We start from the raw sequence: 144,179 nt of genomic DNA on the forward strand, positions 1-144,179 counted from the left end.
TGGAAAGCAACTTAGTGCTGTGATCTCAAGCACCGTTAGTTGAAATGCATTTTTAAAGTTTTTCTTTTGGATGAACTTTTGGATGACTAACCTTCCATAAGATCATTATTCATGATAGCAGAGCTTCACTGAATCAACACTATACATGGTATCTATTATGGCCAAAAATCCTAAAAATTCAGATACTGTACCTATCCAGTCTAGGCATAAATTGAAGTGCTGCTTCTCTAATAGCCTTATTTTTACAGATGAAGAAGCTTCTCAATTTGCTAGCAAAGTCAGAAGAAAATACATTGATATTAATGTCTGGGCTTTATTTTTTAATTTTTTTTCTGTAACTTTAATGATAATCATGAAACAAATATATAACACATGAGGGAGAATTTCTTCCCATCTTTGCATGTGCAAATCAGATATTTCAGTCTAGTAGCTGGGACAATGGATAGAAAAATACTTCACTTCATGCTTGTGATCATTCATAATGATAAAATTCTTTGTCTTTGGGTGGGATACAGTGGCAAGGAAACTGAATTAAGGATTTGCAAGCATGCATAAGTGTTTCTACAGCATGGTTTCAAGTTCCGTTGGCTGGAGTTCCAGTCTGAAGTGCCTGTGCAGGAGAGGGAAGAGATTACTAAGGTGATGCATTGGATGTAACTTTTCCCTAGTGTAGCCTCGTCTACATGACTCTTCAACCCAATTCAACATATTTCTAGAGCCTGGCCAGCATCACGGGAAGGCAGACACTGAGAGTACAAAAAGGACACTAGTAGCTGTATGATGATCAGTGATCTTCTCCAAAGGGAAATGAATCACTGCAATCTTAGCCACCCCTGTAACAACTCAGATACCCTAGCCTTCAGTTGGTTTCAAATAGCATTCAAAGAGAATTAGGTTCAGGATTATGATACACATGGAGCAGCAGTAGGCAAGAGAAAGCTCACTAGTATACAAACTCAAGTACCAGGCTAGACCTGCCAATGCACCTAAACCAGACAGAATGTGGCTTCTGAGCAGGTGACTTAACAGATCTCTTTACTCTATTGGACATCTGAGTCTTGTGTCACAAGCAGGACAACAGTGGTATTCTTCAACAGGATCTTTCACAAATTTGGTTCTCTTAGAACCAGCTGCACTACTTCTGGCAGAGTACACAATAGCGAGAGTGACACTGTCAGCTCAGTGACAATGGAACAGAGCTGACCAAATAATAGGTGGGCCTGACATATTCCTTGCCCAAGATGAGCTTGTCACAACCCTTTACTGCGCTGAACAGATTCTGTGAAGTTGGATTGAAACAGAATGCCCATAGGGTGTTTTGCTGGGTTGTCCGATCCATCCCGTCAAATGCTTTTTCCTAGCCAAGGGACAGGCAAAAAAAGAGAGAGAATGTCTTTACCATTGATAGAAGCACCAGAGTCAAGATCAGAACTCCCCTTCCTCCGCCTACCTCTTGTTCCCTCTTAGGACCTCTAAGATCTACCGCAATGGTGGTAAGCACTCTTCTTGTAAATGAATGTCTGACAGTCATAATGCTGAGGGAGTAATTTTCATGAAGAAGTAAGGAAGAACTGGAGTTGTGGGTAGGTTTAAGAAGGAAACAAAAACTGCAGCTGCTTAGGTCACTTTGAGGCTGGGCCTGGAATGAGCGAGAAACAAGATTGGAAACAATGGGAAAACAGAAAAGGGAATGGAGAAAATCATAGAATCACAGAAAAGACTAGGTTGGAAGGGACCTCTGGAGAACATCTGTTCCAAACTTCTGTTGAAGGCAGGGCCAATTATCAAGGCATCTGACAAGCCAAGTCCTGAATATTTCCAGTGAGGAATAGTACACTTCTCTGCATAACATATTCCAATATTAAATTGTTCTCACAATGAAGAGTTTTTTCTTATTTCAGCCGGAATTTCCTCTGAAGCCTTCTGTGCTCATTGCCTGTTGTTCTGTGCATCCTTGTGAAGAGAGAACCCCCATCTTTAAACTTAAACTCTGAGCTATTGTCAGATTGATTTTCCCTGAGCCTTCTCTTCTATAGACTGGACAAATCCAAATACTTCAACCTTTCCTTGTATGTCAAGTTATCCAACAACATAACCACCTTGGTGGCTCTCCAGTGGACCCTTTCCATTTTATCAGTTTCTCTTTTGAAGTGTGGGGAACCAAAATTGGACACAATAATTTAAGGAGCCGAAGTGTTGAGTACAGTGAAATAATCACATCCCTTGATCTCCTGGCCAAACTCTTACTTTGATGAAGCCCAAGATATGATTTACCTTCATTGCTGCAAGGACATTCTGCTGACTCACATTCAGCTTACAGTCCTGTGGGACCCCCAGGTCCTTTTCAGCAGGGCTACACAGCAGTCAGACACCAGCCAGTTCTACTGCTCAGGATTGTTCTGTTCCAGGTCCAGGACTTCACGTTTATCTTTGTTAAACCTTATGTAATTCCTGTTGGCCCAGTCTTCCAGCCTATCTGTATGGTGGTTCTTCCTTCCAGCATATCTCCTCTCCTCACAGTTTGGTATCATCTACAAAGCTAGTGAGAGTGAATTCCATCCTGCTAAACATACCATCTGTAAAGATAATCTACTATCACCTCACAAGGATCTCCACTCAAAATAGGCTGCCAGTTTGACCTTGAGCCAATGACCCTTTCAGCTCAGCAGTTTAGCAAGCTTTCCACCCATTTTGTGGCCCATCTCCCCAGTCCATATCTTATAAGCTTGTCCACAAGAATGTTGTAGGAAACAGCGTCAAACAATAAAATCAAGGTTAATTACAGATAAGATGAGACAAAAATGTGGCACTTAAGGACATGGTTTACTGGTGGACTTGGTAGTGTTAGGTTAGTGGTTGGACTTGATCTTAAAGCTCTTTTCCAACCTAAATGATTCTATGATTTTAAATTATATCTTAAAGCTCTCCCTTAATCTACTAAGCAAGTCATTTCATCATAGAGGACAATCTGGTTGGTTAAACATGGTTTAATTCTGGTAAACATGTGTTGGCTTTTACCATAAGTCTTCTCATCTTTCCTGTGTGTGCAAATAACATCTGTCATGGACCTGCTCCACAATTTTCCCAGGAATTGAAATGTGACTGCCTGCATCCAGATGCAGGGGGAAAGTAGAAAGGATGAACTTGGGAAGACAGAATATGTATAATAGCAAAGGGAGAGGGAAGAGAGAACCCAGAACAGTAAGAAAGGGGCACATGTGGAGCTTCAGAAGAGAAAAACAGAGGTAGCAATAAATAAGACTACTGTAGAAACATAGCAGATATATAGCATTTTATTTGCAAACCCCAAAATCCTTCTCACAGCAGTGTGTAGTGGAGAATTTGTGAGCAATGGGAGCCATCTTTCTGGGTGAGGTAGGAGTAATATGGCATCAAGTGGCATGGAGTGCACCTGTGGACTTCAGAGGCCTCAAATCCTGTGGCGAGGACAACACAGAGCAAGAGTCTACAAAATGGTCATGGTGTAGGAGTCAGGGGGTAATAGGTTCATTGCACTCATGGTGGCAGCAGTGAATGCTCCAGCAGCGATATTAGTGGTGTTACTGGCAGATTTCTCTTCCTCCTTTTCCTCATATGGCAAAGCAGAAGGAGAAGTTCACTGGTTGGAGCTCTGGCTGCCACTGTGCTCAGCATGACCTGCACTGACTAACAAGAAGTAGGTGGGACATCATCTCTCCTTTATTGGCCACTGCCAGAAAATAATTTGTGTGACAAAAATGCATATTCAGGTGATTGGAGAGAGGAAGTTTTGAGATAAACTGAATATGAAAATGCAATAACTTTCAGGAATCATGATGTAGCAGAGAAAACGTGAAGGAAGAACTTAACTTCTGCCTTGCTCTCTGATATGCTGGATTTCTGAAACACGGTTTGAATTCATCCTCTCAATACAGCCAGTCAATTTCTATGGCAAGACTGCATTAAAAACTTTTGTCACAGTTACTAAGTGATTTGCATCTTTTTATTTGAAGAATTTAATCTCTTTTCAGGGTCCCACTGAGATGAAAGATGTGACCAATTAAATCTCATTCTGGGAAGAAACACAGGCTTCCCTCACTCACAACAGATCTTTAGGTTTCAGTCCCCTATTTTCCAATCAAGAGATCAAATTTCAATTGTTAACTTTAAGGCTGTTTTCTCTGTGAGCTGTCAGAAGATCCTGACATCCTAATCCTGATATCCTAGCCTATCAGTGGTTGAAAAAAAATCTGGTTTACTTATAACTTAGCAGTATACATTCTTCAAGCCCTTTGTCATCTCTCATGAACTTCGTTTCAGCTTCATGTCATCCACTGAAATGCCTGACTTTTTCTAGACCCAAGTTCTGACAACCACCTTTTTATCCTGGTACTCTGAGGATAACAGACATGGCCATACCAGCTAAAGTCTCAATCAGTAGTTTCATCACAATATTCCAATTTGTTCCTTACAGTAACACTTTATTAGTCCCAAGTCTTGCTCTTCTTTCAACTTCTTTAAGTCTCTGAAATCAGGCAGACAACATCAGAAACAGGCAAACTAAGAGGCAAGTGATATCCGTAAAGTAAAAACACATTAGTTCTTCATACTCTCCAACAAACAAGATAAAGATTTTTAAGTTAGCATTAATTTTGTAATATTAATGGAGACTCTGAAATGTTAATGGAAATACTGAAGTATTTTCAGGGCAATTTCACAGAATTTGCTGAATCATGTTTAACATGTTTACAAGGAATACAAGTGAGCTGCAGCAATCGTAAGAAGTCTAAGGCAACATTATTCATTCTTTTATTTCTATGGTAGCCTCTATGGCATTTTGATTTTCAAAGACATTTAGATTAGTTTTCTTCTTTGCCTTGTGAAGTTTGCAGTTTAAATGAAACCCTTCTAGTAACTGTGGAAGGGGGAGGGAGGGAAAGGACAGATAACTGTCATCCTAACATGGTTTATACAATTCAGGACTGGGGTCATTTCAGCACTATTTTTCCCACAACAGGATCAAAGACTGTGGGGCTGCTAAAACACTTCCACTTTATCTCAGCTACTAAAGTATTCAAAAGGAAAAGCCATGTTTAAGGTTACTAAGACACAATACTTCCAAGAAGCTGCCTGTCAGGTTGTCTGCACTGAGCTTTGAGCTCACTCACAAATGCAGTGGTGATAACAATTTCAAACATGGTTTGGTTGGTCAGATGACAATGTCAAAGTTTCCAAAACTCTTTTCAGGCATGATATTTGAGCTGGAATGATATGTAACAAAGACTTTTGGAAAATGTATTTAAAACATTATATCCTATTTAAGCTAGAATTACATGTCAAGCAAGTTCAAATTTGTTATTTAAATATAGCTCAAAGTAGACTGAAAGAGACAAGCTGTCCCATAGTAATGCTATGGAACATTTTCTTTGGTATTTATAAATGATGAGGATGAGACAAAAGAGACCTCATCATGTATTTTGAAATGAATATTCATTTCATACAAGATAATTCATTCACAGTATAATTTTCAGTCTTTGAAAGGCAAAGAATTTGATAACAACTCAGTGTTTCTGTTCTTCTCTATCTTATTAGAGTTTGTGTAGTTCGGATGTCCAAAAATATTGAAACCTTTAATAAGGATGCCCCAAAGCATTTTCTGGTTATTTTGATGTTCTGTTCATCTCTAATGAGGACCCTAAATGGTTTGAAGTGGCATACACAAAAGGAGCACCCTGTTTCCAGAGTAACTAGTCTAGCCAAGGATTTGTTAGCTATAAGAGTAGAATGAAGTACCACTAGACTTTTTTAAAAACATCAAGATATTTACCTTCTGTAAGTCTCCCACTGTTTTGTTACCCTGTGAAGATTCAAAATAACTTGTAATTGTAGTACTCAACATTCAGAGCTTCTCAGCAGCAGGAGATTAAGAACTGCATTTTTCAAAAATAAATGTATGTATAGAAGTATGAATTATTTAGAAATTAGCAAAGTATCTGAAAGATTTGTTATAATAATGTTCCAAGAAATAATTTTTATATATCATCAGTCACATGTCAGGTATGTTAGATAGCAATGAAGTGAGGAATTTAGAAGATGGACTGTATCAGTAAGTCTGAACTTTTAACATATTTTACCAATGAATACTTTTTAGTGCTATGAATAGATTTTTAGCTAGACCTATGTTTTATAATACAACTTCTCTAAGTACTTTGGTATTTTTATAGTAGTTGTACATTTGGCTTTTTTTAATCATGAAATGTTGTTTAGGGCTCTAAATAATCAACCTATATACAGAATCTACAATATGCACATTAACATGAAATTTGCATTTAGTCATTCATGATATAAAAGAATTTCCAGATTAAAAGGTTAAAACAACTAGGCTATGTCTTTCTAAAAAATTTTCCCTGAATTCCAAAAGTCATGAGGAAGGGGACAATATGTCATCATGTTATTTTTCACACCACAGTTTGCCTTCTGGAAGAGATTATTTTTTCCTGAAAAGAATATATCCAGTCATTTAGCATGTAACTGTTACATGTCTGTCTTCTCTGTGACAGTTGCCTGCAGGGTGAAGAGCCTCAATAGATGTAGGATTGAGCAGGCATTACTCAAGGGAACAGAGAAAAAAGAATGATCATAAAGAAGTTAATAAAAAAAATTATTAAAGTGCTGTTCCTCTCAGTCTATACATGTAAATGCTATTGTTTAAAATTTAGAATTATAGTCAAACACAACTTTACGTTTAAAGGGTTGTATCACCTATCAACAAATGTCATTGTGCAAGTCGACATTATGATCAAGACCGCTGGAACAACTGTGGCACATCAGACCAAATGTATATAGCTATCCACCCTACACCAAATGCACAGTAGAGATACAGTCAATTAAGAGGCAGTGATAAATGACTGGAAAATCATTAGGCTGGCTCTGTGTCTTCAAAGATAAAAGAGGTAGGATAAGAGACATGTGTCCTTTACTTACTATACAAGTGGCCCATTAAATATCAGCTTCAATTCATAGCCTGGTTCTCATTTTCAAAGGATGTTGGCCCATCTGAGGACTTCTTTCAGCACTCCAGCCATATCACAACTCACAGTTTCATTCACCAAATTAAAAATGTGTCAGTAACAACAATCCTTGAGCTAGAGACTGCAGATACTCAAAGACATCAGCAATATAAATAAGCAATATCTTGAAAGAATAAAATTTGAAGCTGAATGAATTCCTGGAGAAATGGCATGTAGTATATATGACAAATCCACAGTAGTAGTTATCATAACATTTTATGCAATCCTTGAGAAAATTCTGACCAATCTTTGCTTCAGGCAGAGGTCGTATGCAGTGTCTGGAAATGCTGACAGTGATGTTTTGGAAGTGACTGCTAGACTAAGTTCAGTTGAAAATGGGTAAAATGTCATGTTTTCTACTTTGGTAAGGAAATTGTAAACTATGTAGTAGAAATATTTAATGATTTTTTTTACCCTCTCCTGGATAACAACTTTTAGATGAGTCTACAGAACTGTCAGTACAGTAGAAGTATTTTAACCCAGTTGAAGTCCAGCAGCAAAGAAAGAGTAAGGTAATGTGGATCCTTGTGAGATAGCATCACACAAAGTTAAAAAAGAGGAGACAGGTACACAAAATTTTAGTTGAAAGATTTTATAGTATCATTCAAAGCAGTGATGTTCTCTACCACTGTTGTCTATTTCTTAAGACAAAGCTTTTAATTTTCTAGTCAGCAAAGCTGGACTCAGATAAAATTACACTACACAGAAATAATAGCTGATTCTATCAGACAAAGTAAAATTAAGATATGATTCAGACACTGCAACTGATACAATATAGGTCATATTTAAATGAGGCTACCTACTGTTGTGTCAAATATAAGTCTGGAAGGACAAGAACTGCAAAAGCCAATAAAAATTCTCATTGGGTCATATATGTTCAAATTTGAACTTTAAAATATCAGTTGGTGGTACTATGAACACGGTCAATAAAAATAATTCTGTAAAACATACAAATTATTTATACTAAAAGTGGGTTATATACCTTCTTTCAGAAATTACTGAATACTTATGGGTATTAGTCACAACTTTATGAATCTGAACGTGATATTTAGGTTAAGAGGAAACTTTTCAATTGAAGCCCTTGAAAGTAATGATCTAAGGATAATATCTCCTGTAATATCCAGTCAGAGAAGGAGAAATATTTCCACAATGATCTCCAGAAGAAAGCCTATAAGGAAGGAGAAACCTTTACTTGGCCTTCTCTTACAAGGCATATAGAGGATGGTCTCAGACCTCCAATTTAAGGAAAAAAAATAAATGTATAGGTACCAAGAACAACAAAAAAACAAATCACAAACCGAACCAAAGCAAACAAAAACTAACTGTTAAAATCACAGATAGATGGTTAACTGTAAATTAAGATACTAAGTTGGAACATCTATAGATAAGATTTTGCAAACATCTTATCTACACAAACTGAAGATTGAAAATTAAATCCTTTATAAATTGACATAACAAAGATATTTGCTCATTTATTTATTGGATTTCACTCATTCTGGACAATTAAACAGTGAGTTTGAATTTGGAAAACACCTGTAAATTTTCAGAATTCATCAAACATAAGTGGCACAGGATAGATATAGCACCAGATGTTGTTGATAACATTTTGCAAGTGCATAAACATCCAATGTAAAACAAAAACAAGATTAACATCTTATGTTAAATACGAAGTGTTTTTCCACTGATAGCTCCTGCTGGACTCTGAAGCAAACGCCAGCTCTGAGTAGTATCTGTGTGGTAAATTATTTGCCTGGTTACCAAACTGGCTGAAAACATTTTAGACACATTACTATAAAGAATAATTTTTATATTGTTGTCAATGAAAACATATCAAAATTAATCAAAGCATTCCTGTTCTTGTAGAAGTCACAGAGCTTTTTCAAATCCTAAATACATATTTCCTTGACACTTGACATCTTAAAAAAAAAAAAAAAAAGGAAAGAAAAAGACCAAGAGGCCATCACTATCCTAAGCTGCTTAGAGATAAGGAGGTATTAAAAAATAGAGTTCTGTGACCTGGGGTCATTAATTGATTGTTAGACCCAAAATGAATCTGTGAATAACTACTTTGATTCCCTGTATCATCACAAAAGCATCCTTCCCACATAACGAGTATACTGATAGGAAAGTTTTCATAGCCGTTTTATCACTCCTTTTACCTCAAGCACTACAGGTTTTGGGCTAACATGAGGTACAGTTCACTAATATACCCTATATCAATGCACTGACCTTTTACTGTGACTCCCAGCTCCAGGAAGAACTCAGACTTACAAAAAGAGTTTAAATTTGAGAGAGGTTATTTTCCAGATCTCTCTTGTTGCTGTTTGGAGGTCAATTGGTTGCAGTGGGGAGAGTAAAGGATATTTCTAATCATTCTTAGAGCCATGTATTCTGTTAGAGGGCAGTGATATTAAGAAGAAATGTAGGGAAACAGATAAAATGTAATGAAAGTTGCACAGCATAAAGATTTTTAAGATTTTAACTAAACATCTACTACTTCTGGACTGTTGAAATGGCTTAACAAGCTATGGGTTGACCTGTGAAACCTGATGTTCCAAGGGACTGAGATTGACAGTTGGGTTGGGAACGGTAACCCTGTTAACCCAATGAGGTTTTCAATTCTGAAGCACACAGCAAAGAATCAGTCCTTCTCATTTTCCTGGGTGGAAGTAGCAAAAAAGAGAGCACCCAAGTTTGAGCAGCCTTGACCATTAAGGCAACATATAAAATTGGTGCATAATGATGAATATTACTGAAATCTATCACCAAGGGAAGCGTGCAGTAGATTTATGGGATGACACTCCTTATGGTGAACACTGGTATTCAATACCTTATACAAAGGCACATCTATGTAAAGGAAAAGAATAGCTATACACGCACTTCTACAGGGTTTTCAGAGACTATTATGAATCATGGTCATAATAAATATTGGGGAAACATTTGAACTTTTCACCTACTGTCACAAATAATCACTTCATTTTCATTAAATTTACAATGATTGTTCTCTGACATCATCATATTTATGATTTTAAAGAATATCCCAAAGAGTTTTCCAGGAGCAGTAAGCTAAAAAGTGAACTGCAAATGACTGTTTTGTTTGTAGATGGCAGCATTCACTGCTGCATTCAAATTCATTTGCTCCGTCATGTATGGAAGCACAACGATGACCTTACCAAAACTACCTATGATATAAATACCAAGAGACGCCATGTAGAGTAGACCAACTCATCATGTATATTTAGGGAATCAAAGTGATACTTGAGTATATGCTAACAGATGGACTTAAGTGAAGCCTCATCTCCTATTTCAAGATGAGTGCTATAATGATGTTCTGGGAAACCTCTGTCCTGCACAGGTGAAGCAACAGACAAATAGATGTATTTCTATTAGGGCCAGCACAGTTATGCAATTGATAGCTAAGAATTGCATTATGGAGCCCCTATATCTGTATTATTCTGGCAGGAACGCAGAAACACAACTGCCATTTTCTACCCCCTTGGGATGAAACATTTTTTGCCTAAAGATATTTTTATTTCCTCTCTCCCCAGTCTCTCCTCCTGCCTATATTCTTTGCACAACAAATAGCTAGTAACCATCTCTAGATACTTTACGTGTTGGGAGAAAGGAAGAAGAGCAAAGGACCTTATTTCTTATCAAAGAAATGGACCAAATGAAGCCAAATTAAGGAAAGAAGTAGAATGACAGAATTTTTTTTTTCATTTTCATCTTTCATGCCTTTCTGTGGCTTGATCAGAATACTTCAAATACATGCAAGAAAATGATAGATGATCTAAAACATTTCAGAAGAGGAAAAAGGAAGTATTTATCAGTTAAATTATGAGTCACAAGTTAATCACTTAGGCTTCAAATGTTTCAAGCTAAAATTTATAAACTTTCTTTTAAGAGCTTTTCTTTAGCATCTGTAAATCAGATACATCACAGAAGAGAGTTCTTTTTCTAGTCAGCCATGCACCACTAAAACTATCTGCTAACCACCATTTATTCTTGTCTAGAAGATATATGTGAAATAAAAATATGACTACTAACAACTTTAATCCCAACAGACACTATTGTGAAAAGAATTATTTTTTTCTTATGTAATTTAAAATGCTCAATCTAATTGCATTTGGAATATAAAATACAGAATAGAATATTTTCAGCTCCTTTATAAAACATGGTGGAGAATTCAGACTCTTTTTATTCATTATCTTCTCAAAGAATACCTCAGTGAAGTGGGACATGTGGCAAGTTAGTTAAAAATTAGGCTCTTCTGCAAAAGGACCTGTTCCCTTCCACTCAGACATGTGAGAACTAAATGATCAATGTAGTGTTTTCAACTTCTGAGAAGCTGTGGTGACATCCTTTGTGAACTGATGTTTATGTAGTGGGAATCTTCCTCATCTCGATCAGTTCTGTACCAGACAGTCCCCCCTCACAAAACTTTGCCATTATAAAGGCTTTTATTTGAGAAGTGAGTCTATTTTGTAAACAGCCACAGAATTGTACATAGGACAATATACCTCACAACTAAATAAAATAAAAAATATATGTTCCTGGAAGAATTTAGAACCTTCAAAATCAGCAGTCACTTACATCAGATTACTTTGACCTGAACTTTTCCTTTTTACCATTAGACAACAGATAGCAAAAAATGGAACAGGGACAGCAATTGGCATAAGAAAGCAAGTAATTGCTGCTGTGGCCAAAAGCAATAATGAGTATAACTAAGGACTTTCGGCTCCTTAGACCAGTAGGATGAATGTGCAAGTACTAACAGGAAAGATATGCACCCAATAATGGATACCACAAATAATGTGTGTAAATCTGTTGTGCTGGCTGGATCCCTCCTGTGTACATGTGTAAGTACATATATTCAAAAATCTATATGTGCACGCCCCAGTTAATCTGAACAATCCTTTCCAAAGAGCTTTCCACAGTTTCTACCTTCTGCTCCCTTCTGAGCTAGAACTAGTCGAACAATTGAATTTGAATATAATTATTCTGCAATTCTGATTACTAAAACCAAATTTATAAATCTTCTAAAATTCAACCTAACATTACAAAGGAGTATGTGCTGAACAGTACAACTCATCACTGCAAGTCATTATAAAGGTAAGCATACCAAATAGTTATATTGCACATTTCATATTCCATTACTTTCTGCTTGGTCAAACACATAATAAAAATAGCTTTGCTTCTTTTTTTTTTTGAGACTGTTACCATGAAAAAGGACTCACAAAACACCAAGACAGACCCAAACATTACTTTTAAGAATGTTTTATTTCTATTTGACAAAAATATGGCTTATACTTTTTTTTGAAGCAGAGTTCAATTTACACATGACTTCATTTCGCTTCTCCTCATCTTTGGAAGGTAATCACAGGGTCCAGATGCCAAGCTATGAAAGATCTTCTCCTTTCAGTTTCTTTCTGAATTAAATTAGATTTTGACTTGAGAAATGTGACCACATTATCTATTTGAACATAAGGAAACTGCACAAATCCCTCATAAGACCTATGTAAAACTCCTTTTATGATTAAGAAGGGGCAATTTTCTCATGTCCATATTTCTTAGAAGGGAATCTGTGCTGCCCTTTAAGGAACTTGCATTCCAGTGCATATTTTTCTGGTGCAAGTTGAATTTGGGAATCGGTAGTGAAATGCATAATCAATTGGTTATGCAGCATAGCAATTAGATCAAGTTTTGTGAAGATTCCCAATGCAATAATGATGCCATAGTACAGCTAAGGTGCCACAGTAAATTCTGTAAATAGAACTAGGGCTATACATTTTTAGTATGAAAAAAATGTAAGGTTTGTAAAAAAAAAAAAAAAAAAGGTAATCAAAAAAAGAACCCAAGGACTTGAGTCTGAATCTCTACTGTAACTCTATCTCTGTTCTTACGCATTTTTTATGTAGCATATATTAGACTTGTAGAAGAAAGACTGTCTGCTCTCTAACTTCATTTAATGGGTCTAGTACAATGTGGCAGTAAAGCTGTAAGTAAAAAAGTGTAAAATGAAAAATAATTTAAACACTTCTATTGCATATAAATATTTAAGTAGTATCTTTGTAGTAAGCTAATACTTTGATTAGGGAAATTATAATCCTCAGAGAAGAATTTAGATATTTTAATCCCTCTTCTCTTTTTTGCTACACACTCATTTGTTATTGCCATTTACATAAACTAGGCTACCTGACATAATTGAAAAACAGCTTTCTGAGGGTTGTGTGCATAATTGCTTTAAAACATTATTTGTATTTCCAAATTCAGCTTGATTTCGTTGAATACTTCATATTTCCTACCTATAAATTTAAGTAATTTTTCTAGCAGTAAAACCAATTTATAAACATAGAAGTTGAAAAGCACTTTTAATCTCACTCAATTTTATTGTTCAAAAGACATAATGTAACTGTGAATTTAAAAGTATCTCTGAGACATCAGTAGGAGAAAAAAAATTCCTAATACTGTGACACCCATTCCTCAATACCATAGTATAATAGATGAACATTAAAAAAAAAAAAAAAGAGCAAGAACCAGCACGGCTTTGTTATCCATGATCCAATAAAGGTGAAATAAGCTGTGAAGGCAAGCATTATAGACTTATGAGCCAGCAGGAATACTGCCAAGAATAGTTCATGGGGCACTGAGCAGCTGGCTGAAAATCACTGCTTTTTTAGAACCTTTGGACACATTTCTAGGCCAAGGGCTCAGAAGCAATGTTACTGCTGCCCCTAGTCAGTGTTTTTTCAAAGTACAGTTCATAAACATAAATCAGCTGCTACTTAAGTTGGCAACAACAACAGTTCAAAATCCTAGAAGTACTGCTGCACACAATTTGTATTTACTTGTTGGCATCTAAAAATGCATTAATTGCCTGTTTCCTGTTGGAGGTGGGGGAAGAATCACGTAACCATTTTCCCCTTCCTTTCCAATGCACTGTATATGTCAGGCAAAAATGTTGACTGCCACTGATCAGCTAGCCACTTCTCTGCACCAAATGTCCCATGGAGGTCAGTAGCTAAAGTCTGTAATGTAGTTCAAGGCCCGTTTGTTTTCCCAAACAGTGTCCAACAGCTGTGATGGAGAAGGTAAGAAATCAGACTTTCATCCTTATTGAAATAAATAAAAACACCTGTAGAATTAATGTGAGAAAACAGAGGAAGGTAAATTCTCAGCATTAAGTTCTTAAGTTAGTCCCCACAAAACTGTCCACACAAAACAAGTTACCACTTTTTAGAGACAGGACCCAGCAAAAAATATTGTCATTTGAAAAGTTAATTATGTGTACAAGTTCAGTGAGAAAAACAGAACAATTTCTCTCTCTCAGCCATATAAAATCAACAGACTAGAAGCCAGAACCTCTGAAGAAGTTAATTCACAGCATTTCTGAAAAAGTCTCACAGGATTCCATATCTGAGAAAGAATTTTCAGGGTTGGGCCTTCAGAGTAATGGTGTAAAATCAGGTTTCACAACTTCAGCATTTAATACCCAAATTACATAGCAGACGTTCACATCAGTGTGGTAATATGTAATCAGTATTAGAATACATTAAGATATCTTAAAATAAAATTTAATTAAATTGGAACTTTTGTCATGTCTTCTTTCCAGTTTTGTTTGAATATATATAGGATATGGACAGAGGAAATGGCCTCAAGTTGTGCCAGGTGAGGTTTAGATTGCATATTAGGAAAGATTTCTTCACTGAAAGAGTTGTCAAGCACTGGAACAGGCTGCCCAGAGAAGTGGTTGAGTCACCATCTGTAAGAGTCGGTCAGAAGATCAGCATTGTCTCAACATTGTCATCAGGGACATGGACAGTGAGGTACCCGACAACGGCCTGTTTGGAGCGCAGCTGCCGACCCCTGGAATGGAATATGGTGCAAAGGCTCCTGAATGCAGAACTGTGTGGCACAGCCAGTGCTGTGCTGTTCTCCTGAGTACTGAACCGTGTGGTGCAGGCAGTGCAGTGCTGTTCTTTGGTGCCTGAGCCGTGCAGTACAAAGAGTGTTGTGCTATTGTTCGGTACCTGGGCCTAGCCAGAGCAGTTAGTGGTAATTGCATAGCCATTGTCAAAAAGATGGATCGTGACTGTTGCCATAACACCGATGAAGAAATCATGAACCTCAGATGAACTTTGCTTCATTATAATACCAAAACACACCTCCTGGTTGAAGGTTACCCGCCTCTGAGACTGACCACACCTCGGACACTCCCCCCCGCGCACGCGCGATGGCCTTGCTCGAGAGGGGTGGAGATATGGTAATTTAATTCTGAGAAGGGCGGAGACCCCTGAGGCAGAGGTGGAGCAAGGTGTGTTACTAAGCATAAAAGATTACTTCTGGACAACGAAAATTGGAAGCTTCCCCACCAAGGACCACGACGATCGACGACGCAGCATCAGCTGGACCCGGGACCGTTAGGACGTCGTGAGATCAGCGGTGGTAGCTATAACCTCTCTCCCTCTTCTCTCTAAAACTTAACTTTACTTTTCTCCTTTCTTTCACCCATCTCTAACTATCGCGTGCCTCTTCACAGGCAACCCAATAAAGTTTCACTGTTTGATTACTGCTATCCCCTTTGGTGTTGGTCACCTTAATTTTGCACTTTCGAGATCGTAGCAAACGAATCATCACGAGTCCACCGAGTGGACCGTGACATTAAACTGGCGTCACGGACAGGATCCTGAGAGACAGGGGGGTGCAGGCTGTGTGTGGTCTGTAACAGGGGAAGAACTTTTCGCTCCAGCCGCACCTGGCCCTACACCCGAAAGGGTGAGAGGTGTCCAGAAAGCAAGGGGGGTGATTCGAGATTCCCGCACACCACACACACCTCGGTGTATTGCACCCCAAACTCGAATTGAGGGCTCTGTCTATCAGGATCAAGTGCAAGGATCTCTTAGTGCAAAAGGGGGAACTGCCCTCAATAAATGAGGTCGACTACCTGGGGAAGTGAAAGGGACAAACTGAGAAAGTCTGCAACTAAGTTTAACCTCCCCGTGGTAGATTTTGGTCCCTTCAGCCACTCGGGGAAGAGAAGGGCGACGCAGCAGCTGTTGCGTCTGTGGTGTAACTAAGTTTTCCTCCCCGAAGTGAGTTCAGCCCCTTCGTAATAAGAATGACTGAAAAAGATGTTTATCAAAACCCTCCATTAGTAAAAAATCTTGACTCATTCTATGCACTCTTGGCAAAGTATGGAGCTCGACCCTCCCCGCCCGGGGAAGAGTGGGCTCGAGACAATTGGGCAAATTTACAGAGTGTAACAGACCGAGTGATTTCCATACATAATGAGGCTAGATTACGGTCAGGTAAAGGCAAAGCGATAATCTGTGCAGTCCTTGGAGCCAGCCTGGTCGCAGCAATTGAAGACCGCTCTAAGCGGCGTAGCCATGAAAAACAAATCATAGAATCCCTTGAAAATTTGGCACAACTTTTGCAGAAAACAATCTCCAACCTGGAAGAGCAATTAGCAGAGAAAGAAGAGCAGTTAGCAAAAAAGGAGAAAGTAATTTGTTTGTTAAAACAGCAGATAGAAGAAAAGGAAGAGATAGAGGAAGAAAATCACTTGTTAAAAGATGCCCTTAAAGAAAGGGGATGGAAGGGTTCAGAAGGATTGTTGTGGACTCTTGGGACACCGCAGCTGAATATCGGGCTACCTCAAACTGCACCCCCTCTGCCGCTTAACAAAGTAACTAATGTCAAACAATATCCCCTTTGGTGTTGGTCACCTTAATTTTGCACTTTCGAGATCGTAGCAAACGAATCATCACGAGTCCACCGAGTGGACCGTGACACCATCCCTGAAAGTATTTAAAAGGCACATAGGTGTGATGTTGAGGGACATGGTTTAGTGGTGGACTTGTCAGTGTTAGGCTAACAGTTGGACTTGATAAGGTCTTTTGCAACCTAAATGATTCTATGATTCTATGGTGATTACCAGTTTGTGGGTCTACAGCTTCTATGCTGCATGAAGCCCAGTCTGAGGTGAGCCAATGTGTCAAAAGGGAGAGAGTGAAGGACGGTTAGAATGAATGGCAAAGACCAAAGACACACTACTCTGCAATGCTACTTGGTTCTTCCTGACTTTCTTGCTAGATAGGTAGGTTTGTATTCTAGGGAGATTCTTAAAGAAATGTTTAATAAGAACTTCCATATAGTAACTTTATAATCCAAGGTGACAATACTTCAATCTGATGCCTTGGGTAAAGCTCCATCTATTGCATGGGCTGTCACTGGTTCCCTAGGCTTTCGTCTTTCATTAGTTATGTTCTGAAATGCTAAAACATATAATAAATCACTTTTTCTAAGGGGCGTTTTTCACAACAATCAACAATATTTCCAGCATATCCACAAGAATGGATATTCAGATTTCCAGTCTAAAAGCAAGTTAGCGGAAAACAAAACACCACTAAACCCCCCCCCCCAAAAAAACAAAATCAAATAATAAACAAAACTTCTTTAATATTTTCTACATTAGCTGACTTTAGAAGGAAAACTATTTTCTTAGGTTAGCAACTTGGAATCATATCCATGCATATCCATTGAACAGAAACATATAGTAAAAGGAGAACTCAAATTACTGGTCTAGATTAGAATATTCAGTGTTAGAACAAAGTAAAATTCTCAGTTTAAGCCTTCTCTTCAAGTATTCAGTGACTTTATAAGCCCAGAAGATTTAAATTGCAAAACTGAAACAACTATAACTCATTAAAAATATATTGAAAAAAATACTTACTGGGGTGAAATTTACATTAACAGTATTAGAGTTAGGGGGGTAAAAGTTAAAAAACAAAAGAATAGTTCTGTTGCTGTGGCTGTTTTATTCTTTGCCTAAAAGACTTGATGAGACCTTGGAGACTATATTACTACATATTATTTCTAAAGGCTTGGAGTTTAATTTTAAGACAGGGTGCAATAGCTGATATATCAAAATGCAAGTCAGAGACAAAATAGAAAGAAGGCAAAAACAGTCTCAAGAATGTTGGTACAGGCTAGCTATGTGCTTGGGTTATTTTTATACAAGTTTAAGTTATACTGGAAACAAGAGTACTCTCCCTAACCAGCATCATCTGGCAATGTACTACAGTGTAAACAGAAGAAATAAGAACACTGGAAAGGAAATTAATGAAAATTTTAACCAAGCTAATAACTATCACCCAGAAAATATAATATTATTTCACAGCCATTCTTATTCCTTCTGATTTTGGTTTGTGGACTCCTCTCCCCACCACCCAAAAAACCTGCAAAAGCAAACAACTCACCACTACCAATAATCTTGTTCATCTTTCTAGATATGAAATAAAGATCTGACATACATAATTACTGTAGTGCATTAAGTTTCCAATGGATTAGTTTCTTTGAAAACACATTTGAAAATGTTGGATAAAGATATTCAACCCAATCAAATACCTTTTTTTACTGTAAGGAGATAACAGATGCCAGTACTAGTGTAAACATGAGGTTCTTATAGATTCCTATACCTTGTGGAAAGAGGTGGGGGGAAAAAAGTTCTTTGACTTTATTGGCCAACATTTTAATTTTGTATGACCTAGAAAAAGTTATTTTAAACCTGACTCCTCTCCCACAATTACTTGATATTCATCAATAATTAAGTAACAAGAAGCTACTATCTTATGTGAAATTCTTATCCTAAAGATAAAAGTACTCCCAGAATTTCTTATTTTTGCCCATCTTCATCAATAAAGTAATTAGCATGATATGCCTGTTCTTTAACACAACTCTGTTTTTTTGAAACATGGGCAGAAAAATAATTTTGATTACTTTATTGGCTTTTATACCCATTGGCTCTTCTTGTCTAGTCATTCTATGGTTATGTCATGTCACTCACATTTTGAACATCTTTTTTCCTGCTAAACATAGCCTTTAAAAGATGATTGTTCTTAGGAAACGTTCCAATTTTGAGTTAACCATGATTTATACAGCAATCCAAATTATTTATAATTCCTTCCCCTGTATTATTGTGTGCATTCTAAATACACAGATTATGTAGATGTGTTCTCTTCTAGTAACATCTATATCAGATGAAAAAGCTCCTGCTACCTTACTCTCCCCTTGACTCTTTGGTACCATATCCTCCTCCTGGATGTTACCACAGTCTGAAGTCTGCTAGCTGAGCTGTGCACGTGATTCCTTCCTCACCCGTTTCAATTAAAATAAGGTGGTTTAACTTAGAGAGTTTAAACAGTGACTCTATGCTTGTCCATCAAATTTGGATCAAAATGGATTAGAAAGAAACCACACAAACATTTCAGTTGGCATAGCTGATGAGGCAGTAAACCTATTCAGCCAGCCCAGCTGCAGGTATGTGGATGTGTGACAGCATTCTTGAGAGTCTGAGAACTTTCTACAACATAAATCACAGAATAAATCACTCCTATTCTCTTAGCAAACACTTCAAACCTCCCTAAAAGCACCAGACACAGGTCATACAGAAAAAAAGAAGTGCCAGATTCTGATCTCTTTTACATTCAGGTATGTCCAAAAGCTTAAACATTTAAAATGGTACTTTACTGAATTACAATTAGTCAGATTCTGCAATACAAAAGGCTGTATGTTGATGGTTTCATATATATTACAAATATATGAGCAGTGGTCAAAACGTTTTTTAGAAACTTAAAAATGGTTGAAGGGGTTTGCAACAACTTGAAAAATCCCATTAACTCTATGATGTGAATAATCCTTGCTTATCTGAGTAGTACCATGGAAAGTAAGGGGAGTGTTGCAATGGCTAATGGCTGCATAACAGAACTGATAAATGTATAAGAGAGAACACAGCAACTTAAAATCATATGCCATTTTGTATGGTGCAATTTAATATTCCATAATTTATAATGCATGGCTTTAAATAAGTTAATAATGACAGAGCTTGAGTTAGTGCATGTTGTGTTCAATTCTTACAATAAAAATCTTTAATCTGAAAATAAAATACATTGGGAAACTACTATGCCAGTAAATACTCATCTTGACAAACTTCCACGAGCAGAACAGAAATAGGAAAATAATCAATGAACAGGATAAATTTACTGACAGAAAATGAATATAATCCCCAATTATGGGATTTCTAAGCCTTCAATAAATCTTTAAATCTTAACTTGCATTAACTAAGTTGCTGTGATTATACTTGAAACTAATCTCTCAGGAAACTCCACATGTCCAGCCATTTATTGAATGCATTTTTTCTCCAAGACCAAATGGATATCTTTTCAGGAATAAGTAATAAGCATTTTATTTTATCTTAGGTTCCACGGATAGAATTATAAATAGTACCCATGACTAAAAATCACTTCAGACTTTTTTCAGAATAACTCCATAAATAAAGTAGAATCCGAAATCATCAATGTACTACAGCCACTCTTCTGATTTCACAATAAAACTTCTGTCTGGTAGAGTCAAATACCAGGACTCCCACTGAAGGCTATCAAAGAATTGTAGAACAGTTTGGGTTGGAAGGGACTTCAAACATCATCGAGTTTCAAACCCCCTGCCATGGGCAGAGAGACCTTCCACTAGACCAGGTTGCTCAAAGCCCCATCTAACATGACCTTGAACACTTCCACGGACAGGGCATCCACAGCTTCCCTAGGCAACCTGTTCCCATGCTTCACCACCCTCACAGTGAAGAATTTCTTCCTAATATCTAAGCTAAACCTACCCTCTTTCAGTTTAAAATCATTACCCCTTGTCCTATCACTACATGCCCTCATAAAATGTCCCTGTCCAACCTTCCTCTAGGCCCCCTTTAAGCACTGGAAGACTGCTATAATGTCTCCTTTCTCTTCTCTAGAACTAAAAAACCCAACTCTCTCAGTCTGTCCTCATAAGGGAGGTGCTCCAGTCCTCTGGTCATCTTCATGGCCCTCCCCTGGACTCACTTTAACAGGTCTATGTCCTTATACTGGGAGCCCCAGAGCTGGACACAGCACTCCAGGTGAGGTCTCATGAGAGCGGAGTGGAGAGAGAGAATCACCTCCCTCAACCTGCTGGCCACACTTCTCTAGATGCAGCCCAGGACACAGTTGGCTTTCTGGCCTGTGAGCGCACACTGCTGGCTTATATTTAGTTTTCTATCCACTACTACTCCCAAGTCCTTCTCCACAGGGATGCTCTCAATCCACTTATGCCTGAGCCTCCCTTGAGACATGTGCAGGACCTTGCACTTGGCCTTGTTGAATTTCGTGAGGCTTGCATGGTCCCACCTCTCAAGTTTGTCAAGGTCCCTCTGGATGACATCCCTTCCCTCCAGCATGTGAACTGCACCACGCAGTGGTGTTGTTGGCAAACTGGTTGAGGGTGCACTCAATCTCCCTGTCCAACTCTCCAGCAAAGATGTTAAACAGCACTGGACCCAACACTGACCCCTGAGGAAAGCCAGTCATCACTGCTCTCCACTTGGACATTGAGCTGTTGACTGCAACTCTTTGAGTGCAACCATCCAGCCAATTCCTTATCCACCAAGTGGTCCATGCATCAAATCCATGTTTCTCCAATTTAGAGACAAGGATATCATGCGGGTCAGTGTCAAATACTTTACACAAGTCCAGGTAGATGACAACAGTTGCTCTTCCCTTATTCACCAATGCTGTAACTCTGTCATAGAAGGCCACCAAACTCATCAGGCACAATTTTCCCTTACTGAAGTCATGTTGGCTTTCACCAATCACTTAATTTTCCATGTGCCTTAGCATAGTTTCTAGGAGGATTCACTCCATGATATTGCTGGGCACAGTGGTGCGACTGACTGGCCTGTAGCTCCCCGGATCTTCTTTATTTCCCTTTTTAAAATGGGGGTTATATTTCCCCTTTTCCAGTCAGTGGGATTTTCACCGGACTGCCACAACTTCTCAAATATGATGGATAGTGGCTTAATGAAGTGCTAAGGCTTGGACAACAGGCCCAAGACAGAGTTGACCTATAGATGAATCCTGTATATTTTGTAACTGATAACCATTGTGCTAGTAGGTATTGTACTAAGTTATAACAACCCACTTATGCTGATGTAAAAAGTGCTAAAGCGTTGAAATACTGAAGCCTGAACAACAGGCCCCAAGCCGAAGCTGCTAACTTAACATGTAGTCATTAACAAAATATGTAAACTCACTAGTGAAAGATGCAGCTTAGACAGAACATAATCAGTAGTGAGCATGAAAGGCTGAGAGAATGTATCCAACTTTCCTTTCTCAGCCTTGTTCAAGGCTAAGGACCCAAGTATTTGACCGTGTTGGAAACTCCGTAGGTTTCCCAGCCCCCGAGCCCTGGCCAGGCTTTGAGTGGAATCCAACAGGAGAATGAAACCAGAAATTTTACGCTCAAAACAAAGGTGCCAGTTATTCTGGCTTGCTGATCTCTAGTATATAAGGCTGGACCCGATTGCAGCGACTTTGGATGCCTCACCTACGGATGGACACACCATGTAGGACTTCCCACTTGCCGGGACAGGCTCTACAAATCCTCACTGTAACCAGGGCTCCGCAGTGTCTGCGGATCTGGATGGTGGAAACGTGTGCAAGTGGAGATGTATCTTTCTTAATCACTATTCTCTCTCTCATGTAGTAATGATTTGATGCATTACCCTGTATTTTCCTATTTGTTGCTTTAGGTGCATTATTCTGCCTTTCTTACTGCATGTTTTCTGTATTACTCTGTTATATTATTTAGTTATCACCAGTAAAATACGCCTACTCTTTTCATTCTGGTGTCTGAGTTTAATCGGTATCCTTAATCAGTGAAACACTTAGCCAGTTCTCTCAGGACCCACAGGTGCATCTCATCAGGTCCCATGGACTTGTGCACCTTCAGGTTCCTTAGATAGTCTCAAACCTGATCTTGTCCTACAGTGGGTGTTTCTTCTTTCTCCCAGTCCCACCTTTATCATCTGCATCTTGGGCGGTGTGGCTGGAGCACTTGCCGGTGAAGACTGAGGCAAAAAGGTCATTGAGTAACTCAGCCTTCTCCATATCCCAGGTGACCAAGCGTCTCTTTTCCCTCCAAAGAGAGCCCACGTTTTCCCTAGCATTCCTTTTATCACTGATGTACCTATAAAAGCTTTTCTTGTTGCCCTTGACATCCCTGGCCAGATTTAATTCTATCAGGGCTTTGGCTATTCTAACCTGATCCCTGTCTACCCTGACAATTTCTTTGTATTCCTCCCAGGCTACCAGTCCTTGCTTCCACCCTCTGTAGACTTCCTTTTTATGTCTGAGCTTGTCCAGGAGTTCCTTGTTCATCCATTCAAGCCTTCTGGTGGTCTTACCCAACATCCTCTTTGTCAGGATGCATCACTCCTGAGGTTGGAGCATGTGATTCTTGAATATTAACTGGCTTTTGTGGGCCCCTCTTCCCTCCAGGGCTTTATCCTAGCAGTCCTCTTTGAGTGAGTGGCGGGGTTTTTTTGGTAGTAGGGGAGGGGGCTACAGCAACGGCCCACTGTGAGAAGCTTCTCAATGCTCCCCCGTCTCCAAGTCGAACCTGCCTTTGCACCAAGGCTGGGCCAGTTTAGCTGCACCTCTGCTATAACATATTTAAGAAGGGGAACCTGTAAGGAGTTGTGTGAGTTATGAGGACCAGTTGCAAGGAAAACATCTGTTCGAACACCAAGTTCAGTGGAAGAAAGGAGAAAGTCAAGGAGGTGTGCCAGAGCAGAGACTTCCTTGTATCCCGTGGTGAGATGGCAGGGCCACCCCGTGGAGGTCTATGGTGGAGCAGATACCAATTTGTGGCCTGTGGGAGCCTCCACACCAAACCAGGTGACTGCGCCCGAAGAACACCGGGACCCTATGGGAAGAAGGCCCCACTGTTGTAGTTCAGAGCTGGGAGGACTTCAACACGCAGGGGTGGCCCACACGCCCATGGGAGTGACTCATGTCAGAGTTGGTATGTGGAGGACTGTCTCCTGTGAGAGCGGGACCGTGCTGGAACAGGGAAAGAATGCCAGAAGTTCCCCCACGCTGAGGTGGAAGAAGCAGAAGTTCACTGTGCTGCTGAGAGGAGGAGCTAGAGGTATCAGGAGCAAAGCTGAGCCTGGGAAAAGGGAGAGATGGGGAAAGGTGTTTTCAAGATGTGGTAATGTTTCTCATGGTCTTACTCTGTCTGTTGTTATTGTTAGTGTCTGTATTAAATTTTATGTTCTTTTATTCTTTCCCTAATGAGTCTGCTTTTGCTTGTGCCTTAAAGGGTGAGGTCATCCCTCTCTGTCCTTATCTCAAGTTCTTGGATGTTTTGCTTCTCTGCTTCTCAGAACTAGGAGGCAAGGGGGAGTAAGCGGCTGCATGGTGCTCGGTTGCCCTCTGAGCTTAAACCATGACACCATGTTACTCAGCCAAGCAGATCCCTGAAGAGGCCAAAGTCTGCTCTCCTGAAGTCCAGGGCAGTGAGCTTACCACATGCCCTCCTCACTGCCTTAAGGATCTTGAACTCCACCATTTCATGGTCACTGTAGTCAAGGCTGCCCTTGAGCTTCACACTTCCCACCAGCCCCTCCTTGTTAGTAAGAACAGGGTCCAGCATAGCACCCTTCCTCATTGGCTTCTCTATCACTTGGAGAAGGAAGTTATCATCAATGCATTCCAGGAACCTAATGGATTGCTTACGTACTGCAGTGTTGTCCCTCCAACAGATATCAGGGTGGTTAAAGTCCCCCATGAGGATGAGGGCTTGTTAACATGAGGCTGTTCCTATCTGTCTATAGAGGTCCTCATCCGCTCAGTCTAGCTGGTTGGTTGGCACACCCCCACTATAACGCCCCCTGTCCTTGCCTTCCCTTTAATCCTGACCCATAGGCTCTTGGTCAGCTCTTCACCCATCCCCAGGCAGAGCTCCATGCACTCCAGCTGGTCGTTGACATAGAGGGCAACACCCTCTCCTCGTCTCCTCTGCCTGTCCTTCCATTCCAACACTCCAGTCATAGGAGCCATCCCACCACATCTCCACAATGCCAATAAATTTGTAACCCTATAGGTGTGCACACATCTCTAGCTCCTCTTGTTTATTCCCCATGCTCTGTGTGTTTGCGTAGAGGCATTTAAGTTGGGCACCTGGTGAAGCTGACTTACTGGCTGGAATTCCTTTGTACTGCTCTTCAGGTGCTTTCCTGATGACCTGTGACCTGTTTCAAGGCTCTGGGCATCTATTGCTGCTACTGGCATCAAGCTGGAAGGACTGGGATGGATTGAGGTTCCCCTCCCCTGGCAACTTTAGTTTAAAGCCTTCTTCACCAGCATGGCAAGCCTATGATCAAAGATGCTCTTCCCCTTCTCTGACAGATGGACCCCGTCAACCCCCAGTAGTCCAGGTTTCTCAAAGCAAGTCCCATGGTCTAAGCAGCTGAATCCCTGGCTGTAGCACCAGTCCTGTAACCAATTGTTGATACTCCAGATTTCATATTCAAGATTCAAGATTTCATATTTCATACTCAAGATTTCATTTTCAACCTGAGTATATTAAAAATAAATAAGTAAAAATTAAAATAAAAAGGTAGAAGGATAATCAACGAAATAAGTATTTTGATATAGTGGTACTGAAGGGCCTCTGAAGGCATTGTATCACTGATACCATTTCTGTGGCCTTTGAGCCAAAATCTGGGCACAGGAAAAGCCATACTGTCACATCTGAAGGCTGTTTAAACTTCCTTTCCCAGATGCAACAATAATTAATGGTGTTTTTTGTCCCTCAAAAATGCAGTGAGTGGCATTATCTATATTTCTGAAAACAATAATATGAAAGGGATTTTTAATAATATAGGCATTTAAAATTTTAAAATTAAGAAATACAAAAATTGTAATACACAACATTTTCTCCTTAAAAAAAATAATTTTAAATTTTTTTTGGTGCCTAACATATTAGCATTTGACATAATAGCAGTTTGTTTGGACAGCTGATATCGTAGAGAACATAGGACATAGTCTAGCATCTTCTCTTTATAAGGGCAAAATCTAGGTTTAAGTTGAATATATGTTTCATATTAACAATTACCATTTTATGGAAAGTTGCAATCTGTGATCCTTGCCTGCAAAGCAGAAAGCAGAGAAAAGAGAAAACATCTATTCCTGTGTGCTTCATAACTCCTGACTGAAATGTACTAACCATTATTAAATATAACATAAAGAAAGTACAGCTAGAATTATCAGGTCACTGGCCTAAAGCCAGCCAAAATTCGCACATTTTCACATTACCCATACATAAGTAGTGGAAAGTCTTATCACTGAGACTTGAAGAAATCAATATAAATAGATTCAGGCAAATCTTTTACAAAGTCATGGAGATGAGAACATGGATGAAGAGTAAATGTAATAGTGCAGTTAAATCTACATCTCTGAAAACTCCACCTCTAAATGGATGGTCACTGGAAGTGAGGAGGCTCTACCAGGATAAGGGTAATTTTGTACCCATCTTGTTTCTTATGTACTTTTCCTAAACATGTGCTACAGACCAATATCAATTATACCTTTGTTAGGACCAGAATGCCAGTTCGTAGCTCTTAAGAGAAACAAGGAGATGATTTGATGCTTGCAGACCCAGCATGTATTTCGAATATTGACATATTATTTCCTGTGAAACTAACAGATACAAAATACCACACATACCAGGAACATTACATAAGTAGTCTTCTGTGTGCCTTAAAAATTTTAATGTAAATTGAAAGGTATATTTAAAACATGATAGCACAATTGTTGATTCAGTAATAATACTCAATGGTTGGAATTAATTCCACAAAGAGGTCTTCTGTTTGAAGAAACTTTGTCTTGGAAATTGTCTTATTTTTTAAAAGCTACTATTATTGCAAATAATCTGACTTGGCCTTCAAACAGAGACCCCAGATGTGCTTTGAAGCTGTTCATTTATAAAAGTGCATTTGTTTATTTTCACCAGTAAGAGGCCATCATGATTTCTAAAGAGAGTGGACTATGTGAAAAACTCACAAGTTTGTGCTCTCCTTTTTACTCCTAAATGTGAAAATTCTTCAAGTTTGGAAAGGAGAAAATGAAAACCACACAAATCTGTTGGGAGGTAAGAATGCCTTGGACCAGAAGGAAAGCTTTGCTTCAAGCTGGCATGCAAATGCTCTCTTACACCTTTTAGTACTTGTTTTGCAAGTCTGACATGCTTAAACTGAATCCACATTACTGCAATATTTTCTTGTGTCAGTTTGACTCCTATACTACCTTTATTCCTCATGACTTGCTTTGAGAAGTTTCTGTATGAAGAAATTGGGTGGGGATTGAGAATGGAGGGGAAAGAAGTCAAGGATAATGTCCCAATTTCAGATTCAGCTTTATTTCTGAAAATGCAGTTGGCAAAAAGCTGTTTGCAAAATTAGCTTCCAGAATAAGTGAGAAGTGTGAATACTTTCTGCAGCTGATTTTATCTTTTGGGGCCTTTGTGGTGTCCATGTAATGGGAACTGATGGTGTTGGAAAAAAATAGTTTTTATTGCTGCAAGTTGACTTGCTGCCAGAAATTCCCCAACCTCTGCACCCTGCAGTCAATCAGCCACTTGAATAGGCTGGACTTACAATCTTAGGAAAATTCTGCCTGGAGGCACAATAAAAAACCAAACACAGTGAAACAGTAGAAAGACTTTGGAATTACTTCCCCTGCTGGAGACAGAAAAAAATCAGAAACAAAAAGCTAAAAAACCCCACCACCCCTAAATAAATAAAGAATAACTAAAAAAAAAAAAAAAAAAATTAAATGTAGTAGAAGTAGAAATTATCACTTAATGTATCTAGCCATTGTTTGGGAGCCCTTTCCAATACATCGATTACAAGAGCATGAAGGCAAAAAAAATCTTGGATGGAGGTCCTAATGTTTTATTATGGCAGATGTTAGAAAGCTTACCAGAAAGAGGCTGCTAACTCTGCCAATAGCTAGCTTCAAATTCTGGTTGAGTAGTCTCCAACTTTCCCCAAATTTCCTTTGTAGTGGTCTGATCCCTGAATTGGATTTAACTTCTGGAGTCCCTGCTTCTGTTTATTATTTTCTCTGTCTGAAGTAACCTATAAGGAGTGGTGGCTCAGTTGTCTTGCAAGCCTTGCTGTTGTTGCCAACAAGACTAAGGCTCCACCCTGAGAGTTTCTGATCTTTCAACTTAACAGGGCTGCCTAATTGCCAAGAAGTTAAATGTGCTCAAGCTCTCTGCTGGATTACAGCTCCTAGCAGTAGCCCTGTGTTTCATGTTCAGGTAGTTACTTCACGGTGCTTCCTTTCTATTTTATCTGCTGCATAAATTACCTTCACAATCGTACTGGTTTTGGCTGGGATAGAGTTAATTTTCTTCATGGCATCTTGTACAGTGTTATGTTTTTCATTTGTCACCAAAACAGTGTTGATAAGATAGGAATGTTTTACTTACTGATGAGCAGTGCTTACACACGTGAAGACCTTTTCTACTTCTCACGTTGCCTTGCCAGCGAGTAGGCTGGGGGTGAGCAAGAAGTTAGGAGGGGACACAGCTGGGACAGCTGACCACAACCGACCAAAGGGATATCCCACACCATATGACATTGTGCTCAGTAATAAAGCCGGGGGAAGAAGAAGGAAGGGGGGAACATTCGGAGTCACAGTGTTTGTCTTCCCAAGGAACCACTACGCGTGATGAAGACCTGCTTTCCTGGAAACGGCTAAACATCTGAGAAGCAGTGAATTAATTCCTAAATTTGCTTTGTGTGCACAGCTTTTGTTTTACCTATTAAAACATCTTTATCTCAACCCACGATTTTTCTCATTTTACCCTTTTGATCCTTTCCCTCATCCCACTGGGAGGGGAGTGAATGAGTGGCTGGTGCTTAGCTGCCTACTGAGGTTAAACCACAACAACAATTATACAGCTTTATTCAAACAGAAGTTTTAACGATGTCTACTGTGGTTTTTATTTTTGAAGGAAAATAATGAAATTTCTATTATTCTTATATGTTTATAATAATCAGGGCCTCCATATAGGTGGCAAATTTCAGTTACCACTTGGGGTGCCAATTAAAAAGTAGTTTTCTGCATTGTATTAATAACCTGGATATTATAACACAGAAATGTAAAAAAAACAACTGCAAACCTCATCACAAGCCACATGCAGACACACATGGCATAAAAGGAAAACACTAACAAGATTTCTGAAATCATGAAAAAGATATACTGTTGAAATGATATAACCATTCCCTCTATACCAGTGTTCTGCAGTTGCACGTAAGCATAATTCTATGTAGAAACACCATATAATCAAGTCTCCGGATAACCAAGTTGTTTAATCAGCAATTATTTTCCTTTACCTGAAGACAGCAAACCAGCAGCAAGATAATTACCTATTATGATACATACAATTTTTTGCTTCACACAAATCATGTTCTGCAAGACGCCATTCTCCTCTCAAACACCAATATACAACTACATTTTCAAAAGTAGCATCATTATCACATGCCAAACCTGATAGTGTATTACACCCAGTAGAGTAAGATATTTATAGTGAATCTCAACTAAAAGATCTTGTCATAATCTTTCACCATGCTTCATTTTAATTTAACCAATATATGCAAAAGCAACAATTTTATTTAGTTCCTCACTTATGTATGATACTGTATTCTTTTAAGATTCTGAGGAATGTAAGATTCAGTCAGGTGAAGTCCCCAGTGACTGGAAAAAAGGAAACAGCATGTCCATTTTTAAAAAGGGTAAAAAGGAGGACCATGCCATGGGCACTACTGACCTGTCAGCCTCACCTTTTTGCCCAGTAAGATCATAGAACAGATCCTCCTGGAACCTATGCCACGGCATATGAATGATCGGGAGGTGATTAGAGGCAGCCAATGTGGCTTCATAAAGTGGAAATTCTGCCTGACTAATCTGGTGGCCTTCTACAATGGAGTGACTGTGTTGGTGGATAAGGGAAGAGCAACTGACGTCCTCTATCTTGTCTTCTGTGAGGCCCTTGACACAGTCTCACTCAACATTGCTAAATTGTTTATTATGAGAGGTATGGTTTTGATAGATGGGCTGTTCAATGAATAAGGTAATTGGCTGGATGGATGCATCCAAAGACTTGCAGTCAATGGCTCAATGGAGATCAGTAACAAATGGTGTCCCTCAGGGGTCCATATTTGTACAGTTAGTGTTCCATAATGACATAGACAGTGGGATTGAGTGCACCCTCAGCAAGTTTGCCAACAACACCAAGCTGACTGGTACAGCTGATATGCTTAAGGGAAGGGATGCCATCCAGAGAGAATTTGGCAGGCTTGAGGAGTGGGCCCAGATGAACCTCATGAAGTTCAACAAGGCCAAGTGCAAGGTCCTGCACGTGGCCTGGGGCAAGTTGATGTACAGGCTGGGTGATGAATGGATTGCGAGTAGCCCTACAGAGAAGGAACTGGGAGTATTGGTAGATATTCACTTATAGATGAAAAATTAGATATGAGCCAGCAATGTGCACTTGCAACACAGAATGTCAACTGTATCCTGGGCTGCATCAAGAGAAGTGTGGCCAGCAGGTTGAGGGAGGTGATTCTTCTGCTCTACTCCAATCTAATGAGACCCACCTGTGTCCACCTCTGGGGTCCTCAGCACAAGAAAGACATGGACCTGTTAGAGCAGGTCCAAGGGAGGGCCATGAAACTGAACAGAAAGCTGGAACACCTCTCCTATGAAGAAAATCTGAAAGAGTTGTGTTTATTCAGCCCAGAGAAGAGAAGGCTCTAGGAAGACCTTATTGTGGCCTTCAATATATAAATATAAGAAAGATGAAGAGGGGCTTTTTACCAGGGTCTGTAGTGACAGTACAAAGGGTAACAGTTTTAAACTAAAAGACGGTAGATTTAGATTAGATATAAGGAAGAAATTTTTCACAATGAGGGTGGTGAGACACCAGAACAGGTTGCCTGGAGAAGCTGCGGATGCCCCATCCCTGGAAGTGGTCAAAGTCAGGTTGGACAGGGTTTTAAGAAACCTGATCTAGTGAAAGATCTCCCTGCCTATGGCAGGGGTGGGGCTGGAATGGGAACTAGATGACCTTTAAAAGTCCTTTCCAACCCAAACCTTTCTATGATTCTGTGAATCTGCATCAAATCTTGTGTGAAGCTTCATGGTATATTTTGTACAAGATTTTCTTCAGAGTTCTTTTTTCAACATTTCGCTGAACAATAATAGAACCACCTTAGAGACATGTTTTTCCACATTGTCTTAAAATTATTATCTTTTATTTATACATATCTTTTGTCTTGCTAATATCCTTGATAATGTAACTGTAACCAGTTGCTTTTAGTAAAGACTCCTTTAAACTACTCAGGAAACCAATGCATCTTAAATTCATGCACATGTGCATTCGCACACATATCATTCACACAGAAAGTAAGCACGAGATAAGCTTGTACTTTCTAGCCAGTCTGAGAGAAGGATAACGTGGACAGGAAATATTTTATGGATGAGACCCTGTGAAAGAAAGTATAATAGGTCACAACAGGCAGAATCAGATTGTCAAGGTGCTATATCAGCTTGGACCTTCTCTCATCTGCCAGTGATTCAACCAATACTCAAGGAAAAAGAGCTTCATAGCAACACACCTGCTGTGCGTGGCTAGTCCTGACAATGAAGCCCACTCTACAAACTGCAGCTCTCCAGTGGCAAGTACGAATGGGACCCTCATTTCCTGCCTATAAAGACTTCCTACTGAATTAAAGATGAAGAAAATACACTGAACTCTGACTCCAAGTCTGCCTGTTATTAGGCAGCTTCCCTTAAGGACTCTTGTACTTTGCTCAAACTTACAAATGACAGCTTTAAAATACACAAAAGTGTTTAACTGTGGCACACATGACTTAGTTTGAAGGATCAATACAATAGAGAGTTGCTAATATGTATTCTTCCTGAGTACAGTCATTGTATGCTGAACTGTTTAATTTATTTATGAACAACATCAACTGCTTTTGTAGATGCTTTCATTTCCGTCTGAGTTGCTCTTTCTCCTGCCACTTTGTGAAAATTCTCTAAAACAGAATCCTGCAAGACCATTAATCAGCACATAATATAACCACTGATTTGCTGGGACCAAAATTAGCAAGTGCATGGAATTTTCACAGAAAATTCGTAGCCATACCTTATTTAATTCTTCTCTCCCCCACCCCCCCCGCCAAAATTTTCAGATACTGTCATGTGGCACATGCAAGTTTGGTAACACTAAATGATTGTCTAACAAATTATCCTGGGTACACTGCAATACATTTGAAAGTGTTGCAAGCAGTAATCTGCAGTATTTTCCAGTACCACTGAAATGCATCAGTTAAAGTTCTCAATTCTTACCACCACCTCTCACCTGTCTGAATTTTAGATTCAGTCCTAGTAAATGTAAACTACCCCACTGATTGCAATAAAAATTTTCCTTGCTTTCTGGATTGTTTTAAATTGTACTAGCCCACATCCATGAGTAGAACTGGATATTAAAAACTCTAAGAAAAAAGCTTATAATTTGGTACAATACACCTTAATGGGTTGTCTGATATTCAAAAACATCGTTTTATTGAACAATGCCAAATGAAAAAACAGGTCATTTTTTTATCTGTGTTAAAATTACTTTCAGCACATATCTTGAAAAGTGAATACAAGATAAAGATCATAAGCAGTTCCACAGTCCATGATCTTAAATCTCTATTCCATTGAGAGTACTGTTGTGTGGAACACAAGACACATTTTTTGCCTCTGTATGATGATAATAACTGAATGGGGAAATTTTGCAATAATACTAGTTGTAGAAATCTTAGTGGTGTTTCAGAGTCTTCATTACATGAGAGAAGAAATGATGTGAACCTACAGCATCTTTTTCTCAGATTAATTATTAAGACAAAAGTCTATGAAAACTTCCAACAGCTGCTGTGCAAACAAAGCACACGTGCTGAAAAAACAAGCTTTGGTAAAGAGAGTCCCTATCTCTTCAGAGCAAAAGATTTAAAACACAAGTATCGCCAAGTTGGGTGCCTTACTTTTATCATAAAAGTTATGAAAATGTTGGATTTTAGCAGACTTCAACTAAATACAATGAAAATTCACTAAGCTCAGCTTTTTCATTGACGGATTTAAACTCTAACAAAGTCCAGATACTCAAGCAAGTAAAAAGATACTTTTCTATTAAAAATGACCCTGAAGGATCCTCATAAACAAGGCAGAGGTGATATATTTCAACACTACTAGATGAAGAAATAAAATGGGACATATTTAATTTTTTTTACTGAAATAGTTTCTGGATTTTGTTTTCATTTCTTTTAAAGCTTTTTAGCTGCATCTCAGTTTCTATTTGCTTATAAGCTAAGAGAAAACAGACATCAGGCTAAATAGCACACAATTATTTTTTTCTTTAAGTTTAAGAGACAGAGGTCTTTTTGTGCAGTGCTAGTCCCAGCAATTTTGCCAGTATGGGATAGGTCCTCTCTCTCTCTCTCTTTCCTGCCTACTGATTAATAACTCATTCCTGGCCTGTGGTGGCACACATATCTGTGGTGGCACGCATACACTCCATTACTGTCTGAGATATCAAAAGTTTACTTAATTTGAGACGTAGTTATTTTTAAAAGAATGTGGACTGTGGTAACACATGCACATGAAATTGCATACATTGCAGGAATGTTTCCAGTTATGTGACAGAGGATGTGCATCTTTCAAAGGAAGAGAGAAATGCATAAAGGAGTGGCAGTTCCAAGGAAAAAAAAAAAAGGGGGGGGGGGTGTTACATAAATGTAAAAAGCAAATACTTTCAATGAGAAAAAAATAAACATAACTTACAGTTGACCCTGGCCAGCTTTAATTTATGGAGTGAAAATGGGACACACTCAAGCTATCTTATACAACCATAACACTAAAAACCATACAGACATGTAGGGACTCAATAAGAGCACTATTTACTAGACAGGTATTTTCATAACTATACTATGTGCATATCTTATTTCAGCTTAACATTACTATAAGTACAATCAAGCAATATCAGTTCTGAATATATACACACAGTGAATCATGGTATGCAGTGTCCAGAATAGAAGCTTGTGAAATCACCTTGAAAACACTTCTTCAAAGTAAACTTGATACAGTGGGTAGTATTAGAGACATTGTTTTTTTCAGTAAGTAAACACCACAGTCTTACTACTTAACACCTCATCAGTATTATTATATAATATTGTTATATATGCAAAATGGCAGAATAGTTAAACTAAACCAGAATGAAGATGGAAAACTGTACAAAATGAAGTAATATGGAAAGAATATTGTTTATTTGTTCATTTTATTAAAAATATGGAATTATATAAAGCAGCTCTGCTACTCAGAAGAGTCTTATAAAAGAGAATTTAAAACTGTGTTATGGACCTGATGAACTCTAGTTTTGACTTGTTTCCTGATGAAATGTTGCATCTTTTAAAAAGATAGCCCTGCTTTCCCCTTACACCATTCTGAAGTATTTTTTTTTTAAATTAATTCAAAATGCAGATTTTTATCAAATAAAAAGATGTCAGGGTTAAATTTCTAAAAGAAAAATTCTGTTTCTAAATGTGCTTAGAAAAAAACTCATCTGTAACATTGCTACTTAAAATATTACAGCCACATGGGACTGAATAACTATTTTGTAAGTTCCATGGGGTGCTACAAAAACCCAGATGGCATTAAGTTTTACATCCTTGCAATTCATTTTGTATTATACATTTTACCACAATATGCTTTGGTAATACCAAATAAATCTAAAAAACTAGTCACTGACATCCCTTAAAGAAAATTAAACTGGGTCTCCACAGACCTGTTCAGGAAAAGCATGAAGAAACAACTTCCTTAAAAAAAGCCCCAAACAAACAAGGAAATCATCATTTAGTGTACTAAAGGTCAGCTTAATGTGTTGAACTCAAGGGAACAGCTTGAAAGGAATTAAGTACATTTGGAATTCTTTGATCTCAGTCAGAGCTGCAAATTCTTGGTGGATAAGACCTCTAATGGAGAATGTTTCAGACAATGTTATGTTCTGACCATTAGTAAACACACTTATTTGAACTCTCACAGATAGAAGTATTTTATTATAATGTAACAAAGCATATTCTCTGTGTGGTGTTTCTCATGTATTCAACATGACAGTGTAATGATTTGTGCAGTGTTATTTCTGTAAAATTATGAGCTGCACATTCTCACTGAACTAGTCCATGTCCTCTTATTCAAATTTTCAAAATGTGTGCCAACAGCTGTTTTCTTGAGATATTCTTAAGGGGTTTTTTTTCCTTTTCTCTACAAAATCAGATACTTCTCATTATAAGAGCAAGCTCTTAAAACACAACTAAAAGTTACTGTGGACATATACTCTCCTGACTTAGTAACTCTGGGTGACTTTCAGAGGCTGTGTCATAAGAAATCTTGTATATTTTGTGGACTTGGTACAACTTCAAAGCAGCTTGGAAATACATGACAATTGATTGGGACTTACTTTGCCATGTTGTACCACACCAGCTTGAATTCTGTCTAGATCACCTTAATTCTACAAATAAATGTTCAAAGCTACAAAGAATGTAAACTGGACATGAGACCTGTACTTTTATCTAAAATACTTCTTTAAATTTGACATAACATCCTACCTATATCAATTGATTTCCCAATATTGTAAATAATAATTATTTCTTGGCTAAAAAGTCAAATTTAATTCTGAGTCAATGACACATTTATTAATGAAGAAAAAGCTAGAAGGAGAGGCTAACAACCAAGCTTTGGTTCTTAGAGAGGAAATCTGTGTTTCTGAAAGGTAAAATATATAGCACTATAAACATAAGACACTTAAAAAGCATGACGGTAAAAGTTATATTTTAAATATGTTTACAGTAAATAAAAGCAAATAATCATTACCATGTAAGTATAAAAAATGCATATATAGTTTAATCAGTATATTGATTTTCAAAATGCTACCTGCAAACTTGCTTGGCAAAACATACTATATGATTCACATCATGACAAGGCAAACTTCTCAACTTCTTTGATATCTGTTTAACTCCACTCTAATTCTGTTTGAAGCTAAATGTTGATTCATGTTTTTTTCAAAGCTGACTCTTTTTAAAGATGTCTACCCTTGAACAGCCTACTGACATATCTGGCAGAGTCACATGAATGCAGACAGAACTCTCACTGAGCAGACGTTTTTAAATGGAAAAAATCAGCATGGTTAAATGTTTGCAAGATCACTAGTAAGATGCTGTCTGCACTTAATGTAAATATGTCCTCATCAAAAGAGGAGGAATTTAACAGGAGTAAACTAACCACTTGACTCACTAGGCTCATAAGGTCTGAATTTAGGAGCATTGTCATGTTAAGGTTTCTCTCACTTTATTTAATCAACTATTTTTAATCATCATGTTAGATTATTAGAGTTAATAGAGTTAGAATTTATTTTCCCCAAGTTTTTGGTGAGTTGTTCATTCCATTGTAAAAACATCTACTACCATGAAAATTGACTGTTTATTGATTTTAACACACTTATGCTTAAAGCACTAACAAAAAAGTGCTTTGAACTACACTAGCAACAAAGATTTTTTTACCAATGGTGACAAATATTTCTACAGCTGGTCCTGTACAACACTTTTGCTTGTACAACGGACTTTTTTTCTCTTTACATAAAAAACCCCAACCAAACATTACTATCTATGATAACATGATTTTGAAATATAGTACCTGATTCTATATTTTGGAAATTAGAGTCTAACTTTCCCAAGACAGAGTAGGTTGCACCATTGCAAGAGAGACCCATGTTCTAACTACACAAGAAATCTCGATATAAAACATCTATAGTAATATTAATCTCTTGACCCACAGCACACAAAGATCATGATCAAATTCTCATTAAATTATTTACCATATTAAGTAAGTTTGGGGGAATATAAATGGAAATTCAACAACACCAGTGATCAACACTGGTTAATTTTAACAATTTTCAATTTGTACTAAAAAAATGTGTGCCAGTTTCCTCATATCATTTCGGTTTAGTTAAGCTGAAGATGGGACCATCTAATACAATTCCTGCCTAGGAAAAAAAAATATATTGTTACATAAGGTTAATTATTCATCTGGAAGAGCTAGAGCTGAATGGGAAACAATTCTTTATACTCCATTCTAATTTAAATAGAGAGCTATAGTGTCTAAATACACTAAATACATATATAGTGTACACAAATCCTGCTATTGACCAACTTACTTTCACAACAGGGCTTATCTGAGCCATCACAATCTGAGACACCTAAATTTAGAGCTTTGCACTGAATTATGTATCCAAGGTCGTGTTACAGTCAACAGAAATCTAGTCAATAGAATTGAGTGGTCAATTTGGTTGCCAAAGGTGTCCTAAAGTAACATGACAAGACTTCAGATAGAGTTCCTGAATAGTGTAAAATCTGCATATATCCTTTGCCATATCTGCCAGCCCTGTATATCCCAAATACTCTACGACATGCAAAATGGCACCAGATAGCTACATGTGGATAACCTAATCAGGTTCAATTGAGTTCAAATAGCAATTCAGCTTCTCAGATGTCAGTGTCTGCTTTACTGTGACCTAGATAGCTAAAAATTAAAGAATATCACAGAATTACAGAATTGTTGAGGTTGAAAGGTACCTCTTGAGATCATCTAGTCCAACCCTCCAGCTCAAGCAGGGTGATCTAGATCACGTTGCTCAGAATCATACTCAGGTTGGAGATTCCACAACCTATCGGGGCAACATGTTCTAGTGTTTGATCCCTCTCACAGTAGGAAGTTTTTTCTTACATTTTGAGTGGAATTTTCTGTATTTTCAGTTATGGCCATTGACTCTTGTCCTGTTAGTTATGGCCATTGACTCTTGTCCTGTCAGTGGGCTGTATCTGTAAGACTCTGACTGCCTCTTCTTCATTCCCTCCCATCAGTTATCTGTATGCATTAATAAGATCTCCCTGAGCCATCTCTTATCCAGGCTGCATAGCCCCAGTTCTCTCAGCTTCTTCTCATGTGAAAGAGGCCTCAGTCCCTTAAACATTTTTATGGCCCTTCACTGGACTCACTCCAGCAAGCCCATATCTTTCTTGTACTGAAGAGCCCAGAACTGAACACAGCACTCTAGATGTGCCTCACCAGTGCTGAGCAGAGGGGAAGGTTCACCTCCCTTGACCTGCTGGTAATGCTCTTCAAAATGCAGCCTAGTGTGCTGGTGGCATTCTTTGCTGCAAAGGTATATTGTTGACTTATGGTTAGCTTGTTGTTTACCAGGACTCCAAGGTCCTCCTTTGCAGAGCTACTTTCCAGCTGATCTTGTATGGGTGCCTGGAGTTATTATTCTCCAGGAGCAGGAATTTGCATTTCCCCTTGCTGAACTTCATGATGTTCCCCTCAGTCCAATTCTTCAGCCTGTCAAGATCCCTCTAAGTGGCAGCATGACCTTAGGTGTATCAGCCAGTTCTCACAGTTTTTTATCATCTGTGAACTTGCTGAGGGTTCCCTCTGTCCCATTGCCTAGGTCATTAATGATGATATTAAACAGTATTGTCCCCAGTATCAGTCCCTGGGGTGCACTACTAGTTACTTGCCTCCAACTGGACTTCATGCCATTCATCATAACCTTCTGGACCCAGCTGTTAAGCCAGTTTTCAATCCACATCACTGCCCACCTATCTAACCTGTGATTTGTCATCTTGTCTATAAGGATGTTATCAGAGACAGGGTCAAAGGCTTTACTGAAATTGAGGTAAACAATACTCTCTGCTCTTCTGTTGTCCACCAAATTAATCACCTCATTGTAGAATGTTGGTTAAACATGATTTCCCCTTTGTAAATCTATGCTTACTACTCCCAATCATCTTCTTGTACTTCATGTGTTTGGAGATAGTTTCAAGGATTAGTTGTTCCATCACCTTCCCAGGGACTGAGGTGAAGGTGACTAGTCTGTAGTTCCCCAGATCTTCCTTTTTACCCTTCTTGAAGAATATTTCACACTCAAACACCTGAATTTAGGTGTCTTCATCTGGGCCTGAAGTCCACTACAGGTGTCAAAAAATGCAGGAAAATCTAGCAAAGTACACAGGGAATTAATATGGTTATATACCCCCAAAAGAGTATAACCTCTGTATTTCATTAAATAGGATTTTATTACAAGGCATGGTTTACATTTAGTTGATATTCTTCTGGCATGAAAGCTATGAGGCAGAAATTGCTACCATACCCTATTGCCATATAACATCATATTAACCTGTTCCCAAATCCATGTAAAAGATTGTTTGGGAAGTAGAGAAGCTCAAATCAGACTAATTGCAATTAAGGCCCTAGGAACTTTTCAATTGCATGTCTTTGAATCACCTGCCTAATAAAGCTTTTTACTCTCTTACATCAGTATTGCCATCCCAAAGATGTAATGACTGTAAAAATTCATGAGAAGTTTTAATCAAAATTTAAATAAAAATAACAGACTCTAGGATCCTTCATTTCGTCTCTCAACTGAATCTTTGCATTACTACATGTTTATATGTAAAACAGATTTTCTTGGTAAACATAGAAGCGGATTTTTCTTTTTTCTCCCTTTTTAAAAAAGCGTAAAAGGAAAATTACTTATTTGATCTCTTTATTCCAGCATCTGACTTTAACAAACCAGAAAATGTCACAGAATTCCCCACAAAATGAACAGAGCAGAAGCAAAGATACACTGGCACCCTTGAGAAATGACATTCCTCCCTGGTACTGGTACAGCTCGGAGATCACATCTTCATGGGACCTGAAGCACGTGATTGGTCCCCTTGGGTTTTATGGTTATTTACGTCTGCAGAGACTATTATCTGTCAAGTAACATGGCAGCTTAAGCTATTCTGTTTCAATAAAAGTTGCAACCTTGGTCTTTAAACCAATTGTTAACATGCTGTATATTCTGCCTGCACCTTCTACAGTGGCAAGCACATTGTGCTGAGTATTTATACAGAGCTCTAGTGTTCTTTTCCAAAGCACAAACTGTGCAGCCATTAATGAATTACATGATCACCTTAAAAGAGCTAGGCCAAATTCCACCCTCAAATATGCAATCAAAACTTTCATTGGTTGCAATCTTTGTAAATTCAATGGGAGCTGAGCCCTGACTTTGTATCCGAGGGCAGAATGTGACCCACTGCATCCATTAATTTGCCTTAGTCTGTATAGCTCTTTATCAAGTTGCGGAGGCTGGGGGAGACAGATTAATGGATCGAAAATGAAAGAGTGAGAAGAAAAGGCTCTCAAAGGTTTCTGATGAGCAGAGAGACTGAACACAACAGCTTGGAAAAAGATACAGAAAAATGCTCAAATATTTAAAAGGTTAGTAAAGCACTTCTCATTGTCAACACTTTGAAATATAAAGATTATGCTTTCATTTTATTACTATTGTATTATATATTATTATTAAAATTATCTTTCTTATATTTAAACTCATGGTAATGAAGTTAGGATTTTTTTTAATTATTTCACAAAATATAAGGTTTTATTTTGATATATTACATTTGGGTTCTATGTATTCAAAGCAAAATACCAGCATGTGTTGCAGTTATTAAACCTCCTTGTAAGGATTCAAAATTAAAATTCAAAGATGAGTTTAACTGTTTCATATAAATAAAAATATCTTAAAATTTAATATAAGGTTTTGACAAAAAATTGGTAGCTTAATAGATCCAGGTTTCTAACAGAAGTGAGTCTGGGTTATATGCAGTAAAATCTGGGATAGTTTAAAGCAGTTTCTTGCAAGGAGATTGCCCTAATAAAACATTAAACCAATAACAGCACATTTTGTGCACTTTATTCTTCTGAAACACTTAGCACTGTAAAATCTAGAAAGCTGGTTACAATCAGGAACCCAGTCTGAAAATCCTGGAGGTGTTCAAGAGGGCTATTCAGTTACCCTGCTTTAAATCTCAGATGTGCATTTTGTTTGGAGGACTGAAGGTAGATTGAAGGTTTGTATCCCTCCTGGGACACCAGAGAGACAGGCATCTGTGAGAAAATGCTTCAAAAACTTCCCTCTCATCCCTCCTTGTTAGCATGTGCTAACATGTAATTTACTAAAGTAAATCTATACACTTTTACATGAGGTTTCTCACCAGCCTTCCTGAAGAAAGGTGATAACTGAGCAAACTGTGATATATTGGTACTGTATTGTTAAAAACTACAAAATCAAAACATTTCTTGGGTGGAACCCTTAAACCAGTAAAGCTTGGATCAATAAAATAACTTGTGTATTCATATTACGACGCAGTGAATTATTCAGCAACTAGTCCCTGCTCATCCACTGGATGGCCAAAGATAGAGAGCACAAAACCCAGTGAGGTGGACACCCTCTAGAACATACAAAATTTGGGTTGGTGTCTTAAGCCCCCCTCTCTTAGTATTCATTGTCCTCCACCCTTTTCCAGAGACAGGCACCTAAGACTATATTTTCTCACAAAAGGAAACTGGAACAGGAAGCACTGAGGTCCAGCTTTGTTTCAATGGCCACTAGGAGAGTGCTCAGCCAGAGGGAGTGACCCTGTAGCAAGGCCCTCCGCTCCTTGTCAGCAGAGAGGTGAACCTGCAGTGGAGACTCAGTGGCCCTACAGAAGTTGCTGGTTGTTAAATCCCACCTGACATGTTTTGCCATCTCCATTATACTACACTTCCAAAAATGCAGAATGAAATAAATACCTGTAAGTTGCATCCTCCACAGGTGAAGATCTACACTTCAAGCAGTAATAACAGTTCACAGGCAGACAGGACAGTCCTGGTCTGTCTGGAAGCCTATCATGAATTTTCTGTTGCTGAGATGCAGTGCTTTAGGAAGTACACACCACAACAATAACACTGAACGCCTACAGGAGCTGTACACCAGGCATGGATATTTTCAGTTATAAAGGGTATTGGAGATGGGATTGCACTGAATTATCACAAGTCTTAAAAAGGTTGCTTAGGTCATTAATGCTCTCTTGATAGCCACACAGATTTGTTCTCCATAATAGGAGGTACACAATGCTAAAGAAAAAATAAAAATTGCTTTACCAAATTATTGCAGAATGGAGGTTCAGTCATTATCCTTGAGAAATAATAATCATCTACTGTAATAGATATTTCTGACAAAGTATTTAATATCTATTTTGTATCCCTATTAATTAGAAAAAAAACACGTATCACACACCATTATATTTAGACCTTCACCAACATTTGAATTTTAAGGAAATAAAGCATCATTACAACCTTAGAAAAATAAAGCAACACCGATTTAATTGTTTCCAATTACTTTGCTCAGGGGAAAAAAAGAACCATTTAAAAGCTTGTTATATAATGCATGTGACATAAGGTTTATATTTTCTGGCTTCAAACACAAACATATATTTTCAAACAAACAGTCATGTATTAAAGTATTTTCAATAGAATTACTGCCTTCAGTTTGTTTTCACACAAAATATGAGACTGTTTTCAAGTTAATAGATAAATTTGCTCATCTCTTTCTTTATTATAAGGCAAAGATAAATAAGTCTTTTTCACTCAATCTGCTGAGATAACTTGTGCCCATGCCGAAAGGTGATCTGTTCTAATCAACTTCGTGAAGTCTGATGGAATTACACTGAACATATTTCATACCTGACACAACTACAGAATGATACAGTTCAGGACAAACATTGGTGACCTGAATAATACATGACAGACAGATGACCGGGTGAGAAAAGTAATTTTTCACCTACACCACTTGAGTTTCTTTATTAAAGGCTGAGACATATTTGATGGAAAGAAGCCTGCTTTGCCAGCTAAAAGCTGGTGTGTTTTATTAATAGCTCAGTCAGTATTCCCTTGCCATTTTACTACTTTAAACATTATTTTGACAATAAAATACTACATGCATCTAGTTTGTGTGGAAAGTACCATGGAAAATGCCACCAACGCTACTAAAGAGAGAAACAAAGATTTAAGAAATATCAAGTTGTTAATTATTTAACTGTTAATTCTTAATAGCTGCATGTTTTAAATTCAGTGTAAAAATTCACATGAAGGAGAAAGGGATACTGAAAATAAAACAGCTACATAATCACAAGAGAATATTACAAGTATCTGTAAATGGGTAGAAATTATCTTTCCCATGAGCTTGCAAGTAGATACAATACATTTAAGAAGAAACATACTTTTTATAAAAGGCAAGTAAATTTGGCCTCAACAATAAGATATTGGTTTATGTGACTTAAACAGTATTTTGACAAAGAAGATTAAGTGTAGGACAAACAATAGTATCTTAGAAGTTGGCCTGTGAAAAGGTGAACTGCTTCAAATATTTCTGTGTCTGAAACCATACCAAGTTTTACTCTTGGCTGTATTTTTCCTCTGCAGACAGCAGCCAGGGCAAATAGTTTTCTACAATTCATATTGTGTGACACCAGTGATTCCAAAGGGTAGACAGAGAGCACATACTCATATTGTATTAATGATGCTTGTTCCATCAATTTAATAAGTGGGGCCCTTCTACCCATCACTGCTATCATGAACTATCCACAATCTCTTTTCTATGCTCAAAGAAACTTAAAACTTGAAATGAAATCTCAGAAACTTCTTGTGATGCTTTTCTACTTGCTATAACAGAAAAACATACTAGATATATTTAAACTACATTTCTTCAGTTATTGCTTTTATGGTAGCCTTTTGAAGCTAATTGAATGCACATGTAACACTGAATATAGTCTAAAAGCTGCTATAAGTTTAAATGTGAGTACAAAACCAATCATGGACCTAGCGAGCAAATAACATTATATAGTCACAAATATTTCACATGAAGGAATAAGAACTTGTTCCTTGATATGGGAAAATATACAGAAAGTTGATCTGAGAGAAATAAAACTATTTAAAAGTATGCAGTGAATGATATTGGACCAGTTTTTCTAATATTAGAAGTATTACATATTTATACGACATTAACGTACAGCTTTAAAGGTATAGTACTTAATCAAATTTACAATAAATTAGACCCAACTGTAATCAGAAGTTGTCCTAGACCTGCAAATGGCTTTAAAATCCTCTGCTTTTCTATGTATAAATATATAATACAAACACCACTTTTCAGTCAGGAAAACCAAAAAGATCACAATCAATAATGTTGTGCAAAGACATCTTCAAATTAATATTCAGAATACTTTAGATCACAAACTTTTGTTGAGAGGAGATGGACTGCAATGCCCAAATGTGGAGAGAGTTCTCCACAAGTACAGCTACTGGGAAACCCATGACAAACCTTTGGTAGTGGTTTTCAGGCTAATGCACAACATGAAATCTGAAAGGCCCTCATAGTATATAGTACCCAGTGACTTTCTGGATGGATACTTGAGTCTAAATCTCCTGCATCCCATCATTAATCCTCAACATCAAACATGACACCAGACACATGCACACACAGACTTATAAATCAGAGAAGGAGACTGTTGGAAAACTTTTTTTTTTTTTCATCAAAATGACAAAAGAAAGCTAAAACCTTAAAATCTTTCAGAAAAAGAATTCATCAGTTTCTGTATGTGATCCACTCACTGCTTTAGCTGAACAGAGTGAAGAGCAATTTTAAAAGTTTTATAGCTTTGACAGTTCTTACTATAGCAGCCATGTTGTTATGGATCACTGTTTTCCAGAACTAAACATAGATTCTTCATCTTACAGAAGTTTCCAACACGAGAATATTTTATTTGTGAAGATTAGACCTATTTGTTTCTCATCAAAATACAGATTTCTTCTCAATTTGAACTCTTTTTGCTGGAATGGTACATTTAATTTATGTCTTTCCATAACAACAAACCTAAGGTTCATTAGTTGAGCTTCAGAGAGTGTAATACATCTGCCAGAGGCTGTTGGCAACAGCAGTGACTAAACTGAAATGTCTATGAGTTCCTCCAGAAATCAAAGAAAGCTGGCTTCAAGCTCTGATGTCCAAACAGGGTAAAAAAACTCAAAACTTTCGTAGCAATCTTTGGAAGTCAAATGTTTTCCTCCTGTAAACACTGAATTTATATATAAAGCAGAAATATCCAAATTCCTGTGAAGCAGACAAGTTATAACTATATTCGCAGTAGCTGGGTAGCTGTCCTGGTTCGGCCAGGATAGAGTTAACTTCCCTTGGGCTGAGAGGGAGCACAGCTGAAGGGCTGGGTCCCAGTCAATCATTGGAACATTCCATGTCATGTGACATCAAAGCTCAGCATATAGGCGTGTGTGCTCTCTCACCAGCCTTGTTTTGTTTTAGGTTTCCAGATCGGCTAGGCAGAGTTCTCTGGTGCAGTTGGATCGCTGCTGGGACGGGCTCTGTACCGGTCACCACTCAGTGAGCCACTACTGCATTTTACCCGTTTTGGACTACTATTATTACTGTTGGTTTTGCTAGGGTTTTTTTTGGTTTTTTAATTTAACCTACAAATTTCTTCTTTTGTCCCTCCCCTATTTCACCGAGGGGGGGGGGGAGTAAACAACTGACCACATGACGATATGCTACCAGATGAGTTCAAACCACAACAGTAGCAAATGAACATTATGTTAAAAATTGCTGGAGAGCAATTTGAGGACCAAGCAGAAAGGACCCTCAGATCAAACCAGGCCCAGGGATGTCCTGTGAAGAGTTCTGGCATAAAATATGTGAAAGCATAGCTAAAATAATAAAATATATACTAGTTTACTAAAATGCACCCATCTTTTCTATTTTCAATATTAATCATCTGCCTTAGTGTTCTTGCTGGGTAGAATAAATATCCGTTTGGTATGTGGACATCTCCTTCCTTCTACCGTTTTCACTTTGGCATATGTTGTTCCCTGTCTACTAGTTGCAAAAATGCATGAAACCAGGAAGTCACAATGAAGGCTCTTTCCAAATTCCATTAAGCATGTTGCCATGCTATTATAAGCATAATCCTTAGTCTGTAAATCATTCTTCACGCTACAGCCGTTAGCTACAAGGCTATACCTATGCTATCATATTCCTATCATATAATACCAATATTCACAGCATATCACCATACAGGATATAGTCCCCAGTTGCCATATAAGGAACACAGTCCTTACCTCCTCTTCACATGATGGGTTTCAGCTCAACACCTGTAGAGGTTCCAAGGGTTTTTTTATGACAAATCTTCATTTATGTTACTGCAGATCCAGTTCTTTTGACTTTGTATCAGAAACAAAAATAATATTCTATTACTCCTGTATAAAAAACTTCATGTTACTGTAATTAAAACTCTCTATCTGGAGATGGGAAAGAAATGAAACAAATGTGCAAATAAAAACAGTTTGTGCCTGTTCCTCCTGTTAATCAGCAAGTTGTAGCAGACTGTTACCACATAGTTACAGGTTTAAGGACTTGACTTCACCAGGTACTGGGATCTTCAGAGTGATTACACTTCACAAAGAGGCTACAACAGTGGCAGAACCTCATTTCTCAAGATACTTTGATGGGTTTTTTGCTTGTGTGGTATAACTCAAAGCTGTTAAAGAGCAGCAACAAAGAGCTTCATCATAAACTTCCACTTCATGACAGAACCAAGCTTATTTACCGGGCTACTATTCCTTTCTTTTGATTTTCAGCTTCCATTTTATTCTTTTTCAGCTCTAGACTGGGTTTTGACTGACCTTTACTATTATGCACTGCCAAGAAACTCACTTGTGCTATGTACTAGAACACTAAAAAGGAAGGAACTGTACTATAGATTGTTCAGCCACACCTGCAGACATTTTAACCAGTAGCTATTTACATACACAACCACAGGGTTGTCTAGCAAAAAGGGATCTAGACTAAGGTGTGAACTATAAAATCAGCTTTTAAATCTATCTTCGTCAGTTCAGTGGAGGAAAATCAAACACCTATACTCTTCCTTTATAAAAGATTAAAATGCTTAAAGGCCTTCAATATTCAATCAATAGATACAATCTAACATGTAAAGCAAGAAAAATAGTAAGACTAGGTGCTCAAGGAGTACCAAGTACATTATGCAAACTGTTCATCAAAACACTTGCCAAAGAAAATCACAATCTTTTCCAACAAAATTTGCAATTCTTTCTCCTACAGTTTGAAGGATGACATTCTCTTTGCTGATACAGCCTTTGGTCTTTCTAGCTGCCCTCAATCTATACTAAGCAAGCAAATAAAATTAAAATTACAAAAAGTAAATGAATAAAGTAAATTTTCCATTTCCATTTCTCCAAGAGGGATTCATGTTACATATATTTGATGTTTCTTCTCTTCTTAGGAATTAGCTTTCTCTTCCTGATGTCTTCCTCCCAGGAGTAATGTTCAGATTACTACATGCCCACATTTGAGAAAGAAAATCTAACCCATAGTATAAATTTCTACAGACAGACAAGTTATCCCCATAGCGCATCATGCCATACAAACTCTCTTTTCTCTTTTCACTCCATTTTTGGTAAATACAATTTTAATTCTATTAATTCCACCATTTTTGTTTTCTGTAAGCATTATCTTCTGAGAAAGGATAGAGAAATCACTGCTACTACAGAGGGGTACAGACTGAAAAAAGAAGAGGAGAAAGAGCCTTTCTCAGACCAAAGAGGTTAGGCTTTTAATTGTGCATAACTGCTGAGCTAAGGGAATAGCATTCCTAAAATTGTAAATCTCAATTTATCAGCAGAAATCAGTAGCAAGAGCTTTGAATGTGTGTGTGTGGGGGGGAAGTTTCTTTAGATCTTTAAATAAAGAGTTAGATTTTCAGTTGTGTACATTCTGGGATTTTGGGTCTAATTATGTTCTGTGATGCGTTCCTGTAGGCTTCTGTAGAAATCAGTAAATCAAACTAAGATGCAGACAACGTATAGCAGAAATTGACCCCTTGGAATCTATTACATCTTTAATCTTCTCTCCTTTTGACAATTAACTATAATTGTCAAAAATGCAAAGACAAGTTTTACATTTGAAGGTAAAAAAAGTCACTTCAGAAAGACTGTATTTGTATTCGTCCCAAATTTGATAGGGCAATGTAAAAGTGACACATAAAATGCCTACTTAACAAGACTTCACACTCAAAAAATGTTCCTTCTCCCATTTTTTTCAGTGCCTCAAAATGTCTTGTTGATTAGTATATCATCAGACTTTTAATGGAAAAAAATACCACAGAAACCATCTAGTTATGCAGACTGTCTACCAAAGGTGCACAGTTCATGGAATTCTTTTTGTAAACTGATCTGCATCCATTTTAGAATCTGCAGGGTTTTTTCCTTTCTTTTCTTTTTTTCCCTAAAAGCTTTTACTCCCCTGAAAATTAAAAATCTATTCTTAATTTCCTGTTCAAAATATTCGTGATTGGAATTAACATAAGTCCAGAAGTGGTGTTGACACCAATGAATCTGTGGAGGAGGTTTCACAGCACACTTTAAGACCTCTCTCTGTTGCCTAATGCAAATATGGCATTCAGAACACATTAAAGCTTTAGGCCCTCATGATAGCCGGGTATATGTATATGCTGATTTCTCTGAAGACTGCTCCATTATTACAATTGGGAAGGTTACTGTCATCTGGTGTTCAACTTCCACATCTAGTCTCTCTCACTCTCATTTCTTAGCAACCCAGTTTATAATTTTGCTTTCATCCTTATGTGCATGATTTCATACTTAGTACATAATCCTGCTTCTTTCTACTTGCAGTGCTAGTATCATGCAGTTCTTCATGATATTCTGTGCCCTTCCATTGACATGGCCAGCCAACATTCAGTAACCCATAAATTTTCTTAGCACACTATTTTTTGCAGGCATATAACCAAATATTTACTAAAATCAGACAAGACCCTGAAAAACCCAAGTACTAGCTTCACTGCACCCTTTGAGCACCCTTTTCATATGGCATTGTTTCTCTTTAAATGGAATCTTTAGTCTTAAATTATTTTTGTATTAATTCCCATATCTTACCTAAATTTGTAACTTTTCTTGTAGCAGAATTGCAGATGTTTTGCTAAAAACAATTGGATATACATAATTTCTTTTGTCTAAAGAATATTTTGGTTTTCAGAAAACAGATTAGTTTGGCATGACTCACATTTGACAAACCTATGCTTCATTTTTCATTTTTTTTCATATCTTGAACTATTTTGTCTTTCAAGACTTGTTTAAAATCTTCCATATTATTGAAGATAAACTAGGAGACATTGCAGTTACTTAATTCTCCATATACATTTTATATATATATATATATAATTCTCTATAGACATACAGCTTTGGTGACTTTTCAACTTTCCATCCTTACTACAAACCATCTTCAGTATACACTAGCCAACTGACAGTACTTTCACCTACATTTCTGGGGTTTTATTCTCTTTCACTCCATTTTCTTATGTTTTAACTTTTACTACTTTTGAGAAGAGTGATATCTTCCCTTTGCCTTTTCCATGTCACTTTCAACTCTCCTGTAAAATCTAATCAATATGCCCTCAAGACTTCCAGCTTCTCTTTCGTGCAGGAAGGTTTCAGCGGCAGAGCTCTTTCTTTCATGATACATGTTTGCCTTTGTTCTTGTGGGAGACTTTAACTTCCCAGACATCTGCTGGAAATACAACACAGCAGAGTGGGACCAGTCCCAGAGATTCCTGGAATGTGTGGGAGACAACTTCCTAACACAGCTGGTGAGAGAACCAACCAGAGAAGGTGCCCTGCTAGATCTCCTCCTTGTGAACAGAGAAGGACTGGTGGATGATGTGGCGGTTGGAGGCCAACTAGGGCACAGCGATCATGAAATAATAGAGTTCTCTATTCTTAGAGAGGTCAGAAGAGGTGGCAGCAGAACTGACATCCTGGACTTCCAAAGGGCTGACTTTGACTTCTTTAGGCAACTGCTTGACAGGATCCCTTGGGAGACAGTCCTGAAGGGTATAGTGGTCCAGGAAGGCGGGACACTCTTTGACACCGTTTCCCACAGCATTCTCCTGGCAAAACTGGCTGCTCGAGGCTTGGATGAGCACATGCTTTGCTGGGTAAAACACTGGCTGGAGGGCCGGGCCCAAAGAGTGGTGGTGAATGGAGTTGAATCCGGTTGGTGACCGGTCACGAGTAGTGTCCCCCAGGGCTCGGTTTTGGGGCCACTCCTGTTTAACATCTTTATTGATGATCTAGATGAGGGGCTCGAGTGCACCCTCAGTAAGTTTGCAGATGACACCAAGTTGGGTGGGAGTGTTGATCTGCTCGAGGGTAGGGAGGCTCTGCAGAGAGACCTGGACAGGCTGGAGCGATGGGCTAAGGCCAACTGTAGGAGTTTCAATAAGGCCAAATGCCGGGTGCTGCACTTGGGCCACAACAACCCCCAGCAGCACTACAGGCTTGGGGAGGAGTGGCTGGAAACCTGCCAGTCAGAAAGTGACCTGGGGGTGTTGATTGACAGCCGGCTGAACATGAGCCAACAGTGTGTCCAGGTGGCCAAGAAGGCCAATGGTATCCTGGCTTGCATCAGAAATAGCGTGGCCAGCAGGGACAGGGAAGGGATCTTGCCCCTGTACTCGGCACTGGTGAGGCCGCCCCTCGATTACTGTGTTCAGTTTTGGGCCCCTCACTACAAAAAGGACATGGAATTACTCGAGTGTGTCCAAAGAAGGGCAGTGAAGCTGGTGAAGGGTCTGGAGCACATGTCGTACGAGGAGCGGCTGAGGGAACTGGGGTTGTTTAGTCTGGAGAAGAGGAGGCTGAGGGGAGACCTCATCGCCCTCTACAACTACCTGAAAGGAGGTTACAGAGAGCTGGGAATGAGTCTCTTTAACCAAGTAACAAGCGATAGAACAAGAGGTAATGGCCTTAAGTTGCACCAGGGAAGGTTTAGACTGGATATTAGGAAGCATTTCCTTACAGAACAGGTTGTTAGGCATTGGAATGTGCTGCCCAGGGAGGTGGTGGAGTCCCCATCCCTGGAGGTGTTTAAGAGTAGAGTCAACATAGCACTTAGGGATATGGTGTAGTTGGGAACTGTCAGTGTTAGGTTAATTGTTGGACTGGATGATCTTCAAGGTCTTTTGCATCCTGGATGATTCTGTGATTCTGTGATGTTTCATAAAGATGCTTTCTCCCGGTGGTTTTATCTTCACATAACACTTCAGTTTATTAACAGTAATGTTCTACAACACTTTATACTAATTTCTCTTTCAATCCCCTTAAATCAAAATCTAGTCCTTCTGGAGATCTGTAAAAGAATAACCTACTCATAGCAAAAACTTAGCTCTTAAATGTATTTCCATTCTTTGTTAGAGATAATACCACAAAAACAACTTTCTCTTAAGCCAGATCTATGTGGAGGGGAAACCACATTAGGTCTAATTTCTTTGCTGTAACCAGGATGGTCTTTCTCATTTCCTCTATCTTGTCTGCCAGGGAGCACAGGAAAGACTGCATGATGAACTGAGCTGCCAGTGAGGGTCTTTCAGTGTTCTTCCCCATATTTCTTATTCATATGTCATGGAAAGTGAATTCCTTCATATACTGTAATATTCACTGAGATTTTCATGACATTTCCTAGAAAATGCTGTATGATCCCAACCAAGTTCTAGAAAAACTATATAATTTTTATTTGCACAAATAGTGGAAGATATTTGAGATTTCCTATCTTCCTAGCTTCTTGCATTTCCTATAATATCTTACTGTAATATTACATTATGTAATATTACTGTAAACTGATAGAGGGCTATGTGATTTTGTGCCGGTCCAGCGTTTAATAAAACAGACACTGATTTAAACTATACATTTAAAGTGATGAATAAGTAAAGTAATGTAAACATCATGTTATGATGAATGAAGTCTGTATCCACAGAAAAAATTATGGATATATTCATACAGAGTGTACACTTCAGAGACACTCTTCTGAGCAACTTGGCTGTTAGGAGACAGAATTTGCATGGGATTTGCAATATTATGATACAAAAGGAAAGGGAGGAAATCTATACGTTGGTGAAGAGGGTTACTTTTCTAAAAATTAATTCTAAAAATAATTTTTATTTCTGGTCAGATTTTCCTAAAATTATTCTTAAATATTGTGGAGTACTTTAAAGAGAATTATATACAAGCTACAGTGAGTTTTAAAAAAAAAGATTTTTCCATACACAGGATGGACAATGACAACTTCCATTCCACACATGAGCTGGAAATGTTTCTGTTTGAGGAAATATTTGCTTAATTTTATGAGCTGTAGCTACATTGTTAATTCAGATCTGGTTCTTAAGTTTCCAGGATAAGTGGTCACCTCAGGCTAATACTCTATGCTGTAGGTCTAATAAATTAATAAATACAGCTTTCCACTATGCTATACCTGCCAGCTCTCAACTTTTTTATCTGATACATAGTTTTATAGGAGCATTTCTAGTCACAGCATAAAGTCTTGTATTTATCTCAACTTGTATTCATCACCTCCTCTCCTGCCGTCTGTCGATTTTCATGCGGTTCCTGGATATCCCATTTTAAAAACCAGCACACACAGAAGGAATGTAGACTTTTTAGCTTAAAGGGACAAAAGTTCTAATTAAGAGGTGTAAATCCTTCTGTTCCACATATTTTTAAAAAGGGGTTAGAGCCAACACTCACATTTTTCCGAGACGAACAATCCCTCCAGCTACTGTGTGTACTGCATAAGGGAATAGAGCCAGTTTTAGCCACTTATGAAACTCAATGTATTTGCAGAGGGGCCAAATACAACAATCAGCTGTATGAACTACAGAAACCTTCAGCAATCCAGTGGTGAAACAGTTGGGTTTGAGCCATTTTTCCATTTAAATGTAGTAGTGGGACATTTACTCTGCACTCTGAGCTTGCAGAAGTTCCCTGTGTGTATTTTATTTATTTAAGATAGTTTAAAAAAATAAAAATAATAAAAAAAAAATCCACCAGTAAGCCAGTAGTTGCTTATGACAGTGGGAAGTTCATCATCATCATCATCATCTAATCCTGGCTATGTCGTACAAACAATTTCTACCTCTCTTTAGCTAGATTCCTATGGAAAGATGGCAATGTATCTTTATCTTCAGATCTGAGGGAAATACTAGGGCCCCACTGACTCTTTGGTTAGGCCCCAGCATTTGAGAATGGTTCACCACAATGTATTCATATACTTATCAAAGCTTAAGTCAGTGAGGGTATTGTAACAAAAATCTGAAAACATAGATGAGAAAAACAATGAAAGCTTTTCTTCCCTGATGCCTAGAATTCTTCTAAAATCTCCAGGGAATAACCTTCTTAATTTTTTTCATGAAGTTTAATTTATGCTGTCATGACATGTCTTTCTTTGGCTCTAGTGAAACCAAAACTACTAATTAAAAGCTTCTTCTTTTCCCCAAAATTCAGCAAAGCTGAACTGGCAGTATTAAGATTTCAGAGGGAATACACAGTGAATTTAACAGAAAGAATATTAGGTAGTGTGCTCCCAAAATTAAAAAAAAAATAAACAAAAACCAAACCACTGAGAAACACAAAAAAAGTCTCATGAAATGACAGAATCAACATGGGAACTGCTGGAGTGTCATGATACAAGCTTTTGGAGATTGTCACATGTTAAGCAATTGCCGTTGGCCTGTATTTTTTACATTCTATTTACAACAAAGCTCCTGATACTCAACTTTAAGAATAAAGAAGATGTTCAAAAGTTCCCTCAAATCAGAGAGAGACAGCAACCACAGATTTCATCGGTTTCAAAGGCAACCCCCAAGATCAATACACTTCAAAACATATCCCGAACAGTTAGACTAAAGTTGAATCAACCCATTCTCATAATTTGTTTGATCCTTTTTTATTGTTTGGAGAGCAAAACATGAAAGATTTAATGAAGCCACACCAGCCAGACTTACTAACTCTATAGAGCACTTGTAATCCATTTTAGATGTGAGGTTGACCAAATCTCATCATTTTCTCTACTTCCTCTAAAATAAACATTGTCATATTACCAAATTCAAGATCCAGAGTGCTTTCACATATTTTCTATTTTGAGGATGGGACTTCTGAAAGCACACAGCCAGACAACCACTATTCTTAGTAATGCCCCATCTCTGTGATTTCAGATAAACTGATCCAGTTTCTAGCCAACATAGCCTCACTGAAACAACAGAGGAAAAACCACCGCATGGAATTATACATTTTGCCCCATTTTTGACCTACTCATGCTAATCTATGGTTTCAAATAGGTTGCCTTAGCCCTAGCTAAAATACCAGAGACCAAGAGTTGGAGAAGGAGGAGGAGCTAAGGAGGGACATTTGCAGCCAGCTGGACAGCAACTAACAAACCCTCCCTTTCTCCCTCTCCTCTCTTCTCTTTCTTCTGCCACAACATAGTTTGACAATATACCAATAAGAAAAAAGGATTTTTGCCCCCAGACTTCAAGACTTACCTCTGTCCATGCCATGTAACACTCAGCAATGCAATGCAAGACCCTGTAGAGGCCTTGCTGGGACCTCTTGACCAATAAACAATCATCTGTAATGTTTTCTATTTTAAGGCTTCATGACTGTACTAGGTCATGCAGCCCTATACCCTCCTTTTAGGTGAAGACAAATACTGCATACCAAGTACATTAATAACTGAAGAATAAGCATATTGTTTGTATAACGACTAGAACTCTACTGATTTTCACAGTTTTCCTTTTAAATTGTTTTCTCTGGTTAGATAAGAAGTCTCAGTAACACTGGGATTGTAGATAATGTACATCAGTGATAATTAAAGGGCTATTGTTCACTCTAGTATTTTTTGTTAAGGAAAACTCAAGAAATAATGTTAAGTATTTAAAAAAAAATAATAATATTTTAAACAGTCTGGTATTTTCCCTGAAATTATATAATGAATAGGGAGTAAAGTTTCCAAAGGATCTCAATACACATGATAGTTTCTCTTTAAGCCTCAAAAAGAGCCTGAATTTTCTAAAGAACACAACTTCTGATGAGAAAATCAAATGAAGCAACCAGATGTCTGTGAGGATTCAACACCTCCACTGAAATCTCACAATGAGAATGAAACAGAACATATATAAAGCAGTAAGAACCAGGGAGAAGAGCTCCAAATGTCCATGAAAAAGAGGCAGACTGGGTTTTTTTAATTGTTTGGGTCTCCAACAAGATCTGTAAGGAAGGGAACTGGAAAGGGATACATACTACAAATGATCATCATGGATGCAGTGGTGGCTTAGATGAACAGTAGCCAGGATTTAAAAACCATAAGGACAACTGTAGAGTTGCAGCGTGACAACTGCTGCCAATGGTGGCCATTTTCAGTGGCCAGTTCAAGCTATGTTAATGACAGCTAAGGCATGACCATTTGTGATCCTGATAGAGGAGAAACTAGGATGAGTTATATTCATGCCCTTGCACATAAGGGTCAGACTGGAAATGATTTGGCGTAGGTGATTGTCTCTTCTGAAAGTAGTAGGTTTCTAACTAAATCCTAATAATGCAAACATAAAGGCTGTTAATGTACTTATTAGCCATCACAAAATGCATTTCACATTGGATGGTTACAATACATTATATCAGCAGCAATCACACCTCTGTAATAACAGTAGCAGTTCATTTAAGGAGAGCAAGTATACCTCTTCTTCCAACCCATTATGTGAACATGATGAATGATGATGGCACTAGGCTCATATGGGAAGGAAGTGGAGCTGGAAGGTGAAAGAACTGCCTTTGTAAAAAATAAATGGAGTATACATGTATAGGTATATCTGGATATATTCAGGCATAAACGTTATATCTGGGTATATTCAGGTATAAACATTGCAAAAATTAAAAGATGCCCCCAAAACCAGTCAAAGGCAGTTTAAAGGCAGGAAAAAATACTCATACAAAAATACAAAACTTCAGAATTAAAAGGAAAAAAAGGAAAACTGGTGAGGAAATACTAAATGAAATATGTTTTGGCAGGGAGTAGCTCCCAGCATTAGAACCAACCACTTCACAAGGGTCAGTTGGCCAACTTTAAGCTTGAGCTTGGGTTCAGTAAACAGTGGGTGATATTTAAACACAGATGTACATAAGACTGAAACCCAGACCTTGTGTCTCAAAACTAGTCAGGAAATATGTTGTTAATTAGGTAAAAAGATAATGCAGGAAAGATGGGGAAAATAGACTCTTTTTGAACAGAGTATTTTAATGATTGTTTACAAACTGAAATACATGTTGGAATTTGATTGTCTCCCTGGAGTTTGGTGGAGCTTAATGAACATAAGTGCAATTTGAAGTGTTCATAAAATAATACTTCCTTTTCATATTATTCAGGTTACAGGCTGGATAAGAATTTTTCTTACACAGGGTTATTAGTGGGGAATAATTTAAAAACCAATAAAGCTATAAGAGTATTTCCTTCTAGGGACCCTACAGCAAAGAATGATTTTTCCTTAATACCAAAGAGTGTCAAGAAAAAGATTCAGCTGTCACATAGCCTGGAGTGTCACAACCCTGCTGAGGAACAGAGTAGCAGGTGGAAGATGTGTCCTCCTCCATAGTTAGGTACTCTAATTGCCAGTCAGCCAGTCAGGTTGTTCCTGACAGAAAACAATCTCCCAGCCTGCCCCTTGCAATCCAGACAGAAGGTACAGGGTCCCTAGGAACATGTCCTGCAGATGGCCAGGACCTGGGGTTGCAATTATTTACACGGGTAAGGATCAGAATGCAGAGGCTTCTCTTCATCCGTTACCAAAGAAGCTGAGCTCTGAAGTCAGCACCTCTGAAAAGTTCACATGGTTCTGGAGGTTCATAGGGATCACAGACCTCTTCTCAGGTGAGAGGACAGTCTAAATTCTACTGACAACAAAGTGCTGAAGAGCACAATTGAAACTTTGCAAGAGATGAAGGTGGGAAAATACGTAACACTGCCACACAAAGACAGATGTGGAGTAGTCAAGGCAGATTCTTTACGGCACTTGATATTCCTCAACACTCCACTGTAATGGCATCGTGTGTTGGGGCTCATATCATACTTAGGAAAATTATTTACCTTTCCCCCCTCCCCTAATTATTTGTGCTTTTCTCATCATGAAAAAAGTTTGATGTTTTAAAGATGATTTATATTAACAAACATGATGTTGTAATAGTGTAGGTATTTCTTCATACAGCAAATTTCATTCCTTGAAATGTTTGTTCCACCTAATCCTTGCAAAATTCAGGTTAAAAAATGATAAATGCTAGTCTATCCTCTCATATGCCTCTGCACATATGCCAAATTCTTAGCTATTGTTAGCTAAACAATTAGGGGTTTTAGCAGCAACAAGTACAGCACTGTACATGGGGACTGAGATTATTTGGAAAACAATTCCAGGAGAGAGGACAACCTTCTTTCTTCCTGATTTTCATATCAGAAACCACCATATATCAGGGCGTATCATGTACTTGGGGATATGCACTGCCAGGCAGGACCTTTTCCAGGAGAACTCATGTCACTTATTAAACCTAAGGTCTGAATGGTTTGGCAGTGCTTCTTGAGCTGACTTCTCACTGCTCCTGTGGGCTTTGGCTCAGAGGAGACCCTATTTTACTCTCTGCCATTTGTTTTGCCAGAGATCCCATCTGTCAAACGTCCACTACTGTTCATTGCAGAGTACATCTTCACCACCCAGAATCTGTAAGAAGAAATGCCTCTGAAATTTGAGTAAACTTGAATTAATTTTGTTGTCAGCATTATATTTCCTGGAAATATTTATCTGCAATGTTGTGAATGCACAGCTCTTTACAGTCTATTTTACTTCAGATTATGTATTTCAAATTCATGTTGTGGAAACCTAAATTGTCTGTTTTAAATTTAAAGAAAAAACATTTCTAAGAAATAATTTATATACTACTCCCATAAAACAGGATTTAACCAGTTGTAACAAAAACCTAAAAGACTACATGATTTTATTGGTTCTTATGCAAAATAAAATAATTTGTAGACAGATATTCACAACAAACTAATATAAAATAAATCCTCCCTAACTGCTTTGGCAAATTTTACCGCTAGGTTTCACTTTAAAACTAAATCAGAAACATAAAGACATATGCCCACACAAAGGTATTATCATCAACAATAATAACAAAAACAATACTATCTGAGACCTAAAAATTGTGGAAGGCAAAATAGCTCAAATGATTCTTAATGCCTTTCAGGCACATCTGAATCAAATAAGGTAATTATTCTTTAAAATGCTTACACAAAGTCTGATTTGCATGCTAGTAATTACTATGCCTTGTGGCATCTAGCAATTGACACAGCAATGATTTTAATTATTGTAATTTCATCAGTATAAATACTTCAAAGTTATGCAAATAGTACCTCATAATCCACATAGACAGTTCAGAGTATTTGATTTACTAGTCTTGTAAGGCTCTTTGTCTATGCAGTTTACTCTCAGATGTGACTGTGCATTGCAATTGAAGCCTTTCACTCACATCAAAGCTCTAAATCATAACAAGATGAGCTAATTTTACAAAGACTGACACTTCAAACATTAACTTGCAAATACAATTATAAGATGAAATATATAAAGGACTTTACTAGGATATCATCTGGCATGGATACCTGCAGCTAATCATATCTAATGTTTTCTATGACAGTGGTAAGCAATGATATTGCAAGGCCAAATACCTTGGTGTGAACAATTACAAACGGCCACTCTTGCTTCTGAACATCTCTGTAAAAATACTTCATCCCATTCTACCATTTAAAAGTTGCATATTTTAAGTATTTTTTTTTAAAAAAAGCATTAGTTTTTTTTTTAAATAGTGTAGGGAAAACACTGTTTTCACTACTGTTTCTGATATGGAAAATTTTTTTAAAATGTATCACAGATAACATTTTATCTCAATAATAATGCAAAAGTGCATTAGAGTGAATGCATCTAAATATTTATGACAATTAAGGAAGGAAAAGGAAAGAAGTTGTACTATCATCTAGTTGTCTTTTATTTACAGAAACACACAAAACTATGTTTTAGGCCAGATGTTGAGATGCTGTAAATCACAGGCTTTCAATAAATCTTAGATAATTAAACACATCTCTCTTCCATTAGATACCAAGTTCTGCATCAAAATCACAAGCAAAAAGTTGTATATCCATAACAGCAAATGTAAAAAACATTGTTGACCAACAGTATTTTGAAAGCTGTCACTAATTCTTGTTTTACAGAAGAGCTTCAGTATAACACTAGTTATCCCTAGTTCAGGATCCACATGTGTGAGTGAGAAAAGAATCAGACCTGTTGTAGTTTGTTTTTATTGGGTTTTTTTAAATCTGGTTTAGTTTACAGCCTACCCTGAAGCGTAGAGGTAAACAAAATCGGAATGAGATCACCTACAAAGAAAATACTTCAGAGGTGCTCTGCATGCACAGCTATCTTGGAGGGAGTTTGATGCCTGACCTGACAAGCAGTCTACCTAGAAAGAATGTGGTAATGGTCAGAGGTAGTCCAGTGAAGAAGGATATAGTGGGTTTTTTAAACTAGAAATTACATTAGAATCAGAGAGAAATTTTCCATAACAGAAAACTTCAAAAACATCATGACAACTTCTTTATAAAAACTGCTGTTGAATTCCTTTGTTTCTTATTGATCACATAATATTTATAATTTAATCTTGTAAAGGAGAAGGTAGAAAAAGAAAGATGAGATAGAGTAAGAACTCTTAAAATCAAGGAACAGCTTTTATATAAGTAAACTTAATTTGGGAAAATAGAGATCTGAGGTAAATATGAGAAAGGCCTATAGAATCATGAACTGTTTGGAGAAAGCATATAGGGAGCAATTAACTATCATACTAAAAGAATGAGAAAACAGCTGACAAAAACTAGGAGAAATGAGATTTAAAGAAAACAAATGAAATAGTTTTCAATGCAATGTGTCATTAAAAGGCAGAAATCACTGCCTCAGAATATTTTGAAGGCAGAGGTAATAAATGGGTATAAAAGGTACTACTTCATGGAAAAAGGGTCTGTCCAGAACTAGGAACACTCTTGGGTAGGATTCAAAGACTGATCCAGGAGGTCCGTAGGGGACTAACTGCTGGAACTGGAAAGATATCACTCCATACTCACCATTTCTCTTTTACCTGTGAAGTATTTGCTACCGGCCACTGTCACAGACAGGAAACTAGCACAGAGCAACTTCTCTTGAGGGTTCTATGAAAGTCAGTGATTGTAGTATTTTGCAAAATGTCAAGCATATAAAATCACAAACTCTAAAAATTAGCATGAAAGCAGTGTATAGTATGAATATCTTAGAAGGAGGTATAACACAGTTTGTTTGTGGAATACATATCTACCTGTTTACACATTCAAATGTAACTTGGGCTCTCAGATATTGCTCCAGCAGAATCAAGAGGAACTTGACATAGGAAAAAAACAAGATGTCAACATCAAGCATTTCAGCCAAGTTGTAGCCTACAGAGGTAAAGGATGACTTGCAAATCCACCTCATGTAAGAAAAGGGAAGGAATCACTTGAAAGGAAACACAGAAAATCAGACAGCAGCATGAACAGCTAAATAAATTCCACACAACAAACAATGAAACACTGAATGATAACAATGTTGAATCACAGTACATAAGAGCACGGTGATGAAAGTGACATACCAATGGAATCACATGTAAGAAACTGGAAACATCACAAACCAGAGTTAGTTTTACATATGCTACTAGCTGCAATTATTCCAGATATTAATCTCTTTTTTTTCTTTTTTTCTTCTTCAGTTCATCAGCTCACACATTCCACTGATGATGAAATGAAAATGGTTTAAAAAATTAAGAATTATTTTAGTGGAAAAAAGTACCTTCCTAGGTCTCTTCCTGACTCTCCTGTGGAAACAAAATACTTAGTAATTGTGTATATATATAGCAAATCGTTCAATATCTGTTTCAGTCCAAACTACAAAAAACACACAACATTAATTTAATCAGAATATATTTTGCACCTGGATCTCCATTTGTGCACTTCAGTAAGTGGCTTATTTTTTTTACAGATACTACCTTCTTTCAGCACCACTTAAATCAATGGTGGTTGTGATTGCACAGCACTTAATTTTTGATGCCCTGGATAAAAATATTAGTTCAAGAATTCACACTACTGTAAGCACCAAAATATTTTATATCTTACCTGAAATCTAGTAAAGAAAGATATCAAAAAAATGTGTATGTTAAATGATTCAATCAATTTTTCATCCCTGTAAGCCGTCCTTCAACAGCAAATGCAAAATAGACTGAAAAAGTACTATGGGAAAATTTTACTGTCGTTATCCCTTCTGCACGAAAGGGCAGAAGTCATTGCATTTCTATAAATCCTACACTGGCACTTTTCCAGCCCGTATCAGTTTTTGGAAAATAAAACAAAACACTGTTACTGCAAGACTAGTACTAAGAAATCAATATACACAAAATATAATTTTCAGACAACTCAGAAGAAAGGATACAATACACATACTTGGGTGTGCTTTTGGGAAGGATAAGATATATGAGTTGCTAAGATGAATTAAAAAACCCACAAAATCTAATAGAATCCAAGTTTAATTTTTAACCTCTTGACTTTTTTTTCTGTTAATTAACATCGGGATCCCATCCAAAAGTATTTGCACAACATTCGTTTGCTAATAAATTAAATAATCTCAACTATTGCTGGGAACAGTGCATCCTTATAGTCTGAGAAGTATGTGTTCCAGAAATACTTTTCTTGTAACCATTAAAAGTGACTTGGAGCATGATTAAAAACCATGTAACACTAAATTCAAATTAAACACATTGGTAATTAGATTCACATGTGTTTAGAGCAACACGATAAACCAGTATGCACACAAATATTTATATGATGAAAACAAAGTAAACAAGCAACAACAGAAAGAGAACAGGATGGAAATTGAAACGTTACAATCTTTATATTATACCATACAGTACATTGACACTTATGAGAAGAGTTATTAGTGTTCTGTTTTATGAAGACTTATAAGAATCTGTCCCTGCTGCTATGGTGAAAACCACAAGCTGAAGTATTAGTAATTACAGCATCATCTAATGAAAAAACCCAGACCAAAAAAAACCTGCTAAAAACTTAATTTTTTTCTCTCTCCACATATCCCAGTAAATGTTTCAGTTTTTGCTCAAAGCCACTTTGTCTTACATCAAGATTGAGTGTTTTAAGTTCTATGATTCACTTATTTAAAGTAAGGAATGGTTGATGAGCCATTACAAACATATGTCAGGAGATCCATGTAAAGCTGGTGATCAGTAATTTGCACTCTAGAAAGTTCTCACTGTAAAAAACAAAACAAAACAAAAAACCCCAACAAACCCAAACAAAAAACCCCAACCAACCAACTAACTAAAAAAATACCTCTATACAGATCAATCTTTATAAAGGAAGACTACCTGCAATGTTTTAATTTAAAAGTAGTAAAGTAATTCTAGTGTTCCATCAGGTAATTTTCTTTTTATCTCCACTACCACATATATACTACAATAAAAATTTAATTGCTACAGAAAACATCATTGTTTTGCTCTCACCCGTGCCCAAAAACCTTCAGATGAAAGACAATTCTAATGCATATTACCTGCAGGAACAAAATTCCTAAGAATTCTGTATGTAGATGGACATGCAACGTCCATAAAAATAAAATTAGAAATGATTACTGGTTGAGAGATGAAGAGCCTTTCAGTTTCAGTTATGAGTTTTTGTTTGGGTCTGGTCTCAGTGGTGTGAAGTTACCATCATTGGTGTTATTTGCTGGTTTATTTGAGAAATAAACAATGGTATTGATCCAGTTTATGATGATGAGCAAACCTCACGATGTCCCTTTTTAATAGCTTCCTCAAATTCAAGCAGATCTACTACGAATTAGGTCCAAAGCCTTCAGAATAAACAAAGTAAATTTAAGAGAGAGAGCAAAAGAAGCAGCATTCTTCCCAGCAGACCTACAATGTGACTTTGTCTTGTAATGGAAAGAAATGAAAACTATAAAAAAAATAGTTTTAAAATGTATTTATCAATTTACAGCATTTGTGGTGAGAAGCATTTCCTCACACAAATTCTCAGATTGCTGAGTGATATAGGTGCAGCAGAATTTGAAGAGCCTTGATTATATTGTACATGTATTTCATGTCATAAACATATGAAACATTTAAAATATGGTATTAAATATGTAACAACATTTCCTGGCACAGAAAGAACAAAGGTGTGAGAGAGCAGATTTTTAAGAAGCTTTTAAATAATGCTGCTAAGAAATGTCCCAACATGCTAAAAATCTTGTCTTAGAATAAGTTCCCCTTCATAGTATTCTCTTTGTTGTAGATACAGTCTGTGACTGAAAAAGGTACTGCTGGCTGCTTTAAAAAAAAGTTTTTAACTATTTAAGCTGCTACATAATTATTTTAAACCATTTGACTGAAAAGATGGCTACAGCTTAAGGGTTAAACAGTAGTTGATGGTTATGAGCAACACTTTTAAATAACTGTAACAGCAGTAAGAGATGCTTAGAATTTAAGAGAACTTGATATATTTATTTTTTTAAATAATCGCCGTCTTATCAACTCCTTCCTGCTGCTTTCTGTAGCTTTCCCTTGACATTCCCTTGAGTAGGATAAACTACCTGACTTTCTTGTAACAAGTTCTGAATGATACTAAAACAGAGTGCATGCTGTTGGGCAATGTCTGAAGTACTCTGGATCATATCTGGGGGAAAAAAAAAAAAAAAAAAGAAAAGGAAAAAAAAGAAAAAAAAGAGGACTAAAGTTTCGAGATTGCTGAAAATGACCTACTTATATAAACAACCTGTTATTCTTACCATTAGGCACTGTTGTCCTGGAAGATGAAACTTCTGCTTCCTACATCAGCCCTTTAAGTGGACTAGTCTCCCTGATACCTAAGGACAAAGAAAAGAAGAGCTAAATCAATGAAGAACGGGTCAGACTTGGATCTGTAATCAGTCACCTGAGGACCTCATGGAATAAAATCTTAATCTTCCCTGTTTTCACTTGAAGATGCAAGCAACTGAATCAGTCAGAAATGATCTTCTGATTGACTTCAACAACTTTTGGAGCAGTTCCTGAGTGCCACATGGAAGAAACAACTGGCTTGGCTTCCAGCACCTTTCTCTTTGTGTATCCACAACACATATTCTTTTAGATAAGTCAGAGAACACTGTGCCAAAGGCCTGCTCAAGCCAGTCCTAAGAGCAAGTGGGAAAGAGTGCATGCCTTAGGATTGTCTCCCAGAAAAACTCCCTGCATGACTGGGAATAGGGTTGAAGAGCCATGCACATGCTATACATTTGTAAGCATGACTAACATATTGTCTCGTAAAGACAAAATAACAACAGCATGAGTTTCTGATTGCCCTTTGAATTTCAGGCACTGAGGGAAAAAAGGTAGTTTTTCCTTGTCTGGCTTAAGAAGTAAAGTTCATTCAGGCTGCAGCGACTCCTGGGAGTTGTAGTATGTCTCCTTGCAGGCAGGCTCCTTCCCTCTGGGTCCACCTGGAATTGCGAGGATGCAGGCAAACAAGGCAGGGCACAAGGTTCAGTGGTAGCACACCTCAGCAGGATACTAAACCTCAGAGGAAACACTTGCCTTTTTTTAATTTTCTGTGAGCCCAAGTATATGAGATCAGCTTTCCCAGTCTTGTAAGAAATTTCTCTGCCTAGTGAGACTGCACTCTGAAAGTACTGTGTTGAAACAAATATATTACATTTTGCTCTAGAACAAATATAGGAGTTTCACTTTTTTTTTGGTGTATAGCAGTGACCCGAATTAGCCTTACTGCAGTTCTCTTTGTATCCATGAAAAGTCCGATATTATTGTTTTACATATTATATTGTATTACTAGCTCCTCTAACCCTGCATGCTGAATTCTCATTGGCATGGAAATGTTGTACCCTTTCACATGGAATGTAACTGGCCCACACAAATTTCTTTATTTATATATATGGAACAAAGAAAGGGAAAAGATTACTTAGAGATTAATAAAATGTTTCCTTGTGGTACTGAGAAATATACAGATACTAGAAGGAATATTTTCAATAGCTATATTTACACCAATGGCAATGAAACAATGCTAAGAACTCACACAAAAAAAATTTTTCAGATACTTTCTATACAGGCTTGGATGGAGAAACCTAATCGCTACATCAGATATCTCCCATCCCCAAACACCTCCTGTGTTGAGCAAGCAGGATTAATGAGCAGTGCTCCTACCTGGTAGGTAAGGAGTGGCTAGAAGAGGCTGCCTGTAGCACTTCTCTACCAAGCACCCCAGAGGATGCCGCAGAAGATCCAGTCTGCAATGCTGAATTACTACATGCAGAAAGGCCCACGTGGCCTCTTTAGAGAGCTCTACACAGCAGACATCTGCCTCCTCTGCTCTGAGCCTCGTGCCTGCTATGGTGGTGCACGCATTTGTTCCCACTGGTACTCTCTTTACCCTTCACTAAACATGCTTGCTTAATGCAGTCTTTCAGCTAGTGGAAAATAGGTCCCTTGAAGGCTGTCATTCCCTTTCGGTAACCCCCTGGAACAAAACAAAGAGGTGATCTGACTTTCTGCTCTCCAGAGTTCACTTGGGATCAATTCTAACAACTCTTATAATGTCGAGATTAGGCAGCTTTTCCTCCTCCTTGTTAACAAGGCAATGACAAAGAGTGAGAGAAGTCAATTTCCTTTTCAAATAAAACTAAGAAACCACTCTTTAGTAAATAGAAAAGTTACAAATAAATAAGCAGGGATTCTGACTGGGGAAGCCCTGCAGTACTTCATACTGGAGGTACTGGCTCCCAGGCCAGGGTGGGGATCATCTTTAGGAAGTTGAAACTCGGATTCCATAGGCTTTAAAGAGCAGATGCAAATCCCAGGGGACTCCTTTTTTAAGGTTAAGCTTGAAAGCTGCCCTTTTGAAACGGACAGCTGCCAGCCTGACCACTGACCCCGTTGTTTCTCCCGACAGGGGCCTAAGCAATCAGGGAGCTGACATCTAATCTGCCTTCCCTCACACCTGGCAGCAGGCAGGATCTGGCACCTCCAGATCCAGGCCATTGAAATTTCCTCTGAGCTGACTGAAAATCAGAAAGCAGACCTCAGGAACCAGTCTGGAAATAACACAGTCAAAATGACCTCTTCTGAAGAAAAGTCCTTTAAACCATGGGCTTTCAGGAAGGCATTTGGCCAAGTTGCATCAGACCTTCCCACTAGCAATCAATCTCACCTGCATTTGGCGGTAGAAAATCATTCTTCACCGTGTTCACTTTGGTACGTACACCAACAGGTTTCCTCCCAGTCAGCTGATTTATAAGGTGACCAACATCTCTCTCAGAGCAGGGCTGCAAACTCCTGCTATGCATTCATTCATATGGACTAGAAGATCATCAAGGGCTGCACGGATATAAAGTGTAACTTTTCTTAATTACTGAAATGATTACAGCAAAGAACCCATGGAGCACAGCCCCACCACTTTGGTAGGTATTCTCACAGAATGCACTGAACCTGCACTGGACAAACCCTGTCCATGCTAAGCTAACAGACAAGCAATGAAAAAAAAAAATCAAATAGCATGTTTCATGCACTTCACAACAATGTATCTCACTGCTGTTTTACACAACTGAGCAGGTGGATAAAAGCACCTGTCCTGCTTAAAATCACTTCAGCTTCAAACGCTCCTGATTGCATTATCACTGCAGTCTTGCATAAAGGACAATTACACTCAAAAAATCTGTGGAGCATAAGACAAGATATTTTTGGAGAGGGGTACTAGCTGGTGCAGGTCTTCATCCACTAATATGTTATTAAAGCAGATCTGATTTCAAAGTGCTCAGAGCCCTCATCTAAGCAGTCATTGCCTGCTGTGAGATGAAGAGATCTCCTGAAAGCAAGGCCAATGAAAGAAAGGTGAAGGGATTGTTTCATACAGGTTCAACCTGAGAGGTGTCCTGCAGCTGGACCTAGAGATGCAGAAGAGGGGAGGATGCAGGAAGAACATGGAGTAAAAGTAGGTGAGAAATTACTTAGCAGCTGTGATTTCCAGACTGCAAAGAGACTGACATTTTAGACAAACACTTACACAACTCTTCCAAATTCTTGTTAAAGGCAAGTCAGTGGACTGATCTTCACCACAGTCATACTATTTAGTATGACTTTTACTTTGCAAAGAGGAATACAAAAGGAAGAACTGAGCCTAATGACTCATCTAATAAAAAGCATTAACTCTGAGAATAAAAAATTTAATTTAAATTCGGAGTAAAACATGTAATTGCTTTAAGCTAGTACCGCCAGAGTAGGAAAATAACTGAATTATTTGAGTCAGAAAATTTTCCTACAAGAATTTTGGCTTCACAGGTATGACCTGCCGAGTTCCCATTTCTTTCAGCACATATTCAGGAGATACAGCAACATCTGCAAGGGCAAATGTCAGATGCACGGTTACAATTCGACTTGCTATTCCTGTGTGAATAGCCAACCGATGGCCATCAGCATCACAGTTCAAAGGCCAACTGGTGAGTTGTCCACATCACCCACTCTTTAAGGATTTACAGCTTGTGCTGGGCAGCAGGAGACCAGTGTTTTATTTTTACCATTAGCAGAAGCAGTATTAGCACAGTCTTAGGGTTAATAATCAAGGAAAGGCCACTTGGCTCAGCCTTTTAAATAAGAGGCACTAGCTGGCAACCTTACTGTGTCCCAGATAGGGTCCCACATGCTTATGGCTGCTACCAGAATCTTATATATAAATATAAAAGACTCTAAAGATCCAGTACTTCCCACTCTTACCAGTACTGTGAGTGCTACACACCTCAGATATGTGCAGGTGCAGCCGGATGCCACTGGATCCCTATAGAGTTAGATACACAATAGCACAATCAACATTATGATCAGGGGACATAATGCAGCCTGGCTTTTTACTCATTTGTGTCTTTTTCTCCCCAGGAGTGTTACCCAACCATTCTAACAGCCACAACCCCAGCTCTAACCCCTGTTTCCCTCCTGAATCGTGAAACAGCTGTACTGTGGCATGTGAGAAGTTGTGTGACTATTGCCTGACCAATTCATGGTGCTGCCACACAGAAGATAAAAACATGATGTTTCTCTGTCCTTCTCCTTCAAATGAAGCTGCCAATAGTTTATCCAGCACTACATTTATTGAGATGTACTGAAGGATGTAGGGGAATAATTGACGAAGAATCACATGAAAACCTAATTTCCATAAGAAACCATGTTAGAAATAGTTTGAAAGAGCATTAAAAACTTTTATCCATTCTTCATTACAGTCCAAACATCCTATTAGGTGTACCAAAAGTTTAGGAAAGAATAAACTGTCTTACATTCCAAAAAACACCCAAAACAACCAACAAAAAATACCCAATCCAAAACCAAAACCAAAACCCAACTAAAAAAACATGAAGACCAATCAGTTCTACAAGACTTATTTAATTTAACAGGGCAATTATTTTTCTCCAATGATAATTAAAATTATATATGGTATTAGCTGGAAGAGGCCAATCTCTCTTCCCTTTGAAATAAGAATAATAGGTATTCTCTAACGAACTGCTTAAAAAAACAAACCAACCAACCAAACACAACCTTTTTATTTCCATACCACTTTGTAAATACATTCTCAAACACTAAAATTATTAGTATTAGTTATTGAACTAGTATTTATGGTACACACACTCTGAAAGAAGATAAAAGGTTGATCCTTTAAGTAATCTCACAGTGACAACCTTCCACAGATAAGTATAATTTTTAAGTATCATTATAATTTTAATATTAATTATCATTAATATTCTTAAATTATTATTTTTTTAAAAAATGTATTAACATGCAGATGTTTGTACTGAATATTTGAGTTGCATTGTCCTAGATGGTAAACAGCAGTAAAATGGATAGATTTTTTCATTTCTCAAAAAATGGAAAAGTCCTGTTTTAGTTCAAGTCTCTTATCCCTTTAAATACATAGCAAATGCAGTTAACATACAATACATTATTAATCATATCAATGTTACTGAAAGAATATATTGATTAATTCAAATGTGTTTATAAATGTTTGTTCAGGAGCATTTTCTTACTGTCCAGCATTTTGCCATTTGCTTCCTGTTCTAAAAGACCTTTTCTATGTTGTTTTAATCATGAAGATTTGGGATTTTAAAAAAAAAAAGACTAATAGATAGATTTCATGGGAAACCTTTTTTGAGTTCCTAAAACACTATGTTGATTTAGCTACAAAAATAACTATGTGCTGGAAAATATGTAAGAATGAAAAAAAATCACACAATTAAGTAAATAGAACTAAAATTTACTGAGAATTTAGATTATTGAAACAGTGTTAATACAGTTTTCAATATTTTTAAGTAACATTTATATTAAAAAGTTCCATCTTTACAGCATTGTATCTACCAGTCACAAAGAGAACTTAAGTGCCTATCATATTTACCAGCTAACATAATTTTGAAAAGTTACAGATCTCTAGATTTTACCAAAAGTTTATTATAGCTCAACCTACAAACTCTAATCTTGATTAATATATTTCCTTCCCCATATTTAGTGAATTTTATAAGTTATTAGTAGTTTAGTCAATTTCAATATGTACTCTCTCTAAAATTCACAAAGTTAAAATCTTATAGCTATTAATTTCTCAGAGAAAATAGATTTCAACAATTTTTGTTATTTTTTTCTGTCTGATCCAAGAGTCAGAAAGGATGCTTTCTGAGCAATCACAACTAGCCAGTATTCCAAATATTAAGACATTTTCAGTAGACAGCCTTTGGGAAGCTGCATATAGTAATGTATTTTGGAAAACGCACCTGCTCCCTAATATATTATGTACAGAAGTAAATAAAACCATTAATTTATTTGTGGAAAAAAGCACTAAGATCTAACTTCAGTATTCAAAATCCAACACAATAGAAAATATATACCCAAACCATTGTGGTTTGTTAGGGTTTTTTTACTGTTTAGCAGGTGTATGTCAACAAAACACAGCCTATATATGCTAGGCAGGGCTGCAGAAGACATCTGTGATGATTAGCCATGAAATAAATGTTTTAGGATTTTGGTAATCTATGGGAAAACTGTCAACATTTCCGAATCCCCTAATTTTGTCATAATCTCCCCTTATAATGGCCACTTTCATTTCTCACTCCTTGTTTTTTCATGATGGTGATCAGCTGGCAAATGAATTGAATTTGCAACAGAAGCTAAAGGAAACAATATTTTCAGTGTAGCAAGATGTCTTTTTCTTCCCCTAAAGAGGTTGTCTCTGTATATACTTGTTCATCATCCTCTAGCTGAAGTGCTAAAATAGTTGAATCCCCTTGCTCAAGTCCCTCAGTTACAATATGGAGAAATAACCATAATAGAAGGATCTGAGGGGAAAAAAATCAGACCTGTGACAAATTTTTGATTAAAAATAAGAAAGAAATAAAACAAAATCCAAAATACACAAACAGAAAACCTCAACATACACATGGGTTCCCTACCAGAAGAATTTATGAGTATTAGTACACAAACTTGCTCATAAACCAATTTACACATCAGCCGTGGTAAGCATATGTGCCAGTTAGGTGAAAAGCTGTATATCACCTTTTCCAAAAAGCAGGTCATGTGGACTGTATTTATTAAATAGTTGGGGTTTTTTTTCTACAAATGTTGCTTCAGACCCTCCAATAAGTTCTAAAATTTACCAACGTAACAGAAGGACAGTAAAAGTGCAACAAATAATTAGGACACACTATCTAAACACTTTGCTATGTATATGAAAATTAAAGAAATACATGCCCACATATGTGAAATGGAGATTGTTTTCAGCAGCAAATTTATGAGATGTCTAAAGTTATTAGTGAGTTCTAAGGAACAGCCTTAGGCACTGATTATGCACTATTCATTTTGCTGGTAAGTACTGACTGAAAATGGTCATCCTCACCAAGATCAAAAGTCTACCTTGAGAAGTATCCTTACTTTGATGGTAGATAACAGTAAATCCTTACATAGAGTAAAAAAAAAAAAAGGGGGGGGAGGGGAGGGAACACAAAATTGTCTTCTAGTTTCTGCATTGAGAATTTAGCTCAGTAGCCCTGGCGGATTTCTTCTGTGTTACTTTGGTAGCCACTTCAAACCACTGTGGTAGCCACTCCCATTCCTTTGACCTCTGTCACCCATAGCGCAGTATTGATGCTGCAGTTATGCAGCACACACTCAGTCCAAACATAGCCAAACATTTGTTTCCTTGATAGATGTATTGGGTTTGTGTGGCAAGGTTTTGATAGTGGGGAGAGCTACAGGGGTGGCTTCTGTGAGAAGCTGCCAGAAGCTTCCCCTATGTCTGATAGAGCCAATGCCAGCCGGCTCCAAGACGGACCTACCACTGGCCAAGGCCAAGCCCATCAGCAATGCTGGTGTCTCTGTTTAAGAAGCAGAAAAAAAAAAACCAACTGCGCAGCAGCAATTGTAGCTGGAAAGAGGAGCAGAGATTCCCCTGCAGCCCGTGGTGCAGCCCATGGTGAGGCAGGCTGTGCCCCTGCAGCCCAGGGAGACTAATGGTGGAGCAGATCTCCACCTGCAGCCTGCGGAAGACCCCACACCGGAGAAGGTGGTTGCCTGAAGAAGGCTGTGACCCTGCGGTAAGTCCACGTTGAAGCAGGCTCCTGACAGGACCTGTGGACCCATGGAGAGAGAAGCCCACATTGGAGCAGGTTTTCTGGAAGGACTTGTGACCCCATGGGGGACCCACACTGGAGCAGTCTGTTCCTGAAGGACTGCGCCCTGTGGAAGGACCCACACTGGAGCAGTCTGTGAAGAGCTGCAGCCCATGGGAAGGACTCATGATGGACGAAGTTTGTGGAGGACTGTCTCCTGTGGGAGGGACTCCATGCTGGAGCAGGGGAAGAGGGTGAGGAGTCCTGTCCCTGAGGAGGAAGGAACAGCAGAGATGACGTGCGATGAACTGACCACAACCTCCATTCCCTGTTCCCCTAGGCCACGTAGGGGGAGGCAGGAGAGAAAATCAGGAGTAGAATATGGGGAGTAAATTTAATCCCAGAAAGAAGAGGAGGTGGGGGGAAGGTGTTTTTAAGATTTGGTTTTATTTCTCATTATCCTACTCTGATCTGATTGGTAATAAATAAAACTAAATTACCTAACTTGAGTCTGTTTTGCCCATGATGACAATTGATGAGTGATCTCCCTGTTCTTATCTTGACCCACGAGCCTTTTGCTATATTTCTCTCCCCTGTCCAATTGAGGAAGAGAATGATAGTACAGCTTTGGTGGGCACCTGGTATCCAGCCAGGGTCTACTCACCACAATATAGCAGTTTCTCTTATCAATATATATCTGCTATGAAAAGACAACACAAGTACAGTAGAAAGGTACAATATCAGCATCCCTTTTAGGCAGTTTTAATATGTTCCCCTGGAAAAATCTCTCCCAGAACTCAGAGACATTCTTCCCTACTCTCACCAAAACATGTGAGAGAAATGTCAAGGAAAAGTTATTTTGTCTGCTTAAGGCTTTGCTTTTTGATTTTTTTTAAAATCAGTTTGATTAAAATGAACTACCAGTACAAACATCTTTTTTCTTGGGATCACATTTAATACTTGAAAATACTGAGTTGAAAAATAGAGGCCAGGCACTTGCACAATAAGACATGATTTATTGTAACACACAGAAAATTCTGTCTCTGATAAATGTTAACACTGTAAACAATTTCTATATTAATGTTTACAGATTTCAGTCTTTTCAATCCCTATAGATATCTATCTTCTTTATCCCAACAATTGTAACTGTAATAGCCACTTCATTTTCCAAAATTGCAAAAATATTGTTTTAATAGTGGCTATTGATATGGATATATCTGTAGCCAATAATAATACGATTTTCTAAGATAAAAATCATTTATTTTAATTTTGCATGGGTCATACAAAGGTTGGAGGGCATTATTCGTGACAGCAAGCATAGAACATATACAAGATGATATGTTTGTAATTCCAAACCTTTCTTACCTCTAAGCACTTTTTGGCAGCTCATAATTTAAAATTCTCACAAAGAAACCATAACAAGCACTATAAATAAAGTTTCCAAACAGTCAATTCAAATCAGCAAGCAAGGTCAGGTCCTAAGAATTATGCTGTTCTAGGTATCTTAGAAGTGAAAACAGTAACATGAAAATGAATGCAATATTATGTTAAACAATATAATATGTCCATTTTGATCTTCAAAGAACTGAAATATTGATTGCAAGTATTTTCTAGTTGCTTCTTCTTAAGACTATGATTGTACTATTCCAGTTAAAGAAAATTTCATCCTGTTGGACAAATATTTTAAAACCCTCTCTAAATAAAGCATTTCATTTTTCAGAAAACAGTACTATAGTTCCTATGTGCGACACTGAGATAAAGGCAAACATATAATTTTTGGTTTTAACAATTTGCCACACAACTATAGTTAGATATAAAATAAAATAATAACAATAAAAAGAAGGATGCATAAATTCTTTTCTCTGCAGTTTTGAAAGAGGCAAATAGTTGAAGGAAACAGTTCATAATAGAGTTAAGGTAAGGAAATATAGACCTGAAATAAGCGAAGTTCATGAAAACAGTTAAGTAAAACAAATAGCACAGTAGGGACTGAATTAAATTTTTAAATGCACACAATAGAATACCTGTATAACACAAATGATTTCCTTCTTACAGTCATAAATTCAACATACAGAAACAATGCATTGCAGAATGATGCACTTTATAGGGTTCTTTTCTTCCCTTCTTAAAATATAGAACTATTATGATTCTCTTGTGTGGATGATAAATCCAGCTCAAAATTCTACCCACTGTGAGTTCTACCAAAACATAGTACTGAGAATGAGCTGTGAGAGAATGAATTATGATGTACCAGTGGTTTGTTCAGTGTGTGTGTTGAAGACAGCAAGGAGTGGAAGAGAAGGAAGGGCACACAAAAGGAGGAAGAAAAAAGTAATATTTTAAAGGTAATTTTAAAAAAAACACAATAAGATTAAAAGTAATATTAAATAATTTAAAATAAATTATAATCTAAACCAAAAAGATCATACCTTATAAAATTTTAAATTAAATAAACTACCTATGGAAAGTACTCTATAAATAGTGAAAGAGATAGGCATGAATTCAGATGTCGGCTTTCAATATCGATATTATTAAAACTATTTCTCAAACTGTTTTCTTCAGAAGCAATAGCACAACTAAGTTCATCAAAACTCCTATGTGTCTGAAGCTAAAGGATTTCAGGACTTATTTAACTTTGAGACCTCTGAAGGACAAATATTTGGGCCTAAAGAAAGCCAACAGCTCAAAATAAGGAAAAACAGAATAATGGGTTGTGATGATTTTGGCTGGGGTATTGTTAATTTTTTTCACAGTAGCTAATATCAGTCTAGGTTTTAGATTTCTGCTGGAAACAGTGTTGATAACACAGGGATGTTTCAGTTACTGCTGAGCAGTGCTTGCACAGTCAAGGTCTTTTCTGCTCCTCACACCACAGCGTCAGCGAGTAGGCTGGGGGTGCACAAAAAGTTGGGAAGAGACACAGCTGGGACAGCTGACCCCAACTGACCAGAGGGATATTCCTTACCATATGATGTCATGCTCAGCATATAAAACTAGGGGGAAGGTTGGTGGGGGGGCCGATGCTTGGAGACTGGCTGGGCGTAGTTTGATTGGTGGTGAGCAATTATTTTCATCTGCATTTCTTGTCTTTTTTGGGTTTTATTTCTCTGTCTGTGTTATTTTCCTTTTCATTACAATTTATTGTTGCTGTTGTTGCTATTATTGTCATTATTATTATTATATTATTATTATATTTCAATTATTAAACTGTTCTTGTCTCAACCCATGAGTTTTCTCGCTTTTACCCTTCCAATTCTCTTCCCTCATCCCGCTTTGGGGGGAGAGTGAGCAAGCAGCTGTGTGGTGCTTAGTTACTGGCTGGGGTTAAACCACGACATGGGAGAATACTCAACATTTGAAAATATTGGAGATATTCACAGTTTTAAAGAGTATTTGAGCAGGAGAGACTAAAACTCTTCTAAATACATGAACCACTTGAAGCACTCCAGTAATTTTCAATTGCTTTGAAATGTGCAAGCAAAGAACCTTGATCACTTTCACAATGAAGCACTTAAGCTCTCTGATAATTTTACACCCTTATATGCCCCATATTTCTAGAACCCCATCATTTCCTAGCTGAAGTGGTTTTAAAAATATGTGAAGTGCTCCAATAATTTTAAATTATTCTGTGCAATGCAAGCTCAGAACCCTGATCACCTCAAAATTTAAGAGCTTATAAAAATTTGAAGTAGCCCAATATTTCTGAATGATTGGGTATTGTGATTTCACTTGTTTTATAAAGTGCTTCCATTTGGAAGGAAGTCTGGTGATAAACTGAAATATAGCTGTTGGCTAGCAAATATAGGCATGTAAAAATATAATATTAAAAAAATGAATCAGAGAACATGTTTATGCCCCCCACAAAAAAACAGACTGCAAGAAATACAATGAAAAGAAAAAGGTATCCTGAATCCCCAGTTGCAAACAAAGGAGAAAAGATCTGTCCCAAAATGTCAGTAACAAACTATATGTATAGAAACAGCTAACATATTAGAATATACAGAAGATACAGTAAATCAAACACTGCACTGCTTCCAGAAGAGTTGTAATTATTCATATGTCTAATAGCCTTTACAGATATATTTTATGAATATATGTAATGAATATTATTTGATCATTTTGTCAATACATAAGGAATTTACACACATCTCACTTTAATCTGTGCTGTCTGGGTTTTTTCAGTTATTTTTTTGTATAATAAAATTGGTCAGGAATATTGTCACTTATACAACAGATAATAATGAAAAATATGTTTTATTTCTGCCAGAAGTTCTATTCAACATACACAGCTTTGCTGAAAAAAAAAAAAAAAAGGTATTGTTTTCTCTTGAAGGCTTGTAGATGGTTTACTATTCTGAAAGGGTTTGGATTTTAGCTAATTATGCACACAATTCTGGGGGCAAAGATGATAGCTACCAGGTTAATTCACCTGTATAAGGGGAAGTGAGCCTTCTGTATAGGTTGCCTCATTTATGTTCATAACCTATACAAAAAAATGACCCCCTACAGCAGGAATTTCAGCAGAGTCTGTCAGCTTGCATTTCAATGAATTCCCACACACGCTCAGAAAAATATATTGCAAAAAATAATCTCACATTCAGCATTCATTGCCCTCCTCTATACTTTCCTTTACCTTCCCCCTTCTTGCACACGTACAGCAGAATTTCAAATTAGAGAGTTCACAGACTCAGTGTTTTATTTTTCATTAAGTTTCCAATTAATATTTAGTTGAGGTCTGGCAGTGGACAGGAGTTTCCTCTCACTGCAAAGCAGTGTCTTGAGAAAAGACAGACTATCTGCAGAAGAAGAAGCAGAGAAAGCACAGAAGTTGCCATGATTCCTGCCCTTTCCACCCAGTGCCAGGACCTATTATGATCATTGGCAGCTATTTTGGTTAATGCTATAGTTTTGCTGTTGTATCATTTTCTGAGGAGCCTGAAATCTACTCAGCAGGGTGACCCACTTGTCTGCTAAGGTGTGTATATAACTTCCATTAGGATTAAGGGTAGCAATGTTCAGCAATGGAAAGGCAGCTAATAAGGTATGTAACTCTTCAAGCACCTTTTTTTCTAACCCAAACATTTCTGCAACTAGGTCACAAATTCCTTCTCAAAGAAGCAAGGGAAGACACTGACATCAAACAGAGGCCCTCCTAAGCTACTTCAGCAAAAAGACTAATCATCAAACTGAATGAACCATCAGGACTTCAACAGAACTCCTGAAGCTGAAGAAATCTATCATCTCCCATAAATAGCACACATCTCCTGTATTTTTTAGCAATAGTGGCATGCAAAGGAGAAATACAACAGTTCACATGCCCCCTAATATGAACAAGCAGAAAATAGTATCAAGTAATTCTTTTTCTAAATTGATATCTAAATATTCTGGCCCAGCAAAAAAATTTTCATAAAAGGAATTTTTCTTCAGGTAAACTAGAAAGAGAATACATCTTCTTTCTTAAAGTAACATTAAGTTATTTATTGCTTTTTCTTACAAGCACCAGCAGAAATATTTGTTTTGTCTTTAGCTCTGGCTTCTTGGAGTGAGAGAAAATGAAACTCTATTCCAGGAATTCTGAACATAACTCAATAATAAGATTTTTGCCCAAAGTCTATCCCATCAGTAGTTTGCAATTCACTCTAGAAGATTCACTCATGAAATGTCTCCAACTTCCTTTTCCTGGCCTTAGCTTTTAAGGATGGAACATCCTAATTGCTAGGAGAGGCGTAAGAATGTAATTACTACTGGAATGAAGTTTACTTTAAGCTTCTAGATGTGTATTTTCAAAACTGGCCAAAGGTACAAGTAAAGAAAGGACCTTTTTTTCTCCATTTTATCCCTGAGGTTTTGCAGATCTCTGTTTTCTCTTGTGTGTTGACTTATAGTGAAAGCCAACTGAGTCAAGAGAGGCAGGCTGTAAAAGACCCGGTTTAATTTATCAGAAGTAATAGCGATAGGAAATACAAATAATCTGAGCAGAGGAAGCTCTTTTTAATAGAGGTTTTAATCACCATGTTTTAAGGAACTTTGATTTGGGATATGTTGGATCTGACATGCCATCAGGATGACTCATTCTGCTGAAACACATCATGTTTCATTATTATTGCATAATGTGACATATTGATATAATCAGATGAATTGTCAAAACAAAATGTCAAATATGTGAAATTCAAATGAAACAAAGTTTGGAAAAAGTCCTCAAAAGTGAATACATGTTATTACTTTAATTACATATTTTACTCCGTTTTGAAAGGCAGGTCTTTCTATATTAGTACCTCTTTGGACTTACATTTAGAATAGCTTCCCTTACTTAGTCACATGTTTTTGCATTGCAGATGACACTTGCATGGCCACCTGACCAGAGAATTTATATTTTCCACAACAGTGAGATATGGGAAAGGAAAGTCCTTTTTCTTCCACAATTTCTTATCCCTTTTGTTGAGTCTGGGCAGATTACAGAGCAGTAATTTTTTAATCTGGGATTTTCCAGTCTTTCAATTTACTAAGGCCTAACAAAAACTTCTAGAGTAGTGCAGTAGGTGACCCTGCTTGAGCAGGGCGTTGGACAAGATGACTGCCAGAGATCCCCTCCAACCACAATCATTCTGTAATTCTGTGAAAAATACTAGCTTTAGCCTTGAGTCTCCATCTGCTTCTAAAACCCTTGTAAACATTTGAAAGAGCTGAGTCTAATCTGAACCCCATTGCAAAGAGATGTAGTTGATATGCCACTTCCATACTCCCAACAGACTTTGAAATCTTCATTAGTCATAAGAATAGTGAGACTAATATGGGACAGACCACTATTCAGATCTGAGTATCTGTGGCCTTTCATTTCGACTAGTAGTTATACAGGTTTAAGGCTGCAGTACTCTTTATAAAACTTTCTGAATTCATAAGAGGTGTTAGTTTCAATAGAAATGAATACTTCTTTCAAGATAGAATGCAGAGGGAAGTCTATACTATTCTCAAATTCTGCAAGAAAAGACTCTCTCCCGAGGAAACCACAGATAAGTAAATTGTAATATAAGATGCCCAGTTTCTTGGAGTTATAGAGGTCTTGAACATACTTAAGAATTCCTCCATTGTCACATGTGTCCATGCCAAGACTGGTTTCCTTCCAGCACAGTTCCCATGGCTCACTGGTGCAGAATATGTTCCTGTAACTGACCTAATTCTGAATAGTGCGCTGCTTGTACTGTATAGAAAATAGAGCTTAATACATACAAAGAACCATCTAACCTCAGCCCTCATGTTAAAATACTAGCTAATATTACATTAGTCTTATATTTCAAAGAAAATGTAGTGGAGCTTTAAGGGGAAAAAAAAATCCCAGTTTATAAATAAGCTAAAACAATTGGAAACATTTTGTTTTGAATAATTTTAATATATGTTTCTCTTAAAACTACAAAACCCACCAAAAGGATATAAAAAATGGTTTATTGCTGAACTATAATACAATTTCCATGCCAAAAGACAAAAACTCCCTATACTGAAATACTACTGGTTAATTCAAATCCTGCCTGAAGCATGGCAGACAGCAATAATGATGACAACATCTAGCCCAATAATACAAAATCAATAGAATGCATTGAACTGCTATCCAAAGCAAATCTAGAATGTCAGTTGGCTGATTATTAATTAAATTGACACCTGCCAAACTAAATACAGACAAACTAAATGCAAACTTTATTTTACATAGAAAATTAAAATTATTAAATAACTATTATATATAGCAAGAACAAAAGTAAAGTTTATGATGGTGCTAGCATAGAATCCTGACAATTTTTATGCCTTAGGTTTTGATATATTTAGAGAAAAAAAACTGATTGTATAAATTGTATAAATATAGCTTTTGCAAATAGTCTTTTAATTCTTATTGATCACAACCTTGGCATTCAAAGTCTAATTATACTAAAAACTCAGCTATATCTCCAGTGTACTGAGAAATCATTGCCTGAAATTAATCAGTACTCCAAGCACACCATTCCTAATTACAGCCTGATCTTTGTAGTGCTTTGTACACCATTTTGTTGATGCTCTTGAGAACTACCTAAAAAGCTCAAACAAAATCACAATTTCCAGGTAATATTTTTGTTGTATCATATATGATACACAGTAAAAGTGTTCCACAAAGCATTCACACAAGTAATCAGAGCATAAGAATTCCACTAGAGCTATATGTTTTGAAGTTTCTTTAAAAAAAAAAAATAAATAAAGGAGCAAATAAATAAATGATCCTGAAATTCCTTTTTTATCTGAAAATATATCTACTTCAGGAAGACTCTCTTTCTGTAAGTTATTTTTGAGCTCTGTTTGCAAGTCAGGGTTTTGATGTCCATTTCTCCCATTGACTAATAATATTACAGACTGCAGTTGCCTAAATATTTATCTTACAACAACAATGGCTTGTGTTTTTTAAGCAGATACGAACTCTGAAAGCTAAGAGCTTTTCATACCTTAAATGGGCAAATTTCCTTTTGGATGAGAGGCTTAAATCCAATTTAATTTATGGATATTCCTGCATACCTCAATGATGAACTAAGAGGACAGGTAGAGTTGTTGCCTTTGTCTCTCTAGAGTGTTTTGTTCAGTGATATAAATGAATAGGCTGGCGGTGAATATTTTAAGCATGCAGAGTACAGCTAATTTCACAGGGTGCTGTTCAAATAGAGCCATGAGTTCCATGTAGCCTTTGTAAAATAATGGAGTTAGATCAGTCTAATGACCGCAGTATGTTTACCCACATGCAGCACCATTGGGTTTTTTTGTTGTTTATTTTAGTTCAGATAACAAAAGTTTTGCTAGTTTTGATCAGGATGTAAGAAAAAAGAAAAAAAAAAAGTGAGCATAGAAACCTAGTAAAAAGTAAAATGAAATCATAATACACCAGATATGAAAAAATATTTTCTTTAGATTTTAGAATTTTTTCCAGTATGGACTGGAATTATTTTCCCATAGTTTTGACAACTTTTCTAGAAAGAGAAAATAAGCCCACTAACACATCCTTTGCCTTATTAAGGGCCAAGGACCTAAGGAGAAGCTGGTGGTAACAAACTGATGCAAAATTTTTTCAATTATACCTGGCAGAAACCCAAATCATAGTCTATGAAAACAATTTATTCTTGAGGTCGCAGTTAATAGGGCTTGACAGTCAGTTAATCAGTTGCCCCAGCTATTTTCCAAACTGAAGATTTGTCCTTAGATAGTGCTTAAAGAATAGATAAAAATGCAGTAAAGAACATTAAGTTATGATCACAATCACTTTTGTCTGCATTGAACATTGAAGTACATTGAAGTAGTCTCACTGCTCACACTCTGGACACCTTGTCCACTCCACTCCAGTTGCTGTAATAAAATAAATCAACAATTCCACAGCAGACTCTTGTAAGGACTAGCATCAAAGTTACATATTTTCACAAAAAAAATGTACACTCAGGTCCAAGAGTCATTCAAGCTCTAGGATGTTCAGTTTAATCTTCTGTACAGGTGTTTCATATTTCTTACATACCCATTTTAAATGTTCAGTGAAGTAAGCAATGTTTCCCTCAACAGAGAATTATGTAGAAAAACAGTACATTGTAAATTCTCATTCTAATAGTCCAGGAAATATTTGATGCACTAAACTTCCAGTTCTAAATTATAAATATCCTGTGGCAGATGTGCCTTTAATTGCTGAATACAGAAAGTAGATCACTTTAATTGAAAACAATTGAGCCCCAAATTTGCAAATACATTAACTACCTAAAGTCCCTGGCTACTCAAAGTACTGTTCTGAGTCTTTGAATGACTTTTGGCACTTGTCATAGAAAAGTCAAGTACAAGTTTAGTCTCCTTTTCAGATTTGGCAAAAAAAAATCTGCCAGTCTGGTAAGAGATTGCCAAGATCCTTCACCCTTCCTTTGCTTACGTTGCTTGTCCCAGAAAGCTTGGGAAAGGCATTGTATAATCTCTAACACTTCAGCAAAATCACACCTTTTATCTCACTAGTGATCAAGAAAGTGATCATGAAGTCCATTTGCCTTCACAGACAAAGATTTGTCACATTCTTTAAACAATAATTTGAACATGTGTAGTGTCTTCCCTTGAAGTCTATTTCTAGCAAGTATGGTCCATTTTAATTTACAGCCAACGGAAATTAAAGGAAAAAACAATATAGTGCTTCTATGATGCCTTTCCTAGAGGACTGTCAGGCTGCTCCGTTGCCTACATACAACTAAAAGAGCTGTTCTAAGTGTTTTCTAAATACGTGTTGAGCTCTTGACCATGGAATAATTTAAAAATACTTGCATATCATTCTGATATTCTTGTATTACCACAAATATTTTGTTAATTTGCTCCTTTTTTTTTTTTTTCAAAGAGGAATAATGTCTCTGGAGCATACTCAGAAAACAGCTTGCTTAAATCTTATGGCAGCGATAAACAACAGAATTCTTTCTGACACCATTTTTTTTGCAGTTTTAACTGCTCAGAAGAGATGGCAACAGCCTTTCTAGCACATATAGAGAGACTATGATAACAAATGAAAACCAGATCGTGTTATTCAAAGACAAAGAACAAGGAAAGAAATGGCTACCATTTGAAAAGACTGTTAGATCTTCGAAGCCTAAATCCTTTTTCATTTCATGATAAATATGACTGTTGTTTCGGGGGGAATAAACTCACATAAGATTTGGCCAAAATTGCCTTTATCTGAAGTCACTTGACTGTCTAGAGTTGCTTGATCATTCTGATGTGCTTAATTCTAGTGTGCTTCAACTTTCTCATTTAAATATCTCTTCCCATCAATCATTAGTGCTTTCCTTCCTGGGTCATTGAGAGCATAATACTTCATTGTGTCAGCTGAAGGTGTGCTGACCTACTTTTCCTGGTTAATTTCAAGGGTAGGATCAGATGTTCCATTGCTTTTAGTAATTGATCTAACGATAGATCTTTACTAGAACACCCATGACATGGTCTGAGGAGCATTCCAGGCATCACTGACTTCAAGGTCATAATTGAAATGAAAAATTCTCCAATCAATTAGATAACTTGACTGAATAGTCTGTTCTTGAAAATGATTCTTTCAAAAACATATTGCTTTTGTTTGATAAAAAATAGGTTTTAATGTAGAAGATTATGTGAAAGTTGCTGCTACTGTTTGGTGTGTATTACTATTTTTAATGTTAGCGGTATCTTAGCCATGTTAATTTTACATTAACTACCTAGTGCAAGTGGAAAGACAGAGTGATAAGTGACAACTCGAAACAGATTGCAAGATGTAGGAACAGAATCACTGATGACAGCAAAACCAATAGTTTGCTGTAGATGGTGCAAAGAAATAGTTCCAAACAAAATAATCTCTCAGGAACAGACTTCTAAACTGCTAAGGAGGAGATACACTAGTCGGTTTGTTCATGATTTCTTCCTCCTTCACACCACAAAATTTGATTTTTCAGGTCACACTCTGCAGTGTGGTTTCATAAAACATTACTTCAGTGTGCACACTCCCACAGGTAGAGGACATCTGCCAGGCAAGCTTCTGATCTGCCGGGATTTTTTTTTTTTTTTCTTGTGGGAGTGGTTTCATATTATTACCAAAAGGGGGAAACATCTGTCCAGTACACAACATTAACATACATAATAAGGCTGTCATAAATACATAAATAATGTAAATGTAAAATGCAAAGTGAAGTGTGGTTTGATAGCTTCTGAAATGTATGACTATTTAACTGCTTATTTTCACCTATTTTCTACTATTCCAGGTATTGAATATCATACAGTCATAGAAAACAGTGGATTCATACAGTGTGTCTATAAAGAATAAATAGCATAATTCACACAGATAAGTACTTTTAGCTGTTCTTTTCCTTTATTAGTTTGACTGTTTTAGAAAAATGATTGGTTTTTGACTACTAAAATTTGCCTTTTAAAATTAAGGTCTACATAAACTGATGTAATATGTCAGCTGTGTAAACACTGCTGGCTGAATAATAATAATAATATTATATAAATCATTGTCTAGAATATAAATAAAAATATTTGTGTCAGTACAGGAAAATCAAAATATATATACTTACCAGAAATGTTACAGTTTACTTAAGGAACATTTTCTATTAAAGCCCATGATGAAGCAATTTTTTTTCAGAAGTCTATTGTAAAAATTCAAAATAAAAGGTAATATTTTCACAAATGTATTCATGATGTTTGCCTTTGAGTATAATATTTTAAATTATTATGAAGAGTGTTGGAAACCAAAAGAATTGTAGGTTTCTATAAGTTTTGTTCATATAGTCCATTAAGAGAAACAAAGGCTATGACATATGTAACCAATCAAAATGGCTCAAGTTTCCTATACTTACAATATGATAATCCCCACAATCAGTTTACAAACTCCCATGGTTGAAATATAGTCACATAAAATTTGGTTGAATAACTCTAAAACAAACATCACATAACAAAAGAAAGCTAAATTTAGTACAGAGTATTTAACTACTCCTTTTGAAATATATTCTAAACATACTATAAAGGAGTAAGAAATATTTCTGGTTTATATACATTCACATGTTTTGTGATGTTGTTACAGGTTACTTACCCCCCAGCAGACACTAATGAAAAATGAGACAGTTACCTTCCACTTTATTTAGAATTGGCAAAACAATAAGAACCACAACTGAGAAGACAGACAGTCTTAGAGCATTTGAAAGATTTTCTGGGGACTGACAGAGAGAACATGAAATTCTGTGACATTGTGCTGTGCACAACTGTCTGAGAGAAACAGAGAAAATAGAACAGAGGGATTGCCAAGGACAGGAAAAGCTCTGGAAATGATAGCCCTGAGAAAGAATAATGGAGACTGATCAGCAGTAGTGAAAATAGGAAAAAAACAGTAATTGTTTTTAAAGAGATTGTTGCTACTTGTGATTCCTACTGTATCTAAAGAAACAGTTTGTATATCTAAAGAGCCAGATCTGTGAAGAGCAAATGAGTCCTCCAAAGAAAGATCTCCCTCTACAATATTATTCCCACTGGAACAACCCTTAATACTGTTACTTTTGCTAATTTCTCAGGTTAAATCATATAATTTTGTAGATGAAGTTTCCCTACAAAACTATTCAAGTGTATAAAGTTAACTACTTGTATACTTCTTCAAAAATTCCAGTTGGACACCAAGATTGTTTCAAAAAAATCTCCTAAGAAGAGCAACCTGTCTTTCTTCATTAGTCACAGGTGAAGAAATCATAGTTCATTTTATATAGAATATGAAATAATTCCCATTTATCTGACTCGCAGAAGTTATAGAGCAGATGATATGACACCCTGACATGCACACTCTTTAAATCAGAGTTATTAAACATCTAATGAATTTTAGCATAAATTGTTTCAGCCTTTATAGTAACTGTGTAGAAAAATCAAAGAATTGTGAAATGGTTGAGATTGGAAGGGAACTCTGGAGATCATCTAGTCCAACCCTCCTGCTCACACAGTCTCAGATAGAGCAGATTGCCCAGGACCTTCTCCAGCCAGGTGGACACTCCACAACCTCTCCAGGCACCCTGTTCCAGTGTTTGCCCTGTCACTGACCACCCAACCAAATGTTGCTGTTGCATTAATGATCAAGTATTTCAACAAAACAAAAGGAAAAAATGGCACACCGAGAAATAAAAATAATACCCCCCGTAGACAGTGTAAACCATGTATATGATTTTCAGTTTTCTTAAATATGCTGAACAGCGTAACAAAAGATAAAGCATTTTTACTTCACTACTGAGTGTCTGATTAGCAAGGGGACCCTACTAGGTCTAAAAAATTACATTCTATGAAATTTTTTTAATACTGTCAATTAGATCTTTCCTGAGAAGATAATATAAATTCAAATACACATCATTATTGACAACACTGGTAATACTATGAAAATCAATCTAGAAGATGTCAACAAATTGCTTCTGTTCTTGAAGCTGAAGTGTACTTGCTTTACATCAGCAATATGACCTAATGAAGCAGCCAGAAAATGGAGGTCCATGATGAATGGTGATAGAATTGATCTCCTTCTATGACAGGGCGACCTGCTTACTGGATGAGGGAAAGGCTGTAGATGTTGTTTACCTTGACTTCAGTAAGGCCTTTGACACCATTTCCCACATCATTCTCCTGGCAAAACTGGCTGCTCGTGGCTTGGATGATTGCACGCTTTACTGGGTAAAAAACTGTCTGGATGGCCGGGCCCAAAGAGTTGTGGTGAACGGAGTTAAATCCAGTTGGCGGCCGGTCACGAGTGGTGTCCCCCAGGGCTCGGTTTTGGGGCCACTCCTGTTTAACATCTTTATTGATGATCTAGACGAGGGGCTCGAGTGCACCCTCAGTAAGTTTGCAGATGACACCAAGTTGGGTGGGAGTGTTGATCTGCTCGAGGGTAGGGAGGCTCTGCAGAGAGACCTGGACAGGCTGGAGCAATGGGCTAAGGCCAACTGTAGGAGTTTCAATAAGGCCAAATGCCAGGTGCTGCACTTGGGCCACAACAACCCCCAGCAGCGCTACAGGCTTGGGGAGGAGTGGCTGGAGAGCTGCCAGTCAGAGAGGGACCTGGGGGTGTTGATTGACAGCCAGCTGAACATGAGCCAGCAGTGTGCCCAGGTGGCCAAGAAGGCCAATGGCATCCTGGCCTGTATCAGAAATAGCGTGGCCAGCAGGGACAGGGAAGGGATCTTACCCCTGTACTTGGCCCTGGTGAGGCCGCCCCTCGATTACTGTGTTCAGTTTTGGGCCCCTCACTACAAAAAGGACATGGAATTACTCAAGCATGTCCAAAGAAGGGCAGTGAAGCTGGTGAAGGGTCTGGAGCACATGTCGTACAAGGAGCAGCTGAGGGAACTGGGGTTGTTTAGTCTGGAGAAGGGGAGGCTGAGGGGAGACCTCATCGCCCTCCACAACTACCTGAAAGGAGGCTGCAGAGAGTTGGGGATGAGTCTCTTTAACCAAGTAACAAGCGATAGGACAAGAGGGAATGGCCTCAAGTTGCACCAGGGAAGGTTTAGACTGGATATTAGGAAGTATTTCTTTACAGAACGGGTTGTTGGGCGTTGGAATGTGCTGCCCAGGGAGGTGGTGGAGTCCCCATCCCTGGAGGTGTTTAAGAGTAGAGTCGACATAGCACTTAGGGATATGGTGTAGTTGGGAACTGTCAGTGCTAGGTTAACGGTTGGACTGGATGATCTTCAAGGTCCTTTCCAACCTAGATGATTCTGTGATTCTGTGATTCTGTGAATTGGGATTGTCAGCTTGTCTGAAGTCACAGTGCCGGCTTCTTCAGTACTTCTGCTTGACTACAGCAAATCAAGACAATTTTACAATTTTTTTAACACAGTCACCAGATTTTATGTCAGCAAATCACAGCAGAACATATCTCACATCAGTCATGGTTGTGAGTGGACTCAGAACTAATTTCCACCTATTTGCCAACAAGGACATCTTTGAAGTCCATATTATTCCTACCCAGCCATTAGAAGTGTTATAAATTTTTGCCTCAGTCCATGAAGATGAGGATGTAGAAGACAATTTTCCACAAAATACTTCCTGTTGAATACGTTAAGTATGTATAAAGACAATGAAAGGAAACAAGAGCTTCTTTCTCAGCTGAATGTTTTGATGTCTTCAGCTGACAGGGAGGTTGGCCTTCCAGAAATTTCCTTGAATCTCTGCCTAGAAGCATCACTTTCATCTTATGTTTATCATAAGCCAACTGCTTTCTCTCAGACTGCATATATCTTCCAGGCACTTCCATATAGTTATGGAACTGACACAAATCAGACTTTTAGAAATAAGAATAGGTTAAAACATATTTTTAAATATTTAAGGAATGCATCAAACAGGGAGGGGGGGAAAAAAAAAAAAAAAAAAGGAAGAAAGAAAGTGGAACACGTTCTGGTAAATTTGGCAGGATAGAACTTTTAACCATGATGATTTTTATTAAAGTAAGTATCTCTTGCTTATTTGTTGGTGGGTATATATTTTTAAAATTAGGCAGTGCCAAAGGCACTATGTTTGTGTTCTTTGAAGTTGATACAACCAGATATAGCAGACCTCATGTTAGAAATAAAATATTTTTACAGGAGAAACTGCTGCTAGCCAAAGAGATTTCAGTCTTCACATCCTCATTCAAGCTTTCTAGTCTAACCATCGACTTGTACAATTCTCACTGTTTATTTCAGTGTGTACCTTCTGAGTTTTCTTTAAAAATATATGAAGACATTACTGAGGATCTGATTCAATAAAAAGTATGTCCAGACCTCCATGCCCTGGAAGCTCAAACAATGCTGCAAAAGCTGCAGAAATGGGACATATTTTCTATTGAATTGGGTACTGAGAACGCTCATAAGTTTTTTGTATTGATTTTTGTAACAGCCAGCAGTGAAAGACACAGACAATATTAGCTTCATCCAGTACAGGCCTGTGGATTTCACTTTCTGCATGCAACAGGGCATGGAGTGAAAACAGACAGTAACCAATTTAGAAAGAGAGTGCAGGGTACTTTTTATTCAGCATAAAATCAAATGTGTACCTTATTACAACAAGACCATTTTCAAGACAGATGCCCTACTATGATTAGGCAAGACTCAAATGTGGTCATAATTACACTTTGCACTTTTGAAAGGCTTTCACCTAATATTAGCACTATATAGTGATGTTTGCAGTTTACATAATGAAACAATACAGCCCTTAATTACAAAAATAAGACATTGCAAAAAATTAAAAATGAAAAAAATAATTTACACAAAAAGAGTCACTGAAAAGCTAAAAGCTCAAATTTCTTAGCCCCTTAACAACAATCATTCTACTTAAACAGTTTATTTCTTTTTTATACAAGATGGACAAGACTACAGTAGTCATTCTTTTCCCTCAAGTGCAGTGGCTTTCTGCTAGCAGCACCAACTCCACCCATGTTTTCAACTTTCCAGAAGACACAAAGTACATCTCCCTTATCAGACTACTTCAGCTGTTTCTCCTTGGTCAGATTATGTTGCCACTATCAGCAGCCCAAGTAAACTACTGCAAAGTTACAATGAGCTCAGACATCTTCTAAGTTAACCTGTGAGCTTCAGCTGCCCATTCCCAGCCTACTCCACCTCTCTGGTTACAAAACCACAAATGCACGTAAAAACTGACCAAAGTGATGCCTTATACACCAACAGATGTAAACATTTCAGATTCAGTGGTAACACCTATAAAGTGAAGCTCCTGCCGTACTAAACTGGATCACTAGGATGGCTGATGTGCTCTGTTGCCTCCTAAAGAGCATTATACAACATAAAGGGATTGGAAGGACCTTGGGAAAAGTGGACAGTGTTCTCAAAACTTAAAGAACTTGATTTGAGATGAAAATTTCTGATTTTCTGTATATGCTGCTAAAAGGCACCAAGTCAAACACTGGGATTGTATAAGAGATATAACTTTCTATTAATTACAAAGTTGTTGTAAGATTCATACTATGGAATGTTGGACAACAATAAAACATTAACAAAAGCACCCTCCTCCCCAATTCAAAACCAAAACCAAAACTATCTTGAGTAGAGGGAAATCTTATTTGCTGTTTCTAAAATGGACCCCAGCAGGATAAACATGCATTTCAGTTCTCATCCAATACAAGGAATTTCTCCTTTGATATAAATGCATGAAATCCTTGCTGTATAAGAGAAAAACTGGAAAATGACTCGAGTTTCAAGATTTACTTGTAAGGGGAACATCAAATGTGTATATATAACCTTCATATTCAAAGTCTCTTAACACAATGAAGGTATCAGTAAGATTCTAAATCTGAAATCCCAAAATCTCTTTATGATTTCACAGTAATTTTACAACAGCAGCCTTTAAAGAGTTGGTATAAATGTCTATTTAAAAAAATGCACAGAAAATGACATGTAAAGAAATTGTCCCTCAGCATTCTCCCATAGGTTAGAAATGAGCACTATGTCAGCAAAAAGAATGATCATGTTTGGCAGTTACTTTTCTCTAAAATTGTTATAATGTGTTAATAGGGACCAGTTGCATTTTCTGAAATCCTTAAGACTTAAAACATGGTTTTACTCAGAAAATACCTTGATTGCAGCAGAATTAGAAGCAAGTATAAGATTACATACCTCTCTACATGTCATAAGAAATATGGATTTTTTTAATAAATATATAAGATTTTTTTTAACTCCTTCTCTTGATCAGGATTATTTGTGTTAGATGTCAAGTTCCATGGCCTAGATACTAATTTTTCCTATAGCTCTCATAAAAAAAAAGAAGTAAATTTCATTCTGTGGAGTGAATATTTATAGAAAATAATGCAAGCAACTTTTTTTTTTTTTTTTTAATAAGGTAGATACTTCTCAAATATTTGTTTTACTTCAGTTCTATTTGCAATTATGTGGTTTTGGAAATATGAATGTATACCCAGTTGTAACATATATGAAAAGATACTTTCAGTTTTTAAACTGGAAGTTTTTAAACTACAGTTTGGTCTGTAATGGTATCTTAATCTCAAAAGCAGTAATATAAATTCACTTTTTCAAAATTAATTGAATACTTGCTTGTGTAAAACTTAGTTTATGTGTCAAAAGAATTTTTTGCCCATCCACTTGAAAACAGTAAGAGAACAAATTCAGTGATGTAATGTTTTATAAAATAGATAACCTTTATAAAAAGGTAATTCAAGAACTGTAAAAAGTTTGATTACAAACAGGTTTTATATTACTAAATAAACAGAAATCCCACCATAGTATGGGACAGTTTAAGTCCAAATTGGAGCGCAAGTTCTTTGATTAACATTTTATATGTCATATGATTATTACTTAAATACAGATTTTTCTCACTGATATTCATCTGGATTAAGTATTTATGGTCACTGCTTTTTACTGTTCTAACATAAACAATGTCCAGGCCTGTTACCCTTTATTACATACAGTCAGCTGATGTACTATATAGCCAGTGGCCCATGACAAAAATGGACTGTACAATCAGAACAGTAAGAAAATCAAGTTGATACAACTAACAATTTCTGACATCTGATTTTGATGGAAATGGGACTATACATTTAAATCATTTCTATTTGAGTACATAAACAGGCAAATTTATTCACATTTTGTAACATTTTAAAAATTGCGTATTAATAATTAGATCAAGTTTCAGAATACTGTGAGGAAATCTGCAATATATATAAAATCCAGCAATCTACTACTTTGTCCTTTTGGACTTCACATTCTGTTTTTGACCAATGTAGACCTGTATGCAATCCTTCAAGGAGGATTGATGGCTGTGGGAAGAGGAGAGGTATCTATCCTCAACCAGAACAAGTCCCAAGAGGCAACTACTACAACTTCTAACACTTTATTATTGGTTAATTTGGGGGCTTCTTTCACTCAGATGACATAGCTAGAAGGATGTCACTGCACAAATCAATAGCTACTGCCTTGCCATTGATGTGCCTGCCACCTTAAACAACAACAGCTGTGTCTACAATCATCTCTGAGTTGTTCAGGATACTAATTATTGTAAGCACACTACTCCTTATAACAAATGCTCCAGAAGGATGTTGGCCTCCTAATGCACACTTGAAGAGCTTTCTGCACACTCCATAGTAATCTTTGCCATTTCATTTTCTGTTTTTACTGTTTCCAGAAATGGTTTCACTCCCGCTTAATTTAAAATTCATGTTTACCTGTGGCTTTATGTTGAAAAAAGATAAGGTTTTAATTTAGTAATAGAAAGAGATGCTTGTAGTTCTTACACAAAATTGAGATTAAGAAGCAATGTGTTTTACATAGATTTAAATATTTTTTCCTGGACTTTTAACCTAACATGATAATCCAGCACTTTTTAAAGCATTATATGGGAATGAGTTAAACATACGTTTTAATTCCTCTAAGTGTGTTGTTGGAGACAGTCAGTGAGTAGACCTGAAAGAGAACGGGGTTATCTTGACTTTCAGCACAAATTTCTCATTCATTGTGAAAATTGTGCATTTAAGTCTCCCCAGATACAGAAAACTACTCAGCTTTGCCTGAAAGGACATGACACTTCTGAACTATGCTCAAACACAACTTTCAGCTTTGTCTGCATACAGCATCAGAGATGTGCTGCTCTGCTGTTACGTCTTAGCAGAAAGCATGACATTTCCTATCAGAGGTAAGACTGCCTTGAAACATGATCACCATTTTGAAAATAAGGTACCTATGTCTTAAAGGGAGCATTAGTGCTTTACTGAAAGGTGGTGAGTGAGTGTAGCATATTTGTTGCTATGGGATATTTTCATGGAGTTTTCTTGTGGGTTCACTGGAAGAGTTTACTGAAGTTAACAATACAAAACATTTTGGTTCTCATTACACCTCTCTAGCTAGCTTTTACCCTCTACCATTCCCTCTGTTCAGTGCTCAGTTTCCACAGAGCCCTCTCCTCAGTGCTCCCCCAGGAGCAACCTCTTTAACAACCGTCCCTCATCCCTCAGGGAAAGCTGGCTTTGACCAGTCATGCAGGTGCAGTTATAGGTATTGCTGCCATAGTCCTTCAAACATTAACATGTTCTACCTCACTTTTCTACCCTGAGTGTTGCAGATAACATGGTTAGTAATTTTTTTTTTTTTTAAATTCCGTTAGCGGGTAATTAAGGGAGTATTCACACAATAGAGATCATGGACTAGTTCTGTACGAACAAGCTGTCTACACGAATGCTCCATATTAGAAACTCACACCAACTGAAATCTCTCAGATTCCTTAAATAAGCCTTTGAATAGGGGTATGCAGTCTGCGGAAAAGGCAGATCCATTTTAAAAAGTACTTGGTATTCAAAATCCATTTTACAGTGACCCTCACCATAAAGTCTAAATGTGCCATGGCTGCTACAGAATGAGAAAGAAAGTTCTCACATGAATAAATACTAAAAAAAAAAAAAAAAAAAAAAAAAAAAAAGAAAAGAAAAAAAAGAGGTCACTTTCGTGGTGAATGGAGGTCAAAAGCTTCCCACAGGTCTCTGGGCAGGGGAGTAGATAACCTGACATATTCATAAATGATCTGGAAATAGGGATGGAAGGGGTGTGGGGGGTGAAGTTGGCTGAAGATATTATTTAGGAGAATAAAGATGTAATAGTTTCTGAATGCAGAATCCTTCCAATACCAAAGGACTGCATAATAGGAGTTGAAATTCAGTGCAGTTAAATGAGTGAAGAATGTGGAAAAAACCCATAGCTTTCCATATAATGAGGAAGTCTGATTTGATTATTACTGTTCAGGAACAAAACCTCAAGGCTTTTAACTAGATATTTCTATAAAAACATCATTTCAAGTCTCAGCACAGTATTAAAAAAAATAAAAACACTAACAATGTTAGAAAACCTTATGGAAGTAAGAGAATTTTAAAAAAAGCGTCACTACCACAATGCGTCTGCGTCCTGAATCATGTCTCTATACACATTTTAGAGTATATTAACTCTAGAATTTTTTCTAGAAAGTCTAACACTTGCTCCCAGTAAAGAGGAGGAAATAGCCCAGTTCAGAGAAAGCAAATTGAACATGCTATGAAGTCACTTTTCTCCAGATTGAAATACATGGACAATTCAAAAGAAGTGTTAAAAGTCGAGAAGCCCTTGATTTTCAATCGAGCACAGGTAGAAAAATGTAATCATTAAGATCCGTTTCTAAGTTCATTAGGCCTTTGGCTGTTCTCTTGATTTCATAGACCTGACATACTCTAAAATACACAAAATAGGAGATTCTTGGGAATTCCAACTCAAACTGAGTCAGAGTCTGTTTGTATTAACTGATGCATACATGAAATTAGAGATTAGAACACAGATTGGAAATTGGCCAATGTGACGCCCATCTATAAGAAGGGTTGGAAGGATGATCCAGGAAATTACAGACTGTCAGTTTGACTTCAGTGCCCGGGAAGCTGATGGAGCAGCTCATCCTGAGTACCATCACACAACACATGCGGGACAACCAGATGATCAGGCCCAGCCATCATGGGTTTATGAAAGGCAGGTCCTGCTTGACAAACCAGATCTCCTTCTACGACAGGGTGAGCTGCTTATTGGAAGTGGATGTTGTCTACCTTGACTTTAGTAAGGCCTTTGACATCGTTTCCCACAGCATTCTCCTGGCGAAACTGGCTGCTCGTGGCTTGGATGAGCACACGCTTTACTGGGTAAAAAACTCTCTGGAGGGCTGGGCCCAAAGAGTGGTGGTGAACGGAGTTAAATCCAGTTGGTGGCCGGTCACGAGTGGTGTCCCCCAGGGCTCGGTTTTGGGGCCACTCCTGTTTAACATCTTTATTGATGATCTAGACGAGGGGTTCGAGTGCACCCTCAGTAAGTTTGCAGATGACACCAAGTTGGGTGGGAGTGTTGATCTGCTCGAGGGTAGGGAGGCTCTGCAGAGAGATCTGGACAGGCTGGAGCAATGGGCTAAGGCCAACTGTAGGAGTTTCAATAAGGCCAAATGCCGGGTGCTGCACTTGGGCCACAACAACCCCCAGCAGCGCTACAGGCTTGGGGAGGAGTGGCTGGAGAGCTGCCAGTCAGAGAGGGACCTGGGGGTGTTGATTGACAGCCGGCTGAACATGAGCCAGCAGTGTGCCCAGGTGGCCAAGAAGGCCAATGGCATCCTGGCTTGTATCAGAAATAGCGTGGCCAGCAGGGACAGGGAAGGGATCTTACCCCTGTACTTGGCCCTGGTGAGGCCGCCCCTCGATTACTGTGTTCAGTTTTGGGCCCCTCACTACAAAAAGGACATGGAATTACTCAAGCATGTCCAAAGAAGGGCAGTGAAGCTGGTGAAGGGTCTGGAGCACATGTCGTACAAGGAGCAGCTGAGGGAACTGGGGTTGTTTAGTCTGGAGAAGAGGCTGAGGAGAGACCTCATCTCCCTCTACAACTACCTGAAAGGAGGTTACAGAGGGATGGGGATGAGTCTCTTTGACCAAGTAACAAGCGATAGGACAAGAGGGAATGGCCTCAAGTTGCGCCAGGGAAGGTTTAGACTGGATATTAGGAAGTATTTCTTTACAGAACGGGTTATTAGGCGTTGGAATGGGCTGCCCAGGGAGGTGGTGGAGTCCCCATCCCTGGAGGTGTTTAAGAGTTGAGTTGACATAGCGCTGAGGGATATGGTGTATTTGGCAACTGTCAGTGTTAGGTTAATTGTTGGACCAGATGATTCTGTGATTTTGTGATTCTGTGAACAAACAAATCAATACATAAATAGTTTTACACATCCAGTGAAAAGAAAAAATGGAAGAATCAGGCTACTGTGCACTACAGCAACTTTACTAAAGTAGCTGCACCTGAACTGGTTTAGACAATATGAACTGGAAGATGAAATCCTGATGCCAATGAAGTCAAAATTTTGCCACTGTATCCACTGCACCTAGATTTATCCAAAGCAATGAAATCCCAAAGGAAACAGAGAAATCGGGAAAAGATGTCCGTAATATGAATTACAGCCAAACACGAACTACAGGCTTTTGAGGAAAGGTTGAAGAAGGCTTTCCAAAAAAGAACTCTGATTAAAATAAAATTGTATTAGTGGATCCTTGCTTCCTCCCTGCCCCATTTAGCAGCTAAATAAAGACCGTCTTTTGGGGCTGGACTTGCAGAATGCTGCAGCATTCACCTAACCCTGCTCCCTTTGGAAACAGTCCATTGTCTTCCTAAGCCAAAAGCTTCTTAAAAAATTCCAAAATTAGTATTGCATCTTTTAAACATGTGTTTGGTTTTGCTCAAATCAGAAAACAAGAGGGAACCATGTCAACTAAATGAAATGTATCTGAAAACTAATAATACTAAGCTAAACCTGAAGTTAGTAACAGTATATCTAACATTCTTTAAAAAAATAAATTTTTCCACAGATCTTTTGAATATTAACTTTTAAGAATTCTTCCATTTTAAAATTGAAGCAATGATTCTCAGCAATCTTCAGGTTGGCAGAGTTTTAAGCAAGAAAAAGGAAGTACTACAGTTTATGAAAGTACAGTGAAAACTATGCAACACTTAAATTACATATTAATGACAGAGCACTGATACAGGGAAGAAAAGATGGTTCAGAAATTAGGGTTCCCTTTTTAAAACCTCTATATAACTGAAGATTACTATGCAGGCATTTACATTCACAAATATTTATAGTTGTAGGGGACTTAGAGAGACACATTTAGCAGCTCTTGAGTGACTGCAATATTCAGAATGTAGAGACTGCTCTTGCCTGGTAGGAAGCTCGCTTTTATTTTCATTTCCTGTTCAGGAGTGAGATTACTGTTTGGGGAGAGTTAAATCTATTTCAGGCATAAGAATCATTTATCCCTGGAGGTGCTGAGCTTCGATTAATAGCTCTTGGATTCTTCTTATTCATCTTAACTCCAATTTGTGCTGCTTGGCACTAAGAGTCCAGTTTGTTCCTTTCCTCATTTTCAATTCTCCCTTCCCCCACCCAGTGCAGTGTATCAGAGAGAGCTTTCACGCTGTCACCTTAGTTTAGGTATATATTTTCATGTAAAGTTAATGTTTTACATTTGATTGCTCAGTATTTATCTTAGGTGGAGAGTCCTACTGATACTACATAACTCATATCCCTTTTTGATTTTAATAAAAGTCTGAAACAATGTTAAATCAGAAATAGATCTGCTCAACATGTTATTTTTTAAAGCTAGCTATAAATCAGATATGACATCTGTTTCAGTATTTGATGTCTTTTGATTTTAATTTTGTGCAATAAAATCTTGGCCCATGTTACAGATTAACCACCTGTAAAATTATAGTTTTGTATACTGAAGCCATTTGCAGCTGTAATACAAGAACAAATTTAATCCAGAACTCTTAAACCTCATTTATTTTGTACAGTTCAAAAGCACTCAAATCAATTTGCTGAAAATCTGATGAATACTTACTTATGGCTAAAATCTACTCAGAGTGTGCATCTCACACAAGAGGGAGATTTTGGATCATCTTTAGTTTGACAGAAGCCTAAACAAGAAATTCTTAACATAATCACTGCATCATCTGCTGCTTCAACCATTTCAGGTACTCACTGCCCACCTCTACCTTTCTCTCACCAGCAGGCAATTAAGACATCAAGCCCAGAAGGAGTGGAGGGGCACCAAAGGCCTGGCTACAACACAATTTTTAATTAGTTTGAAACATTCATTAATTCAATGGTCAGCTTACTTTCTGTTAGTTTAATGGTTTTGCATTGCTAGAGATCACAAAGTCTGAAAAAGCCCAGTCATGTTCAGCCCTGTCAAATGAACATCAACTTGCCAAGATCATACATATGTGTATATAAATATGTATATGTATGAACACACACACATATGGGTATCACAACCCTATCCAGCAAATGAACATTGTGTAGAAACAGAAACACTTATTTAACTGTGTATAGTAGTAAGTAATTTCTGCCTAAATCTCTAGCATCTTTACTTTTGATTCTTCCTAATAGAGCCTGATTCACAAGCATCTATCACTCCCAGGCATCATAAGTACTTCTTTCCAAAATCTATGGCTGTGGATCTTCACAGCCTCCAGTGCCATCTTATTACCAGTTCAGAGGTAAACCCTTCAATGGGAACAAACCTGTCTGCTAACTTTAGAAAATATACTGCAGACAGGAACGGGCAGCAGAGTTGCCTTAATGTGATATCCAAGGATTCTCTGGCTTAGTAGAATCTTCAGCTGGCACAGAACATACAAAACTGCTTCCTTATTATATAAAGGGATTAATTTGTTTATCTTTGGCAATGCAATTGTTGTTGTACAAAACAAAGACTGTTCCTGTTCCTGGAGAGGTTTCCCATCCTTCTTATGCATACATTAAGAAAACTAATTGTAACAAATACTGATATTATCTTTTAACTAGAGGAATGAAAATCTATTCATGAAAGAAATGAAAATGCCAGAGTTGCTTTCAAAACTATAAAGACAAATCAAACTGGTACTAGTCAAAAAATTCAAAATGCTTAGGATTAGTCATTTTAGACAAATGTAGGATGTCAGATGAAAAATTAACATGATGAGAACATTAAATGAAAAATATTGACAGCTGAAGAAAAAGAAAGGGAAAATGTGAAGAAGTAAATGAATGCATACCCAAAGGTTGCATGTGCAATCTTGCAATACATATACAAGGAGTAAAAAGTCAATGAGGATGAGCTGAAAAGTCCAAAATGTAATCAAAAGTAAGGAAAAAGGAAATATGAGGCATAAAACATCAGCTACACAGCAGTACCGAGAAGATTAGAGAATGAAGTTAAGAGAGAGTGCAAAAAATGATAAGAAAATTAAGGGTAGAAAATGAAAAGCAGATTGCATGAGGGTTTGAGATAAATCAGAATTTTTTAAAGTACATGGAGAAGAGGTCAGCAAGGAGGAAAAGAGTAGGACCTCTCAGAAATGGGAAGTGTAATTTATTCACAGAAGAAGTAGTTACTGCTATCAGTTTAAACAAATCTTCATATCAATTTTCAGAAAGGAGGATATGGAATGAATACTAGAAAACAGTCATACATTTTGCATTTCTTGGGTTATAAAGAGAAAATAATGAAAGAAATTTTATCATTCAATGGGAACTGATGAAGCAATTGTACAGTGTGTTCAACTGGACTGCCTGGATCTGATTTAGAGTAGAGGTTTTTGGAACAGAGTCTATGGTTTGTACAGCACTAAGCACAATAACAGCCTACTATAAATAAGTCATCAAGTTTGATCAAACTCTGGGTATAAATGAGATGCTGAGAATTGTCAAAGTAGATAGGGGAAAACTTTTGCTAGTATTAAAAAAAACTTTTTGAAAGTAACATTTTAGTATCTGAAAACAGGAAAAGATAAATAAATTCAAAACTTAGATTATCCAGTACATAATTATAAATTAACTTGGTAAATTTAAGAAAGCTTAGGGTATATGTTGGAAATAAATGAACCAGTTATGCATCTGTAGGGATGAGATTAATAATACCATTATATATGTCTCAAAAAATCTTATTAATCACTGCTTTGTGGCATAGAGCCCAGAAAACTCTATCAACGTCAATGACAAAAATGTATTTTAAAACACAGTTAAATAAATAATCTTTTTTTAAAAGTACTTTATTAACTTCCTTAATATTAAGACTTTAAAAAAATCTGGGGAATATCTTTATTTGCTATGAATTTCTATAATATGTTAGAAATTCGGGTTGAATAAAAAAAAAAAAAAAAAACATTGCCTTTCAGGAGACAGCATTGATAGAACAGTGAATGAAGGAGCTGTCTACTCACCAACAGTGATTAAGAGTAAACACCAAACAGCTGCTTCATTCAGCTGTGGAATTCAACTTTCATTTTCCATATGTTTTCTGAAACAACATGGAAAAACGATTTTGCGTGAGCAGAGAACAAGAAGTAACAATAATCTTGTCTGGGTACCTTTGCCAAACCAATAAATCCCTTTAGAAGGGATTTAACACTAGAAAGAAGTCACAAGTAATTGATAAGATGCTAAAACACCAATACCAAGGTAAACCCATGAATATTTCTGACATTCTGTATTGTGTTTTTATTGCCTTTTTTTCTCAAACCAGCCATAGAATTGGACAAGACCTACAAGTAAATTATTTGTTTGTTCTTTCTGATATCTAAAGATCAGGAATAAAGAGTTAAACAAATGTGAATTTTAGCTTTCACATAAAAAGTTTCATCATTTCTGCTTGGTTACATTCATCCTGAAAATATGAACTGACACAAACTCATCACAGAAGTTTATAATGTTTTTTTACTTCTATATATCTAACTTCATCTGAAACCAGAAGAGCTAAAATAATCTGCAAAATAAATCTGCAATTTATGAAAACTACAATCAGTCACCTCTTCATTTCTAAATATTCCAGCTTCTACTGAGTACACATTTCTTAACTGTTCCTAGGTTCTTATATTCCAGTTCCTCTGAACCAGCAGGGACATATTCACCAAAAGTAAAGAGAAAAAAGTCTGAAAAACTAAATAATTCTAAATTTATGGAATTAACTAAGCCCTGGAAAAATTACATTCCTCATAAACACTAAGCAATCTTAAGTTTGTTCCAGTGAGCTGACTCTTGCAGACTTACCTATGTATATCAAGAGATTATGACATCCTTGTGCCTTTTCTACACCAATGGTTTTGAACTTTTGTAATTCCTCCTCTTTCAACTCTCTATTACCCTCCAACAATCCTTTACAACTTAAGGGCCACTCTGACCTCTGCTTACCACTGGATATTGTTTGCTTGTCCTTAGTATTTGTAATGGTGGTGCATCTCACCAAAGAGAAATGAAGCAGTGCCTTAGACCCGAGTGGTTTGGATCTTGTGCATATTTTTTTCTAACCAAGAATAGTTCCTTTTGGAAAAATAACTTGACATTTTCAGGAAAAGTTTAATTGGTTCTTTTACCAGTTTCAAACACCCTTAAGTACAAAATTTAATTACGGAATTATAACATGAAAATAGCATGAAAGCAACAAGCTGCCTGAATGTCTGTACTTTATGGATACAGGTGACCTATTTATATATTGTCTAAATATATTAGGAGAAGTCTCTCCCCAGAAGAAGATTTAGGTGATATATGTTCAGTGTTGTGGTGGAGTTGCATATGCAGGTTTGACAGCTGGATGAATGCAGAAGGGGAAAAACTATCAACATCTACTGTTTCTGATCTTTGCCCCACTTTCATCAATTTTTCTAGTTCCTTCACCTGATAGCAATTTGGTCACATAGTAATAACAAGCTCTGCTTTCCATCATATGGACTCTAGTCTTTTTGTTTCCTCAAACGCTTTTTTTATGTTCCTTCTTCCAATAATGAGAAGACACCTTTCCCTCTTCAGAAAAAAATTAGTCAAGACATTAGAGCTTACCCTCACCAGAATTCAGACCTCAGAATATATCTACTTTAACATATATTTTATTTTAACATACCTAACTTAAACATGTTAAGAAATTATTTCTTAAGGTTACCTTTCACACAAGATAGGATTCAATACCATGTTAACTTTGGTGATGTAATTAATTTTACACTAACAAAGCTGTTGAGTGCACAGAGTATTCTTCCTGGCTTCCAGCTGCTGCTCCAAGAAGCCCAAATCTCCCACAGGAGAGAGTAAATATCTCAGCTCCATGGAGGTGTCTTACGTACCCTGCAGCAGTCTAATGGCACAAGACAGTCCAGCTTAGACCTAGCACAGTATTAAGTTGTGTGTGCACCCATTCGGCTCTCTCCCACTAGGCTTTATTAGTTATACTGAGTCCACTAACTCCTTCAACTGTAATGTACATTGAGGCACCTGGCATGAGGAGGCTTGCCCTCAGACTGAATCCCAGCTGCAGTCTCTTTAGATCTGTCATTTGGAAAGTAATGTGAAGGCTCTATCTCATATATGAGAAAGCTTCCTAAAAGGAGGAGTTCTTTTAGTTTTTCACTGGAAATAAATATAATGCAGAATATAATGCTCACTATTCCTGGCATCAATCCACAAATGAAAATGGTCAGTATGCTGGAGTCTAAAGAGGACAGTTTTCAGTAGACTCAGAAACCAAAATTCTTTGTTAGGACATGTCACTCCATACTTACAAAAATCAAAGCTTATGTTATTATTTTATTATTATTAATACATGGACAGTTTGATCATTATGTGTAAACTAGACATTTATTTTAATTTTTTGAATAGTGGGAAAATATCCTGCAGGTTGTAATAGTAAGGCTTCCTTCACAGAAGAAACTCTGTTTAACAAGACCCAGAGGGATGATCTGCAACAGTACATGTGGGATAATAAAAAGGTACAGGTGCTTATTCTAACACCACTGTGTTACCTGAGTTTGTATAATGATTCAAAGGTATTTTGAAACCTAAGACACACCCAGACTTCTTTATTTAGTGTTACAAGAAGACATACAACCTTTTTATGCAGTGAGGCAGTTCCTCACTTTCCACGTTAAGTATTCTTATCATATACTTGTCCTTTTGCTCAATTGCTTTTGTTTGCTAGCTTCTCATCTATTAGATGATTGTTTCTAATGTCCCAATATTTGGTATATATATATACAAACACTGCATTTCATCTAACATGACAGATTGTTTCATTTGCATTCACATATATTTTTATTAAAATTATAGGTAAAAAATATATTTGTGTGCATGTGCATGTTTACACATTTTACAAAGATAAGAAAAAACACCTAAATACTTTGGATAAGATTTAGTGGGGAAGTTGTGGGAAAAAAAGATTCCTTGATGTATGTTCTCCTTTTTTCTTCAGTTTGTGTTTGGTAAAAGTAAAAAGCTATGAGAACAGAAAAAAGAGACTGGCCATCAAGAACAGATACTTCTTGGAAGTAAGAAAGTATAGACAAAAAGTGAGAACTGTCAAACAATGAGTTAAACCTTCCAAAGGAAATTAAAACAGAGAGTAAAAAGTTTTGTAGCCATATTAATAAAAAGAGAATGAGAGAAAAAATGGGATTGCTCTGTAAGGAGAAAGGAATAGACATTAATAATAATCTGGGTAGAGTCCTCAGCTGAATGAATACTTTGCTCTGTTTCCAATATGGGTGATGATGTAGAACAGGTGGACATAAGGAATAAGAAAAGATGCAGATAAATTAATATCCTTCCATCTGACTAGGAAAATCTTGACATATACATGGTTAGGGAACTGGATAATCCCCATCCAAGAATACTGAAGGAGTTAGCACATGAAATTGCAACTTCAGAAGCAAGGCTGCTTAATAAATCTATCACATTCAGTACCTGTGACCATAAATAGGGAATGGGATGTTTATTGTGAGGAGGAAGCAAAGGCATCTTGGAGCTATAAAACCTGGCATACAACTTGAACTGTGCATACAGACAGGGAACATATGTGGAAGAAAGGGATTAGAATCATACAGGTAAAAGGTAAATGAGATTAAATGCAACAGTGGTGCACCCAAGGTAAATCACATCATATTAACTGAATTATTTTCTTTGATAAACTGACTCTTGGAAAATGTGGTAGATGTAATCTATCTAGACTTCAGCAAAACAGTTTATAAGGCACAACACAAGAAACTACAAGTTAAACCATAGAAGATAGGATTTAGAAGAACTCTTCAGTAGGTAAGAAACAGTCTAAACCAGGTATAATAGTTTGACAGGATAGTTTTGATATTATTAAGTGGGTTTCTCCAGGATTCTGTGTTGGGAAAGATCTTTGGTAATGTTTTGCTAAAAATTCTATGTGAGACTGGGTGTGCACTAACAATAAAAGGCAGAAAGGCCTTATCAGTAGCAAACAGGAGATCACTGAGGAAGAATGGGATGGGCAGGAGGACTCCAACTGAATTTGAATGGTACCAGAGAGCCCATGCTGATGTGCTTCCTGACTATTAAGGAGAAATCAGCTGAAGACAAGTGAAAGGAAAAACTGAATTTTGTTAGCTTATGACAGATCAGAATGGATAGGTACATACACACTCCACGAGGCAATGCTTTGTGGTAATAGCTTAGTTTCTTCTAAATGGACAAGGCCTACCATTGGTGCAACATTCTCCTTAGACTCCACTGTCCTAAAATGAGTATCCTGTCAGTCCTCAGTAGGATATATTCACAGAAAAGACAAATTCCCAGAAAGTTAATGGGAGCAGAGAAGAATAGTTAGAATGATTATCAGACTAAAAGAGCTTAGCTTTTTTAGTCAAGCAAAAATATTGTGACAGACAAATATAGATTTATAAATATACCAGAAGGGCAAATATTGGAGAAGGAAAAGGGAATATTGGGTCAAGAGAAAATCTGATGCATTTATACAAACTGTTTAATACTTATTGCATGTAGTAGAAGGAGAATAGAGTGGATGAGAGAGGACATCTTGGACATTATATACAACTCTTTTTTAAAACTTTTTGTTCCTTAATGGATGCAACTGCAAAGATACTGCAAATAAAGTAAGTCATGATACCAACAAACTCATGTATAGCATAACAAATATTTAAACAAAAATCAGACTTCTGGCTAAGCATTCCTGTTAAAATTTTTAAAACATACAATTAATTAATGATAAAATAGCTACAAAAAGAGTCTCCTTGCAGTTGTTGGTTTCTGATTTGGGGAAAAAAATAGAAAATTAAAAAGGGAAAAAAAACCAAGAGTTAATCAGAAGGCAGGCTTTGTTCATCAGATGATCAAATGATCAAATGATCAAATATCAGGTTACTGTACACACTTCCATTACACAGAATTACATCTTTAAAATGAATTAAATCTGATTAATTAAATGCAAGTAAAACAATTCTTTAATGTGACATTGCTTTTCTTCAGCCTTATGACAAAGGCATTATCAGAGCAAGTGTTTTTTCTTTAATCTTTAACTATGCTTTATTTTAAATTTAGAGGCAGTCACCTCTCCAGTGACACGAAAAAAGAAGAGACCATAAAATCTATGACAGAAAACTGTATTTGTATCATATCTGATGCAGTAGAGTTTTGCATGTACATACCTAAGAAAGGAAAGAGGTGAGAAGGTAGAACTGAAAGAAATGTTGGTCTACTGGGAAGCCAAGAGAGCTGACTGATACAGTGCATTTGACAAGTCACTTAATGGAAGAACTACTGTTATATATGCAACACAACAATGATATGTAACACTGTACTTCAGCTGAAATATGTAACACCAGACTGTATGTCCCTGAAAGAGACTCCTTGACTACCAACTCTTACATTCTTCCAGCTATTACAGGCAGCAAAGTCACATAATAGCAACGTTGTTTGGTTATTTGATATCAGTCGTTCCAACAGAAAGCACTTCCAGGATCTAGTTCACAAATAGTCTTTACATTTAGAGCAGAAATTTTTATCATAAAAAGTCGTAGTCTGCTAACATATTTGCCTGTATGATAGGACAAGGCTCAGAACCTTGTTGGTGATATTGCTTAGGGATGCTTTGCCCTGAATTTTAAGTCCCTGATTGCCACAAGATTTGGCATATGAGTGGGCATGCAAGGTATTAAGCAAGCAGAAAGGTTGCTCCTGATGACTCCTGTTTTATTCAAGTTACACAAATGGAGCTGAGGGTTCTCTCAAGAGCAGACAAACTCCAGGTGATAGGAAACATACTGGCCTATCTCTGTTAGAAGTTATTTAACAGAAGTCCGCATAAGATGACAAGCAGACCCCATATTTCATGACAATTTTGCTCTATAATAGGGAATAATATTTTCTTCCTCTTCAGTTCAAATTTGCACCTTCACCAGACCGTGGTTCTAATATTTTTACACCAGATTAGTTCTCATCTGAAAATCTACCTCTATAAATTTTGCTTGCACTGTCCAGCTGAGACATCCGGAGTAGCAACAGGAGACTAAGTTTTTCTAAGCGAGTCAGACTTTGGATTGAATTTTTAATTTGGTTACTGCCAGGGCAAACAAGGAGATACAAGGATAGATATTTCTGTTTCAGTTTTTATTACGATTATTTTTTATATTTATATATTTTAATTTATTGGAAATTACATACAGATTTTATTTTAGTAGAATTTGGGAAAAAATATTAATAGAATCAATTTCTACTTAAATATTAATGTCTGGTTCTAAAAAAGAAAAATCAAACCAAAAAACCCCTACATTTTCCTCAATGCTTGTTCACTCACAGCAGACCACAAGAGGAATATAAGATTCAATAACATTTATTTAAATTATTACTGAAATGAACAAAGTTCATGCTATTATAATTAAACCAGGGTAGATAAGAATGACTGGGAACTAGACTGATGACACCTAATGTTATGTATTTTGTATCAAATTGTATTAGACAAGTAAATCTACTAGTAAGCTTGCCAGACATAAATAAAACTGTGGGGGTTTGGGGGGTTCTGTTAGTTTGCTTTGTTTTGCTTTGTTTATCAAAATTCAGGCTATTTGTAGGACTAAGCACCCATGAAGATAGTGGATGAACATATCCATCTGAAGGAAAAGTTTATGGTCCAAGGGAACGTCACATAATCTTAACATTTCTGACAATCTTCATTTAAAACCATCCCTCTGGGTTAGGGTTATAGTGTGTGCCAAAGACAGTGCTTATGAAAACTAAATGAAACCGTTGTGGTACTTTAAGAACAAAAACTGTTAAGGCATTCAGGGTATTGCACCAATGTCAGTACTGTGATTTACTGCTAGACAAAGCAGAGAAACAGGTTACAGAAACAAGCATTTCAGATACCCATGTGCCATACAGTGTCCTCTCTGAAAAAATAAATCAGAAAAGTGAGAAAAGAGTATTAAAATATTGAGGTTGGGTTTTGCTAACATTCTAGGAAAAAAATGCTTAGATCTACTACAAAAATAAATTTTTGGGGTGAGATACAGTGCAGTTAGTGAAGCAATTAGAGGAAGCAGTCAAGGGACAGAAACAGAAATACCCACCAAAATTAAGAACAAATTAGTGCTCTCATCAATACCACTGATAAAGAAGTTGAGTATGAGCAGACATTTGAAAGAATCCTTCAGTAAGTATAAATTCACTACCACATTCATCTGAAATTGCTTTAATGAAAATTCCCAAATAGAAAACATGGAAAAAGAACAGTGGTGGTCAGCCCAAGCCCTCCTCTTTGATGAGATAATTATGTCAGAGGTGGAATCTGTGCCCCTCTATTTTTTGCAATAACATTCTAGAAAAACAAGTTCTAATGTTAGGCATACAGCCTGCCAAAACTTACTATTCAGCTTAGTCTCTACTGGAAGAAAATGGAAGAAAAACTCTAATGGAAGAAAAACTTCCATTGACAAGGAGAGCAATAAGAACAGCAAATACTTTACTTTCTGCTAAATATTTGGAGGATTGCGCTCTTGATCAAAACCATCTAATTATTACAGCAAGAGCACACAGTCAGAGATCAACTCTGTTTACTTTTATATAAATCAAAAAAATAACCCAAATAAATCACCATTTACGTATAAGAAAATGTTCTTACTAGCTGTTGGATTATAAACAGTACTAGTCCTGAGCATTCATCCTAAAAAGAGATGGTTTAATGGCATTAACACTTTTGTAAAATCAAGCAGCAATTTCATAATGGCTGAAATATTACATGCTGTTTTCCAGCTAGAGTGAATCATTCCCTATGTATTTTAAGTTACAATAGACTCAACTTGATGAAGTATGTAATTTGAAATTCTTAAGTTTGTAATTTGAATGATTACTTTGTCTCACTGTAAGCTGCTTAGGCTTTTTCATTTATAAAGCTGAAACATTTGGCTACACAAACATGGCATCAACATAACTTGTCATACAATCCTTTGTTTTTTTAATCATCTTCTACTGATAATCTAAATGATGATTAGTCTTGTCTCAGTGATTTCTTTGCTCTTCTAATACACATTTGTATTAATCCCTACTACATATTTTGATTTATTCTTAATTTTTTTTAGAACTAGCCCATATTAAAATCCTTTTTAAAAACAAAAATGATTAGAAAATAACAATTTAAACGTACACGAAATTGTGAAAAACATTTTGGGAATGCCAGATGTTACACTTATTGCAGAAAGGCACATTTAAAAATCAGGTGTGGCCTAATGCCATTAACTGAAAGGACTGAAATTAAAATATTTGAAGGTTGTAGAAGATTAATATATATAGTAAAGATCATTTTCTTACTGTACTGCACTACATATACAAAATATATGGTATCATCTTGCCTCAGCATGTACAGAAATTTGGCATTATATCCTCATCATTCTGCTATCGTAAAGTTCTAGGACTTTCTGGAAATAATTCAGGGCTTTTCCTTTTGTTTGACATTATGAGGAGGAACTGGCAAGGTTTTTCAGTGGCACTGCTCAATTGGCAGTAATAACAGGAAATCTAACAAAGTGAGAGGTTCCTGGGTCTCAAACAAATTTGAATATGCAAGCTCATTACCAGTGAGAAGAGAGTCAAATCATATGTCAGATAAAGCCTGATGAAGATCAGCCTATGTGCAGCAGATGTTAGCAAGGAGTACTCTATGTCTCCCCAAAAATACATTGAACATCCAGTGCTTTAAACTAGGTCATTATTCACATGCTGGATATCAAGCTCGCCACAGAAAAGGGTTAAGTGAGTCTCATCCACTTTGGCTAGCACAACTTTGCTGGAACAGTCATTGTGTGAATTATATGAAGAAACACTCTGCCTAGACAGAGAGCTGCAGAGCAGCTGATCCGAGGCACACGGTCTCTCCGTGGAATTTTTTAGGGGCCATGTATCTGGACAAATGGCCTTAAACACTTAAGTTACACTCAGTAAACTCAAGTTATGCACAGTGATAATGATAATATTTAAGAGATAAAAAGGGCATGCAGGAGGACAGATGCATAAGAAGAAAGCAGAGCTACTTAGCAAGACTGAATGCAGTACCTACAGTTTAGCAGTAGTCCCCTAGAAAATTAGCCTCTTCGGATTCTGGATTCAGAAAAGAACCAACATTTTAGCTCATCTCTAAGCATTAACTGATTAAGTTATATGCATAGCCACCTCCACGAAGTAATATTGTCAATCATTGGCACAATGAGAAAAAAAACAAACTAACCAAAAACCAGTTTAGTCTAAAATTGGTACACTTGCAAAAGAGGAGAGACAAACTATTTTGCTCTCAAAAAAAGACCAAGGTAGTGTGTCCTGGTTTAACCAGGATAGGGTTAAGTTTCCCCAGCAGTGGAGGGGGAGCTCTAGCCGGGTTATTCAGATACCATGCAGACATCACATCCTGGCAGGTCACATTTTCTCACATTTTCCTGGCTCGGGAGCGAGGTGCACTCGTGGTTTTGTACATCGTGCTTCCCACTGCTGTATTTGGTAGCTATTTTGCTCTGTTCATTGTTATCACTGTTACTGTTATTGTTGTTGTTTGTTGTGTTGCTATTGCACTGTTGTATTAAACCTTTCCTTATTTCAGTCTTGGGGCTTTGTATTACACTCCCTTTGTGGGGGAGGGGCAGCGGCCACGTGGTCTCAGACCCCGGCAGGGGCTAAACCACCACATAGTGTGAAGCTTGAACTGTGAAGAAGAGAATGCAGAAAGTGGGCGATTTTACACTGGAACTCCACAGGATGATGCAAAGCCAGCAAGCTTTGAGCAAGCTTTCAAAGAACAGGACTGAAGTCAGTTCATCCTTGACAGAAACAGATTTATACAGTCAATGACAGAAAAGATGAGATTATGAGCAAAGCTGTTAAGGAGCCCATTGTGGTCATTAGACATTAGAAAGGAAGGTCAGAGGATTTATTTCTAAGAGGAGGGTTCCAGAAGAGACAATGAGACACAACAGTAAGAAATACAGGTATATTGCTGACTGCACAGGCAGGAAATGAAGTGGAGGATCAGAAGAAAGAGTTAAAAAGCGAGAGTGAGGAGTATTTCATTTCTGAATGGCTGTCCAGAAGAGCAAAGACTTATTCAGAAGAGAAGACTGCAAATAAATCAGTGGGAAAACATGCAAAGAGATCACAAAAGGGATTTTAAAGGACTTTCTTAAAAGTTGCTTTTCCTAAAAATTGACCAACCTTGACAGTATTTTCATTTTCAAGTTTTTTTAGTCTGATAATCCCTCATATTTCCCCCCCCAGAAGTAATTGGATTGAAATTTCATTCTTATGCATACAAGCACAGGCACATACAGATATGGAGTGGCTCCACCAGTGGACTGTGTTCTCAGATGGGTTTAAAATAAGCATGCATTCCCATTTTTTCCCTACAAACTAAGCAGTTGATTGGTGTGAAATTTCAAAAAGAGAGCAGCTTTCATGTCTTCAACTTTCCATACATACACTTTCTCTGGATTTCCTCATTTTTTTTTCTTTTTTTTTTTCTTTATATAAGACATCTTTGAATGTGTGTTCTGGTTGAGATCTGGATCATATCTGTCTGGGATAGCTTTCTTTAAGACAGGTGTCTCTTACACAAATACCAAATCTTGAGAAAAAGTATAATGGGGAGTTTTGTTCCATTTTCTTAAAATAGAAATTTAAAGTAATTTTCCAAAGATTATTAATGTTTGAAATGTAAATGCATACATATTGCCCACAAATCTGATCTCATCTGAATATGCCCATGTAGCTGATTGATAGACAAATATGAGGTGGGGAGAAGGAAAGGAACAAACGGCTCAAAGTTGGTCTATTCATGTGAGTGGCCATGTATGGAGCCTTGTCAATGGCAGAAGACCCAAAGGCACCCACAAACTTCACTCAATTGGCCAGAGGTTTTGCAGAAGGTTCCTGTCAGGAGCTATGTTTTTCTGGAAGACTGTATCTTGTGCCAGTTGCATATTTACACTTAACTATAAAAGGTGCAATGTTCTTCGTGGTATTTTTTACCCATACAAATCCACCTCTAATTATTTCATCCAATAAGTATGAGAAAACTGCTAGAATGAAAACCATGGGGGAGGCAGAGGGGAAACTTGCTACAAAGCTGACAAAATGCCCTAAATCTTCATATAGAAAGGGGAAAATCCTCTATTTCACCTCCTTATATTTCCTTCAAACAAGCCCATTCCTCAGATACTTTTCCATATTCCTGGTAGCCTTCTCCTCAAACATCCTTTCTGTACAGCAACCAAGCTTTTCACTCCAGTTCCTTAGGCAAACTGCGGTAGAACACTACATTGCCTGTTTCACAGATCTTGCTGTTTCTTAGCAAGGGACAGACAACTTCTGTATTGTGTCCTCTGAAGCACAGGAGTCTAGAGAGCCTTTGGAATTTATGAGTCAAACTTGGAAATCCTGAGACCTGAGATATTCCCCAATAAATTTTATTAGTAGGATGATTACAGTCACTTTAGAAAAGAAAAGAAATCAATCTATGCAGAGTTTCCTTCTCTTTTTTTCACCACACTCTTAGCACTCATGTTACAGCCAACTACCATAAAAGCCTAAATTTAAAATAGGCTAGAAACACAGACACTGCTTTCATAAAATACAGAAACTAGCACAAAAATACCCCCATAAATAGAAATCAAAAGGAGACTCAGAAGAAAAGAATTCAAGAAGCTAATATAAATGCCTAGAACATACATTTGAGGAATGCTATGGCCTCAAAATTTTACTAGTGATCAAATAATCATGTAGGGTTTGGTGCTTATTCTTATCAATGCACTGGCAATGCAGACAGTTCTTAAAGCAGGAATAAATAATAGTTGCACATCTCTTACATACTAAGGAAGTCCAAAATGGCTTTAGTGTAAATTGGGATTTCTCCTGGGATATATGACCACAGATCCTTTGATTTGAGGGTTTTGGGCAGACAAATGTACTATTCCATAGACACATGGCCAGGAGTAACTTCATAAGACTGCCAATTAGAGTGTTCTTCCCCTATGGAGTCCTCCCAGGGCAATGACCCTAATCTAACAAAACATGTAAGTAGAGACTTAATTGTAATGTCAACAGAACTACTCATGTGCTTAAAGTTAACCATATGCTTAAGGGTTCTGCTGACCAAGCACTGTATCAGCTTACTACTACTGCTCTTTAAAAGCAGTGGTCAAAATCTCTGGTTAAACCTACCCATGTACTGAGATTTTCTGGCTCCTGATCACTCAAATGAAAGCACAGGAAAGCCTGTATGACTAACCAAATGCAGGTGATCTCTTCCCGTATAATCATTTGGAATCATGCTGTTCCATTAAGTTCTTCATAAAACCCACCTCTTCCAGTGTAGACACTTTGCATGTTTAGGTAACACTCAGGGTCCTCTGAGAAAGTGAGAAAATTCAGCTGAATGAAACCGAGGTGCATACTGAAGTTTTAATTCATACTGTTCTGTAGAAAGAAAAATCACAAAGACAAAAAAAATCTAGAAAATTTAGATATCTGTTCTTCCTGCTACATTTCTTTGTTTTTTATTCTAAAAAGTGCTTTTTTTAAAGCAGAAACCTGTCCTCCAGATTTAGATGTTTTAACAGAAATTAGAAGTTATTAGCAGTCATGTCTGAAAATAATAAAGATTTCTGTCATATGTTGTAGTGGAACAATCAATACAAATGCAAGTGACTGGAGTCATAATAAAGACCATAGTATGAGACTACTAAAAAAGATTACAACTTGAAATATCACAGGAAGCCAAGAAATGAAACAAGAAAAAGAGAAAGATATATGATGTCATAGAAATTGGTCCTTTCAACTACCAGAAATCGATTACACCTTTTCAACTATGTGACTTCATTGGCTATGGAAAACAAAAACATAATCTTACAAACCTGAAGAATTTCTAGAAACTATTCCAAGAGTGACATTTATATATATCCCTTCACAGGACTTAGTGTCATATTCAGTTGTGAGGAAAAATTGAAACGTTTTCAAAACGTCCATCTTCTACCACAAACAGGAAAATACATAAGACATATCTTAGGAGTAGTACCAAGAAAATATTTACACAGTGATTACCAATAACCCACCAGTTTGTAAAATGTCTATCTAGTGCAGCAACATATAGAGGGAAAAAAAAAAGAAAACATTAGTAGACATTCCAGGATCACATTAACAGTCTTCCTAACACAGGCACTGCTGTCTCTGAGGAAGAATTTTAAGGATTAAATTATACATATTAATGGCTAAAGCAGAACACAGTACGATTCTAAAAAGTCCATGACAGTCTTATTCTGACTCTTGGAACTGTGAGAAAAAAAAAAAATCTTAACACAGAACAAAGTATAATATTGAAGTGTGGAGATATTAATATACTCTTTATTACTGTTACTAAATGCATTTGTTCAACATGTTTTATTTGTTTTCTGTTTAAATTATATTGATTGTAATAAGTATCATATTGTGCAATTCTTTTCCCTGTATCATCACTAAATAATGTAAGAGCTGCCATGAAGTGGTCTAATCTTACATTATCTATTTTTTTATTTTCTACATGAAAAATAAGAACAGAAATAATTTCCTTTCAACATGCATGTTTTATGCATTCATAACAGGTATAATGGAGATTTTTTTAAACAAATATTATTTCTTATGGTGCATCAGGCCAAGATGCTTACAATTCAACTATATAAAAATAGGCTGTAGTACAAAAAGAATATTCGCTTAGTCTTGGTATAAACTTTAGTAAAAGAAAACAATTTTCCATAGACAATATACCATCTGTCTCTAAACCATGTGAAAAGAAAAGCTTTTAAAATCCAGTCGCTGCTAATGTGACATGTTGAAACATTAATCACCCCCTAAGGCCAGTATAATTGTAGCTCCATGTTAATTACCTAACAATTAACAGCAGTAATTTCCAAGGGGCAATCAATGAATTAGCTTGTGATTTTCCCACAGACTTCAGTCCCATACTGCCAGCCTGAATGCGTTTCAAACTCTGAACCATGGTTCATCAATGACACTTCTGGTGTATGAAATAAAAATTCATTTGCACCCTCACTAATTAGGCTCGATTATATCCCTATGTGTATTACAAACTCTATTCACTTGCACAAAATCTCTGCCACAGGCATTTTTCTCCATTTAAAAATTCGTTTTCTATTAAATTAGAAGGTCACCTAGCAGGAAAATGTACTAATCAAGATTTTATCACTAACGAATTAAAGGATTTTAATAAGCAAGTTTAATTAAGTTATCCTAACAAGTGATAATGGCTATCTCCAACCTATCTGAATGTTTATGCAAGTATAGGTGTAATATATGCAAAGTATGTATTCATAAAAATAAAACATACTATGTAAAACGTAAAAAAAACCCACCATACTATGTATATGTACAAAAATAATTACAAATTAAAATATTCTCTGAAAATGTCCCCACACATCTTTTTCTCTATTTTTTATTATATTTCTGTAAAAATTTTATCTGAACTATGGTTTCTGTCTGCTAGTTCCTTTAAGAATCATATGTCTTGGTCACATAATTCTCTGGTATACTCAAACACATCATGGTTGAGTAGTTATCACCTCCTACTGTCCAGATATAAACCTGCCTTTGGTATGAGTCAGTGTTAATCTGCTGATTATTAACCATTAATATAAATAGACCAAATTCTCATCTGCTTAATTTGCTATTGATGTATTAACTTCTATTCTTTAAAGCTTAACAAATTAAGCACTAGGTTTACATCAAGTAGTATTATGATTTCCTTTTAACTATGTTTATGTTTTGTGAGCATGAAGAAGGGCAAATTTTGCAGCTAATCTGTTCAAGAAGCCAGAGTGGAAGGAATGAATACATTACACTCTCCCTCATTAGGCTTAATCAGAATTCCAGTAGTATCACCTTTGTTTGTGCAGGGAACAAAAATGTGAATCCAGTGCGCTAAATTTGCATCTTTGGTTTCAGGAAAGATAGTTCCAATATTGCAAATGTATTTTATCCTGTGACCTATTTTCCATGGGAGACAATGCATTCAGGTACAAAAGACTCCCCCATTTTCTCTCCCAATTACCTTCCCTCTTCCAGCCCTTCAGGAAAGGGTGGTTCACTAGGCCAAGCATAAAACACTCACCCTCATGCTCTTTAAGTAGTTCATTTAAGGGTTGCAGCTCTGAACCAGTACAAATACAATGTCTGATCTACAACAAATATGAAATGAGCAGACAACACTTTCTATCTCAGCAGACATATTTTAGGTAGTGGATAGCCATTCCTGGATTATCATCTTTTTTTGGTAGATCCATTATGAGGTACCCCCAAGACAGCAGAGATGTGTGTGCTGAGTAGCTCTGTGGTCCAAGTTAACCATCTCAGAATCACAGAATTACAGAATCGTTAGTCTCATGGTTCTTCAGCTGCTTTCTCTCTTTTCCTCTTCTTCCCAAACACAATCTTTGCTCAGCTATTCAAAGTGGGTAAAAGAAGCCCTCCTCCTGCTAAACCAAGTCAGCAGATTCACTGCAATTGAAGTTTTGACAAAAGTGAAATTCAAATGAATTCAAAACAACTGAAAGAAAATTTGAGTATACCTGTCAAGAGTCTTTGTGAGTAGACCAGCTCACAGTTTGCACTTATGTCTCTGCCATATACTCTGGGAATCATTTTCACTGAGGAAAGGGAGGTTCCTTTCATGTCTGCCGTGAAGAGCCAGTCTAGGAAAAATATCAACTCCATTGGGTCACAGAGTCATAGAAGCATAGAATGGTTTGGGTTGGAAGGGACCTTAAAGATCATCTAGCTCCAAGCACCCTGCCATGGGCAGGGACACCTTCCACTAGACCAGGTTGCTCAAAGTCCCATCCAGCCTGACCTTGAACACTTCCAGGTAGGGGGCATCCACAGCTTCTCTGGGCAACCTATTCCAGTATTTCACCACCCTCACAGTAAAGAATTTCCTCCTTATATCTAATGTAAATCTACTCTCTTTCGGTTTAAAGTCATTACCCATTGTCCTATCACAACAGTCCCTGAGAAAGAGTCCTTCACCCTCTTTCCTGTAGGCCCCCTTTAAGTACTGGAAGGCTGCTATAAGGCATCCCCAGAGACTTCTGCAGGCTGAACAATTCCAACTTTCTCAGCCTGTCCTCATAAGGGAGGTGCTTCAAGATCGCTGATCATCTTTGTGGCCCTTCTCTGGACCCGCTTGAGCAGATTCATGTCATTCTTATATTGAGGGCCCCAGAGCTGAAGACAGTACTCCAGGTGGGGTCTCACAGGAGCAGAGTAGAGGGGCAAAATCACATACCTAAACCTGCTAGCCACACTTGATGCAGCTCAGGGTACGGTTGGCTTTCTGGGCTGCAAGCACACATTGCTGGCTCATAGTCAGTTTTCCATCCACTGCTACTCACAAATCCTTCTCTGCAGGGCTATTATCAATTCATGCATCACCCAGCCTGTCTTTGAGCTTGGGACAGTCTCGACCCATATCACAGAATCAGAGAATCATCTAGGTTGGAAAAGACCTTGAAGATCATCTAGTCCAACCATTAACCTAACACTGACAGTTCCCAACTACACCATTTCCGTAAGCACTATGTCGACTCTACTCTTAAACACCTCCAGGGATGGAGACTCCACCACCTCCCTGGGCAGCCCATTCCAACTCCTAACAACCCGTTCTGTAAAGAAATACTTCCTAATATCCAGTCTAAACCTTCCCTGGTGCAACTTGAGGCCTTTCCCTCTTGTCTTATCGCTTGTTACTTGGTTAAAGAGACTCATCCCCAGCTCTCTGCAACCTCCTTTCAGGTAGTTGTGGAGGGTGATGAGGTCTCCCCTCAGCCTCCCCTTCTCCAGCCTAAACAACCCCAGTTCCCTCAGCCGCTCCTCGTACGACATGTGCTCCAGACCCTTCACCAGCTTTGTTGCCCTCCTTTGGACACTCTTGAGTAATTCAATGTCCTTTTTGTAGTGAGGGGCCCAAAACTGAACACAGGAATCGAGGGGTGGCCTCACCAGGGCCAAGTACAAGGGCAAGATCCCTTCCCTGTCCCTGCTGGCCACGCTATTTCTGATGCAAGCCAGGATGCCATTGGCCTTCTTGGCCACCTGGGCACACTGCTGGCTCATGTTCAGCTGGCTGTCAATCAACACCCCCAGGTCCCTCTCTGACTGGCAGCTCTCCAGCCACTCCTCCCCAAGCCTGTAGCGCTGCTGGGGGTTGTTGTGGCCCAAGTGCAGCACCTGGCATTTGGCCTTATTGAAACTCCTACAATTGGCCTTAGCCCATCGCTCCAGCCTGTCCAGGTCTCTCTGCAGAGCCTCCCTACCCTCGAGCAGATCAACACTCCACCCAACTTGGTGTCATCTGCAAACTTACTGAGGGTGCACTCGAGCCCCTCGTCTAGATCATCAATAAAGATGTTAAACAGGAGTGGCCCCAAAACCGAGCCCTGGGAGACACCACTCGTGACCGGCCACCAACTGGATTTAACTCCATTCACCACAACTCTTTGGGCCCGGCCATCCAGACAGTTTTTTACCCAGCAAAGCGTGTGCCCATCCAAGCCACGAGCAGCCAGTTTTGCCAGGAGAATGCTGTGGGAAACGGTGTCAAAGGCCTTATTAAAGTCAAGGTAGACAACATCCACAGACTTTCCCTCATCCAATAAGCAGGTCACCCTGTCGTAGAAGGAGATCAGGTTTGTCAAGCAGGACCTGCCTTTCATAAACCCAGGCTGACTGGGCCTGATCATCTGGTTGTCCCACATGTGTTGTGTGATGGTACTCTGGATGAGCTGCTCCATCAGCTTCCCAGGTACCGAAGTCAAGCTGACAGGCCTGTAATTTCCTGGATCATCCTTCCGACCCTTCTTATAGATGGGCGTCACATTGGCCAATTTCCAATCTGTCGGGACCTCCCCGGTCAGCCAGGACTGCTGGTAAATGATGGAAAGCGGCTTGGCGAGCACCCCAGCCAGCTCCTTCAGCACCCTCGGGTGTATCCCATCTGGTCCCATAGACTTGTGTGTGTCTATGTGATGCAGTAGGTCACTACCTGTCTCCTCCTGGATTGCGGGGGGGTCGTTCTTCCGGTCTCTGTCTTCTGGCTGAGGAGGCTGGATTCCCTCAATACAACTAGTCTTGTTATTAAAGACTGAGGCAAAGAAGGCATTAAGCACCTCAGCCTTCTCCTCATCACTTGTTACCATGTTTCCTCCTGCGTCTAGCAGGGGATGGAGACTCTCCCTGGTCTTTCTTTTGCTACTGACATACTTACAGAAACATTTCTTGTTATCCTTGATTGCTGAAGCCAGATTAATTTCCAGCTGGGCTTTAGACCTCCTGATTTCTGCCCTGCATAGCCTCACAGCCTCTTTGTAATCACTGTGAGTGGCTAGCCCCTTCTTCCAAAGGATGTAAACTGTCCTTTTCTCCCTGAGTTGCAGGAAAAGCTCCCTGTTTAGCCAGGGTGGTCTTCTCTGTTGCCGGCTTCTCTAACAGCACCATGTGCAGGACCTTGCACTTGGCCTTGTTGAATTTCATGATGTTTGTATGGACCCACCTCTCAAGACTGTCCAGGTCTCTCTGAATGCCATCCCTTCCCTCCAGTGTGTCTACCGCACCACACAGATTGGTGTTGTCGGCAAACTTGCTGAGGGTGCACCCAATCCCACTGTCCATGTCTCCAACAAAGATCTTAAATAGTGCCAGTCCCAATATCGACCCCTGTGGAATGCCAATTGTCACTGGTCTCCACTTGGACATCGAGTTGTTGACTGCAACTCTTTGAGTGTGACCATCCAGCTAATTGCTTATCCACTGAGTGGTCCATCCATCAAATCCATCCTGCTCACTATTTGTGAGGGAGAGACTCACTTTTGCGGACCACCAGGAAGACTTCATTGCTCTTCTACTTGGGGTGTGTAAAATCCTTCAGCCTAAATCCTGGGCCATGCTCAAGAGATCTGTGAAGAGGAGTTAGATCAGAGTGCGTGCATGAAACTCAGACAGCAACAGCACTGCAGTAGCCAGAAGGCTGCAGGCGCATACCCATTTGTGCAGAGCTGCAGCTTTGTTCCCTGTTCTCTCTACTACCATGCAGTAAAACAAGGGTTTTGCAGACATTTCTGCAAGAAAGATCCCTTCTGAGGCTGATCTTTCTCCAGTGTCACAGTCAAAGCATGACCACCTCCCTTTCAACAGAATGTTGTTGGGATTGCAACCCACAACCCCCTGTTTTAATCTCATTGCTTGTTTTAAATGCCTAAATTCACTTGCTTCTGTTGTTTGGCAGTGCTTACTAGAAGATACTGTTTCAAACTCCAAGTCTGGACTAAGAAGAGACCATGGAAGTTTGTCATCCTCTCAGAATCACCCCTGAAAGAAATCTACCTGCTCTTTTAGAAGAGATGAATTGAGCCAGAAAAAAAACCCTCATAAATCAGCAATCTTACCCTGTGCACCAGGGTCTCACCTGAAGCAGTCCTGGTGGATATTTTTCTAATATTCTTTTCTTAAAAAACAACAGTGGAGATTCCACAATCTTCCTCAGCAATCTACTCTAATGCTTAGTTATTACATTCATTAGAAAGGTTATCAAATTGCATGTTCTTTGTAGGAGAACACCCTTGCTGCTTAGCTATTGCCCCCTTTACTGACAGATCCTTCAAACATTCTCTTCTCAGTTTGTCCAAATAATTTCCTGAAGAAATAGATGGCTTTACAGTTGAGAAAACATTTCTAATCTCCATCTCATTCTTTCTGGAAATATGTACTTGCATATGAAACTCAGGTTTCATATTTAAATAGTAATTTTCTTGCTGTCACATTTGTAGGCACATGTTTCCAAATTAAAAGTCCATGTATCTTAGCAGTGTAAAAGATAAGACACATAATAAGAACTGCAATATATCATTTTTAAAAATGCAATATTTAAACCCATCCCTTGACTTTCTTTTGTGTGTGTCTGTGTGTGGCAGTATTCATTTGCTTAAGCTGAGAATACAAAAAAAATCTTAAAAACTTCTTTTGCTTGCCACAAAAAAAATGACAAAAGACCTTAGCCTATATCTACATTTGCCTTTGGTAACAGTGTTCATGTTTGAGCTCAGTTTCCCCTGTTAAGTGACGAAGCCAATTGCATCCATATTACCAATAAAAACAAAGTTTTCCCACTTGGAGAGAGACTTCCTCAAAGGAACACACCTCAACAGGCAGTGTGGGACCACTTACCAGTTAACCTGACTATATAGAGATTGGTCACCTTCTCTCATTGTATGATCTTCTTCAGTAAGCAGGTAATATTTTGTTCCTGATTTTGGAAAAAAAATAAGTTTCAAGGAAGCATACAAGATTTGCGTTATCATCTAGTCCAGATTTAAGATGTACCCAGCAGCTACTAAGAATAAGCTTTGCAGGGCTGCAAACAAACCAGTCTTAGATGTCCCAGGCTGCAGGCTTCTAATGCTTCCCTTTAGAAACTATTCTTCACTATAAAAGACTGTTTTAATATTCTTCTAATCTTGCCTGGTGTTAGTTTCATCATCCTCCATTTAGCATGTGAAAAAGCAGTTAAGGTATCATTCCTCAAATTCATAGATGTAAGTTCAAGCTTTTCTTCAGACATGCTGAGGCTGCACCTCTTCAGCCCCAGCTTTAAACCAGTATCTGATCATCCAGTCAAAGAAATCAAAGGAAACACAATACAGTAATGGCTTAATCTCTTCTTCCTTGTGTGCTGTTCAGTTTAAAAAACATGCCTGAATCACACTTGTCCAATGAGTTATCTAGCACATTTAGGTGACTCCTAAAATAGAGGAGTCAAGAAAACCTAAACAGATTAAACAAAACAGGGCAAAAAAATATAAATGTGCATTATAGATGCAAACGCTGTTAAGAGATAGAAAGAATATCACTTCTCCATCACATTCCAGGGGAATGTTACCAAACATTTTGTTTACACATAAGACTTGTCAAACTTTGAGCTTCTTGAAAAGAAAAAAAAAATAAAATAATTCTAAAACTAATTCAATTTCCTGTAATATCCAACATAAAACATTCCCATTTGCACAGTTTACTAGATAGCTCCACATCTAGGTGTTCACCACTGCAAAAACTGAGACTTCAAAGGTAAGGACAGTGTCAGAGCCAGCAGAAAGAATGTTCTAAACTCTCTCCTCCAGGTTTATGGGAATTATGGGTGGAAATTGGCCAATGTGACGCCCATCTATAAGAAGGGTCGGAAGGATGATCCAGGAAATTACAGGCCTGTCAGCTTGACTTCGGTACCTGGGAAGCTGATGGAGCAGCTCATCCTGAGTACCATCACACAACACATGTGGGACAACCAGATGATCAGGCCCAGTCAGCCTGGGTTTATGAAAGGCAGGTCCTGCTTGACAAACCTGATCTCCTTCTACGACAGGGTGACCTGCTTATTGGATGAGGGAAAGTCTGTGGATGTTGTCTACCTTGACTTTAATAAGGCCTTTGACACCGTTTCCCACAGCATTCTCCTGGCAAAACTGGCTGCTCGTGGCTTGGATGGGCACACGCTTTGCTGGGTAAAAAACTGTCTGGATGGCCGGGCCCAAAGAGTTGTGGTGAACGGAGTTAAATCCAGTTGGCGGCCGGTCACGAGTGGTATCCCCCAGGGCTCGGTTTTGGGGCCACTCCTGTTTAACATCTTTATTGATGATCTAGATGAGGGGCTCGAGTGCACCCTCAGTAAGTTTGCAGATGACACCAAGTTGGGTGGGAGTGTTGATCTGCTCGAGGGTAGGGAGGCTCTGCAGAGACACCTGGACAGGCTGGAGCGATGGGCTAAGGCCAACTGTAGGAGTTTCAATAAGGCCAAATGCCAGGTGCTGCACTTGGGCCACAACAACCCCCAGCAGCGCTACAGGCTTGGGGAGGAGTGGCTGGAGAGCTGCCAGTCAGAGAGGGACCTGGGGGTGTTGATTGACAGCCAGCTGAACATGAGCCAGCAGTGTGCCCAGGTGGCCAAGAAGGCCAATGGCATCCTGGCTTGCATCAGAAATAGCGTGGCCAGCAGGGACAGGGAAGGGATCTTGCCCTTGTACTCGGCACTGGTAAGGCCGCACCTCGATTACTGTGTTCAGTTTTGGGCCCCTCACTACAAAAAAGCCATTGAATTACTCGAGCGTGTCTAGAGAAGGGCAACAAAGCTGGTGAAGGGTCTGGAGCACATGTCGTACGAGGAGCAGCTGAGGGAACTGGGGTTGTTTAGTCTGGAGAAGAAGAGGCTGAGGGGAGACCTCATCGCCGTCCACAACTACCTGAAAGGAGGTTGCAGAGAGCTGGGAATGAGTCTCTTTAACCAAGTAGTAAGCGATAAGACAAGAGGTAATGGCCTCAAGTTGTGCCAGGGAAGGTTTAGACTGGATATTAGGAAGCATTTCTTTACAGAACGGGTTTTAGGAGTCGGAATGGGCTGCCCAGGGAGGTGGTGGAGTCTCCATCCCTGGAGGTGTTTAAGAGTAGGGTCAACATAGCGCTGAGGGATATGGTGCAGTTGGGAACTGTCGGTGCTAGGTTAACGGTTGGACTAGATGATCTTCAAGGTCTTTTCCAACCTAGATGATTCTGTGATTCTGTGATTTTCTTTTCAGTGGGAATGATGGGAACAAAGCAGAGACAGGTGAAGCCACAATCAGCTTCAACACACAGTATGGAAAAAGTGGGGACTCTGGGGAAAGACTATCCTTCTCTTTTGGGAGGTATTTGCTGGGAAAGCTGGAACTGAAGTGGAGGACCAATGGAGGATCCAGGAATGATGCTAGCAGGCACTCCAACTAAGAGTGGTGGCTTAGGAGGGAAGACCTCTTAATTAACAGAACATGGAAAAATGTTTATGCCTGCTAAGCATATGTATCCAGTTGCACTGTGACCGATAGACCCAATATTTCCCAATCTGGGAAGCAGTCTCCAAGGCAGAAAAGAGGGGCATAGGCAAAGAAAGAGGACCAAGAACATCGAACATAATACTGTTATGGTGTCTGAAAGTGTACTTGGGAGGGAAAGAGATGCAAATGGTACTGTATAGGAGAATAGCAATGCGCAACAAAGTTGAGAAACACCACTTCTGGCATTTTTTCTGCATAACTGTTAATTGATTTATATTAATAACAAAGGAAAGCAGATGAAGAAAGTGCCTTATCCCCATTAATAATAATAATAATAATAGGTAAGAATATTAATTATTGTCATTATAATTATACAGAAGAAACAACAATGGAAAATGCCTAAGAAGCTAGAAAGGGAATTATTTCAGTAAATGCAGAAAAACATCCAAACATGAGATTTAACCAAAACCAAAACTCAACCCACATCCTCCACAGAGAAAACATAAAAGATAACAAGCAGTAAGGAACTGACAAACAGAGCTATTGATTTTCACGTAATTATTTCTGGAAAACATCTGATATTTTCTTGACTATTTTCAAGTTTGATTCAAGACAATAATTTACTATTTCTGCCTTTAACCACATCTTTATTAGTCACAACCATGAGATGAAATCATTACTTTCATGTATTTGCCCCAGCAGAAACATTGACTAAACAATAAGGAAAACTTGGAGGGAACAAAGAAAATAAAAACAAAATTTCTTTAGAAATTTCACACACCACTGAATTCCATAAACTGAAAGTATAATTTCTCTCTTCTCACTCTTCTTTCTCTTGCTCTCTCTTTTTTTTTCCTTGTTTGAAAGCAGTGGCAGAAAAAAAAATGCCTTTAACATCAAAAGATTTCTCCTTTCTGCTGTCCTTAGAAACATTTTTCAGGTCACCAAAGAATATTTAGCACTCAATGATTTCTCAATGAAAAAGTCAATTCTTCATAAAGGAACACTTGCTTCCTATCAGTTTGCTTACCTAGGTGAAAGAAGAAACCAAGGAAAATCAGAGCTTAGACAATAAAAAACCCTGTGTAGACTCCAACAGGCATGCATGTTGTGTATTTACTATACATGAATAGTGTACGCTGTACGTAGAAGAAAACAGAAAACATTTTTTTTCCTATTTCTCTCTTAAAAATTTGTGATTACATTCTATTTCAATGTGTACAAAAATGATCACTATTTCTAGTACAAAATCTATTACAGATACTAGGTTTTCTATAGATCTGTGTTTAGCTAGTTTGGCGACATCAACCAAGAATGATTTAATTATTTCAGCAATTTATTTAAGGTGCTTTAAATTTATTATTTCTCTCTTCTGTTTACACTTGTAGGAATTTATTTTGCTTATGCTATTTTTATACTATCTCTGTGAAATTCAGGCAGACACTTTGTTGGGACTTAAGTTTGAAATGATGTTATTTATTACAAGCACATCCTATATTTGCTACCATTTCATTTAGCACAATCCTGCTAAATGAAATGGTAAAAGAGTCTTATTAACTTAATCCTTATTAACTTCCTTACCCCTCAAATATAAGTGTTAATTTCACTGTATATCTACTGAAAATCAGCCCTTGAGAGTCTCATGCTAATATCTCAAGAACATCAGTAGACACATTTTCCAACTAATTCACAATTCCAGCAGTGGCACATAACCTTATCTAGACTGTACAAATGAATTTAGCTCTTGCCACTAACAGCACACTAAGAAATGGAAGTATCCAAAATTACCTTCCATAAAATCAACTGTTTCTGCCAAACTTTTTGCCACCTGTTGATTCAATTTCCAGTGGCCTTTAGACAGTTCTGGTTCTGAACAGGCTCCAAGGCAAAAATAAAATTTTAATGAAGATCAGTGTTTTCCAGTGTGCATGTGAACGTTCTTGAGCACAGGTTCATGTGTGTTGAAAAAACTTCTATTACTCTCAATGTAGAGGTGTGCAGGACATGATTTTCCTGCACTGAAGCATTATGGGACATTTAATATTTTTTCCCCTTTCTGTCTTGGGTCATGACCCAGATTCTCCAAGTGTTTCATAGGGAAAGCAAGTTCTGCAGAATACTGTAAAAGAGTTTTGAATGAGGACACTTCCCAGGACTGTGGGAGACCTATACACTAGATTACGTTCTGTTTTTTGTGCGATATTGCAGCAACTGTCCCACCTTACTTGGCTACTGGTTCTTTTTGTTTATGTCTCCGTCCATCTCCTGTATTGCAGAAAAAAAATTAGTATTCATTATTTCAGTCTGAATTTTTAAGTCTTCTCACTGGATGTGGAAGACTGACGTTTCAATCTTCATTTTATACCAGATGAAGGAAGGACTTTACACATTTTAGGTTGCACCTTCTGTACCTTCTGCCACCCAGCCATTCTTGGTTCTTCCAACTTTCTGAAACCAAAAGGTGGGGGATTTGGTACAGGTTTATATTTATATACATAAATACACATATGAATATGTAAAACATATTCATGCATATGTTCCAGTTCAGAACTGGTATGTTCCATTAAAAAACAGAAGAAATTAAAAGTTCTGGTGAACCTGAAAAAAATTACAAATAAATAACAAACCCTGTGAAAAAATTTAGGTGGAAACACCACCACTCACAACTCTGGCAAAATTATAGATCTACAGGAGAGTGCAAGGTAGTGAGTACCTGTGATGGAGGAAAGGAAAACCAGCATTTAATAGGAATAAAAGACAGTTCAAAGAGAAATTCAGGACAAGGCTCAAACCCACAGTTGGTTTAATAAAATCTCAGCATTGTCAAATGGCCAGAAGGAACTCTAGCAAGGTAAGTTAAAGCTCCTTCTCAGGTTATTGAAGCCATCCTGCACCAAATAAAGTGTCATCTCTCAAGCAGTGACTGATCTTTATCCCTTTAAATTCCTCCTTAAAGCCTACCTTTTGCCTCTCTCCCTACAAATCACCACCATCTGGGAGTGGTTATCCTGGTGGCCACCTCTAAGTATTTAGGCCACTGTGAATAACTTATGTGTGCACCTGTAGTTACAGCTATTGAATCTTTCTCCTCTTCATATTTATTGCTCCAGGTTCAGCAAAGTCCCAGGCCATGAGGTGTGTGGGAGCTGGATGTCTCTGTGTAATTTTCTCCCTGTGCAGTACAATAAAGCACCAACGCTTTTGTGGAGTTATACGTGTTATCTGAATATACTTGTAATAGGCAATGTGTATCCAACTTGGCAGGCATCAAATAGCCTGGCATATCTGCTATGAAAACAAAGAGAAAAAATATATGTCTGTATAAGCAGGCATGCATGGGCATTACTGGTAAACTGAAAAGACATGCTGCAAAGAGTCACCATGATCACCTGAACTTCTGCTGGTTTGGGACAGGTGGTTACAGAGGTCCAGTATTCCCCAAGTGCATTACTCCTTCAACAGACAAAAAAGATTTTATTTGTGCATTTGTTTAAAGATCTGCACTCCTCTTAGGTCTGTCCTTGTATTTATTCCAGATCTTTCTTACTTTTAGATCCACTTCACCATCCACACCTTTTTCTTTAGATGTACATTTTCACACCTGGTGCTCATTTTCATACACTGTTCTCCTGCTTCACTGCTAACATAAGCTGCACATTCTCATTCATATGTTTAGGGATGGTGTAAACACCTGCTATAAGTTCCTGCAGCCCACTCTGATGGAGACTTTTGGCTCACAGTCTCTCAGCAGTGTTCCCACACGCTTTTTAAGATCACCTTTGTTGTTACAAATCCAATCTCTCTTTTTAACTTTACGTTCCCACTGCCTCCTCTATCACTGTGCATTTCTGTTACAGGCACATCACAAACTGCTGGCTACCACAGTAAATGTAGATGATGGCTTGCCTGTAAATTAGATTCGTGTGTGTAAAACCCATGCTTGTTTACACACTGGAATGATGCCAAATACCCGCTCAGATGAAACAAAATATTTATGAATTGGATAAACTGGAAACTTACATCTTTATAGGGTGTTCAGAGTGGATCCAGGTATAATTTCCCTTGCCCTGACCCACTTTTAATGAAAAATTTTCTCGTTAAGGACTATTAGAAATATTGCATTTGTAAAAGATGCAACATTTTAATTTATACTTGGTAATATTAAAGCAAAGCTTTAAAACAATCCTTTATGAAACAAGTGATCTTAACTATTGTAATTCACATGAATTTAATTACACTGATTTTTTAAAAGTAATTGAAATATTGCTTTAAGAGAAGTTGGGTTTTTGCTACCGTAATAAAATAACTTGTTTTATACAAGATACAGAAGAATATAATTTGATCATTTCTTCTGTTAGCCTTTGTTACATAGATTTTTACATAATCATTACTCATAATGTTCTGACAGATAATGCTATTACTAGCGTTACCATCTTTGCTATTATTATAAAAAATCTTCTGGCTTTGTGAAAATTTTAATTTATTAAAATGTAATAAAAGCACATCTAGCATGAACCATAATTTATGAAAATTTTAGATGTGCTGCTTGACATTCATGTCATCAGGCTTCAAAAGTTTCACATCTGAAATGTGAAATTACACAGATTTACAAAGATCCTTTTTCAGCATGTTAACTGGCACTATCTTCTGTAAAATGTATATGTTTGGCTTTAAAGAGACAGGCGCATGTAATTTTAATGTCAGCACCAGCACCACCAAAAAGTGCCCTGGCAATCAGTGGAAAGGTTTAATAGGTTTCCTGTCTTGTTCTTAATTTGCTGAAATTACAAAATCAATACTTTCAGTTGTAGCTGCAGCTACCCGTTTTACTGCTTTAAGATAAAGTCTACAAGAAAGTAACCTTCACTTTCAATTTGTAGCACAGAACATCAGGGTGTTCTTGTCCACTAACTAGTCTTTCTTTTCTCAGCCAGTATGAGACATTATAGATGTGTGATGTTGCCCTTCAAAGGGGAAAGACATGTTGTATTAAGCATAGCTCTCATCAAGGACTTGTTTTGTTTATTTTTAACATCTCATTCTATTTTCTCCTAAAGTCACCTCTGCATGGGTTGTTCATTATTTCCCTGTTTCTCTGTATTGTGCTTTGAACTATACTACACAACTAAGTGATTGTTGTTGAAATGGCCTAATCTTGTTTTACCTCCATCAGTCTCCCTTTATTCCAAAGGAGCATATTTTTCTGCTGCAGTTAAAAAAGGAAATTCTCCAGAGTTAGTCACATTTTTAATAGTGAACGTGACTGCAGGTGTAAAAAGACTCTGAAAGGACCAGAGAGAGGACAACCAGATCAACTCATCCAGTAGAGAGGTCAAGCTGTTGTACAGAGCAAGAAGGAAAAAACAATAAATAAATACCCTTCCATGGGCTGCTCTGCTACACCTCCTGGCTCTTTAACTACAGAAGTGAGAAAATCATATCCTTACACTTGTACACAACCATCTAGTCTTCCAACTCAAGTCCAACCTTTCCAACGAGTCTTCTACACTCAAAAATTAAAGTTGTAAGATAAAGCGCTGACCCTCTTGTCCCTGTTTCCTAACCAATTACAATGTTTTTAGATTTGGGGGTCTTTTTTGTTTCTGTTTTTCTATGATAACCCTCTTACTGAAATCCTTTCAGCATATAAGCCCTCTTCATCACTTAGCTGAGCAATATTCTGGAGCTGTTAGCACTGGAGAAGGACCTTGGCTTGTATGTCCCCTTCTAGTGAAGCAATAAAAAGAATGTTAAGCTGCCGCTCACAAAAGATTGCAGCATAAGATCTCTCAGTGCCTTCCACCGATGCAAAATGTATTCACACCAAGGAAAAAGAGCTCTCAACACCTGCTACCCCAAATGTTAATGAATACGCACACACATGCACACACACATGTGCGTGTAATACTTCTTCCTTCTCAGCCATAGCAATTTCACGTTGGAGATTTTACTCATAAATAGCACGTGTTAGAGTTAGGATACTGTAAACAGAGAGCACAGTTGATCAGGAATTGAATACAGTTAATCACACCAGGAAAATAGAGCCTTCGAATGCCACAGCTCCCATGCTTTATGCTCTGCACTTTTTTTTAACTAGCTGCTCAAGGTAAAAACATGCTATTTATCTTGGGATGTACTCTCTATAAATGAAAATTCAGATTAGATCTAGAAACAATATTCCACAAAAGGAAACAAAAGCATTTGTCTCTAAACAAGTCAAGAGAAATGCCAAATGATTCAATGAAGATCACTTGTGTCACTTGTGTTTGTTTTGATTGGTCTTCCAATGTTTACAGCACTCAACTCAGCAGGCTCAGAACCCCAAATCTATATTTAATTTAAAACACTGCACCATCACTCAAATCTTTCATCAGCCTCACTACAGTCTAAAGAACAAGGGCAGAGGGACCTGTTTACATGGAACACCTTTTATGTGCTCCAAGGGATCACAGAATAGTTTTAAATATATTATATCAGAATTTTTAAAAATTAAGGTTTTAAATGTAATTGTGAAACAAAACATTTACCACTATTTGTAGCATTTTTGCCTACATCATCTGTCACTTTTCAAATATCCTCAGTACGAGATCATATTTCAAGAGAAGACAAAATATTCTAAATGCAGCTTTAAACTGCAAAATAAGATGAATCTCAGCAGCCTTAATTTTTATCAGAACCAATATGCTGATCAACAAAAATAATGTAATAAAGACAGCCATCGCTACAACACTGAACACTTTGTACAAAATCACATCAGTTTAGAGATTTAAATAAAATAAAGTACCTTTATCAAGACAGACACACAGATTGGAGCGCCCAATCCTGTCCCATGGAGAAATCAAAGTTTTACTAAAACAAGCAACTGAAGGGAAACAAAACAAGTCCCCATTTAAGCATACACAGGTACTCTTAAAAAATGTCTGGCTTGTTAAAGGGAATGAGCCCTCAGTTTCCATTAACTTCAGCCAGGGTAGAATCCACTTGCTATTTTGCAAAAGCAGCCCTGATGCAAATGGAGAGTTACTAATGTCATATGCACAGTGTCAAACAACAGCAAACCTTCTCACTGTAACCATGATGGTAGCACGCATCACTGCAACATTATCGCGGTGGTTTTCAATCCATGTCAGGCTGCTGGTGTGAAAGTCTCTCTTACTAAATTTAGAGGTCTCTCCAGGGAAAAGAAGCTGAGGTAGAAGACAGTTTAGAAAACTAGTCATGGTTTATCTTATGCTTATAATCCACATTTTCCCAGTATGCCATGAGATTTACAGGGAAACCTGTTTCTTCCTTTGAAAATCGAGGAGCTTTTGTGCATTCACCCTACCTTATCATTGCCTGTCGGTGGCAGCACAGCCCCCTTGGTGGCAGACAGCCAGGAATTGGTTCTCCTGTCCCTAGCTGGGCCCTCCAAGATACAAATTTTGATCAAAGCCCATCAGAAATTTTGGCTGCAGATAATACTCACTGTGAAGTATGTTCCCTCCTCAATGTCTCAGTCAACCTTTATAGGACCCTGGACGTGGAGTGTTGGTGTGGACGGGCTGACTCTGGCCCTGCACCAGCACCTATGTGCTGCATCGCAGGCACGTGCAGTTAACAAACCAGCCCAGGTCTTCTCTAAGCTAGGAACAAAATAAGGCCAAATTTACAGCACCAAGTCCCCATTCTCACAGACAGTAAGAGAAACCAGTGTTTTGGGAAGGCGTATCCACAGGTTTCAACACTAGGCAGTCTCCAACCTTCAAGAAAATGCAGAGAGGGAAGGAGAGCCTATAGAAATTAGCTTCAACCCTAGCAAAAGGAGACAGTCTTGTACTACTTTTCCTTCTCTTACCAGAAACATTTGTCTGGCGTCTGTGTTTCTTTCAACCCTGTTGTGCTTCTCAGCAGACAGGGTAATTTGACCCAGAGGATTTTGGCTATCTAAGCTATGCTTAATCATTTGGCTCCATTACATCACTACAAAACAGTTCAAAATAGAGGGCTCCTTCTAATAGATTTCTTGGTTCAGCTAACAAAAATTATTTAAACTTCAGTTTTAGCTGAGCTTATTAAAGCAGGACTGTGTTTAAGTTATAGTAATTGTCAATAAAGTCTTTTATAGCAGATTTAACTCAGCATATTTTAGATCTTGCCAATTTGAGACAGTTTCCATAAAAAGGAGAACAGCAATGTTACAGAGTGATAACTCAAAAATGGAAAAAAGGAATTATTTAGCATAAAAGGAATTATTTAGCATAGTAAAAAGAGGTATAACTAGGAGTAATGGAGGAAATTAATAAAGGGAATATATCAGTAGGGAAAAAAGAAAAACCTGACTGTGAGTTAACCAATACAATAATCTCCCTGGAGAGCAAAGAGTGGCCCACTGCTAGGCAATTTTAAAATAACTGGCCAAAACATTACCAAATAAATACACAGGCTGGAAACGATTCTGCACCAGTACAGACAGAAGACCAGATTACCGTTCTGTATTTGCTTCTAAATTTTGTGATAGTGAACAAGTAAATTGAGCTTTCTGATTGACAAATCTAGGGAAATTCAGAATCTGGGCTGCAGAGATGTAATTGCACAGCCTTTATCTTTGCCAGCATCAGAAGAGGGAAAAAAAAAAAAGGAAAGAAAACTGTTGGGTTTGGATTTTTTAAATTGATATACATTTTGTTGTTCTGAGTGATTAGTTATATTTGAGTTACCTAGTAATAAATTGTTCCTTGACTGACATTAAAGCAACAAAAAATATTTGCCCTAAAAGATACTGCGCAACTGAAACTGTTATTTTTATTTTTTTTAATCAAACATTTTAAACTGTAAAATAAAACAGAAAATCCAAAATGCTCTTATAGCTAGACCTCCCAGTCATATCAAAATACAATAATTTCAGAAAATTCAGAATCAAAACTAACATCGTTCTGAAATCTCTGTTTTGCAGGACACTGCATAAACCATTATGTATATGCAACAGAAGTTAATTTAGGCAACACTGATGTGTTTGTGGGGTTTAATTTTTATTTTTTTCATTTTTAAACATGTTGAAAAACACACACTCACTTTTCAAGCTAATAGCAAGTTTGCAGTCATGAAACAAGCTATACCATATCCATTAGACAGCAATACCTGTTCAATGAAAAGGATTAGGCTGACCCTGATGTTGGGTCTTTTTGGATAGCACAAAACTTCTGCGCTATTCAATGACTGCATTGATACAGCAGATAACTTATTTAGTAGTCCACAGAAAAATTTAATTTCGTGTGTGAATGAAAACACAAAATAAAAATCCTCTGAATAATTTCTGTATATATTATGACTATCACGTTTTGAAATAAAGAAATAAAATAATCAACAGACTTGTTTGTAGTATCATTACATGTGAAAGCATTGCAACAATTTTTTAAAACATTGCTATAATATTTAAATAGTTTACACTTCAGGATTTTAAATATATCTTTGTTTTTCTTTAAATATTAAGTCCTATCTTAACCCACAAATTTACAAAAACATGCCATAAATCCTTACATCTAATTATTTTTTAACTGCATGTGGTGACATATGGTTGATTTCAGTCTGATCTACAGTGAAAACAGGGCTCACAACAGCAACTCTGACAGACTCGGACCAAACCAACGTTAGCCTGCACAGCTGTAATTTAGTAGGATTAAACACGTTTCAGTCTACTTCTGATGTTTTTTTGTCTTGGCATGAGCACATTACGAGTTTGGTGGGGTTTAAATATCTTTTTTCTTATTCTTATTATGCAGGTTCAAGTGCTTATACTAAAACTTGCGCTCATCATGTATTTTCAGTAATATGTCCTCAGTTTTTAAGAATCAAAAAATGTATTACTGTATAGAGCAGAGAACTTTTAAAAAAAATTACTACAGAACTCTATAAACAAGAAATATGTTACACAAATATTGACATTATTATTTAGCATATTTTACCATGCAATTTTACCAGTTTTATAGTGTCATCAATATTGTTAAAAGTTTAATACATTGATTGATATAGAGGGATGTAGGACTATGATTTTTTATTAAAATAAAAGTATGGTGCACATCAGTTCTCTTTAAACATGTAAAATTAGGAAATGGATTTTTAGATCTTTCTGGGTATTATTTCACCTAGTATAGAACTTCAGAGTATTCTAAGCTTTGCATGTAAATATACAGCTAAAATAAACAAGTTACAAAGGAAAAAAAAAATCAAGCCAACTTTAAATGAGGTTGTGTAGTTTGAGATCAGTGTATTTTTTGTTAAGTATGAAATAGAATGGTTTCTTAACCAGGTCCTCCCTAGCAATGTTGCCAACTTTCAGGCTATAAATAAGAAACTGGGGTAACAAAACAAATGGTCATATTGCAACTAGAAGCTAATGATTGCATCATAAAAATATTTGTCATGACCTTTTTTAGATTTAAAATCTCTATTCAAATATGTTTGAGCATTTCAGAACAAAATAACTCAAAAAAATTATTATTGAGGTTTAAATTTATGCACTCAACAGAAATGATTCAGAGCAATGGTTTTTTACTTAATGCTGTGACTCACCACTTACTCTGAGGGATACTAACTGGTTCACTTGTGTAAAAAGTGTGGAGGGTGAAGTGGAAGTTAAAGTTACACTTGAAACATAGTACATCTTCTGTCTCTAGCTACCATGATATGCTAACGAGGATAGTGTGTTTGTGCACGTTTGTATAAATTTTAATACCATTCACCACCTCTGCCTATAGGTAACCAGTACCTCTGGAGATAAAGTATACTATTATATGGATTGTGTTATTACAGTCACCACAATGACAAATTCAATAAGATATACAAACATTCAAAGAAAGAATTTACTTCTTGAAGAACCTACTTCCTTAAAAATAAGTAGCATTGGTGCATGTACTTCATTACCACATGCTTTAAATTCAATACTTTATCGCCTCACTTATATGCACCCGATAAGCAAACAGTACAACATGAGTCTGGAAGCTGATTATTTTATACATGATTTTTTTTTTCTACTATTTAAAAAGTCACATCTTCAGAATTGAGGTAACTTATAACAAGCACGTCATAAAATTAGGCAAGGAAATTTTAGATAGCATTACACACATTTAATTTAAATATATATATATGGAGAGAGATAAAATTACATTTTAAAAATAACCCATATGTTAATAACACAATTTAACTATACTAGGGTAATTGCAGAAACAAAGCATTCTATAAAGCATCTTCCCTTTAGAATTTAAGAAAAAAACAGCATTGTAATATTTCTCCAACTTTCTCTCTTTCAGTTCATTTTCTTAATTTGGTTCACTTCCCTTTGTTTTTTGTTTTCCTGCATTAACACATATAGTTAATAAAAATCAGATTGATAAGCCATATAGTCTAATTGCTTTCATTTCTAAAAATAAGGTACTTGGGGAAAACCATATTATCACGACTAACATCCTTCTGTAAACTGTGACAAAACCAAAAACTGTTTCAGTAAGGTACTGTTTCGGTACCTTACCCCTAGCCAAGAAGGTAGATAAGGGATCTTTTACAAGACAGTGTTGTCACTCCATGCCATGTCAACTATTGGGAATAGAGAAACAGTAAGGCTAGAAAGCAAAGTGTTAGGACTTTATGTCTTTTCTCGTTCTTGAGATCTACTACTTATTAGACTTGTTTGATAATAAAGACTAAGTTTTATCCAAAAAAAAACCCCCCAAAAGGCACCACAAGTGTTTGCGTTCAGCTACAGTAGTTCTGTGCTGTGCAAAACAAGAATATACTCCAAATCTTATTTATTTACCTATGACTATTCAGTAATTTATATGTAGTTATAAGACATGATTTTCCCATTTGATCACATTTTGTTTTAATCACATGTATGTAAGTAAAGTCTATATTGTCAATACAGAATTTTACAACTGAGCTTTTACCTTTTCCATAGTACTATAAGATTCAGAAAGCAAACTGCAAGCTCATTCTAACAAAGCAATATAATAGGGGTGGAAGGGAGAAGCAATTTGGAGTCTATAGGAAGGTTACCATAAAATTTACATTTTCCATAAAATATAAGTAGCCACCATTTTGCTGTAATCCCAGAGCAGCAACGAAATGGTGGTACAGAAGAAAACTACCCTATCAGACACATTTCATCATTGTTTCTATCCATCATTATCTTCTTTTGCTAGCATGATTATCATTTACCTTTCTCCTTCTTACAAGGAACAACCCACTTTTAGATTAAAAATCAATAGTTATAACATAGTAAATAATTAAGGTATAATTATCAAACTAAGACTGCATACTATAGCAAGTCTTTCCCCCCCCCCCCCTTCAAACTGCAAAAAAGTACAGCACAGTGTTTCTATCACACACTGATGAACACATCTCTTGGAAGTGCTACTGTATGAAAGCTGTATCCTAGAGGTAGAACACATGGTGTGGAATATGGCTGCTGCATTGGTCAGTATGATATTTTAATTATTATATGATGAAATATACACAAGTAACTTTCAAAGGACTGAAATGGCTTAAACTAATTGTTTTTGATTGTAATGTACAATGCTGCATTTTGTGAAACATTTTATGATGAAGTGAACATATTGGCATACTCAGTTTAGAAACGTTTATTAAAGCATCAATTTTGCTAACCAATGCCATCGGTTTTTTGTTAATGCATGCTTTTCAGAAGGTGTGGAAAGGAGTGACTACTTGTACATAAAGAGGGAAACAGTATCCGTAGATTAGTGCAGCTATATTCTGTGATATTGTGCTGTACATACTAAAAGAATTCAAAAAGTTTGTCCTATAATCTCTACAGAAGCACTACGTGTTATAGGGTTTATTAACTAGGTCCTACATTTATAAATTCGTAATAAACCAGAAAAGTAATTTCTCTAATATATTTTCTAATACTATGCTCGGTGTTTGTTACTATAAATATGTAATGAAGTTAAAATGGATGACATTTTCAAATACAGTATGTCATAGGAAAATGTTCTTATTTTGCAGATACAAGTTGAATATTTTAGATTCCAACATCATGTTTTAACTAATAAATCACATAACACAAAAATGTAGATCATTTAAATGATAGTGGATACTGAATTTAAAGTTTTTTAGAAAAAAATTTCTAAAACTTCCTTAACAATGTAAAATTTGTTTGTACAAATCTGCAATTATGTACAAGTAAAACAAATGTCCTGTTCCTCTTAAGTACTCCCATTCTTATCCAATTCAAAGCAAAGAGTATTTAGGTAACACTGCCACCTATTGCTTAAACGTTATAGTTACTAAAATCTGTTGCAGTTTTTTGTCACTCATCTTTGCTGTTTTGACTACTACGCTTTCATTATTTCTAATAACCGAATGAGACTTTCATATTCAAGGATGCTTAACAAATAATAAGTGTCTGCCTTCCGTACTATGGCTATAATTTATCAGGAATTAATGGAAATTTAACAAAAGAACATTTCAATGTATCTGAAAGTAAATTTCTAGAAAATACTAAACAATTTCATTTAAAATATAAAATCTTTTCAGAAAAGGAACAAAAGAAGATTCTTCAGGCTATAACATGACAAATATTTCAAAATTCAAGTTATTGATTAGATAAAAATTGCCCAATGTAATCCAAAATAACATGATTCTTGCTAACATTTTGCAAGTGGTTAGGCAAATACTCAAATTATAAATCTACATCTGCAGTTCTTTTAGGGACACAGATATGAAAGCATGGAAATAAATCAGTATAAGATCAGACCTAATCCTTTTCAGTAAATAATTCTGTTTTCAGGACAACCACCAAAAGACCACTAATTCCACATCTGAACAAGAATCATAACATCAGAATAACCTTAGCCAGCCTGAAAAAAAAGAAAAGAAAAGAAAAGAAAAGAAAAGAAAAGAAAAGAAAAGAAAAGAAAAGAAAAGAAAAGAAAAGAAAAGAAAAGAAAAGAAAAGAAAAGAAAAGAAAAGAAAAGAAAAGAAAAGAAAAGAAAAGAAAAGAAAAGAAAAGAGAAAAGAAAAGAAAAGAAGAAAGAAGAAAAAGAAAATTTTTTCCACTTTTTAAAAGAAAAAGTGAGAAACAGATATTTGACCATACTAAGTAAGGAAAGTCATATGAATCAATCAGGAAGATAACTGCTTTAATGTGAAATAACGGTAGTTATATAAACTTACATAAGTAGTATCTAGGTTCATTTACAGCGATATAGAAAAATTACTTAGTTTGGAAGGAAATTTGTTGTTGAAAGGCCTCTTCTTATCCTCAGTTTATTACTCAGTCTGCATCTGTAAAATAAGTTGACTTTACTTCTTCACTACAGGGAAGTAGCTGTACATTGTATAAAATCCTTTATATTCTCTTCTATTATTAGAAGAAAAACTACAAATCCATTGATCTTGTGCCTAAAAATGCTCACAGTCACTATGCAGAATGTTGACATTCACTCTATATTAAAATATCTCACTATGAGTCCAGTTGCATTTCTAAGATTTGTGAAATTATTAGATAAATGGTTGCATTCAAGAAGAGGAAAAATAGAAAGTATCAAAAAATAAAAGTGAGGGGTTTTTGTTTGTTTGGGCTTTTTTAACTAAATGCAGTATTTTAATTCTAGAAGTATTTAAAATGTCCATGGTAGCAGAGAGAGTTTTAGGGATTTTTTTATAGTAATATAAAGAATCTATAAGAAGGCTAAATTTCTTATCTACTTAATATTTTTTCTATAATAATAACTATATCCTTTTTAAAACAGAACTCAGAAACAACATATAAACAAAAATTATTCTTTCTGTTCAGGACTTCCAACCTTTTTCCCCATTCATACAGTTTTACCCTATGACATTTTTAACTATTTCCCTGCTATTAGAAGGTTACCACTCAAAACAGTCAGCTATCACAGCCAAGTAGTGTACAGAGCTAATGTCAGAAAGTGAACAACTGAATTCAAATAAATAGCTACACAAATATTTTTATCTTTTCTGGTTTATTTCTTATTTCTACACTCTCAGCTCCAATAGCAATACAAGATTCTTGCACTGATGTAAAGCTGAAAATAGTCGAACTTTGTTTTCTTTTTTTAGCTCTTAAAAAAAAAAAAAGAATATTCAACACCTAGAAATGTTATGTATTGAAAGAAAAAGTTGGATATTTTTCAGATTTCATTAAATGTTAATGTACCTAAAACAATTTGGCACCAGAGTATTCAACCTTAAATTCACTCAACTTGGTACAGTAGAATGAATTATTAATGACCTAATTGGTAAACATTGATTTGTAATGTAATTACTTGTTTAATGCACCATTTTATGTAAATATCAGACCAAGACCTAAAACTCTGCTACTTTTAATAAATTTTCTTTCATCAAATACACCCACTTGTTGTATATACTCACATAAGAGAATATCTCTTCATTTTCTCCTTTAACAAAGTTTCTTTTGGAAACTATATGCTTCCTAAACAAATGTTTTGTGGCATCAAAATTTTGCAGGTATATTTTCCCCACCTCTTTTACTATCTAAATTCTGACATACCTAAACACAAAGGTTATATAAGAAAAAAATGTATTGACTTAAAAGAATATTCAAAATGTGCAAAGAGAACAAACAAACAAACTAAAAGGAATACATTAAATCTGATGTATGAAACCTAGAACTGGTAGGGAATGCAATGCAATGTCCAAAATCCAAAAGATACAGAAGCCACTCATTAATAATTTCTTAATTTTATTTCCAAAATATAATTCACACTTGCATTAAAGCAATATTTTCTGTAGATAGTCAAAATCAGTGTAATTTTGGCCTATTCTATATAGGGAGATTAACAGATAGGCACATGCATACTGAAGTGCTTGTGAAAATGCTAGTATGCCTTGTCGGTTAACATTTGTGTGCTAAAATACACTTAGTTCAGATAAAGGTACAACTTAATGGAAGGAATAAATACAGCAAAAGTGAAAAACAGTATCTTCCTTAGTTATCTGATATAATCAACTACACACCTCATGTTAGAATGTATGTTAAAATGCAAAGATTGTTATACTTCAACAGCTAACATCATCATTACTTTTATATCTTGGCTTTACTAGATCATTGCTTTAAATGAGCATCACAAAACCAATGGAGCTTTAGTCTCTACATTACATTTTCTTCATAATCATTTTCAATTTATTTTTTTCTTGCATGTCATCATTTTAATGTAAATCTTTCTTTTTCTTTTCAATAAAATGAAATGATTAAGTAATCCTGCTTTTTGCATGATTAAAGATGACGGATAAGCTTGGGTGGATAAAAATCAAGGCTCCTAACAGAATCTGTGCACCTCGTATGTCAGAATCCTTCCAGCTTGTTCAGTGCTAATGACAGGAAAAATTAGCACGTCTGTGAGTTGCCTAAAAAGAATAACAAGCTACCTTTAAGGACCTAACCATATCTCTACACTAAATTTTAAACAGTTGTTTTCCATAATTTTCTGTAATTAGCCCTGATGAATTGTTTTGAAACTGATTAATAGAAAAATCTTTGTTTAGAGCAATAATAAATGTTCATTAAATCTATCAGTGACTACTACTGTGCTGTTTAATCACTACCTTTGTATCAGATATGACACATTTAGCAAATAAAATAAAAGAATACAAGGATTGCTGAATATAGTACAAATCTGATGAAAAACAATGATATGTTTTTATTAGCCAGTCAGATCTGACTTAAAGAACAGGAAAAAACCTCCAAAGTACTGATTTTTACCAGTGTCTCTTTCTTTCAAGAGCCCTGTGCAATATGCATTCATCCTTTTCTGACTGAGACAAGAAAACTAGAAAGGGGATATTACAATACAGCACATACATACTGCCATCGCCTCTAGACATATGACCCAAAATGATGCTAAGAAGTCTCTCTCTGACCTCCTGCTAACCAGCCTCTTGTGATTAATTCAGCATGTCCTTGAAAGTATCTGCTAGAGATCCTTGTTTTTTTAATTTAAGAGTTTCTGAAGCCCACCTATAGTTTCACTGATGGATTTTTATTTATTTACTTTTTTTTTTTTTATATCAGAGGAAAAGCATTAATCTATGAGCAGAGGTCTGCAGTAACAGAAAAGCACCACCTGCCTAAGCATTCGCTAAATAGGACCATAAATACCACAACATTTCCTGACCTAAGTTTCGTAGACATCTGTATCATGGTAACACTGCATTTCCCTTCTTTGACAGATGAAATTACTATTCTTTGATTTTTTTTTTCTCTCTCTCTCTCTTTTTTCTGATTATGTTCTGGATGGCAAAATTTGGGCCACAAAATGCTAATTTCTAACCTAACACCATGACAGCAATCACAGCCATCACAAGGATGGAATAAAGAGAGCAATCTAACATCCAGGGATATGAATTTCTGATCAGTGGCTGGCAGACTGCCGTGAAAGCTTACAGTAATCCCATTGGACAGCTAGGGTTGATGAAGCCTGGGAACAGGCAGCCACAATGTAGGTAGTTCACAATTGCAAGCATTTGTCCATAATTTAAAGCTATATGAGAAGTGGAGAGTATTCATCTGAACAACAAGCTGTAATTTAACTAGAGTAACATTTACACAGTTTTTAACCCATTAAATCCCCCTCTTCTTACTCTGACATTCCCTCTGTTTAATGCCCATTGTAAACAAAAATCCTGCACATTAAATGAACATATATTTTTAGCATTTGCAGAGCTCAGAATAATTTGGTAAGATTAACTGTTACTGTATATTTGATGGAAAATAAAGTATTTATTCTTAAATCTGAAGTCCTGACCATGTAAAACCTTACTGAAGTGAGTGGTCCCCGTGAAGTCCAGGGGACCAGTTCTGCCACCCTGGCTAGCACTGAGTAAAATCTAATGTATAGACTGATCATGCGATTAAGGTCCTTTTCAAAGCAATAATGCCTCAATCACCCAGTGACGTTCCCACCAGACAAAGACTAGCCCCACTGAAGTCGAGAGGCTCTGCAAATGGCAGATACTGACGCAGGCTTTGAGCTCTGCCAGACGAAGGGGTTTCTCTACTGGGCTTTAAAACTGTAGCCTGAATTGTAAAATGTTGCCTCCTGCTCGAAAGCCTCAAAATGCATCTTTCCACAAAACCCAAGCACATTCCTTTCCCTCTCCCAAATTCAGCCGTCATTAATTGTCATTCTTCTATTGTGTCACAAAGCCTTTGCTGCATGTGTAGCACTGCTGCCAGGATTTACAAAGCCCAGACACGATGCTGAAGCTGCTCCCAGTGAAGACACGTCTACCCAGACACAGGAGCACAGTGACAACTAATGACACATAAAAGTGGGCAGGTGAAACTGCCACCACTGCACACAGAGCACAGCGCAATCACAAGCAAAGATTATCAGAGAAATGATAGAAATACGTGAGAGACGCACTTGCAAACGTTTTCTGATTTCCTACAGAAGCTGCACAGTAAAAGAGAAAGAGATTCACAGCCGCAGTGCCCCCAGCAGCCACAAAAAGAGGGAAGCTGGACCCTCCCACGGGCACAGAGAGTCATGCCAGTGACTGAAATGGGGCAAGTTTCCAGAAATATTTCACACTTGTAAATTACTATTAATATGCACAGAAATAGTAAAAGCCCAAACACACTAAGAAAATGCCAAGTGCATCTGAAAATGTTAACACACAAAGAGCAACAAGCCCAGGATTTGTCAAAGGAGCTCAAAAAAAAGTTATATTCATTCTGTTTATTAAAGAGAGAGGTTGCTTCAAGTTTAGTATAATACAATGACAGTCAAGTTCTGTGTGCCTCACAGCACTCTGAGGAAAACATCATTACAGTGATGTGGATGTTGTGGAGCAACTGAGGTAGTTTTAGACCCAGAACTCCCTTTTTAAGAGTTTCATCTGTTTTGGAGATTCTACTGATTTGTGATCTGGTTCTAAAAGGGAAAAGGGGAGGAGAAGTGGGGAAATTACTACTGTAACCACCTGCAAATATTTATGACCAAAATACAATAACTGCAGTGAGCTGGGTTTTGTTCTTTTCTTTGTTCTTTCTTTTGTTCTTCCCTCAGTCCTTTCACCTGCTCTCCTCCTCTTTCCTCCTTTCCTACTAGTTTCTTCATAGTCCCATTCGTGTGTTTTCCTTCCAAATTAATTTTTCACTCATTTGTAAATATTGAATCTCCCTCCATCTGTTCCCCTTTTTGCAATCATTAAATACATTTCCTCCTTTCTTATTCCAATTATTTTTCTTTTTTTAAGCTCTCCTCAGCCTTCTTCATGACCTTTTCTTTCCCCATTCTTTCATGATCATCTCCATTTCACGTGTCTGAAACAGACTTCCACCAGTTTCCTTGCAGCACAACTCAATGAAATACAGCAGCTCTCTGATCTGAAGTTGGGTTCTCTTAGCTTGTTAACAGGAGCACTTAACTGTAATGCAAGTATATTACTCATGATAGTACGGGGTGGGAGGGAGCAGGAGATGGACAGTAGTTGCAGCTCATGGCTGAGAGCAGAGGGTTCACTTCACAGCTTACCCTACTTAGGAGAAGGGAGAGACTACCCTTCTTAATAGGTGTCTGTGTACACACAAAGCTATGAAGCCTGTTGTGGTCCTTACTGACCCCCTCAAGGGACATTCAGCATAATAATGCATTGGTTTATGTCAGAAACATCCACATTCATGTGTGCAAAAAATCCCCCATACTTGTAATCTACTACTAAACTGGTCCTGAACAAGTTCACAACTGAGAGATGCTTGCCAGAAACCCCTTTGCCAGAATCGGTACATGCTGGAGTCTTAAGAGGTCAGCTAGACTGTATCACTGTTCAGCTATTTTATCCTCCTTATGCTGAGCACACTTTTGGCAACTAAGGAGAGGCAATCTTACCATATAACAGCAAATTGTATTTATAACTATTTTTCTATACTCCTCATTACTTCTAAGAATCACTTCTGCATGTGATTGTCCAAGAGGCTTAACTGTGCGCTTTCAAGAATGTGCCTCAGAAAGTATGAGACATCAAAAGGAAACGTATGAAGATGTGTGCTGGATAAATACATGAATCAGAATGACACTACCTGTTTCTGATAGTCTAGCAATGACTGTCCCTTACAAAACATGATAGGAGATTTGAAAACTACCATCAATAGATTAGCATGCAGTCTCACATTTGTTTCTTCCCCTCTACTGCACAACATAGTAACAGAGTCAAGTTCTGGAGAAGCAGTGTAGGCCTGAGGGAAAGGGGTAGCTATAGACATGAAGTCCAAGAATGGACTGCTAAGAATGGACTCAACGCATGGTTTAGAGGTTTCCTTTTTTCTCCAAGCTGCTTAGCAGTTCCTGAAAGGCCATTTCCATTTTATGCTATCTGCATAATATTTTAGATGTCTCTAGGTGCAGTTCACCTGCCTTGCAGCATGGCTTCATAAACTCCTTTCCAATCCCACTGTAACTGGAGGATGTATCTATTAGCTGTTTAAGGAGAAAAAACCCAGACATTTGTTGGAACAGCCTCCACGTACACAGTGCAACTACAAGTAGATCCCCAAGTAGCTTGACTATCATCAAATAGTATATGCAATTTATCACAAAAAATGTTTGTCTATGCATGACTGATGAAAATGAATATTTAATGATTGCAAGAATGACAAATACGCACATGCAGACACACAGATATACACCTAAAAATCTGAATTACACCATGTAAAAACCTGTTATAATAAAGCTAGGAATCCCAAAGCCATTTCCAAGAGCCAACGTATCATCCCTGGTAGCAATCCAAACGAGCTGCTGGCACAGAAGACTCAGGCATGTTTCCGCACAGACACAAGAAAAAAGAGAAAAGCAGATAAAGGCTCAGACACTTCAGCAGCAATATCCAGCAGTGATACCCATTTTCTTTGAAACTTTCACTAAGTCTTAAAATCTTAGTTCTCTCTCTCTGTTAAATGGGAAAGATAATACTCCCTCTCCATTCCTCACAGCTATGTTGTCAGCCAAGATTCATTCACACTTGTGTAATGTGGTGATGGAAGAAATATAAATGTTTAGATAAATACATACAGAAGACACTGCTAGACACACATGTAAAATGTCATCCCCCAAAACAATCTGCATGGCTAGCTTTTGGAATTAATGAGTGGGGACAAGTGGGGTTGAATGGCTGTTTGAACCCAACCAAATCACAGGGGTTGCTATTGGCAACCACTGTAACATATGTCTGCTATTAACCTTCCAAATGCCTACAAATCTGAAGAAAGTGTAACATTCGAAGTCCATGCTTATCCATCAATTACGCAAAGTCCTAACATGAAAAGCAAGTTTTGATCTGATACTTTTCCATTTTTCACCAGATATTTTTTATATTGATTCCAGCTAAAGGATTTTGTAAAAGTACATATGCAGAATCAGAAATTTAAAAAGCCATTTCAGAAACAACTGAGCAAGAATATTTTTGTTCCTTGCTATATTTTGGGCAAATTTTCTGCATGTTAGGAAGCAGCTTCTTCTTCAAAACATTCCCATGAAATAAGGAAGCTAAAAATCAAACAAAAGTAACTTGACTCAGATTACCTTTCTTCTAGCCTGATGGCAGATCAATTCATTGGGAAAAAAAAAAAAAAAAAAAAAAGTAAAAATCAATTTAAAAGCATTCCTTTTAATCAGGGTTTCAGATTATCATACAATCTCTAGGCACATAATAAGACATTCATTTCATTTATTTTATTGGAGGAACCACTACCACAATCTTTTCTGTCTTTTATAACTTCCATTTTCAATGCTGATATTGTAGTTTGCTTCCAATTATTTTAATCCTGACAAGATTTCTAGCAAACATTACTAAAAGGCAAAAATGCAGGAACTGAAGAATGTGAACATTCTCAGTGCAATTCCCAGGCAGTTTCAGTGGATACAGTTAAACTGAAATGAACAGTGTACACTAAGTCATGCCCACAGTGACTTCCAATGTATATTTCTAAGAACAAAATGATCAATTTACCTAAGTACACATTTTATCCTCTTTCTCATATAGGAAGTTTAATTCTTTCACATGTATTTTTGGTCTGCAATTCAAATGCCACAGTTGCAGACCTTTTCGTCAAAGGCATACTTCTTTAATAAACACAGAATAAATACAGAGTTGAATTATCAAATAAATGTATACAAGGATACATGACTGCATGTATTCTTATATGTATGCATAAGGTATATTTAAACAAGAAAAAAAATAATCTATACACCCACAACATGAACCCAATCTTTATGACGTCCCACACTGCTTTCAAATGCTTCTTGTTGTGTAAGGGCTCTTGAAGAGCAATATATATATATGTTTTAAAAATTCATTAAGCTGATAGTTTTCTTTACATTACTTGTATTTCTTTTAAAATGATATTTGACTTGG

This window comes from Strix aluco, chromosome 1 (genome assembly GCF_031877795.1).
Source record: "Strix aluco isolate bStrAlu1 chromosome 1, bStrAlu1.hap1, whole genome shotgun sequence".
In the NCBI taxonomy this organism is placed as follows: Eukaryota; Metazoa; Chordata; class Aves; order Strigiformes; family Strigidae; genus Strix; species Strix aluco.